The sequence below is a fragment of the Larimichthys crocea genome, chromosome XV, assembly GCF_000972845.2.
Source record: "Larimichthys crocea isolate SSNF chromosome XV, L_crocea_2.0, whole genome shotgun sequence".
NCBI classification, from domain to species: Eukaryota; Metazoa; Chordata; class Actinopteri; family Sciaenidae; genus Larimichthys; species Larimichthys crocea.
The window spans coordinates 5551873-5696051 of NC_040025.1; the positions used below are offsets into that span (position 1 = coordinate 5551873).

The 144179-nt window shown below is 40.7% G+C and overlaps 5 protein-coding genes across 7 annotated transcripts in view; 3 read left to right on the plus strand and 2 right to left on the minus strand.

Annotated features, from left to right (window-relative positions):
* The first annotated feature begins 15658 nt into the window (after positions 1 to 15658).
* nsfl1c (NSFL1 (p97) cofactor (p47)) lies at positions 15659 to 22628 on the plus strand. The gene is made up of 9 exons (XM_019269221.2): positions 15659 to 15821; positions 17145 to 17245; positions 17398 to 17475; positions 18303 to 18468; positions 18567 to 18662; positions 19058 to 19167; positions 19281 to 19418; positions 20357 to 20527; positions 21356 to 22628. The coding sequence occupies exons 1-9, from the start codon at positions 15720 to 15722 to the stop codon at positions 21516 to 21518; spliced, it is 1125 nt and encodes a 374-aa protein (XP_019124766.1). The 5' UTR covers positions 15659 to 15719; the 3' UTR covers positions 21519 to 22628.
* Positions 22629 to 26915: 4287 nt separating this feature from the next.
* fkbp1ab (FKBP prolyl isomerase 1Ab) lies at positions 26916 to 35392 on the plus strand. The gene is made up of 5 exons (XM_027288780.1): positions 26916 to 27099; positions 27256 to 27303; positions 30008 to 30120; positions 30679 to 30838; positions 33981 to 35392. The coding sequence occupies exons 1-4, from the start codon at positions 27063 to 27065 to the stop codon at positions 30805 to 30807; spliced, it is 327 nt and encodes a 108-aa protein (XP_027144581.1). The 5' UTR covers positions 26916 to 27062; the 3' UTR covers positions 30808 to 30838; positions 33981 to 35392.
* Positions 35393 to 37984: 2592 nt separating this feature from the next.
* On the plus strand, positions 37985 to 53630 carry sdcbp2 (syndecan binding protein (syntenin) 2). Its single transcript, XM_010731482.3, has 9 exons — positions 37985 to 38147; positions 42122 to 42173; positions 43026 to 43122; positions 46466 to 46566; positions 47996 to 48160; positions 48969 to 49144; positions 50021 to 50192; positions 50627 to 50718; positions 51977 to 53630. Exons 2-9 carry the CDS (start codon positions 42123 to 42125, stop codon positions 52029 to 52031), a joined length of 909 nt encoding a protein of 302 aa, XP_010729784.2. The 5' UTR covers positions 37985 to 38147; position 42122; the 3' UTR covers positions 52032 to 53630.
* Positions 53631 to 55077: 1447 nt separating this feature from the next.
* Positions 55078 to 80338, minus strand: snphb (syntaphilin b). Of its 3 annotated transcripts, XM_019269305.2 has the most exons (7): positions 80059 to 80338; positions 68559 to 68690; positions 66343 to 66507; positions 62624 to 62803; positions 61888 to 61995; positions 61476 to 61625; positions 55078 to 61261 (listed from the first exon to the last, which is right to left on the minus strand). In XM_019269305.2, exons 2-7 carry the CDS (start codon positions 68606 to 68608, stop codon positions 59230 to 59232), a joined length of 2685 nt encoding a protein of 894 aa, XP_019124850.2. In that variant the 5' UTR covers positions 68609 to 68690; positions 80059 to 80338; the 3' UTR covers positions 55078 to 59229. The 3 variants fall into 3 exon arrangements, with proteins under 3 accessions (XP_019124850.2, XP_019124859.2, XP_019124866.2); XM_019269314.2 differs by lacking the exon at positions 66343 to 66507; XM_019269321.2 differs by lacking the exons at positions 62624 to 62803; positions 66343 to 66507.
* Positions 80339 to 140088: 59750 nt separating this feature from the next.
* Positions 140089 to 144179, minus strand: part of ntsr1 (neurotensin receptor 1 (high affinity)) — a 63067-nt gene continuing 58976 nt past the window's right edge. Inside the window, exon 4 of the mRNA XM_010731502.3 lies at positions 140089 to 143649. Within this exon, the coding sequence (XP_010729804.1) occupies positions 143394 to 143649 (256 nt within the window). The 3' untranslated portion in view covers positions 140089 to 143393. The remainder of the gene's footprint in view (positions 143650 to 144179) is intronic.

Here is a 144179-nt window from a genome sequence, read left to right on the forward strand (position 1 = left end):
AACTGTCTCTCAGGAGCGATTCACGTGTGACTGAAAAGTATTCACTTGTGTGTTTATGAAATGTTATAAACTGTGCGTATTTACTGCAAGAACATCGACCGTGAAAATGAATTTATGCAGTAATAAACTAATGAATGAAGACTTGAAAGTCGACGTCAGCGTCATGAACCTCTGACTGTCCGAAATCAAAGCATTAAGACTTGAATCGATGATGTCATCAGTGTCAGAGGTCGGTCATCTGACTGGTGACGTCTCTGTGAGTAATGCAGATTTTTTACATACCTATGTTCATCTCATGAAAACTGTGGCTGAAGTGTCATGTTGTAATGAATAGTATCCAAATCACTGTGATTTGACCGCTTACAGCTAAATTAAATAATGGTATGTGTATCACCATTAATGCTCTCAGAGTGTGTGAGGAGCTCCAGGATTTGTCTTATTCTCTGTCTGCTGTTCAGCTCAAAGAGTAAACTCAAAGGAAATGTGAAAAAGTATTTTCCAACCAGGAGCACATTTACAATGATTTTATTGTTTTGGCTACCTCAGTTAATAATGTCACAAAATGACATCAGCTGTCACAGAAAATGACAAAAACTTTTAACCAGAGTAAAAAATAGTAACTTATCCTGCAGCTGGTGCCGTGTAAATGATTTAGTTTAGTTTAATTTAGCTGGATTTATGTGTCAGTAAGTAAGACTTAGCAGCAGCAGTCCTGCATCTGTATAATCCTGTTTAATTCTTCAGTCTTTCCAACTCATTTTTGTCTTGCTGTCGCTCGTCCTTCATCCTCTCTGTCTTTCTCCTCCTTCCTTTCCCATGCGATGTCAGTGTCTTACATAAACACATGCGTAGAAGGAGAGAGCTGAGCTTTTTTAAAGCGAGATGACTGAACCAGAATTCAAGACACCCCCCCCCCCAAAAAAATGGCGAGATGAAACGACAGAAAAGAAAAGAGAATCTTAATTCTGGTGAAAAGAAGACACTTGAAAGCATCCTTGCTGTGCGTTAAAAGGCCTCGTTTGGATGAGGCCAATCGATATTTTACCAGACTCTTCATCAGCATATAGTTTTAGATATGGTGAAAAACGAACAGCAACAAGACCAATACACACAAAAACACAGTGTCAGAAATGAAAGCGTTTCCCATGAGCCGAGCCATGATGCAATCCAAATGTTCTCATTAGACTCAAGTCGTAAATAGGAAATATATTCATAATGCATCCCCCCCCCCTTCTATCCTACCCTCATCTTTAACTCAACCGGTCGTGGTGGATGACCGTCTACCAATGAGCTTGGATCCGCCTGAGGTTTCTGCCTGTTAAAATGAAGTTTTTCCTCACCACCGTCACCAAGTGCTTGCTCATGGTGGAACTGTTAGGTCTCTTGATGTGACGTCTATGTTCCCCCCTCTCTCCGCTTCCTTACAGTGTGCAACACTAGCCAATGTTAGCTGAGAAATGGAATCCGTTAACGTCAAAAGATGATCCGAACCCACTACAACACCAGTCCAACACCAAGTCCAAAGTCAAGGCTAACATTACTGCAAAGCATGTGAAATATATTCTGATATTTGGGGTGTTGTTTAGCTCAGTTGGTAGAGCAGCCGCCCCACATACAAAGGTTCAGTCCTTGCTGCGAAAGCCCAGGGTTTGAATCTGACCTGTCCTCTTTCCCGCATGTCATTCCCCATCTCTCTGCCCACATTTCTGTCACTCTTCAAGCTGTCTCTGTCAAAATAAAGCTTGAAAAGGCCAAAAAAATAATCTTAAAAGAAATATATTCTGATCTGATCCAACATCTTAACTTATATATTGAGAGAAACTTGATTTTATCCAACAATAAATGATGTAATGAAATGTAATTGTGCTTTCTATGGGCCAAGAGCAATGCAAGGCAGGGGCTAACTAGTTAACTGCAACCAACCGAAGCTGGTGGGGGTAGCTGGTTAGCTGTGGCTCAACTGTGGATGGGTTCCTCGTGGTGTTGGCTGATATGATATGATAGACAGAAAGTTAGGTAGTATAGCCTGTTACAGACTCTCTGGATGTTATTCTAGAGATAATTGTAATTTATTTTCCAGCATTCAGTGTTTATTTGAGTGTTTTCACTTTTGGCAGATACCCTTAATGATGCTGGGTAAAATTGTGTTCTTTTCATGACAGCAGTAAGATGATATTCCTTATTTTGTTTATTTTCAATGCAATGTTACATTTTTAGAAAGAATATCCCTGAAACAAGTCAAAGTGTTGAGTTCCATTAGTCTAGAAACCTTTGCCACTTGGTTAGACATTGTTCATCCACTGTAAAATAGTTTATTTTGCACCTCACACTGTATTGCCCTTGATTACATGTGCTAAGGATAAGTCAAGTGGCACAACAAACACTCAGATATGAGGCTAAATGTTTTTGCAGCAGGCCCATCTTTCATTTTTCATCTGAGCTGAGTCAACTACTTTAAATCTTCTCCACTTCCTCTAAAAAGTTCAAAATCTATCATGCTCCACCACACACACACACACACACACACACACACACACACACACACAGGAGCACGCACTCCTACACATGACTTACAGGCTGAATCACCTGTGGCCGTCACTGTGACGTAAGTACAGCAGAAGAGAGTCAACTCTGAGCTACTCACACGCAAATATACAAAAACATGCCCTAACATGCGCCGAACAGTAGCACACGTGTGCCAGTGTGCATGCCCCTTCTACACCCAGTCACACACATACACACCTCACACAAACAATCCCCCAGGTAACAGGGAGTGTATCTGACAGTGTCTTACTGGCCATAAATCATGTGCTGTCTGTACTCTGAGACAGAAAACACACATCAGGTGTAACACTTGTGGAACTTTTCAAAATGCAACTTCCTTATTTGAAGTTCCTTCCTATTCTTTTCCCTGTGTTTGCTCTTTTACTTCTTTTTTTCCAAATGTCATGTAGTGAATCATCTTCACTGGCGTCATTCCGACAGAGTTCTTTTATATGTTTGTAGTTATGCAGAATAAACTGGTAAAACTTTTGTCATGACCTGTTTGCTGCATAACTCACATAGTTGTGATGTTTTGGTGTTTGGTCGATGAGGACAGACAGTAAACAGCAGGTCGAGATATGTTTTAATACGAGCTGAGTGATAAAGGTGATCCTAATGAGTATGTTATAGACTCATCTGAGTTATTTGTGCATCCATCACTAAGTCTGTCTATTTTTTCCTAAACTAGTCTGACACTCCTAGTTTCAGTCATTATAATAAACACGTAGCTCTATTTAAACTTGTCTTAGCTAGTATGGACTTTAGTCATGCTTAGGTTCCTAGGAAACACTGTCGGTCTGATAACGATCAGCTATGTGTATCTGCACCATCATAAGCTGAAACATAACTTCCAGATATGACAGGAGCTGAATGATATATTAGCAAAACTGTCAATCTTTTGTAAAGGTAGTTATATTTTTTTAGAGAGAGATAAGTGTAAAATATCATATTTTGCTACCTCACCTGAGGTTTAGTCTGATTTAGAATATCATTTAAAACCTTCCAGTTTACAGCATTTTCATCAGTCAGATATATTTCTTTACTACTTTTACTCTTCACTCTAAAAAGGTCATACACAAGTCAAATAAAGAAATCTTTGTCAGTTGGTTGTCTAGGTGTATATATTATTTACAAATTGTCTCTACACAATAACCTATTTTAATTTAGTGATGCGTACATTTTGCTTAGACTTACACTTACATTAGGACAAGGCAGGTTTGGCTCAGGCTCGATTCAGGTTAAACTCAGGTTTTCACCTTCATTTGAACAGGGTAGTGATAAGGCAATGACCCGCGGAAGAGAAGTTGAAACTCAACCTGACGTCATGCTGCAGTGGCCAATCAGACTGGTTAAACCTCCACAGTCAGCCTGAGATGTCTCTGAAAATGAGACTATCCAGGTGGATTCATGGACTAATCTCTGATACTCTACCTGAATTCTTCTGGCTTTGTTTTTTTTTTAAGTGCCAGCTTCACTGTCTGTGTTTGATTCGTAGTTTATGCTGCAAAATGACACAAATAAGTTTCCTTTGGTGTCTGTCTGATGGTTTAAGAGAGTGAGTGCGAGCAGTGGTTGAGTGACATAGACAGTGAATGAGCATGAGGGTGCCCTGATATTGAGAAATCCTGTGAATCAGAGAAATAAAGTTATTTTATTTCTTCTCCACCCCCTCACCCCCACACACCACAGCACAACAACTGAATTGGGCCTAACTGGTCAAAACCAGCGACTGTCGGCGCCACTGTAATCTACACTTTTACATGTTTTATGTAATCATATTATTTTACTATCATTAAAATGATGTTGCTATAGGCTGATATGAACCTGAATGCATTATGGCAGAAATATTTAATTTGATACCCTACAAACCATTGAGCTGAAACATGTAATTAGAACTGTGAATACATGCACACGTTAAACCATACACACACGAATAAATGGTAAAAGACGTCTCTTGAGGCCCTTCAATTAAAAATTAATGTTAAGCTCTAGTGAGCTCTTGCCTGCATCCGCTGAATATTTAATAAACAGTCTGACTTTTCTTTTCACATTGGCACCATTATGTTGTCTCGGGTATATGGGACAGGAAGCCACTGTCCACTATTTCCTGTCTGATAACGTCAGTCTCTGCAAGAGTGGGAGGAAACCGCACCAGAAGAAACGGGTGAGGAAAAGGAAAGGTGCAGCATCAAGTCCACTGCTTGGTGATAAAACAAACACAATGTGTTCGAGAGGACTGGAGAAGAAGCAGTTTATGGCTGCATTTAGAGAAGACTACCATTGTTCAATTATTCTGGATGACGTAAAGACAAAATGACATGCATGTTGTATAATTCAATGAAACAAGATAAAAGGCAGAGAAAGAGTGTGTGGACGTGTGAGAGAGAATAACAGGAGAGTGGGGAGGTAAGAGACAAGTTTGAGAGAGCAGCAGTAAGAAGACCCAGACTGCATGAAAAACACACAAAGATAACGCGGCAGCAACAATGTCACAAGATCCAAGGACTTGTTTTGTCTTTGTGAGAATCACAGAGAGGAGGAGGAGAGCCAGCTACATGTACGTGTGGAACACAGGGATGCGCTCCTGTGTGTGATGTCTCTTGTTTGTGTGTGTGTGTGTGTGTGAGACAGAGGGTGGAGGGACTCCAGGGGAAAAGAACCTCGACTCAGCCTCCAAAAATCCCTTTCATGTGTGATTGGGGCTGCGCCTCTGTCTCCTCGTTATCTCCATGCACAGGCTGGGTATCGCTTTCTCTGCGCTGGCTGACTCTGTAACCGACACCAAGTATCTGCAACCCAACTTTGGCCCGCTTTTCTTATCCCGCTTCCTCCGTCTGAACTGATTTGAAATTTGAATATTGGTGAGAATCACTGGTGGGTGTGCAAAAAACCCCTCCTGGGTGCCCTTCAAGTGGAGAAAACGTGATGTAGCGCACTTTAGGGTGTTTGTTGGCCTCTACATACCTTTAAATGTTTAAAAAGTTAATAGTTTTCTGAGGTGGAGTCATTCATGAGTCACATTATAAATATATTTTAACCCTAACCAGGATTTGGAAGCATTTGACCAAAGAGGCATCACAACTTTCTGTCTGGTCTGTCTGCAAGTGCCATTTTTACTTTTTAAACGTAGTGGCTCAAATAATAGTCGATATACCTCAGGACACTTTGAAATTCTTGAGGACATTTTAAAACAAAGCCAATCACATAACCTGCGGTGACAAGTTTTATAATCTAATAAACTTCATGATTAACTGAAGTTATAATTAAGATATTACATTATTGATCCCACATCAGGGAAACTGACTTGTTTCAGCAGCTCACAGTACACAGGGTAGATAGGAAAAATACTCATAAACAAAGAAATAGAGAACTAAAAATGAAATGAAGTAAGTTTAATACACTATATACCCCTTTAAAGTGTATGAATATAATTATGTATTATATAACATATAATTAAAGGCATATCATGAAGGGCAGCTGTCAGCCTTTACAACTGCCACCTGCTGTAAAAAAGATATTTTGGGTTTCACTGAGCTCGAGAAAATCATTTCTTTTAAATAAAGTGACCAAACTGTCTCTCAGGAGCGATTCATCGTGTGACTGAAAATGTATTCACTTGTGTGTTTTATGAAATGTTATAAAACTGTGACGTTATTTACTGCAAAGAACATCGACCGTGAAAATGAATTTATGCAGTAATAAACTAATGAATGAAGACTTGAAAGTCGACGTCAGCGTCATGAACCTCTGACTGTCCGAAATCAAAGCATTAAGACTTGAATCGATGACGCCATCAGTGTCAGAGGTCGGTCATCTGACTGGTGACGTCTCTGTGAAGTAATGCAGATTTTTTACATATCCTATGTTCATCTGATGAAGAACTGTGGCGGAAGTGTCATGTTGTAATGAATAGTATCCAAATCACTGTGAGTTGACCGCTTACAGCTAAATTAAATAATGTGTATGTATCACTGTAAAATCACCATTAATGCTCTCAGAGTGTGTGGGGAGCTCCAGGATTTGTCTTATTCTCTGTCTGCTGTTCAGCTCAAAGAGTAACTCAAAGGAAAATGTGAAAAAGTATTTTCCAACCAGGAGCCCATTTACAATGATTTTATTGTTTTGGCTACCTCAGTTAATAATGTCACAAAATGACATCAGCTGTCACAGAAAATGACAAAAACTTTTAACCAGAGTAAAAAACAGTAACTTATCCTGCAGCTGTGACGGTGTAAATGATTTAGTTTAGTTTAATTTAGCTGATTTATGTGTCAGTAAGTAAGACTTCAGCAGCAGCAGTCCTGCATCTGTATAATCCTGTTTAATGCTTTCAGTCTTTCCAACTCATTGCTTTGTCTTGCTGTCGCTCGTCCTTCATCCTCTCTGTCTTTCTCCCTCCTTCCTTTCCATGCGATGCCAGTGTCTTACAAAAGCACATGCGTAGAAGGAGAGAAGCTGAGCTTTTTTAAAGCGAGATGACTGAACCAGAAATTCAAAGACACCCCCCCCCAAAAAAAAATGGCGAGATGAAACGACGGAAAAAGAAAAGAGAATCTTTAATTCTGGTAAAAAGAAGACACTTGAAAGCATCCATGCTGTGCGTTAAAAGGCCTCGTTTGGATGAGGCCAATCGATATTTTAGCCAGACTCTTCATCAGTTTTAGATATGGTGAAAAACGAACAGCAACAAAGACCAATACACACAAAAAACAGTGTCAGAACATGAAAGACGTTTCCCATGAGCCAGCCATTATGCATCCAAATGTTCTCATTAGACTCAAGTCGTAAAATAGGAAATATATTCATATTCACCCTAGACCAGAGTCCCCTCCCCTCCCCCACCACAAACACAACTGTACACTAACTCAGACTCACAGAAGGCTGCCAAATGTCAACCGAGATCTGGGGCAGGTTCCTCCCAGGCATGGCACGGACGCCTATACACAGCCAGATGAGGTCCTGTATCCATCGGACCATGCGGTTACCACGGTGACCCTCCATCACCACCAATAAAAAAGCAGCAGAGGGGGTTGTCTGGGAGGCATTTAGTGGAATGTCATGTGGTATTACCCCAAACTCTGTGTGTGTGTGTGTAGGTGTGTGTGCCTGTGTGCACTGTCAGTGTTGGACATTTAAAGGGCTTGAAAGGGCCTTGGATGTTGTCTGGATGCTGTGGTGTGGTAGTAAAACACACACAAAGAGACGAGGGGAGGGGGGAGCGTTTGATTTAGGTTTAGCATCCATTAACAGCAGCACACGGCCTGCGGCTTTATTACATCGGCTCATTGACTCTCTTTTTAAGTTCAAGTGTGGGTACACTGACGGACACATTTGAATAGCACCTAAATAGCACATTTACTGCACGTCTCTGTTGTCGGCATTGATGGTAACTGCCTGAATAAAAAAACGTGATGCATTCAAATGTTCCTTTTATAATCAGAGTGGCTACGTTTGGTGCAAATGTGTCCAATCAATTTAGTCCATGTCTCAAAAAAAAAGTGTGCCAACCAAGCTAGTGTTCTCAGTTTAATGGTTGATTAACTGTTTTCCTACAGTGAAGCTTATTCTTGCTTTATCACTTTTAAATGTAGCTCTGTCCAAATGTTAAAAAGTCCAGCACCTCTCTATTTTATTTTGAAGAAAAAAAAAGACTCCTCTGAGTCAAAAGGGAATCAAACAGCTGGTTTGACTCTTGATGTAGCACAGAGAGAGCAGAGCCACCAGCTGATGGTGTGTCCCTCTCCACGCCTGGAGAGCTGATCAGCAAGGCAGGAGCTGGTCTGGTGTCAGCACTGTGTATTCTCTTTGCTCTGCTGGTTTGGGACCTTCTATTCATTTTCCAAAAGTCACATGGAATGTGAAATAAAATCTATGTCACAGCAACATTTTCATCACGACTGTACTGCACTCCTACCAAACGACGCATAAATGATGATGTTGGGCCTGCTGTCACTAAAGGAACCTAGAACTGGAGCTAGAAGTCTTAGATGATCTTAAAAGTTCAGGTTATGGCTGGATATGATGTATTGAGAACAAGGGACAGTCAGAAAGAGACAAAGGCAGAAATGTTGAAATTAGTTCTGAAGTGAAGCAAATAGCATTTTGTATGTATATGCATAAATTATGCAAATATTAAAGTTATCTGGTAACCCTGAAGAGAATAAAGCTGAATATGTCTTCCGTTATGTATTCCACGTGTTTGTCTCTCATGTTGCTTATTATTTAAAAATATTTTAGGAAACTATAAAATAATAAAAAACAACACTCATACACTGGCTTCTTAAAGAGCCTCCCTAACCAGCAGTTACAGTATGGAACATTGATCATTGAGTTTAAGATTAACACGTCATGTTTCATTAACAACTGAACTGAACCAGAAGATGATTAAATCCTTAAATGCACATGAACCAATTAGATAAAAATCTGCTCATCTGCTCTCTGTAAATGAGCCAGTTACACACACATTACATAGACTGGCCCTCCATCCATATTTACCTGATTTAGACCTGAATATGCAGCAAATTCAGTATATTTTCTATTTGATAAACTACATTGATTTTTTTGCTCTACATCATTCACTTAGTTCATTTGCAGCCAGTCTGTCAGCTGTAAATCATTGTGGGTTTAATTAAAACATGTTCACTGCTGTGTCAGTGTGTGTCCCTCAGATACAAAGAGGGAGTGGTGGGTGTCTGACCCTCCGTGATGCAGGGATGTGGAGGAAGAAAATGCACAGTTTAAAAAGAGGAAATGTTAGAAAAGAGGGCTGTCAAGGAAAAAGGGGGGACAGACAAAGGTGTGAGAATAAAGGAAGAGGAAAGAAAAGGAGAGGCAGCATGCTGGTTGTAGTAAATCTCTTTCTGGCAGTGGAGAGAGGAGAGGGCCACGTCCAGATTTATGGCTGCCTGCTGGGGCAATAAGAGAATGGATTGGATCCTTTTCAATCACCCCATTCACAGCGTTGTAGTACCTGCAGCCAATATCAGAGCACTCACCTCACTGCTGCTACAGTATATGATTATCTATGTGCTCCACGATCTGCTGCGACATGCAGACACTTTAATCCAGCGTGATTTACAGTGGATATACTCCTGTCATATGTAGGTCAGTCAGTGGCTCCTGTCAGGTCCCCTAAGACCCGGTTCTGCCAAGTGTATCAGATGATTGTCTGCTGCCATGGAGATAGAAAAGGAGTTGGCTCTGTTTTTTTGTTTTTTTGGAGAGGCAGGCAGACAGTTCTCAAGTGTGCACGTGCAGAGAAAATGCACATTGAGATGCAGGCAAAAGTAATGAGCAAGGCTAAAGTGTATAATGGCTGCAGAGATGATAAGCCCTTTCCTCTTTCCTCTTTCCTGTTGATACCAGAATGGTTCTCCTCCTCACACTGTGGGCCTCGTGGGATAAAACAAAACACAGAGAAAACTAGATGTGACATTGTCTGCAAATACTCACAGTGATTACTGAGATGTAGTGTAAATATCATTTACCTCCAGCAGAAATGAATTATTTCTCTGTGTGAGTTTGACTGTGGAAAATGATTACTACATTTACCAGTTATATAAAAGAAGTACTGTACTCACACTTTTTATGTTTATATGGCACATGTCTCCTTTTAGCTCTGGTTTTAGTCCCCACCAACTCCTGAGCAGAATATCGGTCTCTTCAGCAGCTAAACTTTCCACTCTCTCACATGTCTGTCTGCTGTTTGGTGTTGGGCAGGTAGCGTACAGCAGGTTTTTAGAGCTGTCACTGAAAACAGCTGCCTGGTGCATCTGGTAATGACACTGATGAGCAAAAACAGTCAAGTTGCCAACTGGAAATCATGTGAATTTGATCATGAGTACAAATTCAAACAAAGCTGAAATCAAAAGGCCAGTAATGAACACAAGAATGAACTGTACAAAGACAAAAGAATAATTTATTTATCCATGATGAGACTGCAAAGACCCAAGAAATCTTTGCTTCTGCACGTACATGTTAGTAGCTCTGTATGGGGCAGTTATACTTTGAGCTAAATGCTTATGTCAGCATACTAACATGCTCACAAGGACTATGTTAACATGCTGTTCAATGTGTACCATATTCGTAAGCATGTTCACATGCTAACATTTGATAATCAGCACCAAACACAAAGTACAGCTGAGGCTGATGGGATCGTGATCAGTTTTGCGGGTATTTGGTATCACTGTTTTGTTGTACAGAGGCTGCACATGGTTTCACACTGTTCTACTGATCGACAGTCGAATTGATGGTGGTAACACAAATAAGCGTAGCAATGTGCTAACAAAGGCAAGGAAGAAACACTACAAGCTGGCAAACATGGATGTAAACAATGTAAGTGTTTTATGAGGAAGGAAATTAAGTTAAATGTCAGACCTCGAGGAGGAAAAACACTGAACGTGAGTGTGACTTGTTTGTACCTTTAACTTGCAAATTAATATTTTTACCCTGCAGTGTAGATACTTTAAGATACAGGATGTGAGTACTTCTTCACCTATGTGTGTTCATGTCATTCTATTTTGAGATATATATCCACTGCTCATCTACTCAAGTGTATGCTCCTGTTTATACATCAGGAATGAATCTTAGTCAATAAAAGTAGCCATGACCTGTAGCTCTTTGGTTCTCCCATATGGTTTTTAATTTGTTTTCATAACTGTACGATGGCATTGTAATGTTTAATACCGCTGTTATAGACATGGACCTTTATTTTGAAATTATATTGAACCAGAACTAAGATGTAACGGAGCAGTAGGAAATAAAAAAAGTATGTATAAGAAACTGCATAACTGCGTGGACCTGGCATTATTTTAAGATAGACTGATAGTCACAACAGGCATTACTTCATGTTACTGCACATATAATTGGTCCAAACCATCTCTAACATGGTCAAACACCACAAATGCTTCTTCTCACAGCCCTTTAGCCACTAATACTCAATTACTTTCCACATGTTTAACACATTACAGAATGATGTAAGGTACATCCCAGCGGTATTATGTCAGCCAAATCCTAAGAAATAGGTCTGACAGTTTGTAATTATGGTTAGGCCGTTGATGGGTGGGAACAAAGTCCCACGTTGACAGAGACCCTCGGGGCAGCCATTGTTGGAGTTGACTTCACCTGGACTAATATGATGGTGTCTGTCTGGTGGTCTTAGAAGTTTTCCCAAAGGGAAATACCGATGTAACATTGTGAATGCACTGGCGGTTTCAACAGACTAAACCACCGTTGGTGATGACATTGATACAAGAGTATCAGAGTGCAGGGTCCAAAACCCTGTGACGAAATATAACAAAGAGATCATAACAGCATATCGACTACAAAGAAAGAATGAATACGATCATCTACTTTTGGAGAAAAATTCCCAAAGCTGCTAAATCAAACTGAGGAGTACGAGGCAACATGGATGACCAGTTGATTAAGAGTTATTGCCAGTCATGTTGTTCTACATTTCCCAGCATCCCCCATGTTTACTGCTAATACATCATGTGCAATTGCCTTTAGGGATTCTTCTCTAAAGAACCAATGGTTTGTGACTCTGTTGACCTTAAGCAGGGTAGTTAGGTTAACACAAGGCCTTGACCCCTCAGACCGCATTGTCACTATTAGCTACCGCCTGCCTGGAGGCGAGGGAGATATATTGTTCTTGCTTGACACTCCTGCGGCAGGAGGAGGACAACAAATTATAGTAAACAGTTGCAGTGATGCAGAAACTCCACATATTTAATTTTACAAGCAACACAGGACATTGTTTTATGAAGCTCAATGAGCCTCCACTTTCTTTCTACTTTACCAAGAGTATTATTCCAAAGTGCCCCTTGGTCAAAAGGTTAGGTGCTTTGCTGAGACTGACTAGATATGATCTGGTGGGGTGAGACTCACCCTTCACTAACTACCTGTCAGGAGCCATAAACAATACTGTGGTCCTCTTTATGTGCCATTGCTCGAGGGAGGAAAGGAGAGAGCATGGTAATTGCACAACTTGTGTGTACGTGATTTAGAGGGGTGGGAGACAGGGAGGTGGAGGGATGGGCTTCGGGGTTTATGGATGCTTGTCCTAATCAACCTCCTCCAACAGCTTCGCGTTTATGAGCTGCCATTTCACCTGACTTTCACGATGTTATTGACCTCCTGCAGGTTGTTCAAGGTTAAATTAGAGCAGAAGTGTCTTTTTTATTCTCATGGCAAAGTGCAAGAGGTCAGAAAATCTGAATAATCTGGCTAAATGCGCCCCCTGTTAGTTAAAGTGCCATGTATACTAGGAATAAGGAATAAGACACTTATTGTATGTGTGCACTAACTATGAAGCTGGTGCCAGGAGGCAATTAGCTTATCTTAGCACAAAGACTAGACTCGGGGGGAAACCCAAGATCACAAATATGCTAGTTAACACCTGTAAAGTTCACTTATTAACATGTTGTATCTCATTTGTTTAATCCATACACACACACACACACACACACACACACACACACACACACAGTTCAGAGTCTGTCTTTTTGCATATATTCTGAAGTGGAAATGCAGTCAACTTCATTCACAGTGGCTTTGGTTCTGAATGGGTGAGTGGGGCTGAGCAGCGTCACATTCAGTCGACCAATCAGCAGCCAGACAGAAACATGAATAAGCTATGAACATGGATGCATTAAGGAGAACTGGATACTGTGTCCAAATATGGCTCTTAATTCTTTCCTATGAAAGTTGGATGTATATGTTGAATAAGCTTCTTTCTTTTTGGCTCCCTGCACACACGACTGGGACAAATCATTAATCACACGGCTCCTCTAGACTAAACATTATTAGACAGAATGATCAAATTGTGTGGAGTTTGCAGCACTTACAAAAAAAAAAAACTGATTGTGTGTAGGAAAAATCTGTTTGGGCCCAGTGTGTGTCATGTGATGAAGTTGCAATAGGCTCCTCTGTGACATCAAAATGGCTTCACCGCTGATGTTGTTCTTGGGTGCTTGGCTATAAGGCACCTAGTATTAATGACCAATCACTAGCCTAATCTCCATAGTTGTCATGGCCAACTCCTCCTTAGTTTTTCTTCTAACAATTTAACTTGAATATTTTTCACCAAATATAGAGTTTAGGAATTGGCAGTAATCAGTGAACTCATAATAGCTTGAAGAATTTAGTTAGTTCCTTTACCTTGTATGGAGATCATCTTGCAAATTAGGGTGGAATGTCACTCAGTGGTTTCCACTGACTTTCTCACTGACACACTGTTTGTATCCATCTACTGAACATTTGAATGAACAGAGCCACCTGTGCTTTTCCTACTATGACAAGTCAAAATGTGGAAGAGGAAGAGGCTCTGCAACAAGTTACATTCCTAGCCACTGGATGCCAAGAAAATGTTCCACCAATCAACTCGCAGTTAAACCACAAATTGCTGATTTCAGTTTGGCTTTAAACAAAGAACACTCAGATGGTTATTTGGTGAGGTAAAGGTACTCAGTGTATTTTGTAAAGTGAATAGATAGGATAGAGCCAGGCAAGCTCTTTTGCCTTGCTTTCAGTCTTTATGCTAAGCTAAATGATTACCCTCTAGCTTTATATTTAATGCACAGACAAGAAAGCGATCTCTCATCTGATAGTTCATCATTCAAACTGGCCTGGTCATTGTATTTAATTCACACACATCCGTTCTTTGCTGTGTGTGTAATGTTTTTGTGTCTCAGGGCCTCAGTATAACGTCAGTATAGTGGTGGTAACATTACACTACAACAACATCAGCCTCAACTCTCATGGGAATATAAAGCACACATGTACACATACATCAACACACACACGCCTTCAGGCTGTCCCGAGGCGACGTTCACTGATGTCAGCCTGTCATTGAGTCTTACTGTGGCTGTTATGTTTTGTCTTTTCTCATGTCTTACAGTTTTGTGTGTTATGGGCTTCAGGTACACAGTTTATACCTATTTCCAGGTGGTCAAGACTCTCTGTCTTGTTTCCTACTCAGTTTCTCTCCCACGTCGGTCTGTCAATTTAAACATCTTACTCTTCTTTGTCTCTTTCTTTCTCTTGCCCTGTATCTGGCTGTTGTTGCCTCATCACACAGGCCCTGAAGCTAAAAACATCCAAAGAGGAAACAATATATAATCATCAGCGCTTAAAACTCATCGCTGTAAGGCACTGTATATTTCTGTTTTCATCTTGTTCTTTGTGTATCTGAACAGGAGGTGGGGGCTGTGATTCATGAGGTGAGGTGACAACATGGTTTTCTCACTTTGCTACAGATTAATTAGCCTTGAAGATCAAACAACCAACAGCTAACACATGAAATCCCCAGCAACCCTTTGCCTCCCCCAAAAAACAATTAAGATGCTCCCAATCTGTCTACTTATTACTTTGTGCCATCTGACCAAACCCGCCATCAGACACCTTAGCAGGGTACAAAGGTACCTCTCATGGGAATACTCTGTCCATCTGCTTATCATACTGAAACATACGCACGTGTGTTTAACGGCACTGTTTTGTCAATCAGCATCTGTTTCCCAGCGCATGAGGACAAATCAGAGATAGGATCTGAAAAGTGTGATGAGACGCTGATTGTATATGAGAAGCTCGGCGGCCTCACACTGAGGTGTCACTTCTTGAGGAGATGGGATGGGATCAGATTAATGAGATGAAATGAAAGCAATCCATAAGCAGCGTCAGATGAATTCTGATAACCAAGAAATCAAAAAGCAATAAAGAACAAAGATTAATATATATATATTTTGGGATTTGTGGATTATCAGCATCCTTTACTATCAAGTGTACACAGTCTAATTACATGCAGTATGAGGCCTGAATCAGTGAAATCATTTATTATGTAATTAGTCTGTAATAAAACTATAAACTGCTTCACCATCTCTGATTTAAACCTTTGTTCTGAGTGACCTGTGAATAGACTGCCACCTAGTGGTCAGAACAGTGTTACCTAAAGTGTTAACTAAACTACAGAATAATAAATTTAAAAGAGTAGCATATATTCTTTTAAAAAAAACACACACACAACATGTTTTAAACCACATGTTGGTCAACTTATTTTAATTATTTTAACACGTCTGTCCGACGTGTCTCGGTCCCTGTCGATTGAAGCCAGATAGGAACCATCAATCTGTTGCTTGTTTCCTCAGGTGGAGGCGGACCAGCGCTTGAAGGAGCAAATCAAAATGGCGAGCCAAGAGGAGTCTGTGAGGGAGTTCGTCGCCGTCACCGACGTGGACGAGGAGAGAGCCCGCTTCTTCCTGGAGTCCGCCGGCTGGAACCTGCAGGTAGGTCTTCTCCGTCGAGGCGCGGCGGGCGGTGAGGGTCGGAGGCGGGAAGGAAACAGCGGCAACACGGATAGCTTCCCCCGGCTAACGTTAGCCCCGTGTTGCCGGTGATTTGTGCAAGTCACCCTCTTTGACAATGGCCCGAGCTCTCTCTCTGTCACCGACGGCCAGGCTGTCGTGCGCTTAGTTTGCAGACACCGGGCGCTGTCAGGAGAAGGCCCGGCCTTGTCCTCTCACCACAGGGAGGCTCGGTGTTAAAAAGTGAGTCCATTGAGCCTCCGAGCTACAGTTAGCGTGAGGCTAGCTGTGTGTTAACTGTGCTGTCAGGTCAGAGGATGGACATGAAGACAATGAAAACAGGACAATGCAACGATTTCTAAATTGTGACCTCCTAGAAAATGTTTCGGAATAGTCGATACTGAAAGTTCCTTCATGTTTCAAAAGCAAAACATGCCACAGGAAACAGCTGATACTGCTTATGAAAGCAGCTGATGAACAGTTTCAGCTGCAAGACACGTCTGGTAAATGGTAAATAGACTGTATTATATCTCAATCACACACATTCATACACTGATGGCATTGGCAACCCTGCAAGGTGCCAAGTGCTCATCAGTTTTAGGAGCTAGGCATTCACACACACAGCCTTCAGGAGCAATTTGGGGTTCAGTATCTTGCCCGAGGACACTTCGACATGCAGCCGATCATCTGATTAGTGGACGACCCGCTCTTCCTCTGAGCCACAGCCGCCCGATATGACTTAATATCACTAAAAGATTTAGAGAATTCAGAGAAATAGCTGCACGAAAAGGGGGCAAGGCGCAGAATACAGCGATCGCACAAGCACCACTGCGTTTAAAAACTCACATGATTGTCTGGAACGCGTCACTACTACCAGTCCACATTTGAAATAGTCGTGGATCATCGTGCCAGCATCTGTCCTGTTAAGGAGGAACGTGTTGCCGTCTTTTTAAGGGACATCCCTGTTTATTACAACAACATGAGTGCAGGTACTGGAATGACCTGCCTGCAGTCTACACCAGTCTGCAATTGAAAATGTGTGGTGTGTTATGGTGGAATATAAGACAATGGAGACCCCTGAACTGTTGAGCATCTGAAGTCTTGCATACAAGTGTTGTTCAAAGTGAATGTGATAGTAGACTCGCTCCTGTCCCGGCGCTATTGGACTCAGGGTTGCATCTTTTAGACAAACTGCTGCCTGAAAGCTCGTTAATAACACTCGGGGCATGTTGCGTCATTAGTTTCACTCTGTAAAGCTGTCTGTTGGATTTTATGGTGACGCAGACTCTTGTCGTCTCCTCCCAGCTTGCACTCGCCAGTTTCTTTGAGGATGGAGCTGATGACGACATAGTGACGCTTCCTCAGCCGGAAGGAGGCTCCTCGGTGTCCCGGTCCGCTGGGCCAAGGTAATGCTGCTGTTCTACACGCCACTTCTTTTCCAGTGCAAAGTCCAACAGTCCTGTGCAGTAATCCACTCTTTAAAGGCTCTTTGTTTGTCATCAGTGTGATTATATAGCATACAATTCAGTCTGTCATCACTATGCTGCTTTATCATCAGCTCTCAGCCCAGAGTGACTTCCTTCAGAGATCTGATGCACGAGGCAGAGGAGGAGAGTGATGAAGAGGAAGGCCAGAGGTAAGTTCAGTTCACGGGACTGCCTGTTTGACAGAACCAGCCTTTATCCTGCACCACCCAGGATACATTTGTCTGTCTCGAGAAACTCAGATCAGGCTTAGGTTAGTTCAAAAAGATCGATCATGGGGCCTCGTAGGTAGAGATTGAGCGTCATGCTCAAGGACACAAAGAGTCAAAGACGAGTTAGTAAATACAGAACAACACAGCTGATTGTTGTAACGGTCGTCCTCAGAGGTCTTCCTCATCCTCCTCAAAGGTTGTGACCGTTGTTCAGCATCTGTCCGAGCTCCTTGTCCTCCCACTGTTTGAACGGTACAAAGACACACCTAGTCTAGAGGGGTGATTCCCGAATGCACCAAACTATTTTTGGTCTCATTCACTGCGAACTGTTGTGCTTTTCTGCAGCATCAACAGATTCTGCTGCCAGGGCAGTGCAGTGGACTGGCTGTTAGGAGACTGTGAGGGGCTGCTAATGTCCTTTTTTAATACGTCAGCAAGCAAGCAAAGACTCTGTCATCTAGTCAATCATAATACCATAAATAATTTATGTTTCCTATTGTTCCATTTGATATTTGCTTGTTTTTATATTGAGGCATTATTTCTTTGTTTAGATCTATTGTCAGGTGACTGACAGTGAGCAGAGTAGTCACTGATATCAAAGACTTCACATGTGACACAATGAAATGATGAGAGAAGCCCAAACGCATGGTTGTGGTTGAGACACCTTCCCTGTTTCCTCTCTTTAGGTTTTTTGAACGACTCATTGCACGGTCACACAGACACATCTCAGAGTTGATATTTACTTTTATTTGTACTTTATTTTCCAGGTTTTTCGCCGGAGGATCAGAGCGCAGCGGGCAGCAGATCGTTGGGCCTCCCAAGAAGAAGAGCTCCAACGAAGTGGTGGAGGATTTGTTCAAGGGCGCCAGGGAACATGGAGCTGTGCCTCTGGACCGCCCTGGGAGAGGGCCAGGAGAGCCCAGCAAAGCCAGGGTGACGTAAAACTCCCAAGATCAGTGTTATTGTCCTTTTGCTTTTTTCTTCTGTCTCATTTTGTTTTCACCGTCTCTTCTCATCACTTCATCACTCAGGCCTTCATCGGTGGAGGCTACCGGCTAGGTGCAGCTCCTGAGGAGGAGTCAGCCTATGTGGCCGGAGAGAGGTCAGCCTCCAACAGCCAGCAGGATGTGAGTACAGACCCTGATGGGTTGTTGTTTGTTTCTGGCATTATTGGCACCAGTTGAGCCATCTATGTGTGTGTTTCCGTACACTGTTTATAGAACTTCACATCTGTTTATCCAATCATATGTGACTACAGCCTGTTTCTGCTGCTGCTGCTCTGCAGACAGTGGAGTCACGTCTTAACTCCCTCCACCTCTCCAGCATGCTCTTGCATCATTTGGGTGTGTTTTCAGTGTTTTTGTAGATGACATCTCTTAGCTAGTTAGTTAGCTGAGCAATATACTGTACAAACACCAAATGCCAGGCTGTAGATATTTCCTGGTAGCACTTCATTGTGACAGAATATCATCCATATTAAAGAAAGATCTGTCTAAGGGTCTGCATTGTGTGTGTGTTTTAGGTCCACGTGGTGCTGAAGCTGTGGAAGACGGGCTTCAGTCTGGATAACGGGGAGCTCAGAAACTACAACGATCCTGGAAATGCCAACTTCCTTGAGGCGATCAGAAGGGGGTGAGCTCATTCTGTTAACTTGTCCTTATTGGTCGATCATCGGTCCACGAGGGCACGTTATGTCCTGTATTTTACTGAATGTAAAAATCCCCATGTTCACCCCTCCCCCGCAGTGAGATTCCCCTTGAGTTGAGGCAGCGGTCTCGAGGAGGTCAGGTGAACTTGGACATGGAGGACCACAGGGACGAGGACTTCAGCAAACCCAAGGTCGCCTTCAAGGCCTTTGGAGGTGAAGGACAGAAGTTGGGAAGGTGAGATTGTTGAGCATTAGTCAGCCACAGGAGGCGTGGGTTCAAATTTTTTATTTATTTTTTTCACAAGCTGTGGGCAAATCTGGCAAGAAAACACACTGATAACCTTTTAAAAACCACACAAAGACAGACAGCTGAGAAGTGTCTCCCTGCAGAGCACACAGGCGATGGACTTTCTAACTGTGTTACTGAAAGTCCCGTGAAAGTCTTGATGCTCTAAATTCATGAGGTCATTCCAAAGATCAGCTGTGCGTGTTATTATAAAAGAGCAGAGGAGTTGAATCGCCTTTGTCCCGACCGTGAATTCAGTATCTGAATAAAGGCTGATGAACCAGTCTGTCCTGTTCTAATGAATCATCGTTTCTGTCTGAGCATTGACTCTCTGCAGGAGCTCATTCCAGGTAGATGGCCGCTCCAGTCAGTGATGAGACACATTTAAATCTCAAGGATAAAGATCGTCTCTGCTCTTTAGTCAAAACGGCGAGCTTTTCAAAATGCTCAGATCAAACAGTGACATGTGAATTCTTCACACTGTGTTACTGTCGTGCGGTGCTCTTCTTTCACTTTCAGTCCAGAATTCATGCAGTGCTGCCAAGAAGAGGTGAGTGTGTCCTACTGAACGTGTGAGGCAGTAGATACTGTGGACACGGTGAGATAAGAAAGTGAAGGAGTATCCAGCCAAACTGACACCAGTATAAACCAGATAAAGATGCATGGAAAGTAACTGCAAACAGTCGGTGGCAGCTTCACTCCTACTCTTTGCTTCACTGCTGAAGGCCAAAAAAATGTTAAAACATCAGTTTAAATGCAAATAATGTAGTTAAACTACACAGTTAAATGCTACGTTGCATCAAGTCAAAGTAAACTCTCGTCTGTCTCCGTCCTCCTCTTCCTCCTCCTCCTCCTCCTCCTCCTCCTCCTCCTTGTCCCCTCTCTAGTGCCACCCCAGAATTGATTACAGCGCCGGCGGCCTCTCAGCAAGACCAGGCCGCCAACGAGGCCCAAGCCACTGCCTCTGTGACCCTCAACCCCTCCCAGCCCGTCACCAACATTCAGATCCGACTGGCCGACGGTGGCAGGCTGGTCCAGAAGTTCAACCACACCCACAGGTGAGTCATTAGCTCTTCTCAGCGTGACATTGGCACGACGCACATCTCCGTCTGTAGTTAAAAAAAAGAAAAAGAAAAAAAGATAATATCCAACTGTTTTATCAGCCTGACATCTAAACAGTTCACACCAATTAAACCCTGTTGATGTTATACAAGGTGAAACGGCCTGAAACTGGTGTATTCACATTGTATATTCTAAAGATACTGTCTAAGGTGAAATGCATGCAAATCTTTAGTGACAGATTGCTGGAATTTGTGTCAAAAACAGGCAGGCGTCTCTCGTCTGTGTGCGCCATTACTGACACACGTAAACTCAGATCTGACACATATATTCCCTGTCATAGCCACAAGCTGCTGTTGCATGTAGGAGACATCCCGTGTCCTGTTACCGGAGTATTTTCCTCTGGATTCCACTCAGGAAACGAGAGCAGTCTAACGTTACATGCACTGACATTAGATAACACATGAACATGATGAGAAACCCTAACGTAATTATGCATGATGTAAAATCACGTCACTGTGCACCACGTCACCTAACGTTACTGTAATTACTGTATTATTTTCATGTCTCCATTAATATGGCCCTTCACAATCCACTTCTTCTTCATCACTTCATTATTTGGAAATTGAAATAAAGTAACGAAGCTGTTGTGTCGTCACATTCTGGCATCCAGGGAAGATGCATTTTCAGGATGTTGAGGGCAGAGCTAGTGAGCCACGGATCTTTTTATACATAAAGCTGCCGATTGACCAAATGGACGGTGGAAACAATAAGACATCACATTAACGTAGTAAATTCCTGTCATGGCTTCTCATCGTGTCCCTCAGGGTGTCTGACCTGCGGCAGTTCGTGGTGGCGGCCCGGCCCGCCATGGCTGCCAGAGAGTTCGTCCTCATGACCACCTTCCCCAACATGGAGCTGTCGGACGAGAGCCAGACGCTGCAGCAGGCCAACCTCCTCAATGCTGTCATCGTCCAGCGGCTAAAGTGAGGGAAGGGTGTGGGGGAGTAATAGTGACCATCCCCTTTCCCCCTCTCCTCTCCCCCTTTGACCCCCCGGTGGTGTGGCTGAGTAACTACAGCCCTGTGAAACCTGCTGCCCCTTCTGAGGGAGGAGAAAACACGGACTTATGTATGGACTTCTAATTTCTGATTTTTTGTTTTTCTAAAGTGAAACTTAACATTCTGCTCCCCAGACCCGACCCGACCACACTCTCCCCCCTCCTCCCCCCTCTGTGGTTAGTGATGGGCAGTTATGACGGGGAGGAGGGGGCTAAAAAAAAATCTTCCAGAATGGAACAGAGAAGGCCGACAGATGCTGTTGAAGTGTTGCTGTGGTGGTGTGTGTTGTCCTGACAGCAGTAGATGGTTGAACCTAAAAACACAGCAGCAGTTTGTCTGCAGAGATGTTCACTAACCCGAGCTCTTTTTTTTCCATTAACCTGATCTTCACTCTTCTTTTTCTATTAACCTTAAATTGGCCCTTCAGCTGTGTTTACTGTCAGGTGCTGAGGCCTCTCCAGATTCATCCAACGACAGACTCCCGGTTAGTTTCTGTCACAACAGCACAAACCACAATCACATGAGGAATACTAGTCTTGTTAAAATTCAAGTACAGACTGATAGTGTGGATTTGTTCCCATTTCTGTCCACGTATTCTTTTTGGAGAGAGACGTCTAAGGGCGTAACGAAGCAATGAGTGTTTCTTTTCTCCTCTAATCAAACCTGAACCAGTAGCCTTACTCTCCTTTATTCACCTGCAGAGCGACACCTGTTCCCTTTTGTTCAGATAAAGATGGTTATTTTTTTAAACTGCCTTTTTTCCCCTCCTCTTTTTTTCTTTTTTTTTCCTTTACAGATTGTAGGATTGTCCCAGTTAGACAGTGGCATTTTGATATGGTGTATCATGAAAACCAGTTACACGCGGCTTTATTCTCAAACTAATGGTTGAGCAGAAGAACATATAGATTGTAAACACTGGTTTGTAGTAGTGGAAGTGGAATTCCTATGACACACTGACATCTTCTATGCATCCTGGGGCAACACAGAAATATGTTTGGACCTCTGGTAAAATAAATCCATTTTATGGTTGATGTATAAAGAACTTATCGTCTTGTGTTTTTATTGTAGGTGGGAAATGGGAGATTTAATATTTTCATAAAGTGTTGTGATGAAATGTATAAAACTTTTTAGATTATCTAAATGTGACTTTTTTCCAAATTGTTTAATGTCAGTATTTCAGTCCACTTACATTAACCATATTAATCAGATCATATTGGGCAGTAATTTCAGAGATGTTTGTTGATGTCTGTGGAAACTGGATCACTTGCTCTGATAAACCTTTTAAACCTACAGTCAAGACCCATAACAGTATAAAAAATGGACAGCGTATGTGCCGCCATGTTGGTAGTCCTACCTCTTCAGCCTCCCAGCTAATCTAAAACTTAATCTAAAAATCAGGAAGGATGTGGATCATTGGCCTAAGGAATGAATGATGCCTGGGTGCTCAAAAAAAAACCCCGTCTGTAATGGCAACCATTCTGTCAAACAAAGCCCTGCCCGAGACCCATGAAATCTGAGAAAAGGAAGGTCAAGAGTGGATCTGAACATCCCAACACTGGATATAGAATATTTTTATTGAAACAATAGAGCTGTGTACAAAATGAAAAAGCAACAGACCTCCAAATGGCTCTGAACATCTCCAAAACAAATGTGGCTTTATAAGCATTGTGGGTTTATATAAGAGGCTGGAACAATGCTTCTGTTGACAATGTCAGATTATGCTAGTAGAGATTCAGATTATTTAAAGGTCCCATATTTTACAGTGTTTTATTGTGAAGATTTATTTGTGGTTTTAGGAAGCAAAAGTCATCTCAATATAGTTTTACATCTCCTCTTTCATACTTCTCTGTGGTGCACAAGCAAAAACTGTTTTGTCTTATTAATATGAATGAGCCTCTCTCTTCTGATTGGCTGACTATTTCTGAGTGACACACAGCCTATACTTCCTCTAGCACATCTTTTTGAGGGACCTTAAAGGTCCAGTGTGTAGAATTTAGTGGCATCTAGTGGTGAAGTTACAGATCGCAACTGACTGAATACCCCTCACCTCATCCTCTCGGCTCAAGCACGAAGGAGAAACGACAGCTAAAGGTCCTATGTAGAGCTATGTGCCAGTGTTTGGTTTGTCCGTTCTGGGCTGTTATAGAAACATAGTGGGTCAACATGGCGGACTCCGTGGAAGAGGACCCGCTTTCTCTATAGATATAAAAGGTTCATTATAATATAACATAAACGTAATGATTCTTATCTTCAGGTGATTATACACTAATGAAAACATGTTTGTGAATTTTAGATTTCTGCCAATAGATCCCCTTAAATATTACACACCATACCTTTAAAAGTAAACGTAAACACAAAAGTGTGTTTTTTGTCCAATTTTGTGTAAATCAATCACACATGTTGCTGTTGCTTCTTTTGTTTCTGGTTGGAGTTTTGTTGAATACATCACAGTCAAGTGAGTCTGTGTCCAATAAGCCTGAAACAATGTCTTCACTGGATCCTCAGTGTTATTTCCAGTCAGTAGAATTTCCTCCCCAGATAAATTGCATGCAGACATCATTAGTGGTCAGTGTGGTAATCGACTGTGGACACAACAATAACAATACAGACATGAACAGAAGATATAAAACAAAAATAATCTGTAGTTTTTGATTCAATGTATTGTATTTTGAACCAGCATTTATCCCTGAGGCCATGCACTCCCAAATGGACACTCCATGAGATGCACTTGGAGCTAATTATCTGTTCTTATGACATCAACGACAGAGTAACGTCCCCCAAAATGATTGAGCTGCGGTTTAATGAGCCGTGAAGACGAGAGAATGAAAAGTCAATGTACTCCACTGCTCTCATAAATAGTGATCATAAAGTCATTAATGATCTACTTTAATTTCTTGCTAATTGTTCCTGTGGATATGAGATGCTCTATTATCGCTTATGGTTTGGACAGGAAAAAAGGAGGATGCAGGTGTTGCCATGGATGCAAATGTGTGGTGGAGATGTGAGCAGAGAGGATGTGAGTGTCTGCTGGGACAGTGGGAGGCTTTGACTCAGAGCTGTACAACTAAATTAGCCCCATCTCTCTCTGCCTGCTTTCATGGCTCACTCTCTGTTTATGAGTTTCACACTGCAGCAGACTGCAGTCATGTGACGGCTGCTTCTGTATTTTTCAGCCTTACATGAACATGACTGCGATGCGTGACAGTGACACGGTGACATTAGAGTTTCTTATGTCACTGTGGAATACTCATCAAACTCATTGATCACAGTGTACACACTGCCTACCAAAAGTCAAGTTAATTACATTTAAAAGAAAAACGCCATACTGAATGTGCCTTCAAAATAAAAGCTTTTTTGACCGCCTTATTCTAACAGTGCTACAGAAATGGAAGCATGTTGAAGCAATTGGAGCTCCGATTAACTTCCACAATGACCATTACTATTTATTACATTTGAATTCTCATTGCTATCCTATTTTACGCTATTGTTTTAAAAGGTTACATTCATGCTCCATTAATTAGTTACATTTGATGAAGTCTTTCACACTGAGCACAAACTCAACTCTATATTATTAGAATTACCTCATTCAAATTTCACTATTATTGTTAAAGATAGTTTATATTTATTTGTTATTATTACATTATATTTCTACACTCAATGGATGCTTATGGACTGTGTATCTAAAATGCTTTATTTGTTAATAAAAGAATAAGATTAATTAGAAAACAAGCTCACTGTCATTTTTTTCATTTTTGTTTTGTTTTACTCTTCTTATTGTAATCTGATATATGTTTTATGTATAAACAATTTTTAGTTTATTGGATTTTTATAAATGAGCTACATTAATTCAGTAATTAAAAAAAAAAGATATTTTGGATTTCTACATTTTGATAAATACCCTGCATATTTAAATATTCTGTTGCACACTACCCGACCTGGCTAACAGCCAAACATCAAGCATGTGAAAAACACAAGACATAGCAGCCAGCCAGGGGCGGACTGACCATCTGTGTGATCTGGAGAATCACAGAACGGCCAGTACTCCAGGACGCCCGGCGGCCCACCACCAGGGGCGGACTGGCCTACATGGGTACCGGGAGTTTCCCCGGTGGGTCAGCAGCGTGGTGCTTAAGTGACGCGCTGACATTAGTGTGTTCAAATTTTTCTACCGTCTATGAGGAGTGACTAATTAATGCTAGTGACCAGCATTAATTCTGGATCCAAACAGGCCAAAAAAAAAAGAAAAGAAAGAAAACTAGACCAGTTTCATACACTCCAGCCATTCTCGCCATTACAATGATAGGAACCTCAGTCAGTAATAAATGTAAATTGTCTTTTTCTTCTATATTCTCCTCACCAGAATGCCTCATTTATGTGTTAAAAATCACAACATTTCTCTGGGGGAATGCCCACAGGTATGGTGTGTTTGAGTGAGTGACTGACTTTTAGCACAACTCATTTAGGCTAGTTTGGCTGTAAAAACTTCAGTATTGTGTATGGACCCAGGCCAGACAACGCTCAGTGGCATTAGCCAACACTGACCGCATCTGCCACCATCATCCGACCGCCCCGGCCCGAGTGGGCCAGTCAGGTACTTAATTCCCAGGCCACTTTTTTTGCCTCAGTCCGCCCCTGCAGCCAGCTGATATTACTTACTAATCTAACAGCCGGCAGCCCAGCTCGACGTCTGTCTTTCAGTCAGTTCCAGATTTTACTCTTGTCCAGTAGCTTCTTGTTTGGTCACTCTGTCTTTTAGTAATTCCTACCTTTGTCCATCGACGTCCTCTTAAATCTCTTCTCCTCTATCATTATGTCCATAGAGGCTGCTGAGCCTAGTTATATTGCCTGCTTGCCCAGCTCCAGTTCTGGCACGACACCAGCACCCTGTCTGCATTCAACCTCAGCCAACATTCCCCCGGTGCTGTAAACTCACGGTCCAGAGAGCACGACTAACAAACTGAGCTCACATGAGCTAACAGCAACTACAGTTGACAGCAGTTTACTTCACTGTCCATCAGGAAAGTCCGTAAATCACAGAGAGTTGAAGCGGAGCAGCCGGAGGACATCAGAGGGAAAACCAGAAAACATTTTCTCCATCTGTGGGTGACTGTACCCGCATACAGGATGCAGAGTGGGAATGACAGACACACCATTCAGTGTAATGACACAATGATAAAAAAATAAAAATAAAAAAGACTCATGTTGTTGATGTGTGCTGTGGCCACCAGGGGGCTCGTGTCTAGCGTGTACGGCTTTTACTTTGAAGGATGTGGGCGGAAGCGTTTTTCTGTGACGTGAGTAATTGACGCTGGTCTCTCCCTGCAGAGAGAGAGAGAGAGAGAGAGAGAGAGAGAGCTGAGAACATCCGCCGGAGGGGCAGACGGACAGACAGACAGACGGACTGCAGGCAGACAGACTGCGGGAAGAGAGTTGCCGGCTGCAGGGAAGAGCTCCAGAACACGCCGCTTGAAAAATGGGAGTGGAAATCGAGACTATAACCCCGGGTGACGGTAAAGAGAGTGGTGTGCACGCAGAGGGAGCGTGTTTGCGTTCATTACTAAGTGCACATTGTCTGTTTGCGTAAAATCCAATGCAGCCGCACAAACAGCGGCTTCGCTGCGCAGCGAGCCGTTATATTTAAGCGCCTCTTTGGTTTTTCTCCACAGGAAGGACTTTCCCCAAAAAAGGACAGACGTGCGTGGTGCATTATGTCGGTGAGTTCGAATCCCCAAACTTGTCACTGTGCACACTCATTCTGCACATTTGGCCGCTGCACTCACCGAGGCCGTACAAGTGGAGTGACTCCTCCACCCGTAAGAGCAGCAGCAGCAGCCCCGGCGTGGTGATCTGTCACTCCTCGGTCAGAGCTGCCAACAACTCCACACAGCAGCAGCAGCAGCTGCAGACATTTTCTTTTTTTACCCTCAAACCTTCCACACACACACATTTCTCTGTAGGGCACAGAGGCATGACAGTCAGCCACCGAGGCTGAAAAATTTAACCCCTTCACCGTGTTTTTGCTCCCTGGAAGAGCTGGTGTGTGTGTGTGTGTGTGTGTGTGTGTGTGTGTGTGTGTGTGTCGGATGTGCCCGTCGTGTCACAGCGGCTGAGGCACGGACAGTGGCAGTGGCAGTATGTACACCCGGGACAGCGCGCAGGGTCCACCGCTGCGTAAAAATAATGCGCGCTCCTGGTTTATGGGCCGAGTGGTCGGGTTCAGACTCATCCAGACCAGGACCGTCAGAGTCTGTGCTGCTTATTTCTCTTATGTGGAGAAATAACAAAAAGAGACGGATTCCTCTATAGGGTTCACTCAGAGCCCCAGACAGACAGACAGACAGACAGACAGACAGTTTTAAATCCCGTCTGATTTCCAGCGATTTTCTCTCTTTGTTGGAGTTTCTGGGGGGGGTTGGTGGCGTTGAGCGGATTATAACCGTCTGGTCTGACTGCAATAATGACAGATTCACAGCATCATATAAACAATAACATGTACAGCAACTGATTATTTTGTTATTGATCCATATACAGACTGTCTCGATTAATCAGTTCATCGTTTGGTCTGTCAGAATAAGCTTGTTACAGTTTATCAGAGCCTTCAAATGTTTGATTCAGTCAGACCAACAGTCTAGAACACAAAGATCTGAGGAGCTGGACTGAGTGCTCATGAGATTATTTTGAATAGCATACAAGATTGAGCCGACGATTGTGTTTTAATCAATGCACAAATCGATTAATCGGCTAATAATTTCTGCTCTAATTATGTCATAAGTCTGCAGCATGGGTGTCAAACTCATTTTAGTTCAGTCAGTGTGCTGTCGTCACATGTGCATCAGTGTACAGATCACTGTGGATCTATGACACTAAACGTTATAACGCTATTTCAAAACTAAAAAATCATGTCCGACTTCTTTCTTTGTCCGGTGGACCAATCAGGAGTCACGGAGCATTTCACTGAAAAACTTTAATTAATGACTTCACTCAGTCATCCAGCAGGCCAGATTGGACCATTTGGAGGGGCCAGTTCTGGGCCGCTTGCCTTACGTTTGACACCCTTGGTCTCCAGCCATGCTAATATCAGCTCACAGTGATAATGCTAACGTGCTGACTTTAGTCTAATGCTCACCATCTTAGTCCAGAGCGTTTCGCATGTGAACATTTGCTGATTCGCCCTGCGCACAAAGAGCAGCTGAGGCTGGATCTCATTAGTTCTGCAGTTATTTGCTCTTAAATCAAAGTATGGGACGAATTAAAGATTGGAGCTGATGATGGTGCTGGCTGAAAATAAAACGCAGACAATCAAACATGTAGCATCAGCAGCAAAATGTGGTTCAGATGGATTTTGCCTCCCAGCGTGCTCGACTGTATATTTGTCTGCACCTGTTCTTAGTTTGGCAAAGCCACTCTCTGGTGAGACGGACATAACTCACCCTGTAATATAAGCCTGTTTGCTTCAAGATTATGTAACTTGAAGTAAGACCTGATTTGGGCCTTGCACGGTGAAGTTTTTTCATTTCTTTTTTATATCACACAGGATTTCCTCTCTGGGCTGCCTCCCTTCCTGACAGTGTACAAAGCAAAGCCTTGAAATGTGACATGAAACAGGATATTCCATCACACGGGCCGTTTTTAAATGTAGACGTCCGAGTGAAGATGAAAACATGGATTTGCCGGGGAGTTTCTGGGGAGGCTCTGCCTGCAGGAAACGCTCTGCGTGTGAAACGCCGTCAACACTGTGCTGTTGTCAGCTGTGCCGTGTTGAAAAGAGAAGTGCTGTGCTTTGATTCGTGGATCTCTTACAGATAATTCTTCCTTCTAGATGTCCAGAAGAGGACCACACACCCACTCCACCGCCTGGATTACAGGCTGCATGTTGTCATCCGCCCCCCCTGATGTGCCCAACAACATGCGCAATGTTGCACCTTCTCCCACACTGCGCACACACACACACACACATATGCTGTCTCTCTGGTCTTAATAACAGTAATAGCGCTGGCGTAAATAGTCTTGGAGGGGTGCTATTCTGCAGATTGATGCTTGCGTTTTTCTTGACTGTCACAGTGAAACCCACCCCGCAGACAGCTGCAGCTGCTATTTTGGAGATCTCTGGAATCCCTTCATTTGGGCTCTCAATATATACACACCAGGGACGATAGGTGTCAGACAAGTCTGGAAGATGTATTCCTTCCCAGTGTTTTTCACTGTATGTTATAAATACAGTGTGTTTATTCTTAATGTGGCTACGCTGACAGACTTTATTTTTATCACTGTCTGGGCTCTACACGTCCAATGGCAATAACTGCAATGCCGAGCATGTTTAGGGCTAATGGCCGGATTTTTCACCCGCAGGAAACATTGGCAGCTCTTTCAACTTTCTTTCTAACTCGGTGACTCTCTGTCCATCTCCTCGTTTCGCAGGCTCCCTGACAGACGGGCGGAAGTTCGACTCATCTCGTGATAGAGACAAGCCTTTCAGATTCAGGATCGGCAAGCAGGAAGTGATCCGAGGCTGGGAAGAAGGTGTAGTGCAGGTAGGCCACAGAGCTGGAAGAGTGCACAGTCCATCTGTTAAAGAATCTAAATGTTTGTGAAGTGATACGACTTCTGCAGGTTATACTCATCATCTTAAAGTCTGTTATTGATGATACTGGAACGGACAGATTCCAAGAAAAAGTCATGCAGCCTCAGCGGTCATGATTCCAAAGCAGAAATGATTTGGACTGCAGAAATAAAAGGCCTTTTGCGGCTGCTAATGTCATTAGTCCATCCGCTAAAATACTTTCATTTATTGACGCAGTTCCATTATCGAGTTTTTCACTCACAGAGGGCTCCATTAACATTGTAAACAGCACGGACACAGCTCTGTACCTCACACACACGAGGTGGCCGGTCTGTGTGCCGGTCCTGTTCTCTATGAATGTGTTTGCAACAGCAAGAATCTGATAATTAACATAAAATCTCATGTAATAAATCCATTTATTAATGATAAAGCATTAATGGGATGTTTTGGCTGCCACATGGTTATCTATCTGCAGACTAGCTGCTGCACATGACCCATGCTGTCTTTTTGTGTCTCCTCGTACCTCCAGATGAGTGTTGGTCAAAGGGCCAAGCTGACCTGCTCACCTGACTACGCTTACGGAAACAAGGGCCACCCGGGCATTATTCCTCCCAACGCCACCCTCATCTTTGACGTCGAGCTGCTGGGTTTGGAATGAAACAAATTCACAGCCTATTTTTTTTCTTTGTGTGAGTACCCCTACAGCAAAGTACGCTGACTGACTGACTACTGTTGGTTTTACACCTTTTAACTACAAATTCTTCTTCCTACGGCACAGTGAAAGTGCAATCGCTTGCTTGCAAACATGGTCACAATGCCACTTATGTTCAAAGCTTATAATAGTTGTCACATTTCATACCGTTCAGGTGGTCAATGACGTCCCTGTATTTCACTCAACAAAGACTTTGAAAATACAGCACGGGTATATTTCAAGGAGGCCACTTTGAAAACTGTCCTTTATGGTGCTTTGAATGAAAGCTCCAACATCCATGGTAAGTGAGGAGCTGCATAAATACACTATACATAAATACACTGCATTAATGAGCAGTGTCTGGATAAAGTGAATGTGATAGTGTGAAGATGTTTCCAGCATTAAATATAATGCAGACATGAGGGCAGCCTTTACAAAGCACCAACACAAGAGATGATACAGTTCAGGCCTCTTCAAGCTAATTTTAAAAGTGTAATCAGAAGCTGTCTGGAGGGTTTGAGCCACTGCACTAGCATTAACAGTAACGTTAAGTATAGCTGATTTATAGTGAAGAGGTCGAAATGTGCCAAATATCATTTATAGTCACTGGAAAGTTACACTGACAGGTTTTTTTTTCATGCAGTACGAGGAGCACCTCAGAGTTATGATCAACACCAGTCTCCCTGAGGCAAATTCCTGAGTTTTGTTTTTCATCAAGGGTGTGGAACCAAAATTATTTAGAAACAAAGGCAGATAGTGTGCACGCCCAGTGTACAGGTTCAGGGTGAAAACAGCATGAAAGGAAGAAGAGAGGAAGCTACACACTGAATACAGCAAGCTCCCACAAATGTAACGCCGAAGGACGAACATGTTTGTCAAACTGCAAACTACAGCTCTACAAAAACATGTCATAGCTGTGCGGTGCGCATTGAACCTATTTCAACCAATGTTAAGTTAACTCTAGGTTAGTATTATCCAAAGTATGACAGTAAACCTTCAATAAAAGTGGAAATCGATGTTAACATTTTTACTTTAGCTGATAATTGTGAAGTGAATGTTGGAGGTTCCTTAAAAGCCTCACTTTCTCTATGCAGTTCTGTCTGCCACTGAGCATATTTTTTCTATAAGCTGTCAATGCTCAGTTTTACAAAGGAAAGTGTGTTTGTGGTTGACTGTGCTCATTTGATATATCAACACAGTGGGGGGTTTAGGGTTGTTATTGGACCACCATCATTGCATATTACCTCAGACCCAGGATTCATGTTAGTGTAAAACGGTGCATTTAAATCTTTATGGTGAATTTTTTCCCTTTGGTAACACAAGCTATCTTCTTTTAGTCGAGTTGACAATCAGGTGCAGATTCACAGAGAAGGTCAAAACGCTAAAGTGCTAAAGCACGCAGGAACATCTCAGTACTAGAGGAATTTAGAGTGAAGCCTTGTAAAATAACAAAAATGTCTGAAATGATAAATGTGGCTGGCTGTGAAGATTGTATACCCACAGAGTAGGAAATCCTGCCTGTGTCCTGACACGCTGTTCCCCGGATCTGCAGAGGACAAAGGACATGCTTCATAAAGATTCTCTAAGTTCACAGTGGCCTTGACATCTAGACGCCATAGAACTGATAAAGTCACAATATCATCTTGAGAAAAACACACAACTATTTAAAATCAGCCCTTTTTTTGTTTGTTTTTTCTTTTCACTAGTCGAGAATTTTATTCTCTTCTGTTAGAAACTGTAACTGTGAAAATCTTGTTTTGTATTGTTGTGGTGTGAAAACAGGAGACACGCTTCCAGAATAATAACTAAACGGTTATCTCCAAAACAACCTGCTGCTGCTGATGATGGAGGTGTTGATGGAGCAGACACATTATTACTTACCTGCCAATATTCAGATTAAACCTTAAGGGTGAAATGAATTTGTGATACTGCACTGGTATCATCAGATGTCACACACTATCAATCTGCACAAATCCATCCTGAGAAACTGCAGTCGTTTAAAAAAAGTCTAGCCAATCCTTTGGTCACAGTCTAGATTAGCCTCCATCTTAATCTGTGCAATCAACAAAACAAGTTCTGCAGGACATGGATGTTCTTTGTTAGTTTAAATATGTGAGAACCACCATCTCTCTTTTTCTCTTCTAGGTTTTATGTAATTATTCCTATTGAGTAATTAATGAACAAAGCATTTCTCTGTTTTCTTGAAAATGGTTTATTATTTAATACTGATTTTGAATTCTATAAGCTGTCGATCAGTTCTACCAAGGAAACTTATCTTTAGACTGGTGATATCAAACAGATATACTTGATTTCATGCATGTAGAAGGGTAAAACAACGTTGACGCAACATCAATTGGATTGTTCAGTTGTGTTGACATGGTGATGTGTGACAGGTCTAATCAGGATAATGCAGTTGCTACAGTAATTACTGTGATGTTATCGTGATTACTTTCATATGTTTATGCAGTATCTTATTACCATAAATAACTACTTCCACATCTCCTATTGATTAATAATGTACCACATCCTGATAAACACTGTGTTTACAGGCTGTGCTACATATCTATTTCACGCAAATGTACCTGACAAGACAAATGTAACACAAACTCTGTGTCATATTCATACAGTGGCCATTTTCTTCTGAGGTCACAGAGGGTGGGAAGCTATGTTATACTGCTTAGCATAGCAGTAAGATGTTGAGTAAGATGATGAGCTTCCCACACTAAGTGTGACATCAGAGGAGAATGGCCACCGTGTGAATATGGTGTATATTAGTATCTGCCTGAGGCATGTTGTTCATTTTTCCTTGATATTGGATCAGAGTCTCTCTCTCTAACGTGGTTTAGCAGCAGGTATTGAGGTTATAATCATGGTACAAGTGCAGTAAATTGTGTTTCTCTGAGCAGTATCAGAAGACCTGAAACACGGCAGTTTGTGTGTGGAGATGGTGGTCTAATGCATTAGATTACACATATTGGTACCGCGTATATCAGTTTTTATAGTGAACAATGAACCAAAGTCCCATTAAGTCAGATTAGTGCATTAAGTGGAGATGAAGAAACTGTGTGAGCACCGAGGTGACATGGTGCACAATGTTATTTGTTCTTAATCCTGAATCTTCCGTCTTGTCGTCTCCACAGGTGACTTCCTACCTGGGTGTCTTGGAGAGAAGCTAGGAGAGTCTGCACTTGATTCTATAAGAGGCTTGAGTCTATAGTTCCACTACTTATTTCATCAAACTATGACAGTTTGTGTTATTTTGTCTCTGTGACTGAGTGAATTATATTTTTCCATCATATTCTTCCTCCTTAAAAACTATGGGCCATAACCTTACAAACCTCCATGTTCTTAATCTTGAATTTTTTTTCAAACTGCTTTTTTCTTTTGTGTTTTTGAAGTGTTGGTTGTGCATGGTTATGCTGAGAAGTACAAAATACCAATGAACCACTAGCAGCGAGATTCAACTCTTTTGAGTCGCGTTTGAGAGCTGGCACTTGTTACTATAGAAACAAAATAGTGTAGAAAAGAAAATGAAAAGCACACATTTGTATCTCTAGCCGGCTTGAAATCGAAAACAAATCAGATGAGTTTCTGTTGGAGGGGAAGGGCTTAGTGTTGAGTTTAGTGGCTACCTGTAGTGAAATGTCAAGTGGTGGGAGTCCTCAATGGTGCAACACAGGAACTGAGTTCACTAAATGCACATTTCTATATAGTACCACTGTGTTTTCTTTTTTTTTTCACCATGTGTGAGCTAGAGAGGGGTAATTGGCGCAAAGGAGAACCAATCACAGTTGTAGATACTTCTAATGTGTGCCTAAATGTTCTCACCGGACACACGGTTACCTTGCCCCGTCTGCATGTTCTAGGCCCGATGGAAACCCTAGTATGTACATGTCGAGAGCTTTGCATCTGATTTGCGTTATTACTGCCTTCTCATCTCGCCAAGTCTTTAAACCCCATTTAAAGCCATACACAGGTCGAACAGTGCAAAGACAGGATTTGCGTTGACGCAACATCAATTGGATTGTTTTTGTTTTCTTAGAAAAAAAAAAGGGAAATGCTTGAAATTTACAAAAAGGGGGTTGAGGAATCAATCAGATTGTGACCTCCCCCGACCTTATTTTGTGTAACAACTACAATCATGTATTTTTCAGATGCCAACTTTCTATCTCTGAGAATCAACAAAGCTAATGTATAACCTGTGATGATGATAGATAATGTTCTTTTTAGTTTCATTTTGTTTGCCAGTGTCAGTCAAGTACCACACTGCCTAACTAAAGTCTGTGTTGTGGTAGGAAAACAAACATGGACACACACACGGGCATCCGAGTGGTTTTGTATTCAAATAAAAAAGTTTTAAATGGAGTTTAAATAAAGGAATATGCTGGCCTGGCTGTCAGATATTGACCGTGGCTATTGATGTTACATATTGGTCAAGCTGCAACTGGTGTGGCAGCAGTCCACCTCTGTACTGTGTAGTTATTTGCTGATACGTTACTGTATGCAGGCTAAACCAATGATGACATATTTAAAATAAAAGAAGTGCTCTCCATTTGTCTCTGGATTTTTTTTCTTTGCATTTTCTCACAGCTGTCTATGTCCATGAGAACTGCTCATTTTACTGAAAAGCACATGAAATGATTGAGCAATTTGAATATTTTGAAGCTGTAATGCATTGTCATACACACAAGGATGAAACCTACTGTAGGCAGCTAAAGCAGTCGTCACATTCCAATTAACAGCAGTGTAATTAATTAGATGTAAGTGCTGTACAATTTTGAGGTACTTGGATTATTTATTTGATACTTCACACTTTTATTTTTAAGGGGGAATGTACATTTTACAGCTAACTTACTGGTTACTTTACATAAATAATAATAAAAAATAATACCATACTATGAACTTATAATATCTGTTGAGTTGTCAGAGATTAAAATGACAGAAGTGTGGCCAATAGAGGGACCCCAGGGGAATACCTCCTCCTTTGTTATACAGTATACCTGGAAACCAATTGGTACTCCTATATCAGAACACTACAAGATGCAGCTTTTCTGTCTATCTTTAGCTTGGTTATTTGTTTTTAATTACTTTCCACAACAAATGTATGTAAGAATATGCATCATGTGAGCACAATAGATGCTAAAATCAAGTCTTAGAACACAATCCCCCTCTGAGCTCATTGTACTTTCTGTTGCTGATTCCTAAATGACTACGCAGTTAATTAAATTTATTACAACCAAAAATGACATGGGGGTTCCTCTGGGTATCATGTGCAACAGGGCAAATATCCACTGTGACTACAACAAATAGATGCTGCTCACACCTCAATGACCACATGACAGACCACATGACAGAGGACAAGTATACATCTATGTCTTAGTATATGGTACGGAAGCCCTAAAAGGCCATACATACATTTTATTCCACCCGTTTTCCTGTGATAACGAGATAATTTTCCTCCGTTTTCCCGTGATAACGAGATAATTAATTTGAGATCTCAAGAAAACAAAACGATAGTCTAGTGTATTAAATCAAGTGCGCCCGTATTACAGAATGTATGGCAAATGTATGTAGTCCATGATACAAAGCGAGCAAACCTATTACACCACTGTAAAATCCCTTTGATCCATAATTTCTGACAAAGGTTGACACACTTGGTCTACATACATTTGCCATACATTCTGTAATACGGGTGCACTTGATTTAATACACTAGACTATCGCTTTGTTTCCTCGAGATCTTGAATTAATTATCTCGTTATCACGGGAAAACGGAGGAAAATTATCTCGTTATCACAGGAAAACAGGTGGAATAAAATGTATGTATGTATGGCCTTTTAGGGCTTCCGTAATATGGCAAACATTTTATATAATATTTATAACTCAGTGTATAATCACCCGAGAAGGTTGCATCTCCATGCTTCTACAGTAACCCGGAAAACAAAAGATTGATTCTAGACATACCCTTTGTGTATGTGTTTTTAAAAAAACTTTATTTAATGCATTATCAGTTATATAGACATAAGCATACATACATATACAAACATGCTATTGCTCTCTTTTGTGTGCTTGTGGTATGTATAGGGCAGTGGTTCTTAACCTGGGTTCGAGCGAACCCTAGGGGTTCGGTGAGTCGGTCTCAGGGGTTCGGTGGAGCCTCCGCCCTGGAATTTTTTATACCATTTGTTACAACATATCTTTGTGAGCAATCGTTTTCGAGGATGCTGGACATAAAAACTAAGAAAAGGAACAGACTTTGCTGTGAAAATGACATGAGACTGGCACTTGCCAAGGTGAAGCCACGCATATCTGAACTGGTCTCTCAAAGGCAACAGCAGAAGTCACACTGAGGTAAGTTGTTGTGAGTTCATGCACCGTGTTGGTTTTGTTATTTGAACAAGGTGATGTTAATGCACGGTTCATTTTGTGCACCAGTAAAAAAAATCATATTTTATTTTTTACTAAAGAAGGGTTCGGTGAATGAGCATATGAAACTGGTGGGGTTCGGTACCCCCAACAAGGTTAAGAACCACTGTTCTAGACATACCCTTTGTGTATGTGTTTTTTAAATACCTTTATTTAATGCATTATCAGTTATATAGACATAAGCATACATACATATACAAACATACGTACTATTGCTCTCTTTTGTGGGCTTGTGGTATGTATAGGGTGTGACTCACAGTGTGACTTGAGCGGATTGGGTTTAAGGGATGTGTTGCATAAAACTGAAAGGCACTCAACTATGGAGGGACATGACCAGAACATGTGACTCTATGAAAACTTTGTTTTTGTTTGTTTTTTTGCATCTTTTGTCATCGCCATAATGAGGATGAGGAATGAGGTAGGAGGCTGCATTCAGCAACTAAACCGCTAGGTGCCACTAAATCCCTTAAAGTGACCTATCACCAATTTTTCACTGATTGACTTTGACAGAGTTCAACAACAGAAACAAAACAAAGCACAAAGACACACACACAAATGGCGTGTTGTTTGAGGCTAAATATTACCACGCTGTGACAGGTCACGGCGGTTATTCATAAAAAGCTTGCACAAGCCTGTTTCACGGTAACGATCACTGTGACTTCATGTGACCGATACGAGGCGTGGCTTACGACGTCAACATTGATTGACGTGGTGTGCACGACCAGGAAGCCAGCAGTGACATCACTTTCCAGAAATCCCCCTTTGGTGCCGTTTGAGCGACGAGGAGACAAACAGAGGGACCCGACCTGAAAAAGGAGAGCGTGCCGCTGTCTGAGCTTTTTACGAGTGTTTCAGCTGATCTTGTAAACCAGGAGATTAAAGGTGAGGCTGTTTCTGTTTAAACCCTCAAACTGTTACATTTCCTTCACCTCTCGTGCTAACGTGACGGCTAGCCGTTTGCTTCCCCGCTGTGTGTGTCGGAACAAAGACGTTCCTCTTAACGGTCCAGATTTAAAAAACAACCTTTTTAAAAACAAACAACTTCATGTTTATCCCTGAACGTTTTTAGTCTGCTTTAATTTCAGCTCACTAATATATATATCCGTGTGTCTGCCTTCGGCTTCAGCTAATAACAGCCAGGCTTTAGGTTTGTTTCATTATTAATGAGTGTGCGGTGAGACACCGTAACGTTGATTTTTTTTGTGTCGTAACTTCAGTCATATGACACAAAACACAACAGTAGTTCCTCATTTAAAAAACAAAACAGTATAATAGTAACGACTAATGTATTATAATTGAGCTAACGCCTGCTTTTTTATCTCAAATGTAGTTCCTGTGTTAGCTCATGGCGTCTGTTTATAATCGACATATAGCTCTGTTGTCTGTCGGTCGCTGTGGTTTAATGTGGCCCAGTTCTGGCTACAGGAGATCAGCTAAAAGCAGCACGGACCTCTATGTCCTTTTACCGTTGTCTGTCCACCTCCTCCCGCTTCCCACTCTCTCCTTTTTTTCCACCCCTCAGCCGTGTCAATAGACCGGGATAAGCTGCCAAGAGGACCACATTCTTGTCTAAAACCAATTCGTTCAGGCCTGCTGAAGTTAGCCCCCTTTTTTCCTTTTTCTCCCACTCTCCAACCGAAGCTGTTGCTTTGCTAACCAGCTACATACTTTAACACCGAGCAGCAGCAGCCTGTAGTCCCCTCTCCCCTCCCCGAGCTGCTCGGGGGTCGTGAGTTCGATTCCCGGCTGCTCCTGCCCACACGTCCAAGTGTCCTTGAGCATCATACTTAACCCTAAATTGCCCTTCATGGATAGATTAGCGCCTTAAATCCATTTATTAGTATTAGTAATAGTATAGTTGTATACTAAGTATACTAGTATTATTAGCTGATAATCTATTAATAACACATTTTATGGTTTCTCCTGTCCTCTATGACAGTAAACTAAATAGCTTTGCTTTGTGGACGAAACAATATGTTTGGACTTTGGACTAACATTTAATAAAAAAAAAAGATTAATCAATAATAAAAACAATAATTTGTCGTATCCCTGATCGATAAAGTCGACACACGCTTCATTACATTCATTTACAACGTTTGCACATGTCACGTCCCATGTCCCGTGTTCTTTGAAACGGCAGTTGCACATAGTGACTCATAGATTATGTTATGTCATTACAAATGCTGCCCCAAACGCTCATTTTTTCCAGCCTTATTCACTCATACCTCCGTCCGGCCCGTCTGAATGAGGGAGGAATATAAAGCGAGCAAACAAACACGGCTGAAAAGTAAACACTGGAAGGTATTAAAACGCTCCTCTGTGTCCACTGACACAATGATGCTCTTGTCCGTGAAGACTGAGGATGACAGAATAGAGTAGCGGCTGGAGTAGCTGCTAGAATGAGATGTTGCAGTAATCTGATTGTGGTTAAACGATTTGTTTGTTTGAGGGCGTTTTTAACCCACTTATGTCAAATGTTTGACCACATACTGTATCCCACCATACTTGAAAACATTTGATTTTTTTTTTCCGTAGTGTGTTTAGTGTTTGGTCACACGGTATATTACGCAGTCATCATTTTTTCGCGTTCCTCATTGTGTAAGTGATGTGTTCACATGTCTTGTGATTTTGACACACAGTTATTACAGTGTGTTTGAGACATGAGTGATGCAAATAATGGCTTAAGTGCAACCATTTTGTTTTTAAGACAATGTTTCGGCATTTGTCTTTTTATTTTAGGGACTCACTGGTCTGATACAGTGGATCAGTGTATGTGTTGACATTGACCTTATAGAGCAGGTCATGTATTGACCATGATGTAACCATGATCCTCACACTACTGTAAATGCATTTGTCAGATGTCGTAGTCATTGTTAAAATCAATGTTTCCCTTATCAGCTCAGTCATGCCAGGTACACTGGAATTCTTCCAGCAGGCTCTGGGTTATTTAGAAAGATAAGACTGACCAACCAAGATTACATGGGCCAAGCAAAGTGCCACACCGGGATCGTAAATCTGATAACTCCCTTACCAGATGAGGCAAGTGGTAAAAAAAAAAGAATGAAACAAATTTTCCAGTTTTTCCAGAGCTGAGGATTGAAGTAGCTGACAAGTTGCATGCGCCCAGTACTGATCGGGAACTCGTGAGAAAATAGCAGTGTTTGAAGAATTTAGTTAGGTGGCGTTAGACAACGTGGGCAAAGCTCTTCAATGCACCTATGTGTTGTGCAGTTTGCTGCAAGTTTGAGAGCAAAGCAGATGAAACTGGTTGTTTTTCAAAGGCATGTTACCGGAGCACCGACAGCATCTCACCTGAACAGCAGCTAAGACTCTGATGTAATTTAACAACCAGGTAGATTTCTGACCCAGCCGTGCAATTTTGGTGCTCAGTATTGGAATATACCCCGAGCTGCAACGATTAGCTGATGATCGATAAGTTGTTCAGAATATTACTTTGTCTCCTCTGACAATAAGCTGAATATTTCGGGTTCTTGGACAGAAAAAATGAGACACCTTTGACTCTCTGAACTTGTGTTTGCATTCTACACTTAATAATATAAATTAGCAGATTAATTTGCGTTACAATTTTAAATTGAATGCTCCTTGACTACTAGAGTTTTTAATGTTTACACTAAATGTACTCATCGTGCTTGAGAAGCAGACACTACTTCTTCTTCTGTTCCAAATCAGTGTAGACACAGTGAGAAATGAATACATTGAGTGTTCAGCAAGACAAAGCAACGCCTGAACTGGATTCACACAAACACACTCAGACTTTTTGTTTATTCCCTGCCATCATGTCCCTGCGTGTCTCAGCCTGTCCTGCTGTACTGTGTGAATAATCTCAGTCTGATTTCGACTTCATACTCTCATTACCGCTTCCTGTTTCAGGCTGCTGTTTTGTTTATGTCCTACGGTAATGACTTCTCAGACTAGACAACCATCATTATAATAATGGTTTAGGACATCATGAGAGCCACTGACCCTTGTCTGTGCTTTGGTGCTCTCATGTTTCTTTCCCTCCACCCGTGCTCACTCATGTATTGTGTTTTGTGGCAACCTGAATGTCACACGGGTCACCTGTATTGTGTGTGTCAGTCTAACTGAGCTTTAATAGACAAAGTTGATCATGACCAAAGTGCAGCTGTACGGAGATTAATAAAACGGAGAGATGTTAAATGAGGACATGATGCGGTGCCGGGACGAAGCGATCAACTGTGACATCACAAAGTCATGACACGCATCAGAATGAGTGCACGTATTATTCTCACTGTGCTCTGCACACACTAACAGTGTCAATGCCTGTAGCCATCCATTAGCTGACATGTTGTGGCAGTTTGTGCTGCTGCTCTATTTCCGGAGCTTTGTCGCTGTCTTTGTCGCTCACCCAAAATGCTATTTATGAGTGAGGTTTATGATCATATATACTGTGGGATGATAGAAATCTGCCTAGCAACAGTTTCCAGAAGTTTATAGAATTCATATCCTGATATATATATAATTTCTTTCTAATTTGTTGTCATCATCTTCGCTTTTTCGGTCCAACAAGCAGTCCAAAACATAAACATATTTAAATTAAGACCACATAAGATGAAGAGAAACAGGAATTCTGTCACCGGAGAAGCTGCAGCCAGAATACTGCTCGGCATTTTTGGTTGAAAAATCAGTTATAAAAGTCAGTTAACTATCAGTGGAATTGTCAGCATCTGCATCATCACATGATGCCATCTGTGTCAGTGTTATTATAAAATATAGCTTAATGGATTAATGCAGTTTGAAGGTAATGGCTGACATTAAGGTAACACGAGGCTGTCTGGTGAGGCCTTCACTAACAGCCGTTTGTGTTTCCTCCTCAGGATGTCTCTGTATCCATCCCTCGAGGACCTCAAGGTCGACAAGGTCATCAGGGTAAGTGATTTTATATTTCCTGATCATCTGTGCAGTAAACAAGAAGATGGCTCCAACAAGTGAAGCTTGGGAAAGTAGCAGATATGTCACTGAAGATATGATCGGTCCCCGTACACTGTTGTGCTGCATTCACATGGATTCAGGCTGAGGGTAGACGGCAAACAGTATATCATTTTAGATGTTGAAAGTGGGACGACAAAATTAGGTGAGGCCTATAGATAGCACGGTTAATAATGGTGACCATATTTTTTTTTTTTTACTTTTTGTTGTCCTCCATGATGGAATTTACACCCAGATGTTACATAGCTCTGTCTCATAAGGGGAAATCATGGGCAGTTTGGACAACAAGAAGCTAATAAATAATTAATGACATAAAATAATAGACATTAAATCATTTAAAAATATAATTTATTCCTTCCTTTGTAAAAACAATACATCACCATAGCAACAAATATGTACACATGCGTGTTTTGCTGTTCTTCCATTCCGTCTGACTCGTTTGTTTTTCCATCTGCTGTCTAACGTCTGCCTGAATCCACGTGAACGCAGAATTAATCTGATTATCTGATTACTTGTAGAGGCACACAGTGAAACTCAGCTCAGTTTTAAAGGTGCAGTCTGTTTAAAACCTTTTATTCTGGAGCGCATCGCTCGTCCAGTGCTTACAGCTCACGGCACATAACCTTTGCTATTCATTCTTGATGATAAAATGTTCTTTAAAGAAGAAGGATTTCTAATAAAGCTTCATGTTCCATCAATTCTCTCTCCTCATTTGTGTTGTGCTGATGACAGTACACCCAGTATTTACCATTTTCTGTCTTAGTTGACTGTGTCTGTATAATTACTATCTAGGCCCAGGCCCAGTTTGCCCAGACCACCACCCCCATGCCAGCCATCACTGAGGGAACCTACCAGGCACAGCCTACCATGGCTGCCATGCCAGCATCAGGTGAGTCTCACATAAACCGCTGAAAGTTTTCACTGTTTTATTCTTCTGTTGCGTTACAAATGTGACCACAGTCAGGAACCTTCACTGGAATCTGCTTTCTGCTTCTCTTTGTCATTTTGTCTCTTTTCTTGTTTCTCCTGCGATCATGAGATGTGTTGCTGTCTCTATGTGGGAGGTCTGTGCTATTCTTTGGGGGAGAACAGGTCTGTGGTATTAGGAGAGGATGAAGGAGGGTGGAGTGAGAGGGCTGGGATGGGAGGAGGAGTTATGGGGTCTTTGGACAATATTGGGAGTAAATGGGCTCCACACACACCACCTATCATTTCTCTCTCTCGTCCTCTGTGTTTTGTCATTCTCTATTCCTTTCTCTCTCGTTACATTTCTGCTCAGGGCTTTATGTTTTTTCTGAGTTTGTAGTGGACATGAGCTCTGCAGTATGCCATGAGTGAGGTGGAATAAAAGAGAGAGAAAGGAGGCGTCCACAAAAGAATGAATTAGTTAGAGATTACAGAACACAACTTTTCTGCATATATTTCTCACTTCTCCCCCTTTTCTCCCGCTCATTCAGTTTCTCTTTTCTCTGCTTGGCTGCAAAGTCCTGTGAGCTTTTTGCTCTTTTGTCTTTACCTCAGCAGAGCTAGCTCTGAGTCACCATGGAGACAAGCTCTGGCAGTTGTACTGGGACAGGGCATCATGGGAGAAAGAGAAAGGAGGAAGAGTAGGAGGAGTTCATTTAAAAAGAAGGGGTGGCAGGGAGGAGGGAGAGACCCTCGGAGAGATAGATGGGAGGAGTTTGTTCTTGTGGTGTGGAGGAGAGAAACAGAGAGAGTGCTGATTGACAGCAGCACTGCACCACAGTCACAGATGCTGTTAAAGGACCAGTGTATATGGGATTTAGTAGCATCAGGTGGTGTAGTTGCTGCTTGCAACCCTATCGCCTCACCCTCTCCTTCCAACTTGAACTATGGTGGCCGTGAAATGTGCAAAAAAACATTACAGGCTCGATCTCGAGCCAGTGTTTAGTTTGTCTGTAGAAATAGACTCCAGGGAAGAGGACCCACAGCAACTGGAGACACTCATGATAACACACTGCATGTTAAATTCCTTGTCTGCCATGATAAGTGAATAGTAATCTTCCACACTGGACCTTTTAAGTCAGCTCAACAACACGACCTCTCTTCTTCCTGTCAAGATTTTTGTGGCAAAAGTGGCAAAATAAAAACTTCCTCATCTTAAAGGTCCAGTGTGTAGAAGTTAGTTGCATCTAGTGGTCTAATCGCTGCATTACAGTCTCCTCACATCACCCTCACCTTCTTAGTGTAAAGGAGAAACAACACTTAAAATGCCTTGTCCTAGGGTCAGCATTTAGTCTGTCTGCTTCAGGCTACTGTAGAAATTGTGTTTCCATGAAAGCAGACCTGCTCCCATTGTAGATATAAAATGATAACTTTTGAGTGACAAAAATAAAAAGATTCTTATTTTCAGGTGATCATACATGCATGAAAACATAGTTACGAATATTAAATTCCATGTCTGCCTTATTCTGAAAATAAAGGCTCCAAGTCTTACACACTGGTCCTTTAAAGAATCAGTAAAACACGTCTGTCCAGTAAACATGATTCAACATGAATCCAGATCCAGGACTTATGGGCTCATTTCAGAAACAAATACAGTAGCTCTGGATAGACTTTTGAAGACAAAAGAGGTTCGACGAGGGTTACATTGTACAGAATTAAAGAGCTCAGAGTTAATTCCCGAGCCAACAAGATTTTATTTATTCACACATGTGGGTAGCTGTGGAGCAGGCCTGTGTGGGAGAGGTCAGTGAAAGAAATAAAACAGGAAAGCACAGAAACTATAAATGAGGATGACTCTCATGAACAGACATTCTCAGATTTCTGAGATAATGAAATGCAATTTGTGTTTTTTTTATTTTTTTATTAGGGTCTAGTGTAGGAGTTCGGGATGAGTCATGATCTGTGTTTTTTCATTTTCTATGCTTTTATCCTGTTTGGCTAACAGGGTGTAGGTGTTTTTCTCTCTCTTCATTTCCACCATGACCAGAGCTCTGTCTACCTATAGTGTGTGTGTGTGTGTTTGGGTGGAGTGTGTTGACTTTAGACCTGTCTCTACCTGATGGGATCATTGCACAGTCATTGTTGTGTAGACAAACACTGAATAATATATCAATTTGAGCATTGACTTAGAACCCAGAGCTACTTCCTGTTGCTGTACGTAGATCTCTTTGGCTGATGTGTGTATCGACCTCATGCGGCTCCACCATTGCCTCCATCCGTCTGCTTTCACTTTTATATCTTAACTTCTGGTTGCCACCGATTGTAAACACATACCAACATTCAGTCGTGATGAATTCACACAGCCAACGATTACCTTCTCACCACCTCCACATTTATGATGGGGTGATTTGGTCTGACACCACCTCCTTACTTAGTGTATTGTATGAACCATCTAGCCGATCTGGCTGTTTACAAGATAGCTGTTATAAATGTATATATTTATTATACTTACCTGACAGAGTGAATAAAAATGAGTCAGCTGTTTACTCACACATCTCATTTGTGATATAGAAATCAGTCTTCATCATAGTCACTAAACCACATGTTTGATGCTTTATTTATAATATCATTTATCAGTCATTGCACAGTGCTCTCCATGTTTTTGAGGTAAACATAAGAGGCCTAAGATAAGTTACCTGACCTGCTGAGGGCCATATGACTCACACAGTATTACCATAAAAACTCTGTGTGTATTAATATATGTTAATCATGTTTGAACAGATACAAAAGGAGGACAGAGAGGAGGCATGAACGCACACAGATCATAACTAACACTTCATATTACAGTGCGTCACAGCACAGAACTGAATACTGACGCCAGGAAAGTTTTACTGCACTCCAAAAACAGAGTGCTCATTATCAGCCTTCTTCCAGTGGAGAGCTCAGTGTAGCTCGAGCATGACCCGGCTGTGATGGACGGCATGAATAAAATATAAAGCCAAGGAAAGAATGAGGTCAGCTAAAAAAGCTGATTCAAACAATGTTTGTACACCTGAGTCAAAATGTCCAATCAGATGGAAGTGCTGACAGCCAGCCAGGCAGGAAGTAGGGGAACGGGTTTAAACAAGACATACATGTAGTGTTTTTGCTGTGTGTACACTGTATATTCATTATGTAACCCCCCTCTGTCTCTCTTCCCTACCAACCACCTGTCTCTCACTCTCCACCTCCCCCACCTGCTCGTCCTCCCTTCATCATGTTCTTACCCACCCCCTTCTCCTCCCACCTCTCGGTCTCTGTCTGTCCCTTTCTCTCCATTCTCCCAGGCCTGTATCCAAACCTGGAGGAGCTGGGAGACTACATGGGTCTGGCTCTTAACAGTGATGAAGTGCAGAGGAACCTGGCCCTGGTGCCTGTGGCTGACAATGTAAGTGTGTGTTTGTGTGTGTGTGTGCGCTTGTGTCCTGGGGATGTGTGTCAACACATACAAACATCTGAAAGTATGGATGCGTTTTTGAAAGAGTACTCCACCCTTTTAGCATTGCACTCCTGACGTTGTCTGACTCATGATGGACAGTTTCAGAAGAAGGTTAAGACTTCCTTGTCAAACCACTGACTGTATATAAAGATGGACAACACACAGTGGAGCTAAAACATCTCAATCACCCCCGTGTGGCTAGTTGCATGTCTATATATAGGCATAAGGCCTGCCCCCTCAATGTTAGTGGATGGGACAAGCTAAAAAAAATCAAAGTACACATTAATAAATGATTTCTGTCATTTAAGGTAGTTGTTATTTGAGGTGGATTGATGGAGGATTTTTAAAGGGGGGTTTCACATCATGATTGACAGCTGAGCCTGAGTGTGGGCGGGACCTTGATACTGCCCGATCATCACAGTACCAGATGTAATGGCCGTAGCAGCAGAGATATTTTAAATCGTGGAAACACATAGTCCATCTTTACATATGTCAGTGTGCCTACATAACCCACAATGCAGTCTGACTTTAGACAATTCACTCAGGCTAATGAAGCCTGAAGTCTGAGGTCTCACTTCTAACTCCAAACCTCAGGATTATTTTTTATTTTCAAACATGTAGTCTTCAGACCCAACCAACTGTAAAATCTGATAATCTGACTCAAGTGATGTCACTTGAGGACATTTATCAGATTTTGCAGATCTCTCAGGAGACATAAAAGGCTTCATTCAACTTAACTATTCACACGCAGCAGTTCCTCCCACAACATTTTTTGATGTCTAAATTTAACAGACTTCTATTTTAATAGTCATTCCATCCAAAAATGGAAAAATGACGCAATAACAAAATGACATTTTAAGTTTGAGGCCACATTTAAGCCTCTCCCTTCAACCTGGAGTGATTTAAAAGGCCGTTTTTAGCCGACAAATCAGAACACAACAGTATTCTGTTCCTGGAGATCCACTTCACTGAGTGACTCAACACGGGCCTGGAGCAGTGTGTGTGGGAGGGTGTGAGCTTTTCACTCCCCTACAATTCAACTCAACTCTCAACCAGAGCTTGTCAGCTGGCATTTAACCATCTCTGTTTTCTGCCATTTGCTGATATCTTCAACCTCTTCTGTTATTTTCTGACGTTTTTTATTTCTCCATTGTATATTCATGATGAAGTTTTCAAAACCAGTGCCATGAAACATTCCTGCTCTCATTCAGTGGCAGAGGAGGAGATGATATTGAATCCTCCCACGTACCTCTATTTGATTCAGCATTCCTTTTGATCTCCAGCTGAATTTTTAATGTGACGCGTCTCTTTAATCCGTTCTTTCTCTCTCATCTCCCTCCAACTTCCATCTTTGTTTTTTTTTCCCTCAACCCACCAGCAAGTAGCATTGCCCGCCACCTCGGGTATCGGCGGGATGGTCCGGCCCGTGACGGGGGCGGACGTCGGCATCAGGAGGGCGGAGATCCGCCCCGGCCTGCGAGAGATTATTCTCTGTAAGGACCAGGACGGGAAGGTGGGACTCCGGCTGAGAGCCATCGACAATGTGAGTCGGCGCCACAAAGTCTTTAACTGGTTCTCACATGAATTATTCAGCCGAGGACGACTGTCACAAACACCCACGTTAACACCAATGACAAAGGGAAATCCAAACCCCCGTCTTCTTCTACTCTTCCACACGAGATCAAGGTTGAGATCAAACACTGCTGCACCTGTTTATCTCAGTAAGATCCAACAGGTCGAACGCAAGGCGGTGCACCAAGAGACACACAGACGTTTTTTATCTTAGATCAAATATTTGTTAGCTTATGATGCTCACAGTCACTTCCTGTGGTTGTTTCACAGTAAAGGCGCACCACTGCCCTCACATTAAAATGCTATTATTATGAACCTCATTCAGACTAGACGAGCTCACACCTGCTTCTGATGATGTTACTGCCCTGTTTTCAACGTCAGTATTACCGGGACATGTGTACCGGATATAATTAGGCTAACTTGCTAAAGTTAAAGAAAAGTAAAGTGGGGACTGGGTGGTGTTTGTTTTCAGCAGTATGAGCAAAGAACCACTAATAAAGAAAACACTCTGTACTCTTTTGATACTCGAGCAGCTTGTAGTTGTGAAAGGCTCTTTGATGGAGCGAATTATTCAGTTTTTTCTTTAAAATGACAAATGATTTGGCAAAAACACACTTGACTCCTCTAAATGAGTTGTTCAGATGAACATTTTCACTCTCTGTTTCTCTCTGTTTCCTTGCCTCCTTTGTTTCCTCTCCACTATCAGTGTCTGTCTTCTGTTCCTCGGGCTCAGTTTTTTAATCTTGTATACGTTTTTTTTTTTCTCTTTCATCTCTCAGGGAGTATTTGTCCAGCTGGTGCAGGCTAACTCCCCTGCGGCCCTTGCCGGGCTGCGTTTCGGGGATCAAGTCCTTCAGATCAATGGGCAGAACTGTGCCGGCTGGAGCGTGGACAAGTCCCACAAGGCCCTGAAGGCTGCGGCCGAAACCCGCATCGAGCTCGTGGTCAGGGACAGGTGAGGAGTATTTCATACGTGATTATGTGATTATAACAGCCTGTCCTAAAGCTTTTGTCAGGACTTGCCGCGTGACCTGTTCCAGCTGTTTTGCTGTGATTGTAGATTAAATTTCTAAGTCTGTTAACCAACATTACAGGCAAAACACGACAGAACTTGAATAAAATGCAAGCTTCAGCTTATTAGTGCAGGTAAATGTACTTCTGAAGAAGACGTTCTGTAAATGTCTTAGTGCCAGAGGATACTGTTTGCTAATCAGTAGCATATGCTGATTCTGTAGATGCCTGCAGGATGTTGATCAAGCCTTTGACGCTTGAAGCACTTTGTGAGCCTCTCGATCAGAGTGTAATGTGCATTAGAACATTAGACTGAAACAAAAAGGATTCATGTGGAGAAGTGGTGCTCTATAAACTACTCAGCATCCATTTGTCTAATGTGCAAACAGCTTTATTATATTTTATTATCTTTCCTTTTTATTAAGTTTTACCGGTCAGGGTTTGTACGTACAAACATGTTCAACTTCAAGGAGAAAGGTTCATTAAAGTTTATTTCTGGAGCTTTTGAGTTTGTCTGAGGAAAAAGTAAGAGCTGCTACCCGATGAGCTGATGGGTGTGAATTAGTTTATGTATCTTTAATATTTAACATGTTACATTCTCATGTGATGTTTTCTGAGCAGTTTCATAACCTTCATTAGAAGCTGGAATGTTTGGCGCCCTCTGCTGGCTGCTCCATCATTTGCTGCACAGCTCTTAGTTTTGCTTTCATGAACGTTGTCATGTTACTTCCCATCTGTTTCCGTACTGTACATACAGTATATAATAGTACGTTTTTAAATACTAAACTGGATGTCTTATCCTTCCTGTGTGTGTCTGCAGGCCATTTCAGCGCACCGTCACCATGCACAAAGACAGCTCGGGCCACGTGGGCTTCATCTACAAGTCCGGTAAAATCACCTCACTGGTCAAGGATGGCTCTGCTGCCCGCAACGGCCTGCTGACTGATCATTACATCTGTGAAATCAACGGACAAAACGTTATTGGACTCAAGGTCAGACACCCGTTTCTGTATATCACATAGTTTGGTTATATGAAGACGAGATAAACATCACTAAATGTGGAGGAACAGACTAAGATTTTGCATCTGTGATGCTTGTGAAATGTTTGGTGGCTGATTTGAATTTTCCATTGGTACAGCTGCTTACATACTGGCAGAGTGTTGCGTAACATGGGAACGTAAGTCTGTACAAATGTAATGTGGAATGTGTTCAGCTATCAGCTGTGCTGTCAGTATTGTAGCCACAGTTTGCGTTCAGCGCAGTGTGTTCTTTGGTAGGTGTGTAGCTTGACCGTGCCCTGTGATGAAGGCTCAGAGTGTTTGAGGTCTTGCTTCACTAGTGCTTAAAAAAAACAAACAAAAAAAAAAAAATCATGACAATTTATTGATCACATGTAATTTTTTTTTTACCCGTGTGAAAATTTCAGGATTCTCAGATCAAGGACATTCTGACCACCTCCCCGACCGCCATGACCATCACCATCATGCCAAAGTTCGTCTATGAACACATGATCAAGAGGTAAGACGTCTTTCATCGTATAAGTGCTGCATGACCAGAACCTTTTTACTCGTGGATCCATGTAGTGCTCATGGAACCAGGATGATGTCACCAGAACAGTCCAAATCATAAAGCCACCTGTTAGTCTAGATGACTTCAGTTTTCCCTCCATTAGGCATGCAGACCGAAACAGAATCTGCAGATTTCTTCTCTTTTTTTCATGCATTTGTTTTCAGCTGTGATCCAGAATGTTGAATTTGGTAGACTGTTTGTTTTTCCTGGTAATTTGATAATTATATCTTTAGGAGGTTGAAAGAAATATTCAGTAGATTTTAGTGGAAACATAATATATCAATCAATGCCTGAAAGCAGTTATGAGTTTCTGTATCAGTTTGCTTCTGCTCCAAATAATGATTTATTACATCAGCCTTTAAAAATCCCCCATCAATCCACCTCAAATAGGAACTATCTTAAATGACAGAAACGCACATATCCAAGTTAAAATTGTCCTACAAAATTCATTCAGTCAACAGTAAGCAATGCCAGCATGAAGAATGGATAGCTTTTGGGCGCTCATAAGAGCTCGTATGAGCGTCCCTCATTTGTTTTGAAGCTGAAAATCTGCAGCTCTGGCTGCTGTTGGATGTACTGCTTCTTCCGTCTCCGGTTAATCTAACTATCAGCAAAGACGTGGATCATCAGCAGACCAATGACAGGCTGAAGGACGCCTGAGTGCTTTTATAAGCCATCTGTAACAGCACCTACCTGTCAATCAAAGTGTCCACATTGTTTAATCTGCATAAGTTTAACACTTAATATCATTTGAACAGGTGAGTTGTATATAAATTCACCCTCAGTACAGTTGACATGAATGGGAAAATTAGCTATAGAGACCAAAACAGTTTTTTGTACCAGGCTGTAAACATGTTTATCTCTGCTGTGAAGTTGGACATTTTAATACGGGTGCCTATGCAAGTTGAAATATTCTGTAGCCAGCCTCAAGTGGACCCTTGAGAAACTGCAGTTTTTGGCACTTCTGCATTGGCTTCATTTCCCAGCCACGGAGGTTGCGGCTTGACAGTAAATGACAAATGGCGCCTCCCCAGGAACCTCTGTAGTAAATCGGAATAAGTCAGCATGAACAGGAAGTGGGCCGTGTATCATTTTATTTCACGCCGTGGTATGAATGCGCCCCTTGAATGAACCCGGTGTGAAGATGGATTTAGCTTCACTGACACGCTCACGGATGTGATTTATTTATTTATTTTTCTTCTTCTAGGATGTCCACCGGTCTTCTGCGGTCAGCCATGGATCACTCTGTCCCAGAGGTGTGAAGACGAGGAAGGGGACTGTAAAACTGTCAGGATGTCTTCAATACAGAGATACCTGTCTCTCTCTCTTTTCCGTGCTCATCCGTATGTCTCTCTCTCTCTCTTTCTGTCTTCATACCAAACCTGCGTCACAATCATCAATGGCGCCATCTCTCACCTTAACATAACCTTTAAAAGCCTTTCTGTTTTTCTACTCTTCAGCTGTTCGTTATGTTCTTTACCTTTTCAAGATTTGTCTTCATCTCTGTTGACATTTCTGTATGTTAACCTCATAGTCTGAGTATCATGTTTATTTTCACGTTTTTGTGTTTTTTGAAATCAAGGACAGTTAAAAAAAAAAGTTTTTTTTAAACCACACACACCATCATGAGTCCAGAGCTTCCTCCTCATTGTGGAGATGAATCATTGACACGTGACTTTTCATCTTGTCAGAATGCTGTAAAAGCCAACAGTCATCGGAGTCCTACCATATAGATTACGGCTGTGCTCCCGGTCCCTTAAATGTGTAAATTACCTGAGCTGAATTAACACCCCGGGCCTCGCCCTCGTACGTGAAAATGCTTGCTTGACTTCATTCTAGATTCCAGTGTACAGTCATTTTTACCCGGCCAGTAAAACTAACGTTCAAGTTTTAACAAAGATTTTAGTTTAAATTAGTGTCGATTTCTTTGTTTTTGTGCATACCCAACATCCACGCTCACTGGATTTTAACATCTAAGTGACAAGTTGCAACATCTCATAGGGTTGGCGATGTATCATTGTACCACATTTCCTGTCTCTGCGGGCAGATGTTACCATGACACTCTGACTGAGTGTTGAATTTGTAGGTACTGGGAACACTGTGCACATTCCATGGGGGAGGGGGGAAGTGTAGGGATGTTTGTTGCCGTTTGCAGCTGGGACTTAACCCTGTCCACAAAACGCTGTAAGAGCTACGAGTTGGGTGTAAAGGCACAAGTAAAGCGAGATCACAGTGCAGTACGTGACGACGTGATAGTTGAAAATTGTTTGTCGGTCTTGTGCTTCGCAAATTAATTTTCAAAGGAACCGTTGGTGTTTGTTTGGACAGGGTCTGTGCTGGGCAGACCCACTAAGTGCACTTTCCACTACCTTTTTTTAAAGAGGTTGTCTTTCCTGTATCCATTTCAACAGTGAAGTTCAACAGTTGTGCTTTTTTTTTTTTTTTACTATTATTGTGTTTGTGGTGCCTCATGTTAACGAGAGAACTCATGAAAACAAACGTGTACTTTAAAAAATAGGAAACGACTTTCAAATTCCACATCATGAGTTTAGCCAGCGAACCTGCTCTCCTCTGCTGCGTGTCGTTGGAGGACGTCCCTCTGTAATATTCCTTCCCTGATTGATGAGCTCAGTGAGAACGAGCAGAGCCTTCAGTTGTGAATTTCTACTTGTTATATAAAGTTGCTCCTTTTAATGCTGTTCATGTTTGGATGCATGTATTCCTTTAATTTTCTAGGTATGCAATCTGATAAACATCACTGTCATTCTGTAAGAAAATGCTAGAAAAATCTAAAAGTTTATATACGAATGTAACCGAGATAATATTGTAAAAGAAATAAAACAGTCTTTCTGTTCACGTCAGCTTGGTGCTGCTTTCTTCCCCTCGGGACATTAATCCACAGATAGATATTAATGTACACCTCATTAGGTACACTTGTACAGTCCAATACAACATTTCTGCCATAAATTCTACTTTATAATGTTTCAGAGATATTACGTTAACTATTTTGGGGGTTGTAGCATTATAGGTGAGGTAAGGTTGAGGTGTTTCCAATATTTTGGCCATCCCATTTACAAAAATAATATTAGACCACATTGGGTTATACTATTACTTATACTGGGGCAGCAGTAGCTCTGTCTGTAGGGACTTGGATTGGGAACGGTAGGGTGGCTGGCTCAAGTCAAATCAATGTCCCTTTGGCTGGTTCAGTACTTTTCCTTCTTTGGACCTCTTTTGGTAGGTACTGTTCCCTGCAGACTGGGAACACGCGACAACAGCTGCAGTCAGATGTTCTGACCCGGTCACCTATCACTTGGCACTTGTCAAAGTCGCACAAATCCTTACGCCTGCTAATTTTTGCGATGATAACCAAATAATCAGCGTTCTTCACTTCACCCGTCAGTGGTCGGAATGTTAAGGCTGATCAGTGTGAATCCTTTGAATCAGCATGGCTGGGATGTAAAACAAATAATTCTACAAACATTATCACAATATCAGGAAAAACATCCAGAGATAGCAGATTGAGACAAACACACAGATGAACACACAGACACGTTTCCTCCATGCTGTTTAATATAGGGGCTTTTGGTCTTTCTTTATACAGTGTGGTGGGAGTGTGAATGGAGAAGTAGCCTACTCATACTGTACACACTACTATTGCCATTAAAATAGTTCATTTACATGACATTATCTGTAGATATCAATGATCCTATACAAGGCTTTGAATGTCCTTCGTGGTAGGACTTGGTATAACCTCTGTATACATTAATTATCATTATATAGGATGGAACACAGACAGTCAGACAAGGAATAAAGCATAGAATGACAATACACATTCAAATATTGACCAAAGAAAAGTCAAACACTACCCACCTCCTCCTGTCTTCCCCAAGAAATATCCAGCATCATGTGTGTCTAAGGATATACGCAGTATATAATCACATAGTCACCCCACCCCCCTCCACCCACAAACTGTACACTGGCACAACCTCATACAACAGCAGGAAGTTCAGGTGTATTATGGGACAGAAATAGAAAACCGGGTCACTGTGAGGCACGACGACGTTCTTGCAGAGTAGGACACGCTCAGGGGGGAAAATGGCCTCCTTGGCATTGCGACAACCTTGGAATGATAAAGTGCTGCATGGTAAAGATGACCGGAGGGGAGTCGGATTCAACTTTTAATGAATAAAACAAGCGCACCCCGATCTCTGCTGGAACTGAAGCATTAAAGTTTGGACTGTCTGAACCCTGAACAAGGACACTGCAGGCTGTACTGTTTATTCCCCACTGAACAGGAAAATGTGGAGGACAACACATGCTCCATGATTATTATTATGTTCACAAAACCTGTCAGGACTAGTGAGTGAAGACATGAAGGTGTACAACAGGGAAAACCTGCATACATTAAACATATTCAAGCAAAACACAAAAAGCCATAGAACACAAAGTCCTAAAAAAACAAACTAAACAAAAACTATTTTTCAATCTTGTTTGCAGAAGATGTTTGATCACTCAAGATAACTTGTGTGCAAAAGGTATTACTCTAGGTATTAGGTAGTATTATGTGGTACGCACAAACAGCATGACTTGTGTGCATAAGAAGCACGAGATATTAAATGGCAACTTGTACGTACAAGTTATCATCTTGTGCAAGCAAGTTGAAAAAAAACAACATCATTCAGGACTCTGGGATGACTCCGTACCACAATATTAACAATGCACTACAGTTTAGAAATAAACTTACATACAACAGCACATAGTGCAGCTAAAGTGTAGACTGTTGTGCATAGAGATAAATGATGCGTGAAGATGATTGCTGCCACCCACAACAAGCCTGAACTCCTGAAATCTGAACCTGGAAATCGAATCCTTCCTTTCCTCTATCACCCTGTTTGTTTCAATAGTCCGTTCAATGACAGCGTGAGTTTGATCGACTCAAATCAAAGCACTGTACAATGCTGACACAGTATTTATGATTCACACGACTTTCATCATGAGAGATTTTTTCTTACAATACATTAATATTGAGAGGAGGAGGCCGCCTCCCACATTCTCACACCTGTTCCCTCACAGGATATATGGCTTTTTTTGTAAAACATGAAGCCTCCTAATCCACATCTAGTCGAGCGGTTCATACAGTCAGGAAATGGGAACACAACCAGTGCACAGCTGACAATGAAGAGAAGTTATGGACGAACGTGGAAGCGGAAAAGAGAAGGTCTGGTGTGTCTCTCACAATAATTCAATCTTAATACATTGATAACGGCCGCTGCTGTCGTGGATCCTTCAGATGGATGAAACCAAACACAGATAGGGATAGTTGTGATTGTCATTGACGTCTGATGCTGCTCATTCTCTGTCAGTGTTTGAACAATGTCCATTTTGACCTCAGTCGAGGAGGTTGTTTTGTTTGTCAGCAGGATTACAGAGAAAAACAACCCATTCTTAAAGGAGCCAAATCACAGGGCAGATACGCATGTTATGTTTCACTTTTGCTGTCGATGCGAGATAGGTCAATTGTAATATAGTGGTTGCACATGCAGATTTGCATATCATAGAAGACTGGACTGCTGGCCTGCTCTCCGAGTGCACTTCTAGTTTTGTAGATACATGTTGTGGTCAGACGTATCATGGATGAAAGGCAGCCACTTTACAGCATTCACAGAAATTATGACATGAACCATAGGTGTATATTGAGAATCTACCTGAAATGTCTTTACCGTTACCTTGGTTACACTTCGCCTGTTTCATTTTTTACCTTTAAGCATTAGCAGACCAACAGAACAATCAGTCAGAACTCAGTGGACATACAACACTTTGGATACATGTACAATCTCAACTTCAAGTAATTGCTTAAAATTCATAAAGTGAACAATAGTGCAAAATATGTCAACCAAATAATTAAAAAAAGATTCATGCTGCTTATTTCTTCACCACAGAACTGAACGATTCAGTCGGTGTCAGACTTAGTTATGCTGGTTGTGTCGGGGTGTTTCTTGATCCACTTTTTGGCTCATGAGTCTCTGACAGTCGGACGAAATTTGGATTTTACAGTTGCAGACTGCTTATTTGCCCTCGTTACACATAGAGTTAAACATCTGCACAAGGTCAGCGAACAGAAGAAACCGCCATCAGATGCCTCTTTCGTCAAAGTCCTCTGGAAAAAACACACTCAAACAAAGATGCTGATCCTGAATACAACTGTAAATATCCATTTACATTTGGAGTGTTAGCTAACATGTCGCATTCCATGAATAGAAACGCTTTGTAGAAGTTCTGTTAAATAAATAACATAGATTTTTTTTGTTGCAGTGACTGACAAACTCTTGCACAGTGGACTTGAAATACACACTACCAGAGTGACAGTTAAACTACACCATAAGAGCATTTAAGTTAGCAGAAATATACAGCACAGACTGAGCACAACTCACTTCATTAAGATCTGCGTCACAGTGTCAAACCAAGCCAGTGAGTATCTACAAACAAGTTTCTGATCATTACATGAGTCTCCTATTAGATCTGATGTGTTGAATTTCAAATGTGCGTAATGTGAAAATGAAAGGAGTCCGAATTGAGTTCAGCTGTTTGATTAAAATGCAAGCTTCAGGGTACAAGGATCAGCCATATGAATGCAGGAAATTCCACCCTAAAACAAAATGTCCATGTTGTCCTTATTACTGTCTCCAAACCTGAAAACCACAAAGAAAGACTGAGATGAAAAACACAAAGTGTGTGACAGGTAGCTCTCTGTAAAAACTACACCTGTCATTTTTATACTTAGATTAAATTGTGTTAATTTGTACACCTAAAAGTAGTGAGCTTTAAAGGTGCTGGAAGGTGGACAGAATCAGGCTAGCTGTTTCTTCCTGCTTCCAGTCTTTATGTGGCATCAATCATTATCAATCATCAAACTCTTAGCACAGTAAAAGCCAAGAGAGGTGCTGTGCAGGATAAAATCTAATCACATTAGGAAGTTTTGAAATAAATAAAATATGACATTTTAGAGTCGAATACATCTGTTGATTTGCAGAATACTGGGGACCAACTTCACATGAACTTGAATTAGTTCAATTTAATCATGTACTGTCAGGGTAGAAACACAGTGAACATAGCGTGAAGCCACCAGCTTATACAGAGTTAGAGTTGAAAGATGGGCAACTTTGAGGAGAGGATAACAAGATGCCAGTGTATCCTTCAGGAGAGTGACTTATAGATGCAAAATTAAGTGAGGACAGTTGTAGAAGGCTTAGGAGATTTATTGTTTTTCTGTGTCTTTCTGTGGTATGTAAAAACTTCTTGCCAAGCATCAAATGTCCAAACTGACCCGCACTTTAAATTTTACTTACAAGAAAATAGTTCTAGCACCTAACTTCCTGTTAAACGACAATATATTTGGATAGATTTATTTTTGTGTACGGATTAAATAGGCAAGAAAGAACATGTTTATCTGTATATTTTTCAGCTAGTATGCTAGAAGTATTTTTTTGTTCTTTGAACAAAGCTACGGTAGCTCTGTGTCCAGTCTTACGGCTCAAGCTTGTTTGAGCTCACTACAGTAGTTTTCCATGTAGGAAATTGTGGTACTGCTCAAACAAACATTTCTGATCATCCAACACCCAGATAGTTGATCATTTGGGTAGTATTCAGATGTTAGCATCGTTAAAATTGAGATCCTCAGTCATTTGAATGAGGTTGAACCCTTCCCCCAGCTCTGCTGTGTTTGAATGCACTGTGTTGCGTCTGTAGGTCTTGGCAGCCTTGCTGCAGTGTTTCAGTGTGTTTGTATCCTTTGAATCAACCTGAGTATTGTCTTTTGATAGTAGATAAGCTCCATGTTTTCAGTTTTGAAGATGTCAAAGACTCATAGAAAAGCCCAAACTGTCTCCATAAATTCTGATTTAGGGTGGATTTGCCCTCATTCACTAGCTCATCTACTGCAGACAACGACGCCATTTGGTTACACGTGTACATTCTGATACATACAGATACCGCATTTCATATACTCACCAACGCAAGTTAATTTGAACATGTCAGAATTGAGTCAGACTGGAAGGTTGACAGATTAACGAACCTTTAACATTTCCCTGCATTTAAAAGCCAAACAATCAGCATTAAACATCCAAGCATAGATCATTCATTTCAATCAGCTCATTCGGTTTTGCACAAGTCAGCAGTATTAGCAGACATCTTGGTAGCAAGAGCAAGGACCAGTGGGGTGAGAGACAATAAGGAGCAGGACCAAACAGACCAGCCAGAGACCTTCATAAAAGTCATAAATGCACATTTCCTGTTCTCGATGCTCCCCTCAGCCAATAACCTCGATGAAAAATGCAGGATAGAAAGATTTTTCTCTTCCTCTCCTCGCACTACTTCAGCTATCCTCCAGCGAGCTAAGGACCCAGACCCATACAGGAAAGGTCATAGTTAAGGACCACAGAGGTGCTGAACAGATTCTCCTCATATCAGTGATCCACCCAGGTCTCCCCCGCCTGCGGGGTAATGCCTCAATCCACCTCCCCTGCGCAGTGAGTGCAGGGCCACAGTGCAACAGCCGCGCAGCAGCGACCCTATATGATACATGGGTTGTCCGCCACGGACTGGACCGCGGCAGAGCCACGCCACTGTTGGCACAACAGGGATGGCCACTGCTAGCAGATCGACCAGGAAGTGGCGACTCCAGTAGCTTTTCTCAATTGTACCAGAGTCAGATGAATGTCCCTCCTCTGGCGTGGCCCCCCCTGTTGCTCCTTGTTCTTTAGTTTCATCTTCTTCATCATCCTCATCATGGACCTCCACTACAGTGACACCAGCTATCTCCTCGTGGGTAGTAGATCTCCTTGGCTGAGAGGTGTGAGGCTGCTCTACACCTGGTGATAATCCTGAGCAACTTGGACTCCCATCTGCTGCCTCTACTTGAGTTGATCCTGCTGATAGACCAACTTCTTGTTGTCCGTCTTGCATGCTGAGGTTTTCCACAGTTGTCCCAGTCTGTCTACCTTCTCCACAGCATCCTCCAAATGTAAGCTCCCCCTGCATCCCTACTGATGGCTCTGCTGTTGTATTTGTTGATGTCTCTACTGAGGACTCTGCTAAATTGCACAGTATTTCTGGAGCTGCCTCCTCCACTGTACCCTGAACTTCAAACACATTTCCACCCACTGACCCTATCTGTGCCTGCTGCCCCTCTTCTGTTAGTCCAATCACTGTTGTTTCTTCCTCCCATGCCAACGTTTCCTTCTCTCTCTTCTCTTTCTCCTGCTTTTCCTCTTCCTCCACTCCCTCTTTCTCACACAGGTCTGGACTTTCCATGGAACACGCCACAGTAGCGGAGCGTGGTAAGGGAGGGACCAGCGGTGTTTTGGAGACTGGAATCGGCTCTGTGGCTGTACTCATGACTGTTGCTGTGGTTACTGAAGTTGTGGTGGTGATGGAGTCCAGCTCTTCCTCCCCCTCATCAGACATCCAGGTGGAGGTGGGGCTGCAAGCCTGGGAGCGGAACGTGCGTTGCTCTGCAATGGTATCCAGGTCAGTGGGGTAACCTGCTGTTGCAGAGACGGGGCAGCTTTCGGTCTGAATGCCAGTCTCCCGCAGGGGGTGCAGATAGAGGTGGTGGTGGGACAGGCATGGGTGGCTCATACAGCCCACTCCACCCAGGCCGCAACGAAGAGGCGCTAGTCGCTCACCTGTGCACAGCTTCTCATAGGTGGAGGAGTGCGGCATAGTGTGGGACACAGAGTGGGACAAATTGTGAGGGAAAGAACGAGGTAAGGTATGGGAGAAAGTGTGAGGCAGAGAGTTGGGCAAAGAGTTGGGAAGGGAGTTGGGTAGAGAGTGGGAGAAGGTCTGTGTATAAGAGTTGAGTAAAGAAGCTGTTTCCTCTGAGAGGAATGCAGCTTCCAGCAGTAGGTCTGCCCGGCTGGGTACACTGCTTTCCCCACAGCACACAAAGCCGCTGTCTTGGGTGTTGTCACCTGACAGACAAGGAAAGTCCGGACCATTGCCGTTCCGATCCGCCAGCGCCTGATCGCTCAGCTTAGTGTAAGTGGAGCTCCGGGTAAGAGAACGAGCTGGAGAACCATCACAGGAGCAAGAACCTCTACCTCCTACTGCTGGTTTGGGTATTCCCCCTGGACTTTCCCCTGACACTGATGCTGGCGCCGAACCTCCAACTCGGGTCCGACAGCCTAATATGGCTTCCCCCTCCTTGGCTAATCCATTCTGGGCTAGTTCCATGTTGAGCAAAAGGTTCTCAAGCTTGTGGTTCTGAGTGTTGATGTCTTGGAAGTACTTCTGGACCCCTGCGTCTCCACTGAGCCCCCCAGCTTCACTGAGCCTGGCACGAACAGTGTCCACAGCCTGTTTGAGCTGCTGGATCTCCTGACGCGCCTCCTTTAATGCCAGCTGAGCCTCCACACGGTGACATTCCTCCTCAACCCAGTCCTCCTGCATCCTGTAAAGCTGGCCTCTCAGCTCATCTATCTCTGTGTCCCTAAGAGGGTCAAAGTAAAGAGGAGAAAAGAGAGAAAGTAAGAACAAAAGGGAAGGGGAGAAAACAAGAGTATTAGTAAATACAGATATTACCTTAGTATAAGGGTTAGATTAGAACCTGTAAGGATGGACCGAAAAGAAACTAAGAACAAGTCAGATAATATAAACACTGACTTCCAGGCCAATATTGATATATTTGTTTTGCAGTCTCTCACCTGTCTTGCAGGGTGTTGATTGTTTCCTTTAACCTGGCCCGCAGGTGTCGGATGCACACCTCTTTCTGTTGTAGGGGTGTGAGGTACTGTTCTGGTGGAGGAGGCCGGATACCATGGTTGTCCGTACATGACGTGTACTTCTGATGACGTCTGGCACATAAGCATGTGAAAAGGGTTTTACAAGCTTTTAGGACTGATTTCAGTTAGATGTTGGGTATTGAATAGGGTATATTTTGGGGGTACTAAAAAAGAATCTGTAGCACTCAGTATCAGATAGGTGGCACTGAACGTTTGGACAAGTTCAGGCTGATTCTCAAGGTAATAAAACAGTGTGTTAGACAAGAGCACTGAGTTAGAAGAGAAGCTATTCCTCTGCATTACCAAACAGACCAGGCTGTTTCCTATGCCTTACCCTTTCGTGGGGCTGCAGTCGCTGCCTTTGCAAGAGCCTGAGTTGCTGCCGCTGCTGATGGAGGCATTGCCATAGGGATCTCTATTACTGGGTGGGGCCGGTGTCCGCCTAGTCAAAAGTAAGAGAAGACATGTTAATCTATTTGTGGTAACACCATTAAACCACACTCCAGACAACGAGGTGACAGTGAATTCTGGGTGCTGTTGAACAAATCCATCATGACACTGTTCATAAATCATAACAGACATGAATGAAGCCAACGTCAATACACGTTTACTAACATGCCAATACTGTACAACACAGAAATGCACAGATATACACAGACACATTATAAATACAGAGGCCAGAGTCACTGGTAACAGACAACAATTCTGCCATCGAGACAAGGACACACGCTCCTTTGGGCACTAACAATGATGTTGCAGTTTTTCAAAAAGTGAATGTGCACTGCAGAGATATAAACCAAACCAAAAAATCTAAGCAAATTTGACATTTAATGATGTAACTACAAGAAGCATTCCTCAAAAGAAATAAAGTTTAGATAGGTTTCAAATGAAAGAATATGAAACATAAGAGAAAAGAAGAGGGTAATGGTTCAAACCAAACATGATGCTATGGAAACTATTCTCTCAGATGTTTTCCATAAAGTAACATCATGAAGCATTCACAAAGGGTGGCATCATTCCCATGCTTCAGAGAACAGGAGGAAAGAAGAGGGACCAGAACAAGAACAGACCGAGAGCGAGGGGTGGAGGGAGAGTTTGTTGAACGGCTGTGGCGATCTGGAGACTTGGTGGAAGTGTATCCTTTAGTTGGTGACTTGGTCGATGCATAGCCTTTAGTCGGACGCATTGAGACCATATAGCCTGTCTCCATGGGAACGTAGTCTAGCTCTATGAACTTGCAGTAGTCAAACCTGACCAGGCAGAGACAACAGGGTGTTAAATCACAGAAGACAGCAGAGGGCCACACCAGAACAATATGCGTGCATGATATAAATGTATGCACACTGTAATACTGAGGTGGGACAAAGCTGGCCAGCAGATAGCATGTCTGGGGATTCGCCTAATTTATTCAGAGCCTGAGCTGCAGGCAGGAAGATCCTAAATATCAACAAGCACTCAAACACTGAAGGAGCCCTAGAGAGGTGGCTCACTAAAAGCTTTAACAGAATGGTCAGACTGCTCTCTTTGGCTTCCCCACATGAAACAATCTGCATCCTGAAACACATTTCACAAGAGATCAAATGTTCTGAGGCTCTAATGATTAGAGAACCAGGGGGATTGGCAGCAAAGAGTCTCACCATCCAGAGCATTTTACTCCAAACATCAAAGATATAATCAAACATAAATTCGACCTTTGAAACTAATACAATCCAAAAGACAGAACATGACAGTACAATTGATTTGCTTGCTAAAATCTAGACTATTAAAGGACACAGCTGTGCAATGATAAAGATCAGTCCTACCACAGTCCAACATCTCTGCTACTTAGTACAGATGTCCTTCTTCTGTAAACATGTCTGGAAATACCCATGATAAACCTCACACGTAGACAACCTCACCCTGCACTAAGAGGCCAGATTGCTTACTTCTTCTTACAACATCTGAACAACATTTACTCGCTTTTCTGCAGAGTTAGATGAAAAGATCTACACCACTCACATGTCTGTTCATTCAGTACAAAGCTAGAGCCAGGAGGTGATTGGCTTAGCTTATCCTAAAGACTAGAAGCAGAGGGAATCAGTTAGTCTCACTCACTCCAAAGTGAAAGGTTCCAGCTAAAACATTGATGGTTAAATATTCGGGATATGGACAAACGTGCAGCTGTTTTTGTAATCACTGTTTAACCATGAAGGTAACTACTTGTGTACATCCAAATGTTGCAGGTTTGCCTGACAGAAGCTAGTAAATTGGAGGCTATCCCAATCATCAGGAGTTGTCCATTTCTGAGAACCAATGAGGTGCTGATAGTTGGATTTTTGAGATTTTGAGATTTTGAGTGAGCCAGGCTAACTGTTTCCACCTACATCCAGCCTTTATGCTAAGCTAAGCTAACTGCTTGCTGACTCGTCCCATAACTGTTGGCAAGAGAGAGAGTGTATTTCCCAAAATGCAGAACTATCCCTTCAAAACTAATTCATGTTAGACATTTTCAAAAATCACCTTAGAAACCAAACTTTACACAATAATGTTGAAAACAATTGAAATAAACACAATTTTCACCTTTAAACATTGCTACTATCCTGCTAAAGAAAATAAAGTTGTTGAGTATCACAGTATATCAGTGGAAGCCAGGAAACAGAAGGGTGATCTGTGATGGGCAACTTCCGTCAACACTTTCCTTACTGATAATAAATATTGTAATCATTGCAATTTCTTTATAATCAGTGATATTGAATGACATGTACCGGATGCTGTAATGACCTGTTACTTTAAAAAGACATAACTGTTGCCCAATCACTGGCCTCTACAGAGGAAGGAAGGGACAAGCAGGACCAATCAGAGCAGCCATGAGGGATTTTCACACAGGACACGATAACTCCACGTCATTGAGATACAAAACATGGACACACCCAACTCAGTGACTTTATACTTAAACTTCAACCTGCTGGAACTTTTTTTTACCACATAAGCTATCTCATGCCTGACAGGAACAAAAGGAATTATCAGATCAATCAGGAAAACATTTTCCAATTTAGAACTATTGTCTAGATCACTGGTTCCCAAAGTGAGGGACGGGACCCCCCAAGTGGTCGCGAGGCAGCAATATCACTATATGGAAAGTGTCATGAGATAACTGAATTGAAAGAAAAACCTCAATGAACAAGTGAAAGTCGAACTTATAAGCAATATATCCTCAATTCAGTTAACACAGGACTCAGACAGAGTTTTGATTTCATGATTTTTCTCCACTGCTATTTTTAACACTTTGTTTAAGCATTTAGTTGTTGTTCAGTCACATGGAGTCACTTTAAGTCTGAGGTCATACATGGGCAAACCAGGCAAGTTTAATAATTCACTGGAGACAGTTTGTAACTGTTCAATATTTCACAAGAGTAGCTGTATCTGACACACAAACAAAATGATGTATAAGGTTCACTTCTTTGTGAAAACAAGGCCTGCATCTATTTCCTCATCTAACTTTCCAGCATGGGTTGTTTTAAGGAAACGTGTCCTGTGTGATACACTAGGGGAGGAGGCCAGATATTGACTACTCAATAGTTCCTTGAAGATCAATATATGACAAAAGCCAAGACAGAACAGAAAAACAGGGAAAGTGAAGCAGCAGAAGCAGTGAGCCTGCAGAATACACAGGACAACAGGTTTGACAGACAGTCTATCCCATCCATCCATCCATCCATCCATTCATCCATTCATCCATCCATTCATCCATCCATCCACAGAGATGGAACCTATGTAAGGACTGTGGGTGGTTGGTGACAGTCTGGTGGGCAGTCCGGTGGAGGCAGTCATAGGTATGCTATAGGAGCCGAGCGTTGTCCAGGAATCAGGTGTTGTTTAGTGTTAGTGGGTGAATAGAACGCTATACGCTGTGGGCTTTTTTCTGGTGGAGACTTTGCTCCAGAAGCTGAAATAATCTCAACCTTCTTTCCAAAAAACACATTCAGGCAATGTCAATGTCTCACCAACTCTCTGTGGTTTACCTGGTTAGTGTTTGTATAAAAACATGGTGCTGGTGATTGAGCGGCTGTAGTGAACCAGTGATCACTTCATGATCACAGAATGCTTCCACAGCACAAGGGTAGCGTTATTTCTACTGTGCATGGAGCCGCTAAACACAAAGTTCATGCCATGAAAACTTACATGAAACCAGGACAAAATGCCAATTCTAGTGGAAAAATCTACTTTGTGACACTACTATAGTGTCAGTGGTGTGGGCAAGTACATGTCTATCAGGGTTTCCCTTGTTTTCCTCTGAGCTGTCACTATTGTTAATGCCTCTGAGCTGAATATGAACCCTGAGCGCTCCGACTGGCATCCCAGTGTTGTGTTCATGTTATTTATAGTAAGCTATTTAAAGAATATCTGTTATGTTTCAAACTCAATCAATCAGTTAAGCAACCCAATCAGAGCCTAGCGACTGTAACACAGCATGGCAGGCCTGTCAAGCCGGCTGCAGAGAAAATGATACTCTGAGAGTATGGACAGCCCTGTCTTTATTTTAAACTAACTAGCTCTACACGATAATGCTTCTGCATTTCCAAGTCCTCTACTGGTGAGGATGCTTCATTATGTTGATGAGTGTGGCAATAATAGCTAAATGAGCAGAGCTTAATTAAATGGACAATTGGGGAATGGAGGGAAAACCGACAGGTAAATGTTGCCTCTGTGCGGTTGCGGTTGTGCGGTTTTAGTGGCTACAGTGCATGCCAGAGCAACATCTACAGCTACGGAGCATGCTGTCTGAGACTATAACTCAAGTGAGTCTCACGCAGGGGGCGCAGGCATAGGAATGGCCACTGGCGCCGTGGCCCCTGGCGCAGCCACATCAGTCCCCGTCCCTGTCCCTGACGCCGGCTTGGGCACCGGGACGGGCGAGGACGCCAATATTTGCTGCAAACGGTGTTTGGGCTGCAGCACCTTCAGGGGGTTGAATCTGAGGAGAAGAGACGAGAAAGAGGAGGACACCACAGCTACAGATTGATCTGTCTGTAGCTACACACCAAGAAACCATTTCAACCACTAACCAGACGTCTTGACTGGTGCACAGGAGGGTATCTATCTCTATGTGACCCACACATAAATCTGTGGTTTGCAACATCTGGATGAGACAGATTAAAACTTCACTTCACACAAAAGTAATATAAGTGGATTTTTGCCAATGTCACCAGTCACCAGCCAATGTCAATGCCAAATAGACTTTCCACAGTATTAAAGTAGTGACTGTGTGAAACTGGACCACAGAAGCAATCAATGTCCAACAATCATTTTGTACACATTAGCTATAAAACATACATTCTGGTTGTACAAGATTATTGCAGCACTTGCAGTGTAAAGTGAGAACATTAGTACAACACAGTATACGGCTTATTGGATGTGGAAAAGTCATCAATGGTCTCCTTTCATCTGTTACCAGTAAACCGGCCAAAGAAGTCCAGTAACAGTAGGAGAGAACACATCAATACACTCGATAAACTGTGCTCAGGTTACACTGAACTTGCCGTTCACTGGTCTGTGTGTGGGAGGGAGACTGCGTCTAGTTTATTTATTTGAGTCCATCTTCTTGCCAATAATACCACCAAAGCTCCTCCATCAGTATCAATAGAGCTAATTAAAAAAAAGAGCTAATTGAGGTAAAAATGCTGACATGACCATGACTGGAGCAGAGAAGAAGAGAGCTGAGTAAGAGTGGAGCGTTCCACTTTCTAATACGTTTTAAATCATTTTATTAATCTTCCAAAATCAATTTGCTAATGCTTTATATATAAGTGAGAAGCCAATTTATTTGAATAACCGTTGGGTTGCCAGTGAAAAATCTCAGTTTAGTCATTAATAAAGTTATTAATAAAAGGTTAGGAGTACTTAGTTTTCTAATAAGCCACACTACACTACACTCTGCAGTTACAGGTGTTAATAATTCATTAATATCAAGGCTGCCACGTTTCTCAATTTTTATGAATCCCACAACAAAACATAGAAAGATCCTCTCCTGCATTTTCCAAGAAGGTCAGAGGTCAGACTGTCTTCTTAAGCATGCACTAAAAGACAAAGCTCGAGTCCTGCTGGAGGAAAAGAAACACCAGCCAGAGTGATGACAAACCTGCTCTTAGTTATGGATGATAACTGATTTATAGAACATAAAACAGACCTCTAATTAGAAGGTGGTACCAACAGATAAGCTCTTCAAGTGTGAAGTTTAGAAATACTTATGCTCCACATACACAGAGTACACACAAAATAGATACTCAACAAAGGAATGATAGAAAGAGAAAATGTAAAACCAGTGAGTGGGTTGGATTCAATTCAAGTCAATCAAGCTATCAAGAATCAATAATCAAGTTAAACCAAGACCATGAGTCCTCCTACTTGAGAGAGAGATATATTCATGAAGCTTGTGTGCCGTGCAGGAAGACCACTCTGAAAAGAGAGTGTGATGTCCATATTTGCCACAAAGAAGAAATGAAGATGACATAAGATAAAACATTTTATGTTTATGTTTTATGTTTACAGGCAAATATAGATAACTAAGCTGCATAGGTTTTACATTAAAATATCATCTACATACATACAAACACAGTCCTTCATGTGTATAGTAGTGCTGCGTCTTGCTAACACCGTGCAGTATGTACCTCTAATCATGTTGCAAAGCCTCTGTGGGCTGCTGGGATGGAGGTCTCCATGGGGAATCTTCTTTTCCACTGTCTAACTCCTCTTTCAACAACACTCCTTACCTTATGAGTCCTTACAGGTGGGGGATATTTAGTTATTTATGTGACAATATGAAGCAGCTTGTGGAAATGGAATGAATCTGTGCATTATCTAAAGCACTGTAAAAGCTATCAAAGGTTATGTTAAGTCATACATTTTATAAATTTGTTTGTCTCCTAGTCTGTAAAGTAGAGCTACTTGTGTCAACTGTGGTTGTCATATTATGTTACACTGAATACCCCAGCGTAAAAACAGGACAGGTCGTCATTGGCTACTCACCGGCGAGAACCCAACCCAGTCCTCCGATTGGCTGGAGCAGGGGCAGACATGGGGCCAGACAGCCTCTTCTGCGACCTTTATCTTCTTATGTCCTCACTCTGTCTCTCTGTTCGTCAGATCAGGACTGAGAGCCTGCAGTGAAACACAGACATGACCGGTGAGTGATGATGTAGAGACACGCAGACACCCAGAAAGAAGAGAGAGTGGTCAACAAATCAGTGACAGCTTGAGAAAATGACAAAAACTATTGAGGTTATACACACACACACACACACACTTTTGCTGACTGCCTCTGCGTTTGGCTCTGGATGCCTCAGCAAGCGGCATGGTGCTGCTGACTCAAGCTGACACTTGCTGGCTGGCAAAGACAGAACATCAGGGTTCAGCAACCACTGTGGGAGAACTAACCAGTCACCGCTCATGTGTCTCATCTCAGGTCAAGCACCAGTGAGAGGGGCAGAAGTGAGCAAAGGGAACAGACATTTACATCTGCATCTGTGTGCTTTTATTAAGTGCTCTGTGTGTTTGTTCATGACCATGAGCGCTCCCACGTGCCTCTTTGAGTACTGAGACTCACACGTGCATGCAGACAGTGAAACGACAAAACTAACCCCGGCATTATGTTACTGGAAACAGCAAATGCAAGTTGTAAGACAGAGAGAGCGGGAGGCAGAGATAGAGGGAAAAAAACAGAGAAAGAGGAGGCTTATTCACATCAATAATGCATCACACACAACTTAGTGGGCTCCTGAGTGCCAGGTTTGTGTGCTGTATGTATGTTAATGTGAGGCACTTATTACTGTAAGTCACCTCTCCATTCTGTGTTGTCTCTCTGCCAACCACGACTGACTCAAACCTTCCTGTTCTCTCTCCCACTACAGTCAGAGAATGAGAACATACAATAGGTGGATTCATGGAATAAAGCCTTGCATTGATAACTCTCTACTGTGTCAATTGAAAGAACGACAAATGGGAACTTGTGCGTACTGAATATGCTGCCTTTCATTCAGTGTTTCTTTGAAAGGGGAACTCCACAACTCATGGGGAGTACAGCATGAAAATAACCTAAAAATGTAATTTGAGTAATCTCATATTGATCTTGGAGACTAGAACATTTTTAAAGGAGCAGCGTGGAGGATTTAGAGGAATCTAGTGGGGTAGTTATGCATGTAATATTCACCTTTTTAGAATTAATTCGGTGAATAGGAAGTGCATTTAAAACAAAGTAGGGCTACAAAGGACCCTACAGAGTTAGGGAATGAAAGTGAAAGAGTACAGCGTTAGGTGGCTTTTAGGAATGCCAGAAGTAGCACTGTTGAGGTGTGGTTCTGCTCATGAAAGTCTCTGAGATCTTTGAGATGTAGCAGTGCTGAAAATGGAGGACACAGTTTTGGGTGTGTTTCTGCAACAAGAGCATGCTTCTGAACTTCTTGAATAAGAAACATGAGCCGTGCAAAGAACATGTTGGTGTGTGATGCCACATTAGGATGATGGATGCATGATGATGGGGCATTGGAGTGACCTTTGCTGATCATGACTGTGAGGTTGCTGAAGTAGGGTGGACTTGAGGGATCATTTGCGAACAGCTAATATGGTTTAAATGTCAAAGAGAGTGGAGGTAGTGAGCTAGTGTGAGCATTGTGCTGCAAAACACTGCAGAAAGTGCCCAAACCAACAGAAGAAGCAGCGTCACTGTACAAATGGATGTTGTGTAGGTGAGCCAGGTGTTCAATCCTAGAAGAAGGCAATCCTGTTCCAGTAGGCAAGGGTTGAGCCAAAGATCGAGCTTGGCATGACTTGGACTGTCCAGGTAGATGGAATTCAAGAGTGATGGGACGGAAGAAGTGATTGATAGAAGTTAGAAGAAAGAGATAAAAGCTTGTGCTTAGGTGCTGTAGTTGGAGAGAGAGAAGGCATGAATGCAAAGTGGATATGATTTTCATGGAGATCTTTGCCTCCAAAACAAAAGGGCCACATTAAATTTAACGGCCATGTAATTGTTCATTTTTGTCTCTGGGTGGAAAATTGTAAACAGAGTATTTCTGAAGAGAGAGAACGCATAATTCTCTGGAACGGGTGGGTGTTGTCCCTTTCAAGTAGCAGTGCCATTTGTGTCCTTCAAGGAATCAGTCAGTAGGTGGTAAATGAAGGGAAGGCATCACAAATACAGCAAGATCTGTGTAAATAAAGTCAACGATCTGTCTGCATAAACTGGAGACGGATGGAAGATTAGATGTTAGGATGATGAGCAGGAGGATTAGCTATACACAGGGTCAAGTTAACGGTTGCTTGCTAGGCTGGAATGGGTCGAGAGGCAAGACTTGATTTAAGTATCGAAGGAACTTGCTGCTGCAAGGGATATGGAGGAAAGCTAGGTGCCAGCACCTCCAGTACTAAAGGTTTGCAGGGATTGGGAGACGGAAGATTCTGGCAACCTGGTGCCAGGAGCTCTGGCTAGACTGAGCTGCTGTGGTTGCTGAAAGTGGGTGGCAGGGGACTCTGGCATCCTAGTACCAGGAGCCCTGGCTAAAGCAAGTTGCCGCACTTGCAGCAGGGGTGTTGTTATCTGCTGCCAGGTTCGCCTGCTAAGGTTGGCTACTGTGGTTGCTGGAAGTAAACATCCTGGTGTCTTTTGCCTTGGATGATGTAGATTGCTGGTGCTGGTGCTGGTGTTGAAAAACCTGATGGGGTGGTGGGTTAGAATCATTATTGGGGTTGTTCAGCTTCCTTTCACATGTGGTCCCATTTTTCTGTTGTGAGAAAAACTGCAAAGAAAAAAAAGAAAACATAGGGATGGGTCTGTGCAAACATAAACACATGAACACACAGAGGCAGGTCAGGCAGGTTTGAGTGCCGCACATGTGTTTTACCTAATTAAATCCAAAGTAAACAAGTCTAATGAGTCCAAATACTGTAAAATGATGTGTCTGTGAGTAATTAGTCTGCTTTATTAGTCTATAATAAGGTGATGTAACAAATGATCTGAATGTTTATGATCAAAGACAGAGTGAATCAAAGAGATGAAGATGAAACGCAGGCAGAGGGAAGATGAATAGGGACAAACCTGCAGCCATTACTGAGATTTGATTGGCTTGTGGGACTGTTTACATCAAAGCTACGTGAATTATGATGGTTTGGTGATGATAAAGAAATAAAATTAGTCCTTTCACATGAGCACAAAGACAGAATAAAAATGACATTGTCTATTATGTAACACAGTTCACATAATATTGGATTTTTTTTTTTCATGATTTTACAATTTTACTTTACATAGTGTGACTCAGGCTTGGGAAGGCAGCATGTTCTCTGGACGCTGTCACAACAGATCAAGCCACATCACAGCACATCATACAGGATTTATTAGTTGGGCCTGTTATGTAACACCCTCCGCAGCTACACACACACACACACACACACACACACACACACACACACACACGCACACACACACACACACACACACAGTATATATGACATGCAAGCAGCTTCTGCGCTGACAAGACAGAAACACAAAGCAGGTAGAGGAGAGAGACGGGGGTGACAGAGGAGAGAAAGAGGGATTGATGGAGTAGTGAAAGTAGGGACAATAAGGAGAGAGGTAAGTCAGTGACATGGAAGAGGGGATGAGGCACCTTGTGAAGGTGAGGAAGTGGAGACAGACAGTGAAGTAGTAGGAGTAGAAGGAGGGATGTCAGATTGATAGAAGATGGAAAGCACTTTTGTGTGCAGGGCAATAACATGGACAAACAGAACTGTGCAAATACAAGATTACACACACACACACACACACACACACACACACACACACACGCACACACACACAGTCATTGTTCATCCCCCTCTGTGTCTGCAGCAGAGACACTGCGGCTTCCCTTGTGAAAGAAAGTGTGTCCTTGCTCTCTACAATGATATGACCTTGACTAATCTCTGCATATCTGAAACAAATGTTCTGCACAGTTGGAGTGTACATGTGTGTTTATGCATGGGACTCAGTGCTGTGAGCAAAGAGCTGACTCGAGAGCAGAAGTACAACATAATGCGAGAAAAGTGGTACACACAAAGAGGTAATGATGCTCCTTTCCTCATCCGAACAGAGCAGACTGCAGTGGTATTGCAACTCACGACTTGCACCCCATAGGGGTCGGGACATAGTGGAGAAGGCGGTGTGTGTGTGTGTGTGTGTGTGTGGGTGTGGGTGTGTGTGTGTGGGAAAGTGTGACTCACACCAGCTAAAGTCTCCTTGAACCCACTGTGTATTCCCAACTGACAAACAGGCACAGAAACAGGTTTACTGGCTATCAGACAGCCTCTGGGTCGAGAACACTGAGTCATTGCTGTTAATCCAGCAGACCCATTCAACACTGAGTGTGTGAGCAACACTCACAAACAAACACATCCATATACAGTGCTATGGATGTTTTTGTTTGTGAGTGTTGCTCATCCAAAGCCCCTGTGGTCCTTTCCAACACCGTTCCTGTCTTGTGTTTGGACACTGATCAGTGAGAGGCGTTGAATCATAGATAAATGATATTTATTTAACCTACTGTGTGTATTATCTATCCCTCTGTGTTCCTGTTATATCACACAGAGGTCAACATTGTGCTAAGTCATGGCTCTGTGGAAGGTTGTACATCAGCAACCTGTCATTGTATATTGCAGTGACCATTTGCTGACCCTGTTTCTTGTGTACAGAACAGAAATACCATAAGATATTCTAGAGATGCCCATATAAAATCAGCAGTGCTGTGAGGTAAACAAATTACAGTTTAGATGTTGATAACATTACAAATTTTAAACCAAAAATATTGGTTTCTTGCTGAGAAGATCAATATCACTCTTATGCCTCTAAGCTAAATATGAAGCTAGATCCAGCAGGTGCTTAGCTTTGTGGGCTAAAAAATCAGCTTAAAATGCACAAAAATATAACTTCTATAAAATACATTCTGTTAATATGTGCTGCTGATTACTGCTCCCTCTCTCATTTTCTCTTCTTAGCTTCTTCGCTCTCTTCTCCTCTGGCATTATGTCCATAGACGCTGCTAAACCTGGTTATATTGCCCACTTGCCCAGCTCCAGTTCTGGCATGACACGCGCAGCTCCCTGTCTGTATTGCCCCACGCTCCGGGTCTGAAAACCTACCCTAGTACTCTGAGCTCATAGTCTAGGCAGCCTGGCTAACAAACTGAGCTAACATTAGCTAACAGCAGCTACAGCTGGCAGCAATTTACTTCACTGTCTATCAGGAAACTCCGTAAATCACAGAGAGTTGAGACCGGAGGACATCAGAGGGAAAACCAGAAAACATTTTCTCCATAAAATATGATCCAGTTTGACCAAAATCACCAAACAGTTGGTGGTGTGCGACATAGTGCTGTAATGTGTTACGTACTTCTCATGGGGAATTGAACCCAGAGCACAAAGTTACACAGAGACAGCATTCACCTGATTATAAGCCACGGTAGCATCGACATGATTAATAGATCTTGTGGTAGAAATGCTAATCAATGTTACACATCATATAAATAAAAACAGTTTAATTCTGTATTTATTATAAACTCCATTAGTTAAGAAGCTTCCATCTGATTTAAATAATACATCCCTCTCTATCTGACTAGATGATGACGATAACTCATTGTCTTATTTAGACAGATTGCACAGTCAGCAGCTTCTATTATGATGCTGCCTGGGAAACACAAAAGCATGACGCACCACATGTGGTACTCTGAACTATAAATACACATAAGGTCAAGTCAGGAAATTTTATAATTGTGAAACTGATATCACATATAAGATCATGTTTACTTTAGTAAAATAATTTTAGATTAGTTTAGATGAAGCCGGTTCATTCATGATTAAATAATTAAATGATAAAGCTTCAGAGCTGACTGTAATAAAATTCAAATCTTTGTGATCATGTTTGTTTGTTAGCTGGAGCCAGGTTTGTCCCTGAAGTATTCTCATGGAAGAAAACAAGGACACATGGGACTCCTCTGTTTCATATTAAACACGGATGCATTTTATCTGTACGTACCTGTTCCTCTCATGGTTTAAGAAATAATAATCAGCCTATGCAACAGTTGGAAAATGGAAAATCAACTGAGGTGTCATTACTACTAGATTAATGCTGTTGAAAACAAACATATCAGCATGTTCCCTGCAGTCAGTAACAGCACAGATGTTACTAATAAGATTACAGATGGCTCTGTTCACAGTGAGCTAAACCAGCACACACCCTGAAACTATGGCAGCCGAATGGAATTAAGCCATCATTCATTTCTTTGTTTACGCCTGTATTTTTACTACATAACATGTCAGTGTCTTTTGTTAAAAAAAAACCCTATTGTGTTAATGACTTACCTTCTTCCCTTGGTAGTGACTGCAGACGCAGCTTTTATAAATACACAGAATGATCAAGGATCTTTTATTAACACTGAGCCGCTTTAGTGTCTCATAACTTAACTCATATACCAACTCAGATATGACTGTGATGCATAAGACAAGTCTAACTTGCATCAACCACATATTGAAAGAAATGCAGAGGCGCAGGCTGCCTCCTGGCTAGCAGCTGATACCCAGTTGGGCAGTTCTTCAGTTTTGATGCCCGCTGCTAGTGTGTAGCTTGCATGTGGACTGCTGTTTATGTGCTGTGCTGTGTTGTGTTTATCCCCCATCGTCCACAAGGGGAAATGAACAAACCCATTCTCTAAAGAGAAGTGGGGCAAGCTGCACAGAGGTAAGGTTTATGCAGAAACATGCAGAAAGTGTACACAGTCAAAATGTTGGCTTGTTTCCATTTGTAGTCCAAATAGTATTGACCAATTATAGCCTTGGTTGCAACATCTGGAGATGCCATAAACAGAGCTGCCAGGTGTGAGTATTTGAGCTCTACTCAACATTCTAGCGATTGTGCTGATGTGTTCACCAAGTTAGATTTTTTTCGATTTTTTTTACTTCTTTCTGGATCGTCATTGGTGGGTCAAAGGTGAATGTGGGCGGTACTAATCGATTCTCCTGACTCTGATTGGTCGACAGGTGACAGGTGTCAATCATCCACACTCTGTGTTGCTTTAGCCTTAGCAGCAGCGCTAGCTGCTACCTGCTGCTTCATATTCTTTTAATACCGCTTGTTTTAAACATTGCGTCGTATTAAAACTCAAAGTCTTCTTTCTTCTGCCACACTGGTGAAGACATGTTTATTATTAGTCTGGCAGAGACGGGGCCAGGCTTGGGGGGGGGGGGGGGGTCCCTGGCCCGGCCCTCTGTCAAATTTTAGAACCCAATGTTGCCCACCCCTGTTTTAGACACATTTGTAATATTGCATATTGAGTTTCCACTTAAGCATAATAAATAGAACTCATGCTAAAGCACATAAACATATTCACCTGACTCTATTTCGTTTTGAACAGTTCATGTCCAATGCATGCTGGCATATGCTGTGGAATGTCAATTACTGTCAAAGCCACTATTGTGGCTGCACTTCTAATGGAGAATATAAACGACACGAGCAGAATGGACAGCAGCAACAATTAGCTTCTACACTTCAAGCCTCTATTGCTCTGTGGACGTGCATGTGGTCCAAGAAAGTGCACTAGTGAGAAGAAGCAGGCTATTGCTGGATATAGCCAGTATATGTTGTACTCACTCTCATCAGATCAGTAAACTAGAGATGTGACAGAGCACAAAGAGTGACTTTTGGTTTTCAATCCTGCAGAGTCACCCTCCTGCTGCAGCGGATGCAGACCAGCTTAGCTAAAATCCAGCAGAGCACAGCAGTAAAGCTACAGCACAGCTCTTACACGGCCATCAATCAACACATTTAACACAGAGAGTGCAAGGAAAAATGAAGGAGAGGAGGATATAACAAATACTGCTAAACCTTTATAAATACATCTAAAGCAATTACCCACATTTTCTGTTTGTTGTCTTGTAATGGAGTCAATAACCTCCTTTACATCATAGTCTCTCTGGATTTTGAGATTTAGCCATAATGTAGCTGCAACTTCTTTGTAAAATGTAAACGGTTGACTTCTGAGGCTCTTTACAACAACACTCTTCTTTGAGATTCTGTCTAATCTGGAGCGTCATAATCTTAATCAGGTCAAAAGCTCTAAATATCTTTCGCACTGGGTTTGTCATTAGTGAGCCAAGCAGCAAGGGCTAAAAGCATGCCAGTGCACTGCAGCCTAAGTGATCATACTAATAGTCTGTGTGAACTATTTTACTCAGAGGCAAGACAAGCAGAAGAGCAGCGATAAAATGAGGAAATCAATATCTGCAATCATGCTAATACAATGTTGGAGAAGACTGACTCTGTCTACATTAGGCTGCATTCAAGTGCATTAATACGATGAAGACAGCAGTGCATCTTTTTTTTTATCCTTTTGTCATATTGTAAATATTAGTACCATATTCTTATGGTGTGCAAGAGATGGTAAACAGTTGCCTATTGACACATCTAGCATACACAGAGCAACATTTGCATTTAAAGTCATGTTGGCCATTGGACTAAAAGAAGACCAACCCCACCTCTTCGCAAAAATATTGCTGTCTCAATTCTCGTACTTCCATATTTTGAGTACATAAGTTCACACTGTCAGTTATGTCAAAATGCATGGTGCACTGTCAGAAAGTTGGGTGTGAAACACTGGACACTTCTTGTCCTCAGTGGTCGCTGATTTGACTAAAAAGCAAAAGAATACTGCAATATACAAATGTAAGTTGCACACATGTTTTATATTTATGTTTTGGTAGTCAAATATTGCTGCTAATGTTTTGCCTGGTTGCTATTTGGTGAAGAATAAGTCTGCAACAGCCCTATTCAAATTAAGACAACACTACCCTACTGAACTTAGCTCCAGGAAGTACATAGTGCACACAGTATACTACATAAAAGTGTACTAATCAGAATTCAGACACAACATGTGAATGTTGTTGCTATAAATCCAAAACAATGAGCTCAAAGACGCTAAAAGGTCGTGCAGAGCTGAGAGGAACTGACACTGACATTACAATGTAAAAATATCGAATATTGTAGCTTCAAGAGTCCAAAATAAACCCACAATGTGACAAATGAATAAAGTGTCTGTAACCAATATTTTTACACAAACAAGTTCCTCTTAGCTTTATAGTATCTTTCAGCTCATTGTTTTGGTTCTCTGGCCCACGACTGTAATGTTTAGATTCACTCTGGGCTCTCAAAATCTTTCATTTTTGGTTGCAGCAAAAAATGCCCCACTCCGCTGTGGTTCAAATTTTCTTAAAGGATGTTTTGAAACACAGCAGTAATCAGTGTATCCCTTTCAAAGATACAATGAAAAGTTACTGCACTGTTCCTTCCCTTGCAGCAAGACATGCTGAAATAAATGTTGTGATTAGTAGGGATGAGTGAGTACAGCATTATCTGTATCTGTATCTGTACTCTGCGTGGGTGGAGCCAAAACCGAAACTAGGCGGAGTTTAGCCCAGAAGTGGGTTGAGTTGTCTTGAAATGGGCGGGGCTTTAACCAGTATGTTATTTTAAGCATGTAATTGATATCGGTTGATCAGAAATTGTTATATTTATTGCTGATTAAAAAACTATTTACAAGACAGTGACAGACAAAGAGAGAGAGATAGTTTGTGTGTGTGAGTGTGTAGCTTAATTTGTAATATTATTTATACCACTACTACCTTTATTTTTTTAATGAAATACAGTAAGAAAGTGTCAGACACTTAGACACTTGCTTTATCCGTACCGGATACTCGTTTCAAGCCGAGTATCCGGCTCAACTCTAGTGATTAGCACTACAGTTACAGTCCAGACTACATGAGTAGCTACATGTGCTGCATGAAAGAGGTTTTAAAAAATAACAATCAGCAGACTTTGGAGATTTTGCACAAATAAAGAACTGAAATGAACACCTGAATACAGTCCTATGAGACCACTGCTGGGGAGTCACACTATTACAGATTAATAATTGTGTTTGTGGTTATAATCATCACAAGAGAAAATGGCAGAATTAAGAGATTTTCCCACCATAGGCGCATCTGAGCTAACACCATGCTGTGAGAACGACTGCCAAGTCACCATGGCGATGATAAGTCCACCACTTGTGTGGAACGTGAGCAGAACGAGAGCTGCCATTGGTTGAGAAGACAGAGGAACAGGATGGAGGAAGCCTGCAGCTGACAAGATGGCCATGCTGTAAAGGGTAGAAGTGACCTGAACCAAAGGACAGTAAAGAGCACAGGGGTTTGCCTCTGTAGTCAAGGTGCGTTGTGTTTCTGTTCCACTCACTCTTGCTTTCCAGACACTGTAGACTGTATGTGGGCTTAAAAAAAGGACCATATTCATGGAAGGATTAGTGAACAGGACTACAGGTCACAGGCAAGGGTGTCAAAATGACTACAAGGTGACTCAGAACTACTACATAGACACACAAAATCACCACAAAGAGACTTGTAAGGACTACAGAAAGATGTAAAACAACCACAAAGAGAAACAAATTGACTACAAACATAAACAAATTGACCCACAAAGAGAAACAAATTGACTACAAACATAAACAAATTGACCAAAAAGATAAACAAATTGACTAACCTCAAAACTACTACAAAGACACAAAATCACTACAAAGAGAGTCATAATGACTACAAAAAGAAGTAAAACAACTACAAAGAGACACAAAATGATCACAAAGCATCTCTTAAGAATCTCTGGTTGTATGTAGTGCACTTTAAAGACCATCAGCCAGCATTAGTTGTCAAAACATATCATGTTTTTTGTGCCAAGGTTATTCAGGAAGATCTGAGACTCTCCAACCAAACTCAAAATGCACTTAAGGTCATATCTGACTGGCTCTTATGTTCCAAATGTTGAAGAAAAACAATAAACGGTGAGTTAAGCCCATACAGCCATACAAATCAGATAACGCTTTGATGCCATTATAGTAATGCAGTTGCAACATTTGAAAGCTGTGCCTGTGTTATCCTCCTGGTGGGACGTGCGTTCCTGAAATACAGAAATGCTGCAAGGTCAAACTGCAGCGCTGGGCGACCTGTCACGACTTAGCTTCCTGCAAACATGGATGTCACTTACTCACTAAGACACAGTGAGCTGTTTTCTCCATGCAGGGACAGCAGAGCAGTCTATTCATCAATAAATATGTTTACTGTTCTGACGCTGACACCGGTGGACTACATGCATCTGACACCTAAAGGCCCCTGGGAGTTACGCGCTCACAAATGGGCGCACAGGATGTTGATAAGACGCGCAAACATCTGCCGGAGCGCACTGCGCAGCATCCATCAGCTGCACCAAAATAAACAGACAGGAAATACCCCGAGCCTTGATACGCACGGCTTTAAATAAACAGCATGTTCCACGCATTTACTCCATTCATACATTATTGATCCTTGATGCACACAGTCTCCACTCCGCAGGCGCATCCGCCGCAAAATGACAGCTCCGCCGCGTCCAGCGGCTCTGATGATTTCAATGACAAAGTCAGGCCTCGCTTACCTGTGCCCCCTCTCCCGTTGCAATGTCAGTCCTTTCGCGGTTCCATCGCCTCGGTTTTCATTGTTTCCCTGCGGTTCTTCGCCAAGAGCTCCGCTGGATGGAGCGGCGATCCTGGCTCACACACCCGGGAAGGGAGGGGAGGAGAGGAGGAGAGGGAGTGGGGAGGCTGGACCAGGAGGGATACAGGAGGTGCGCTGGATGGCTGCCGCGTCAGGAGAGACACAAGGGTATATGGATGGAAGCATCTGCGTCACGTTACGTCGGATTGTTTTTAAAGGGAAACACCTCTCAATTTGTAGAGGGAGGCACTCGGATGCAAGATTACTGCATATATGATTACTGCACACAGAAGTACTGCATATATGATTACTGTACACAGGATTACTGCATATATGATTACTGTACGCAGGTGTACTGCATATCGCGGTACACTTCAGGGCTCTGTGAGGTTTGTGTTCTCAGAAAACTGGATGATAGGATCAGAATTAAACATGAAATGAACGCATGGTGCTCATGAAGACGTGATGACGTCACAACACATTAATTTGGTGCCAAATTAACTGGTATTCAGTTACAAATCATAGAGCACGTGTTATTAAAGAACTTAGGAGGCTGTTCTTTCAACAGTTTTACTGTAAAACAGTAAGTTTGAAATTTACAGTAATTAACTGAAAGCCACTGACATGTAACTTAGTGTGAAAAGTAATTTTACTGTGTTTTAAAGTCAAATTTAAGAGAAATCAGTACTGTGTTTTTGTTTACAATAATCATTTGGCTGCCATGTAACAAGTACTTACTGTAAAAAGTATCTAATCTAATCGAATCTAATATAATATGATCTAAATAAGACATTGTAATTTCTAGGTATTATATTATACGTTAACCACTTCTCTACCATTAAAAATCCACCACTGGCAGCAGGATTGCCAGTTGAAATTTTTACAGTGACTTTACTCTAATTCATTTGGTTATTTACAGTTGTTTGAGAGAATAAAATACATTTTCAGTAAACTACATATTAGGTTTGCCATCCACGCATTTAAGTCAAGTTCAGCTCTTATTTCAGTTAAAGTACCAGCATGTAGATTTAGTGGCATCTTAAATTGCACAGACTTCATTCTAAGATATCAGAAACACAATGGTTCTTATTTTCAGGTAATTATACACTGATGTAAACATAGTTATGATTATTATATTCTATTGCAGCCATATTGTTTTAAGAGAGCCCCCTAAATGTTACACACTAGACCTACAACATATATCATAAATCATTTACAATATTTGGATACGTTGAAAAAACCGAAAAAAATATTTTGAGGACAGACTGATCAGAGTCAGCCTCATTCTGGACATCACTGCTCCTTAAAAAAAAAAAAAATTTAAATTAAATTAAAGACTCCTCACTGGAACTAACTGGGACAAAAGAACTTTGCCTGAATCCTAAAAAAACACCCCTAGACACTGCCCCTCATCCTCACCTGATCCTCCTTTACATCATGTAAAACATTTTAAAAGCAAAGCTGGGGACCTCCTCTCATTGCTGCTATCTGGTGGACATGTTGGAAGTACTCACAGACAATACATTTGGTAAAACATGTGGAAACAAGTGAGACATAAATAGCTGAATTAAATGTATCCAATATATGTGATGTGTAAGAAATGGTGTTTGTTTAGTTCTCTGACTGTGGAATCCTGTTATCACCTCACTACATACACTACTCACAAAAAGTCAGAGATATTCGGCTTTCAGATAAAATCTCACCTAAAATGCATTCTAACCTTTATAGGTGACATTTATTTGACCGTCTCTAAACGTCTGAATGCACCAATCCAACTGTTCAATGTTTCAGTACTTATTGCATAACATACAGTTCTCCAACAAGGTGATTAAAATGTGTGTGATCCATGAATGGACCACTAAATGTTCTGCTTCAATGACAGTTTGTATTTAAACAGTACTCTTCATCATGCTGTTCACATTTTGACATCATGACACCAAGACGACCCCTAACAGTCCATCAACAGTACCTGGTCAGTGTGAGGCTTCAAACAGGAAGTACTCAGAAGTTAGTTACAACTGACCTTAGAGTGTCATCAGCAGGTTGGAATAAGGCGACTTGTGAACAGCGTGAGATGTCTAGTCAAGCTGTAATCGATCCTCAAGGATACATGACAAGTTACTGAGACACATTTTTTGTTGTGGTACCCACCACTGTTGTAATTTATTTGTTTTAGATTGTTTGAGATGAAGAAATTACCATTGCATGCTTCCAATTAAATGTCCTACTTTCATGATATAATATCACTGTAGCATGAACTTTTACATTTTTCATAAATTTCACCCAAAAGTCTAATTTCTGTGAGAAGTATATAACCTGCTGTACAGTATAAGACCAGACGAGACAAGACGAGATAAGATCAGATAAGATAATATAGACTTTAATGGTCCCACACAAAATTCACTTGTCACAGTAGCTCATACAAAAGGTTAATAATAAATTATTCATAAATAAGAAATATATATAAAAAGTCATGAAGTCATGCTGATGTTGAAGAGTCTGACAGCTGTTGGAATGAAGGGCCTGTGGTGGAGCTCCTTCTTACATGGTGGGAGCAATCTGTTACTGAAGGAGCTGTTTCAGGCCTCCACAGTCTCATGCAGGAGGTGAGAGGAGTTGTTCATGATTGCTTCCTAACAGAGTCCTGCACACTCCAAAGGACCTCACTCTCATCAATAAGTGGAGATGACTTTGACCCTTCTTCTACAGGACATCTGTGTTGTCAGACCAGTCCATTTTGTTGTTGAGGTGAACCACCAGGTACTTGTATGCTCCCACCATCTCCTTATTCAATTCTTTGATGTTTGATGAGGTGTGGTCTGGGGCGTCTTCCTCTGGAAGTTGACCACCATCTCCTTCTTTTTGCTGGTGTTGATGTGGAGGTTGTTGAGATCGCACCAGTCTGTGATAACTCCCCTGTCCAGCAATGGCTGTATCATCAGAGAACATCTGTTGATGGCAGCTGTCGGTGTTGTGTCTGTAGTCAGTATGGAGACGTGTCAATGATTGAATTCCCTTGACTGTAATGCAAAACATTCACCAGCAGAGGTCACTAAATCATTACTTTCTTCAAATGGTCTGCATCATTGTGTCTACTTCATCAACTCTGACAGAGACACATGTTTTATGATCAAACAAATTACCATAGAATTCATGAATAATCAGAAATAACTCTGTGCTATTAGGCCAGTCGCTCATGCATGGGGGCTTATAAATAAGAATTTAAGATACTGTTGTTGCTATTTAAAGCGTAGTTAACATTGGAAGTGCACTGGCATCTATGAAAACACACATCTTTTCAAAAGGCTGATGGATGTAAGTGAAAATTATGTTCTCATTTTGTATGATGACACATTTTCTGTTCAACAGAACTCAAACAGGTGAGCTGTGACAGGCGTATCACAAGATACCACTGTGACAAACAACAAACTCGTGATGAACTGCAAACTTTGACAATCACTGGATCTGCACAGGGACTGCAGAAAGTAGTTTGAAATGTGTTGGAACAGTGATCGATGGCCACCTGAACTTCACAGTTATTGATTACATTGTCAGTAGAGACACACACACATCTTTGCATTAATCTAGCCTTACTTCACTTTATCATTTTGAAATCATGCTGTTTGTCTTCATTTTGGTCTTGTGTGGCTTTTAACTCTGCTGTAAGTTATTTATACTTCTTTATACTTCACATTTCACTACACTTTGACATTCTTGACTTGTACTCAATTACTATAAAATGAACTTATAAAGTACATGAACAGATTGGATGTCCTAGGATAAATTATAATTAACCACTCAACCAATATAAATACAGCAGTGTGTAAATTTACATGCTGGACCATTAACAATTTAAATTTACATAAATTTAAGGCTCTATTTACAGAATATGGCAGCAATGTAATATCATATTCATAACTATGTTTCATCAGTGTATAATCAGCTGAGAATATGATGTTGGTTATGTTTTTGTTATCACAAAATGAGCATTTTTCTAGACACTTCCACTTGACTGATATCTACAAGGAAAATATGCTAATAAGCTTCTGTTTCAAACATCATAAATATACTTCATGTGTTCTGGTATAATCATGTTCAATAGAGACAGTGAGCTGATCTTTATAACCTGACAATCTTTCCCTCTTGCTCATTACGCCGCCTGCTTATGCTGTGCTCCTGCTGTGCTCCTGCTGTGTCCCTCTCACAATATAGTGATGGCATCTCTGCTTTTCTCAGTAATATGTGTCCATAGGATTCTATAGCTTTTTTTTATTTTTATTGTGCTCCTCAATGCATGCACTGCTGTCTGTCTATCTCACGCAACACAAAGACATGTCAGAATGAAGCAGAGGATAAGGGATATAATAAATATTTAATCTGCCAAGGGGTAAGAAAAAGGAAAATGAAAAACAACAGCTTCTATCATGTGTGAACACCTCAACATATTGTCTGAGAGCACAATTAATGATCAGGCTGGCAATATGCTACATGTATTGTTGTCAACAAATACAATGAAAAGATCAGAAGTAACTGTCACTGTGCCCGTGTGTGTCCTATAAAAGTAGATTACATATTAGCCAAGCCAATTTCAGTAATTCCATATTTCACTGTGACAGCACAGTCGATCAGAGAAGAAGGAGCACAAATGTCGCTGTTGAAGTGCCACACTGCTGAATGAAGCCTCCAATGATAACAGGATCCTCTTCAACACTGAAACTGTCAGTTGGCACTACACTTGACGATGATAATTCTTGAACAATTCTTGAGAATGGTGCACCCTGATCTGTACTGCACCAGTGTTAGTAAACGGCCAGCGAGAAGTAGCTCTCTTAGACACAGGGGGGTTTCAGTCAGTGGTTCTGTCCAGTCTAAGGGAAAAGTGGATTGAAGACAAAGTCTGCATAAGCTGTATTCATGGCGATGAACATGTTTATCCTACTGCTGAGGTGTATGTGACAATGGAGAGTCAGACATTTCTTTTGCCAGTAGCATTAGCCCCAAAATTGCCATATGCTGTCATTCTTGGTAATGACATCCCCACTCTCCTTGATCTGGTGCAGCAGACAGATAATGAAAAACCTATTGCACTGAACACAGTAGTTTGGAGCTTAGGACAAGAACAAAAGAAAGAAATGAAGTTGATGTTGGAGTTGGGCATAATTGAGGTATCCAGCAGTGAATGGTGCAGTCCTGTTGTTTTGGTACCCAAAAAAGATGGCTCACTAAGATTTTGCATTCACTTTAGATACCTGAATGCTGTGTCTCTATTTGATTCACATCCCATGGCCAGGATTGATGACCTGGTGGAGAGAGTTGGGAGAGCAAAGTACATCGCCACCCTGGACCTGAGTAAGGGCTATTGGCAGGTGGCACTGGCACCAGAAGCTCAAGAGTTGACAGCCTTTAAAACTGTGTTTGGTATGGCAGTTTAAAGTGATGCCATTTGTCCTACAGGGAGCACCAGCAACTTTCCAGAGACTAGTGAATAATGTGTTGAGAGATGCGTCCGAGTTTTCAGCTGCCTACTTGGATGATGTTGTCATTTTCAGTCAGTCCTGGGAAGAACACATGTCACATCCGCAACAAGTCCTGCAATGTATCAGAGATGCAGGGCTGACGATCAATCCACTGCTCCTGAAATGTGCTGTGGCCCAGGGAGAAGTTGAATATGTCGGATATGTGATTGGTTTTGGTAAGATTAAGCCTCAAGTTGGGAAAGTGGAGGCCATTCAGTCTTTTCCTGTCCCTACCACAAAGAAGAAGGTGAAGAGTTTTCTGGGCCTGGTGGGGTGGTACAGGAAGTTTATTCCTCACTTTGCAGAGTACTCAGATGTACTAGACAACCTCACAAAAATCACAACACCCCAATAAAATACACTGGTCCAAGGAATGTGACAGAGCTTTCAGGTAGCTCAAAGACTCAATCTGCACCCATTCAGTTCTGCACACCCCTGACTTTGACAAGCCATTCACTGTTCAGACGGATGCCTCTGGAGTGGGTGATGAAGTGGACTATAGATGCACTTAGATACTACCTTCTGGGGCGACAGAGAAGACTGATCATCGTGCCCTCCAATGGTTGCATCGAATTAAAGATGCCAACATGCGCATTGCTGGATGGTACCTGGCCCTGCAACCATATAGCTTTACAGTCTGCTACAGATCAGGGAAAACGAACACTGTGGCTGACTGTCCCAGATTCATGACGTTTGAGGTACTGTACTCCTTAAGGAGAGGGGGGAGGTTCTAAAAATAACCCGCAATAAACGAAAATTTAGGACGCAGAACACAATGCGCGTTCATACTGTACAGTAAAAAAAAAAGCATGCAAAATTACACCAAAAAAATCCGCGAAACAGCGAGTCCGCGAAAAGTGAACCGCGTTATAGTGAGGGACGACTGTACATACTTTTAGTGTTGCTATCACAATGAGTTAACATGTTTAAGAATGAGGCACAAACAAATTAGCCCAAATATTTGATTTTTTTCAGCTTGACTGTGAAGCCCAGAGCTACAGTTCAGATAAATATCAACATACTTAACCTCTTTATACAAACAGGACATGATACAAGACATGTGACATCGATCAATATGAGGCTTTGGAAGGTCACTGCAAGTTAAACAGAAAGCAAAATGTCTTTCTTGAGATTCTGTGAGCAGTCCTCCATTTCCTTTGCGAGTTACACTGTCAGAGAAAAGCATTCTTCAATAGCAAACTCAAAGGTCAACTATATTAGTTTAGATTGTCTGTGGACAGTTTTCCTTAGTAATAAACATTGCTATGTAAGGCTGAGCTTGGTACCAATGTGAGAACTTGGCACCATGCATGGCAGCTTCTGCTGTAAGTGGATGACTGCGTGTGAGAATAAGTGAACGTGACAAGCACTTTGAGTGGTCAGTAGTTAAAAGTACTGTATAAATTCAAGTCCACTTACCAAATATATTACCATCACAAATTACATTACAAATGTCTACAAACCTACAAAACCTGGACTAACCTGGACACACTTGAGTGTGTACACAAGTGAGTTTTCACTGTTACATCCCCGTGCACATTTTTTTTATAGAGCACTTCATGACACTTAAAGACACTTTCCAGGAGTCAAGTCAAATCATCAAACGACACAATGAAAATATAAAACACACTCACGAATGACAGATAAAACGTTTTGAATTTTGAGTCGTGTTTTGAACACAGTCAGATCGATGCAGTCTTAGATCTGTTTGGGGAGAAGAGTTTCAGAGGAAGGGAACAGCTATGGAGAAGGCACTGTCGCCCCAGGTCCAGTGCTTTGTTCTGAGGTGGAGACAGGAGACATCAAAGGAAGCTGTGGGATGGCGTCTAGTCTCGGAGGTAGCAGGGGGCCTGATTTTTCAGGACTTTGTGAGTTACAAAAGGATGTGTTGTGGGACAGGGAGCCAGTTTCTTGAGTATGCGGTCATGGGAGTAGGACTGGGAGAACAGACAGGCAGCCTTGTTCTCGATATATTGGAGTTTATTTAGTTCTTTGGATAATGTGCCATGTGAAATGTTGCTGGACATAGTCTGTTTTAGATGTGATGAAGACATGGATTAAAACAGAGAAGGAGAGTGATGGGTGGAGATGAGCAAAGCCTTAGCCAGAAGAGAGAGAAGGATGGTGGTATTCATGGTATTGAAAGCTGCAGTGAGGTCCAAGAGGAGATTGTTGGTGACTTTATGAAGGGCTGTTTCTGTGCTGTAAGCAGAGACTGGATTCAAAGATCTCCAACAGGTTGTTTGAGATGAGGTTGAGGCTTTGAGTTAGGGGGTGACACATTCCAGTGTTTCTGAAATGGAAGACCGGACATGAGCCGGTCATGGTGTGTGTGATTCTAGATTTTATGAGGATAATGATGAGAGCAGCCAGTTTGAGTGTTTGGGAAACTGAGCCAGAGCTGAAGGAGAAGTTAATGCTTTCTGTGATGAGTGAGGAGATAACTGGGTCACAGTCCTTAACAAGATAGGATGGGGTCCAGAACACAAGTGGAGCATCTCATTCCTGCCATGGACAGCTCCACTGGGGACTACAGAGGAGAACTGACACAGGGTTAAGTGGTAAAGAGAAGTTCATTGGAGTGGTCAGGATGTGTGGAAAGTTTCAATTTTAGTTTGGAAAAATGAAAGGAAAGAGTTGTACTTACCAACGCTGAAGGAGATGCATGTGTTTTCTTGGAGAGTCCTACAAGCGGCAGCTTGAAACATCTGGCAGAGTTCGGAAGTCTACCAGGGAGCTGAGTGTGTGAATGAGACAAAGTTGGTTCTGATGAGACCCAGCTGGTCAAGACAGGAGGGGAGTGTGTCATTGCAACACTTGACAAGATTGAAGATTATTACCAGACAGCAGGGGAGGGAGGGCAGACATGTGGCAAGAGGGTAAGCCAGATATGAAGTTTCTTTGTGTTTCTTGTGGGATGGTGATAGGAATGTCACTGTCCACAGTGACTGTCTGGTTACATTGCATTTAGCAGACGCTTTTATCCAAAGCGACTTACAGAGGAGGACATAAGCTGACAAAGGTGTAAAGGAGCACAGAGTAGTTGTTAGTTTTGTTAGTTTTGTTAGGCAGGGGGAGTTGTCAGAGATGTTGAGGTTGATGCTGGCCAGTAATATCTCTCTTGTTTGTTTTGCTGATAATAGACAATAGACAATGTCTTCCCTGTCTATATAAAAGTATATAACTTTTATATAATTCTTGAGGCATATGTCCAAAATATAATGTCTTGCTCTCTAGAGGGATCTCACATTGAAAATGTCTTGTAGGGCATTAGTTATCTCTTTCCAGCAGTCTTTGATAACAGTGCAATCCCACAAAACATGGTAATGATTTGCCCTCTGATTTTCAGTTTCTCCAGCAGATAGGGGGGTTGTCACCATAATAAGATTTCTGAGAGGGTGCGTGATAAAATATCTTATCAGACTTTTCAAACCAAACTCGAGCTTGAGCTTTATTTCCATGAGCTGGTACACTTCCACTGATACCTCAAAAATGTTGTCCATTCTTCCTCTGATATGTGTATACCTCCTTCCTTCTCCCATTTAGTTTTGATATACTCAGTTGAACATGTTTAGATTTAATAGACCCTTATACAAGACTGAAATAATTCTACCACCAGTATTGGAATTATTGGCTTTTCTAAACCCTTCTATGAAACATGAACTAACTTCTCAGTTACATCTTTCGCCTTGACATTAACATAATGCAGCATTTAAAAATATTGATAGTCCTGTTTCTCCAATAGATATTTCTCTAGTATTTAGGCAGTGTTCCTTCTTTTATTACGTTGCATAGAGCTGTTATTCCTTTAGCTGTCCATTCCTTAAATCTTTTATCCAGGACTACAAGTACTTGGGCGTGCACCTAGATAACAGACTGGATTGGAGGATGCAAAACTGAGGCTGTCTACAGGAAGGGACAGAGCAGACTCTACTTCCTGAGGAAGCTCCGGTCTATTATGAATCGAACAATGCGCAATTTTATATTTATTTTATAAACTTCTGACGATGCACTCTGTGCCGAAAGCTCAGTGAATCTGCAGTCGACTACTCCGCCTTTGGCTGCATTGTTGAGCGCAGATCCACTAAGCTGCGCCTCCTACATTCATTCAAAATGAACGTTTTTTTAAATGTTTAAGATTAGACGAGGTGTATACATTTGGTATAAAATAGATGTCTGGCAAACGTCTAAATTTAGACGTCTATAAATAAACATATATTAGCAGTTATTTAAACGTCTAAGATTAGACGAGGCGTCTAGACATAGTTGTCTTTTAGACGTCTATTAGACAACTAGTCTAAACTTAGACGTCTAAAAAACTTTATTTTCTAGACCACTGGCAGACCGATTTTAGCCTAGACGTGTAGGGACCATTTAGACGTTTATTAGACGTCTTTTAGACTGAAAAATGCTCAGTGGGCTGTAAGTTGTTGTAAGCCAAGATTGCTTGTATGGGAATAGAAAGTTCCTTTTTTTGGTTACACCAAGATAAGTCTTGAATTTCCTTTTTACCTCTTTTCATAGGACATCCCTCAAGTACATAACTAAACCTTCCAAGAGGTGTCACGTAACATCAGCTATGATTTCTTTACACTGGCTTCCCATCAAATTAATTTCCATGATCACATTGAGAGCCTTGCATGATCAGGCACCAAACCTAGGTTCAAGAGCATCTGCAGTCTCACATCACCTGTAAAAATCTGGGTCTTTTGATCAGGGTTAGGGACCTTGACCTGTAGATCTAGACTGCTTTTCATCAATAATACAGGTCCATCTATCCATCCATGTGTAGGTGTGTGCATTCAAGCTGGGATGTTGACAACGGTTTCTTTTTATCCTTGCACACCTTTTCAATGCACCCTACTATGTAATAGTAACATTCAATTTCATGGCTGATGCGTGTTGGATGGGAACAGTTCTGTGATCATAAGGGTTAAAGGGGCTATCAAAGGCATGATGGAAATAGCAAAACTATTACAATTGATGGAGACAGCTTCTCCTCCACCAGTGTCCATTAACTTCTGCATTCAGCTTCCTCAAGGTCTTAAGGGACTACCTAAGGGAACTAAGCTGTGGCAGCATTAAGCAAACCAAAATATCTAGTTCCAACTACTTTCCATTTTCTCTGGTTTCATTGTTGCTAAAATGCATTCAGAATACGGCTTGGTCATTTTTTCTGTCAAATGAGCCTTTCGTTCTCAGAGACATTCATCTACAGAGGTCTGGCAAACCCTGACCTACACAGGAATAATACATGTTTTTAACAAGAACTGGCAAAAGAGTCCAGAAAACAGAAGGTACTCGAAGGTTGGCATAACAAAAACTTTAAGCATTTATTGAAGAAAGGACATCTGACAGTATCTGAGTGAGCCCTTGATGTGGAGTTGAGTTTTGATAGAGTTGTGCAGTACAACCTGAGCTTATATTAGATTTTCTCTGTATTGTATATCTTATTGACTACAAAATAATTTTTTTGGAGAAAGTGAAAAATAACTTCGACCAGCTTAGGGTGGTTTCTTTAATGCCAATTAGTTGTTCAGTTCTTTGTAAAAGAATTTGATGGTCAATGGTGTCAAATGCAGCACTAAGATCTAACAAGACGAGTTTGTCTGATGCCATTAGAAGGTCATTTGTAACTTTGACTAGTGCAGTCTCTGTGCTATGATGCACTAAATCATGACCGAAAATCCTCAAATAAACTGTTCTTATGGAGAAGGTCACATAACTGACTGGATACAGCTTCCTCAAGTATCTTGGAAAATGGAAGGTTAGATATCGATCTGTAATTGGCTAAAACCTCTATGAAAGAGGAGGTTTGATTACAGCTATTTTAAAGGACAATGGTACCGTACATATCCTGATAATAAAGACGGATGCGTCATATCCAATAAAGAAGTGCTAACTAGAGGTAAAATGTCTTAGAGCAGCCTGGTTGGGATGGGGTCCAAGAGACAGGTTAAAGATGAAGAAATTATTGAAGTTATTTGATGAAGGTTGATGGGAAAAAGTAGTCTAAATATATATCAGGTTTTACAAACTTCCTGTGCAAGAAGTCAGCGCTTGTTGAGGGCAAGACGTGATGAATTTTGTCTCTAATAGTCTAATTTTATCAATACATGGCTCAATGGAGCTGTGGCTCTCTGTCAGTGGTGTGGTTCTTATTTTCCCTTTACAAATGAGTAATAGGCTCCTGTCGCATTACAAAAAGCCTTCCTGTAAGTTTTAAGACTATCTTGCCAGACTAAATGAGATTCTTCTTTCTTTTGCTTTAATTTGCAAGTCTGCTGGTTATAACACAGTGTTAATGTCCTTTGTTTAATTATCTTCTTTTTTTAGAGGTGCGAGTCAGGAGTCATTTGCAGCAAACCTGCAGCACTTTCTTTTTTTTTTTAAATGCGCTCTTTTTCTAAATGCGCTCTTTTTCTAAATGCGCTTTTTAGGCGCTCAAACAAACCGATCCTACACCTAAATCACGTAGCATTGGATTTTTGTCAAGGCTAACTTAACTAAACTAGCTAATGGTAGCCAGTAGAGATTTGCTTCTAGCACCAATGAACTTTATTAATTAGTATATTATAATATATTATATATTAATCCAATGCTACGTGATTTGGAAAACATACTTACCGAGGTGGCCTGTGGTGGCCCTGTGGCAGTTGCTGTTGCTGTGAAAAGATTTTGTGTTGCCACCAGAACGGCTCTGCTGATATTCTCTGCTAACGCTGATTCATTCATTGACATGTTTGCAGAGTGACCATGGCTGACAGTAGAGTGTACCGGGTGGAGGCAAGCGGGTGTAGGATCTTGCTGGCCCTTATGCAAGCGAACATGACAGATCAGTCACAGTGCCCCTCGTGGCTGACTATAGTGGCTACAGGTCCCGCACCCTTCATAAAAGTGACTCTAAAAACTCAAAGTACTCTTCAAATAAAGTTTCTCCAAACATGTTTGTTATTTTAGGTAGTTATTATCACGATAATCCATGTCCAGGAGTCCATTTCCCTGGATAAGATGTTTTTTTTGTTTGTTTTTTTTCGATATTTGCCACTATAAACACGCTCTGACCTCCTCAAGCTTTTATTTTGGTACTTACGGTTACAGGCATTTGAATTTGCATATTAGTTAAATATTTAGTTTCACCAGAAACATTTAGATTTAGATTTAGATTTAACATTTAATATTTAGGTGTACAATTTAACATTTGGATTTAAACATTTCAAATATCTCTAAGTTGACAAATATTGTTGTAAATGTGCAAAAAAGTTGAATACAGTATTCTCTTTAGGAATTTTGGTTACAAAATAGGAAGTTAATTTTGTTTTTTTTTATTTTAAATTCAGAGCTTTTGTTTGACTGAGGTTCAAAGGATTCTGTTGCTTGCTTGACAGGCCTCTGAAATAGCTGACATGCAAAGTGTGGTATGAAGAAAACAACAGTGCTTCAGTAAACCATTCAAACATAGACTGTGCGCCATGATATCACACATGACCAGTAACAAAGAAAATTCAATTTAAAACAATCAGAAAATCAATCACTCACGTCAAGGACTGATTGTGAAAGTAAAAAATGTCAAATAATTGTTAGAATAACTTCAGCTCTGTTGCATTACAAACAGGCAGGTTTGGTTTCATAAGCCAAGCCAAAATGTCTGCAGTGAAAAATGTTCTGTGTTTTAACACCTGTACGCAGCATGATAAAGTAAAGTAAATGACATATTAGAATCACAGTGTTTAGGCTATATTAGCGTAGCCTCTAAAGTTTAATATGAGCATTGTTATTTACGACATATTATGCTGCAGTACAAATTACGTTACGTTACTCTCACATTGTTTTTAGCCTATGAAGTATATTAACCCCAGTGTTTTAAATAAAATATCTATCATCTTGTTTATTGCTGTATTTATCTTCTGACATTTCATTGGGGGAAGTCTTTTTCGACACATCTCCCTGAAGTCCATCCGCGACTGAATCTGTCATTTCGCGCTGTATGGAGGAAAAGATCCAGTCAACTCAGTTGAATCAGTGAATCTGGGTCTCTTGAGTCTCTGATGTGTATTCACCCTGTTGTCTGTTTTAATTAGTATATTCTGGCTAAACCTAGTTTGAAACATTTGAATATCATTTGGAAGACACAGCTGATGCCTGTCAGACAGGATTATGTCTGTGGAAGACTGAAGTCTTAGTCTGAGAGGATTTGGACATAATTCTTCTTTTGTGATTTACAGCAGGCATGCACTTCAAAGGAGCCTGGTTTTCTGTGAAGAACTTTATGCTTTGTTTCTCTTGTAATAATTTAAGTTAGAGCAGCCTGTAGTCTGAGTCATACACACAAAAGTATGTTCTGTATTTCACTACAAGAGTTGAGAGGATCCTGACATCCACACAGTAGAAACAGCAGCTTGCTTCATTTCAATGAGAGAAGAGTAAACCATCTCACTCTGTGAGACTTGATTTGAACTAAATTCTAACTGTAGCATTCTGACATCCTGATGTTCAGCACGTACAGTACAATGTTTACATCTTAGTTTAACGTGTTAGCATGGTAACAAACTCTGAGACACTTCACTAACAACCACAAATGTGAACCTCAAGGTGGCACTAGAGTCAGGAGTTTCAAGTACAAGTCAGAGATCACAATACAATACTGTATAATAAATCAAGGGAACCACAGGGAATTTTAATATTATGGAAAAAGCATTTTAGTACTTTAAATTTCTGGAAATTGGGATTCATGTTTCATAACTTGCCAAATAAACTACTGTAACACACTACTCCATTCGTCTCCAGCTCATCCAGTACTCGGCTGCCAGGCTTTTAAATCAAAGAAAGAAACATTATCACATCGCACCTATTCTGGCTCATCTCTACTGGCTACCGGTTGTCTCCAGAGTGGACTTTAAGATACTACTGATTTTTAAAGCCCTAAGGGGTCTTGCACCAATTTATTTTGTCGAACTTTCAGTACCCTACGTCGCCTCTCGCTCCCTGACATCCTCAGATGCATCATTCCTGGTTGTCCCACAGTCCAAATACAGTATATACACAAAGGTGACAGAGCCTTTGCATTTAGGGCTCCAAAACTGTGGTATGACCTGCCTGAGGAGATGAGGGCTGCAGACTCTCTGTCAACTTTTAAATCACTTTTAACTTACTTTTGTAAAAGGGCCTTTAGCTGACTTTATGTTGCACTTTATTTTAATTGTATTGATTTATTGCTTTTAACCTATTATTGTTGTTTTGTGGTTTGTTTTATTGTAAAACACTTTGTAACTGTGTTTTGAAAGGTGCTATATAGATTATTAGTTTATTATTATTGTTATTATTAATTTCATGTTTAAAGTTGGTCCTTTATTTCATATTTTACTACATTAATACAAGTTTTATTTAGAATAGAAATGCTGGTTTTCCATATAACTAACATGAATAAATGCCATGCCATGAGTTTTTTGCCATTAAATATTGTGTACAATTAACAGTCTGTCATTTATAATATGACTTTGTTCTGTATAAATTCCCTTAAAAATGTGTTATAATTAAAGGTTTTGTCACGAAATGTGACTGTGTTTCAAGTTTTTCTTTTAGAGAAAACGTAGCATTCGTATTGGGAAGGAGTCTTTTGTAATTGTTTAAAGCTGGTAAATGAATGTCAAACCTTTATTTATTTGTGTCAGTTTGTTTGAACAGAAATGGGCTGCAGGAAATACGGGATTTAAAGACTCAAAAACAGAAATGAACAATCTCACTTGTGTATTGGGAGGTCCAGCAACCATCTCTTAACATGTTTGCAGTGTCAATTTTCCGCGTGGCAGTATCTACTGTCAACAGACTGAAACGGTCGAAAGAAAATGAATGACAAACAAGCAGCAAATAAAAATGGGTGCAAGTTCACTGCACTGTGTAAACACCCAGATGGCCTGTAATATGCTGCTGTTTAGTTCCCATAAATATAGTTGGTATTGACTGACCCCTCTCCCTGCACATGCTCCTCCTCTCCAGTCAGTGTTTGCACAGAGAGAGAGAAAGAGAGAGACCCACAGAGATAAGAAAATGATCTATACTGTCAGAACGCATTATATTTCTATTGAACAGGTGTGAAATGCTGTGGCAGTAACAGTATAAGAACTTACAGGATTTTGACCTTTGAGTGTTGATGGCTATTAATATTGTATAATATGTAAAGAACAGAACTTGTTTCTCGTTCCTCTCATTTGAACTCCTCAGAGAACAGCTACAGGTGAACTCGTTCACTCCAGGTGTTTTGGTGTTTAGCAGTTCCTGTTGCCTCGCTGACACACTCTGCAGCAATGATCGAGTCATACCTCCACGCTGTGTTTCGTGAGTCAGCGACTGACTGTGTCTGAAACAACTCCATTATCCACTCAACCACCACTACTGACATAATAGTTGTCAACACAAGGTTGGCAAGTATGGTTATGAATCATCCTCATTAGTATCACTGACAGGTGCAGTGCTGTGACAGATTTTTAGCTCTTAGTAAAATATCTCAACAACTATTAAATACATTTACAGGATGATGCAGACATACACTGCGTGTTACAGCTGCCGCTGATACTACTATGCATAACTTTACTTGTTGTGTTTATTTCATTTATTTAATTCATTTAATGGGACCATGTACAGTATTAAACATAAACGATTACATTTGACCAGAGTTAGCTTACAGCTACTTTTCATCTGCTGTCCCTTCGGCAGACACAATTAAAACATATCACAGCACAATAACAAACAGTACAAAGCAAAAAACACACAGGGCACATAATGCAAAATACAAAGTTACACACAATAGCACATAACATACACCCACAATGTCAGTGGCTACAGAGCTGAGTATCCTTTAGGAGACTTTTAAATTTGGTTTTAAATGTACTGATGGAGCTGCAGCTCTTTATATCGTCAGGTAGGGCATCCCACTGAGTTGTGGCTTTCACAGAGAACGCTGATTGCCCAAAAGCAGAGTGACGAAATGGTATGGTACAATCTCATACAGAGGATATTCTGGAGGATCTAATAGAGCTTACTGAGTGAGTATGTGTATGCTGAGCTAGGTGTGCTGTGTCCTGGTCCTGATTGGCTCCAGCTGGTGAGGCGATGAGGATGCACTTTGGGGGAATAAGTTACTAAAGTTTGGACAGCTGGGTCTCTCAGCTCACCAACGTGCCTCTCTGTGATAACTTGTGACTGTTAATTATTGAATTATTAAATTAGGTACTTGTTATCTAGCTGGGGGTCTGAGGTGAGGTTTTTCTTTTCATTTTTGGTTTCTTTTTGGAGGTCAGGATTGATCAGCATCCACTTGCCCTTCCACCTTTTTGTTTGCATCACTGTATTTTTTTTAGATTTTTTATTATGAATCTAAATGCCAGGTAAGAAAAACAACAACTTACCAAAATACATCTGGCTCGATGTCTCTTCCTTAAACCAGCTGGGTCCTAAAACTACCTGCAATACTGATGACATTCCCATCAGCCATAGCTATACTTTGTTTTTGTATTGTTATGTTATTGACATGACTCGACTCAGATGGTGAACCTAGCAAATATTAGTACCTGCTAAACTTCACACTCTCTGTTGTTATTCATTCATTGTCATTATGAACATGTTGCTTTTGTCTCAAAGCATCACTGCAGCCATGTTTCCAAGCGTATTTTGACACATTTTCATTTGACAGATTTTCACATCAGCACCTTGCTCTCCTCCAGCAATCCAAACAGAAGCCTCGCATACCAAAGAGAGAGAGTCTTCTCCGATGTGATTTAGTGCTGTCACTGTGTATGACATATGGTTCATGCGTGACCCTGTGTAACCAAAGGATAGAACATTCCATAACACGTGTGAATCTTCCACACAAACCTGAAGGAGCCTTCAAATGTCTGATTTACATCCTGTGTTTGTCTTTCTCCGTTTGAGACCAAACAGGTTAAATGAGGATTATTACATCATCTTGTTGCACCGTCTTCTTCTGATTTTTTCTGAATGGAGAGTTATTGCCACCTTATTATCTCATGAACCAAATCCAAATATTTGCATACCTGTAGTAGATGCTAACAAGCATTTATTTGTATTTTTCTTTGCCCAATTACCCAAAATTTGGTTGGAATTTTTGATACATTTGGATGAAAATATAGCTTGAGTCTAAATTCAAAACAACTTTATTAATCCCACTGGGAGCAATTTGTTCAGAGCAGTGTCTTGTAGGCTGCACAGAAATAAATACAAACAAATAAATTATGCAAAGAAGAGAGGTGTAGAAGAGTCTATAAATAGTTTGATAAACCTGAAAAGCACAATAAAAAAGATATAGACAGACATATCTTTGGTGTGGTTACAAACCAAAACAAATGAAACGTACAGAACATTTAGCTTCAGTACAGCCTTAAGAAGCCGCGAGCATGGCTTTTGTTCTTGTTCATATTGTCAGTGATTCGATCGACTTTTTATGTTAAATTACATTTTGAACTTGAGCAACTGCCTGCTGGAGATGAATTGTTACAGATTGTGCATTGAGCAAAAGAAATTCATTGTAAATTTAATAAAGGTAACAGGGCTGAATTAATAAAGAGTCAACAGGATTTCACGTAAAATCAACAGCTTTGGACAGTTTACACAATCAGGAAGCTGCACAGTCTTCCACATCGACACCACTGGAAGGAAAAACAAGTCCATAAACTGAAGCTGTCAGTCCATGAAGCCCATTATTGCAAAATCCTTTTTTTTTTTTCGGTGCAAACTTTGGAACGAGAAAACTTCTACAGCCTGAGGATCAGAGGAAACTTTCCAGCTCAACAGAAATGTAAAAGACTGTAATACAGCTCAGGATTAGAAGGCTGTGGGAAATTATAATATGTGGAGAAGACAATAACCTCCAGACATCTGCTGTCATCTATATATTTGAATGAATGCTCTGAATCTCGCCATCTCCACTGGATAATAAATACCTCACATCACCCTGCTGTGTGAGTAAAAAAATACAGTAAAGTTTTAGAAAACATTTTCTTTCTGCTGCCTACCAGGTAGCGTCAGCATAACCTTGGCAGGCTTTTCTTTATTTCATTTATACAACACTTCATTCATACAGAGTGATGAATTAGTCTAAAGTGAGGAAAAAGACAGCAATACAAATTCCTGTCATGAACAGAAAAGTAGTCCTGATAATTCAAAATGCAGCTGAAAGTTTAAAGATAAAAATAAAGAAATAAATAAAACCGGCGATGTTCTAACTGTGCTGACCTTCAGTGAGATTGTGCGCCCTTCTAAATGCCTCTCCATCTTTGATGTTTCTGTCACAGAAAAAAAAATCATATTTATTTTGATCCAAAGGTCTGAGGACTTAGTTTCCATGGCAACACCCAAAAAAGTTTCATTTCCCTTAATGTCCCTTAACACATCTAAGCATGGGGCTGAATTGCTAATGAGAAGTGAAAGCAGAGCTTAATGGTGAACAGGTGCCTGTATATACTGTGTGTGTGTGAGCTTAAACAGAGGGGGGTCATGTAAAGATAATGGCCTCATCAGCGATAATCACCCTCGGCCAGTTATTTTCTCCAGCTTCTCCATGCTTATGCAGGACAGAAGTTTATTTGTCGCAGGTTTTCTTGTAGTGTGTGTGTGTGTGTGTGTGTGTGTGTGTGTGTGTGTGTGTGTGTGTGTGTGTGTGTGTGTAGGCCCATTTGACATGTGTGTCATCAGCTCTATGTTGTCGGGTACTTCACCTGGACTGACTGACTGATTTTCTCACACTTTTATTTGCCACCTCTGTAGAAGTGAATTGCAGGTGGGAGGCAGAGAAATTAAATACAAATACAACACTGCATACAAACTTTCATGCATTTTTGCCTCTCTAGATTAATAAAACATCTACACAAAGAACAGCTGACAGAAGTGTTGAAAGGAAAGCCTCTTTATCTGTCATGTGACATCATTGTCACGGTGACAGAGATAATCACAGACAACAAAATAATGGAGCCAGGGTAAGTGGACTGACCAACTGATCCATCATTAAGGATCTGTCAAGCTTTCCATTCTTGAATGCCGCACATGCAGTTTACAGCTGTATGGGTGGAAAATTTATTACCAGATTCAAACAGGGACCTGGATTTCAGACAGAGGTGGACAGACATTTTAGTTGGTGTACATCAATTTTGCAGACTGTCATGAGTAAAAGTAGCTGCATAGATGATATCTTGGTAAGAAGCTGAGGCTTAAACTCCATGTCCCTGGTTAAAAGTCAGCATCCTCGCGACCTGATGATCAATGTAGAAGATTTATCAAGCATTATCAGAGACACTGCAGGGTTTTGACTCATTTCCATAATGCCATTGTTGAATGTTTTCCACAAGATATATAAATTAAAAAAAAAGATTTTTATTTTGTCTGACAGATATTCTGTTTCTTGAAGGCTAAGCCATTTCAAAACTTAATTTAAGTTTTTCAGTTTGCAGCTGATGCACCGCCTGCCCTTCAGCAGTCTGATTCTTGTTCTGCTATTCCAGTCTCCGACTTTTCATGGATTTGACACATTATTAATAGAACATTCGGTTTTAAATTCAGAACACAATGTGTCTGGTTATTAATTCCTCACACCTTTGATTGATATCACATTGTTCATAAAGCTAATACAAAGTTCCCACTTAGGATATGCATCCTGCATATCACCAACATAAACGGCAGAAAAAATCACTTACGTCTATTCTAGACTTTGCCTAGAGAAGAGATCATTTCCACGTCAATGTATGGTGGTATAAATCACTACATATACGGAGAAGTAAGATTGTGATTGGGAATATTATGTGGAGCGTGCTCTGTGGTTTCAGGGCTGCCATGTGCACGTATGCATCGACAACAAACTCTCATTGCATTTGACGTACTGTAAATAAAATAACAGGAGACAACCCTCTGCTCTTAGCACTACAACACCAATCAAAGACCTTCTTGATGCTGATGGTAGAGTGCAAAACTACATTTGATGACAATAAGATCTTATTTAATTTCACTCAGTTACAATAAAACATGAAAAGGTGACAGGTGGTGGAATGATTGACTTTAATGTGACCAGTGTTTTTTTTTGGTAGTACGCCTGATATTAAAAATACTTTTACAGCACAGCTCTTAGATTACAACAACAACAAAAAAAAGAACACAAAAGACACACGGATTAACCAAAAAAAAAAAAAACCCTACTACCTACCCTACTTTATTTACAAAATATATATCAAAAACCAGCAAGTCGAAGGAAGGGAGAAAATCTATGAAGTCAGTGGTGTAGGAGGTGGATGAATGAAGATGAGGTGTATAGATGCTGTGTAGTAAATACAAACTAAAGGAAACCAAAAGCCACAACGCAAAGACATGTGGAGAAAAGACTAATGAAGACTGATTGTTGCTCTGGCTCTATTTGCATCAGACACATTGGCCCCTGGTGTGTCACATGCTATTGATTTAGCTCCTAAATGGTCTACAACCCTGTAGACAGAAAGTCACACTACCTAAAATCAAATAATGCTTTTCCCAATACAACTGATGTCTACGAAGATCACTTTGATGACAACATAAGTAAAAGGTGTCTCCTACCTACTCACATTCTCACATGTGTTATTTTACATCCTTATCTGCGCCTTGTTAAGCTTGTTTAGCCTTTTGTTTTTGGTGTGTGAGGTCTGTGTGGTGACCCTGGACAATGATGTGAATGGACAGACAGACAGACACACACACACTAAAGGAGATATGGACATACAGGCTGGACATAGATAGCATGACAAAGCACACCTGCTCTATATTTTTGTCTCCCCACTTTATATTAGCCAGCTGAGGGCCACAAGATCAGACAAAGGAGCATTAATTCTTCTATGGATCTGTCAGCAGTGCAGCTCTGGGCTCTAACAATGATCTATGTGTTGACAGTATCAAGTGCTGTCCCTCTATTCAGTTTTAGTGTCTGACCCTCTCCTCAAGGGTTCTTTTTTAATCCCCAAACTTTCAATCTTTAGGCGCCCCTTGCCCCTCTTTTGATTCACATTCACTCTTCATCCAGACAGACAGCAATCAGTGTCAGCGTAGCTGAAATGTGGAGCTCCATTGTTTTCTTCATGATGTCTCTCTATCCCATTAAACGAAATTTAAGAGGTCTCTCTCTCTCTCACTCACTCTGTCTCTCTCATGCTCTTTTCAATTTCTCTGACATTACTCTGTTTGCCACCTTGAGCCTTGGTTTCTTTTCTCTGTCATCTGCCCACGCATTGTGTCTGTAACAGCTTCAGAAAAAGATAAAATTCAATAAAATGATGATAAAATATATGAAATCAAATAATAGGATTGAATTCATACAGATATTATAAGTTGTGTTGTTCTGTAAAAACAAACAAAGATACAGGAAGTCTTCTTTTAAACAGGACAAGTGCGGATTGATGTATTGAGTGATATGAATTATAGTTAGGATTTTTTTAAGTTGAGATCAAATTTAAGGTCTAAGTTTGGACAGAGCAGAGCCATGAGTTTATGAATTGCTTCAGTAAGCTGCTGCTTTTGAAATGGTTTACATGATCTGGGGTCTCATTACGAAGTCCATCCATCCATCCATCCATCCATCCATCCATTGATTATCTGTAACCGCTTATCCTCATTAGAGTCATGGTTGGGCTGGAGCCTAACCTGACTTAGGGAGAGAGAAGGGGTACACTCACATTCACATCTATGGACAATTTAGAGTCAGCTGTAGTACCTGGAGAAAACCCACCTAGACACCAGGAGAACATGCAACCTTCCTTCCTGCTATGAGGTGGCAGACACGGCGCCACTATGCTGGTCAAAACCAAATTATTTCTGTTTAGTAAGTCCAGCAAATATCAGAAAGGCAGGCAAAAGTTGTGTTAGGCTGCTATGATTAGTGGATTGTAATGGGACTTATAACTCAGTGTCGTCAGCATAGAAATGCTTAGTAATGACCTGACCTAGTGGCACATGGTAACAAACCCGGATTAACCCTTAAAAACAACTGCAGAGAAGGTTCTTTTGTACATATTGGAGTGTAATAACATGAGAGCGATACCCTTTTATATTAACCCAATTTTCAAGGAAGGATGCAGTGGTCTACTGTATCAAAGGCTGCATTCAAGTCCAGCAGGACCAGAATGATGCTTTCACCTTTTTCTGCAGCAAGAAGTAAGTCATTTGTCACCTTGATTAAGGCTGTCTTATTGCTGTGTAGAGCTCTAAAACTAGACTGATAATTATCAAAAATACTGTTAGCCGCCTTATTGTCAGACAGTTGAGATTGATAAGAAAGACAGTTTTAAAATAGGGCAGGGTGGGTGACTCAAGATTAAATTCTTTAATTCTCTGGGGTCTTATCAGTGGTACTATCAACTGTTTTTGCTGTTTTAGGCAACTGCTTGGACCACAGAGAGTTAAAATAGGTTTGACATATGCATTTAAATTGGGAAGGAAAAATTCCAGTGGCCAGCAATTAATAACTGATAAGAAGCAAAGACTGACAGCAGGGAATGTGTCTACTTGTAATTCTCTGCATATTCTCCTTGCCTTGTTGCATTATTCCAGGCTGAAAGAAAGCAAGCTCTCTTTTAAGATGCCACATAAAACATATTTTTTCTTTATTGATTAATTGGCCCATATGTCCCCATGAAGCAATAAAGACAGATTTAGCAGATTCTATGATGTGGCCAGGGAAATTTGCCTATGGTGAAACCATCCCTGAAGTACCACAGCTCACTTTGAGTACTGCTGGACATTACAATCTGAGATAGAGAATTCGTCGGCCAAGTCAACACCTTGAACTCCTCTTGTTGTGTTCCTCAAACAACATCCTGCTGAAAGAGGCCACTGCCATTAATGTATACCATTTCCATGAAAGGGTATACATGGTTTGCAACAATAATTAGGCAGGTGGTACGTGTCAAAGTGGCATCTACATAAATGGCAGGATGCCAGCAGAATATTACCCAAAGCATTACACTACCTCCCCTGGCTTCCATTCTTCCCATAGCATATCCTGGTGCTATGTGTTCCCCAGCTAAGTGACGCACACATACCTGCCAATCCATGTGATGTAAAAGAAAACGTGATTCATCAGTCAAGCCCACCTTCTTTTATAGACGCTGTCAAAGTAGCTCAAATCCTTACACTTACCTATTTTTCCTGCTTCTAACACGCCAGCTTGGAGGACAAAATGTTCACTTGCTGCCTACTATATCCTCCCACAATAACAAGATAATCAGTATTCACCTGTCAGAGGTCTGAATGCTGTGGCTGATTGGTATAATTGGTATAATGAAAGTATGCAAGTATGGTTACAGCAGTAGTATACCAACTTGTTCTGCATAGGGTATACCCACTTGTAAATTCCATTGATGTGCATCATTCAGCGGTGTTCTGCAAGCTGATTTTTTTCCCCTTAGGATGGTGGAAGACATGACAAAGCTGTCCAACTTTCATGAGTGGCTGGAGTAGGGAATGAGAAGGCGGGTATTTATCACAAAATCTGCATCTCTTCTGTGGCTGGTGTTGATTCATAACGAAGTCTAGCAGCAGAAGTAAAGTGACAATGTGCAAAATACTACTGGCCTATTTTTGGATGAGCTAAATATGAAATAGAAGTCTTACTTCCTGTTTATAACAAAGGAAGTTCATTGTTTGCTTTAAAAAGAACTGTCAGGCATAAATTAGGAGAATACCCAGGCACCACTACACTACAGTGACTGACAGTGTCAGTAATATCACTGCTTACATCTCATCAGTTACATCCGTGTTCATTCCACTGTCAGCCATGTTTCAGTCAGATTCTCTCTACTCCACTGTGAAGTTTCCAAATGTCTTTTTGGACGTCCGGAGAAATAAAAATGCAAGACAAACAGAGAGAGTTCTCTGTCTCAAAAACAATCAGCACAATAGCTCACGGCTATCTCAGGCAAACTTCCAAAGGCTTCCTGTTTGTGTGTGTATGTAGGAAGAAGGAGGATTTGGGAGGGTATTTGATGTAGGGAATGGGGCATGATAAATTCGTGTACTTATACATACTGACATTTCTCACTACCAAGCTGTGCGTTACCTAATGGGAACTTAATTATTTAATTGATTAATTTGTTTTTGCAATATTTTACAAGAGAATGCTCAACTTATTATTCTACAAAGAGAACTCACACTGTCTGAACACATAGTGCAAGCATGTAAATACTTAACTGTATTTAAGTAATACTTTACAGTCATAGAGTGACACTGCAGTACTTGTTGCACCCCATGCTATGGTCCTGCTGCCCCTGAACAATGTGTCAACAAGGTTGTCAGAACGACCTCTACACATTTTCATGGTGAGTGCTGATTTTTAATTCTCTGCTGATGAAAACATTCACGCTGTTATGAAACAGGAAGGTTTCATCTTTCACGGACATGTCCATGTACCCTACTGACAATCAAATGAATTTATCAGTTTAAAAGAACTGTTTTGTCAGATTCCATGACCTGAATGACAGTCAGACGAATTGATTTATTTCTGGTATAATCAGATCTCACTGCCGCTTCTGCAGGTCTGCAAACCACTTACTGGGCCAAAATATACCTCTGTCATGTGTTCTCTGTATGGACTTTCTAGGACACTTTGGTCCAACTGTTCACTACTGCAGTCAAGTTTCTACCCAAATCGTATGTAAATTTGAAATAATCTTTTTATAAAATTGGCAAATGATATTTTTAATTAACATAGACACGTAGTTTGATATTTCAAGGTTTCTTCACAGTTCTTTTTCGATAAAAACAAATGGATGGAAATACAATCAATAATACTGTAAACTTATGTCCCTGCTTTGATTTTGCCATTTACTAATGATCAGATTTGAATGTTTTAACATTTTTAAAAAATGCTGTCTTACCTATTTTATGACATCCCCCCCTCCCCTGTCATTATGTCCATAGGGACTGCTGCGGCCGGTTACATTGTCATTGCTTGCCCAGAACATGTCCCTGCACCATAATGGCTCTGCTCCTCGTCAGCATTCCCCTGTGCCATGAGCCTGAAAACCTCCTCTCCCTGGTGGTCCAAAACACCTGTGGTACAAATATTAACACTCCCCCAGTGCTCTTACAGTCACACAGGCAGACCGGCTAACAAACTGAGCTAACATTAGCTAACAGCAGCTACAATTGGCAGCAACTCTGTAAATCACAGACAGCTGTGGTGGAGCAGAGGACCAGAGTGGGAAAGACAGAGACACTATTCACCTTATTACAAGTCAGCGTAGCATCAAACATGATTAAAAATGTATTTTATGGTATAAAACTTACACAATGTTGCTTTAAATTACATAGTAGAACTTATTTGTGCCGCAGCGACTACTGCCTTCACCATAACAGCTGAGCTTACAGTTTTCTTCTTTCCACAAATGAGAACATAATATCTCTTGACAATTTCATTCTCTTGCAAACCAGAAAAAAATATCTGCAGTAAGTTGAATCAAAAATAATTATGAAAGAAAAATACAGAACATGAGATAAAACATTTCTGCTGATGTGGACTGTTGGAGCAAAACTGTCAGCGAAGAGGAAATAAGCCCTGAGAATTCTGCTGATGCAAATGTGGAATTAACGGCTGTTAAAATAGAGGGAAATGTGAATGTGTGATCATTTGTGCTTTCAGTCAGCTCAGCCTCTCTCAACAGTCAGGTCTGTTGTATTTTATAGAAAGAAGCTCAGCTGGAATCAGACAGTTTTAGAAGCATGTGGATGAACAGATAAGACGCACGTAAGAGAATAAACACCATTCACCACCTTAGTTGTAAGGTAATTATGATTTAAAGAGGCTGAATGGAGGGTGATACATGCAATGAATCTTTGATGAACAGGATGTAACATACCAACCTGAAGCTCTGTCAAAGAAAACAAAACAAAACAAAGAAATACTACAGCACTCACACCAAAGCAGACATCCACATAATATCCCTCAGCTGTTAAAGTGTCATGTAGACCAAAGGCGCTGCTTCAAAGGGCGGTATGTAGAAAGTCAACATGTTCTTGTGTCATATTTTGTCTATAATTCACTGTGGCTTAAAAACACAGCACACACAAATTCAAACACTGCGGCATAGTAAATCAAAGTCATTTCATAGGCAGCAGCGTTCTCTAAATAACCAGTGAGAGTTTCAAACTCAGTGGGGGCCACAGACTTCCATCTGTACTGTATGTACCAGACTAATGTTGGCATTTACTTTCCTCCTTGTTACCTTTACATAGACCCAGGCTGGCTGTTTCTCTCTGTTCCTCTTTGTGCTTAAGTTTAGATACCAGCCAGGCTACAGTGGAGTAAGGTGGTCATGGTCAAGCTTGGAACATGACCACGCATAGACTCTAGGCATTTACCATATAATATGCATATGAGCCACTCAAATGTTTCAAAGCAAATTGAGCATCATATCAAATATGAACTGCCATTATTATCCACAAACCTATATTACAATCACATTTTCATGGATTACACTTATACTTGTACATTATTTATTTCCTCTCCTGAAGAAGACAGAACACATGTTGCACAGACACTTTTTGCAGATGTTTTGTTCAAGGTATGGTAATTCAATAATCAGTATAAGCAATAATTTAAATTGTAAAATGGAAATTATTGTTTACACTGATTATTGAATACCTTAGCAATATTATTAAATCAAATTGAGGAATTTATTCCTCAATTTCATGAAGCTTTCATGGAAATTTATTGCAATTATTTAAAATTACGCATTCATTAAAAAAAAAAGACTCAAGAGAGACTTTTCTCAATCAAAGCTAAACAAAAAGTTAGTTTTCAGGTATGAATGTGTTTGTGTGAAAGTGTTGCATGCAGAGGAGTACTAATTAGTTCAAAGGTAGGGCGCTCCTATTACTGGGCCACATGAGGCGACACATTTGTTCCTGACATTTACTGCTGCCTCGATTTTAATTATGTTTTACATCCCAGCACTGAGCTAATCGGCCTGATGTATTGACATACAGTGAGATACTGAATAACACTCAGATGTGTTCCTGCTGTGTTTGTGTATCTGTAAAATCTAGGCCAGATACATGCTATATGCTATATGTGTGCAGGTGTGTGTATTCTGTATATGTGAGATGAACTCCGGAAGTCCAGTACAAAGATTTTGTTAGAACTAAGACATTGCTCAGTGACATCCTATCAAAATTTGAGACGACCCAGTTCATGTAACAGATGATTGAGTCATTCATTATTTATTCCTGTGAATGTGTCCACGGCCATTAAACAGAAAATGGACATAATAAGGTGAATAAGACTTCATTAGAAAGCCTATTACGAATGTGCAGGATGAGTCAGTGCAATCACTCACCGAGACAGTGAATACATAATGAAGCCTTTTAGGTGTAACAGTCATTTACATGATAATAATTGAAAAAAATAATCTACATTTGCATTGAAGTGTAAAATGCAAAATAAGTGGGGCGGAACTCATCAAATAAAATTGCAGGAAGTTTTGAAACTGCTAATGAGTAATGCTGGAGGAGTGAATACTGCTGCAGAGAATGTACAGTACCTGAGAGATCCAAGGAAGTCTTTACAAAGCTGTTGTCTTAAAATAATACACGACGGCAGTGCTCTACTTATTGATGAGCCCGCGAAGCAGAACAGGATGTATTCTGAGCACAGAGGAGATATCTGTTATGCCATGTTAGCAGTTAGATATTAGATATATTATTATATCAGACTGCATCGACAAAACATCTTCAAAATAGTTCGGCTCCACTGAACAAGCCTTTGAGGTACAATTTTTCAAAATAAAATGTCAAATATAAAATGACATCTGAGTCCAGAGAGACACATTTTAATATAAAGACATCATGAATTTGGTTGCTCTTTTGATAACTTGCATTGTAATATACGCGTACGGCTCATTGGCTCGGCGCACAAACAAACTGAGGCACTCTTGAGAGCAGTGGAGCTCGGCACTTTTGATGATCCCGAGTTGATAGCTAAAGAATGAACTTGCAGCTGCAGGGAGTGAAGTAGATGGCGAATTTTAACATCAGGCAGACATCCTTGATTCGGCAAGAGGATAAAATCTTAATCCCTCTTCCTTGTCCAAAAGTAATGAGATTAGAGAAAGTGAGACGGAGCGTAGTGTTACTGGCAGAAATCCTGGTAGAGCTTTTAGCTGGTACTCTCCATGAGGGCCTCAAAACCTTTTCTCTTTCATCCATCGCCCATTGTGTCTCTCATTTCCGCCCACTCATCTCATTCATGACTGTCCTTTTGGAGGAATACACAAAAATATCTAAGAGAGAGCCAAGGTTGCTTTGTTCCTGTTGGACCCAAAGGACATCACGTTCAACCTGCTATTTTGTTTTGTTTATGCGCTATCCTTTATGCATATGAATACACAGGCTGCCAGAACGGAGAACAGGCCGCTTCCTTCCAAGTCCACAGCGAGTTAATGAGTCACTGATGCTGTGGGCATTGTGCAGACTGAATGTGTTTTTTTTATTTATTTTGGTCTGACCTTTTGCTAAACCTTGCTAATCCCTGTAATTACTCTTATGCTACATTCTGGCACTGTGCATGGAGGTTACAATTATAATGATGGCTCATATTCACCTTATTCATTCCTATGAAAGTTGTCAGGTCAGGTCCAAAACAGCACACAATTTTACAGGACGGATTAGAAAGAAATCTGTGTGTGCAGATGAATGTATCTGTGTGTGTGTGTGTGTGTCCTGTGTCTGAATAATCAGGGTAATTAGGGGGATGATTGAGTCAACGAATAAGTAGGCAAATTTATAAGCTTGTTTACGTGTGTGTGTGTGTGTGTGTGTTGTTGTTGTTGTTGTGTTTATGAGCAGCCTGCAGAAACTACAGCCCAGTAGTTCATGTGGAAATGCCAGTAAGATAATGGTGAGATCTAAGATGGTGGAGATGTGGTTGGGGTTCTTTCTTTGTGTCTTGGTCTAAAAGAGAAGTGAGGAAAAGAGGAATTAAGGAAAAACATTTCAGAGCAATGACACCACCTCCCTTCTCAGATGTCATCTGTGGCATTTCTGACACTAAGTGGAGCTGGAACAGCTGTTGGACAGCTTTAACAGCTCTGTGGTGTCTTTCTTTCAAAGAATGAGAAACAATCAGCACGTCCTGTGATATTACTGTTTATTGATGTCTTCTAACATGACACAGCAGGAAATATTAGTCATTGGCCTTAAATTGAAAACATAAGGATGAAACAAATCCATTATCTAACTGTAAATAGAGGTTTGTGAATGCACTTCATAACTCTGAATGAATGAGAGAGGGAAGTGTTTCTATTGTGTTGAAAAGCCCTACTGTGTAACTTTTCTTCCATAAAATAACACATGTTAAATCATTTTGATGCCACACTGACTTTTAAAGCTTCGGGTACGATCAATTGTGAGAAGTACGTACGTATTATGGCACTAAGTTACACAGGTTAAGCAGCCTCTATAGACATAATGACAGAGATGTAAAGCTTTAGGACGCTGATGGAGGAAGCTAAGAAGAGAAAAGCAGAGAGTGAGCGAGCAAGAAGCCGGTGGACGAGTAAATGTGGGACTGACATTCAGTGGTTGGTGAGAGCTTGGTGAAGGGCTGAAAGACAGACGGCGAGCTGGGCTGACTGCTGCTGGACTAGTAAGTTATATTAGCTGGCTGCTATTTATTGTGTTGTTGACCTTGCTTGATGTTTGTAATGTATTCCTAAAAAATACATGTGTGAAGCTGTATGTATTTAACACTATTGCAATGGGGGCGCTAAATTGAAAGAAATATACCACTTTCTATGTTATTTACTATGTTACAATATTGCTTTAACTACTTGCATCAGCATTTATTGATTTTCTGTTTGTAAAATCATTATTTAATAGGTTCTGATGAGAATGTCTCATAATTTGTAGACATAAAATGTTTGAGGAAACTGATTGGAAAGGACACTGATAGATAATTGCAATGTCTTTATTGCAGAAAGTTATGTTATGCTTGGAATGGAATACATGTACATGTTTTAGCACTTGCTAAAACATGTACTTTCAAACTTAGAATAAAATGTGCACACCTGTAAGTAAAATTACATTTTGGAGGATGTTCTTGATGCATATGGTGAGAATTGCAGAACAGAGTATCGTGTCAGTAGCTTTTCATAATATCTTCACGTGTATAATCACTGCAGTGAACACAACGTCACACATAATGCAGTAAAGATCTTGTCGTGGTGCAGACTCTGCCGTCTGACCTTGACTCATCTTGCACATCCTCACCACTTGCAACGTATGGAATGTGCAAATGAACAAAGTCTGGAAATAAAGCCGGTGACAGCTCTCACACAGTCACTAACGTTCCTTATCATCATTATTGCTCCTCATCATAATGCAAGCAAAATTTAATATAACAAAGCCCACATAAAAAAATTAAAATGTGCGCTATCAAACCATCCACCCATCTTTTAATGACACCCCAGGGTGGGAGATACCACTGATGTGTATGAGTGAAGTAATCAGTATGACTGCTTTAAACATTTACATTCTGTGGGGACACTCGTGCATAACTCTATATGATGGCCTCACTGACACTTCAGAGGACAATGACAATGCATTAGGAGGTAATGAGTGTTTAGGGACCACGATGATGATGATGATTGGTTTACACTGATTAGATTCCCTAGTATCGTGCTCTTGGATCTGTGGTGAACTGGGCCCAGCAGACCGACCTGCAGGACCGTTCCACCTCGGTGCAAACCAATCTGGGGATTCTGGCAACGAATAAACAAGCAGGTGTGTGTTCACTATGATCAACAATATTCTGTTAATTTCTTCTTTGTGACTGCTGCTGTGGTCCTTCATCTTCCTCTCAGTTATTGTTGCCATGATTCACCATAAGAAGACAAATTTATACTCATCTGTATTCATGTGCTTGAATGTGGTTATGTAAAGGCTGAATATAAGGTTGATCCACATGTGCATATTTCCATGTGGACTGTGATTTATGAAGGGAATGTTGCCTGCAGGTCTGCATACGAATGGTTTTAAATGATATTTTTTGCTGCATGTCATTTTTTACCTTTGTGCTCACATACAGGTTTGGTATGCATCCCACGCTCTGTTTTATAAATGAGTCTGTTTCGTTATGCCACCTCTGGTCCACCCTCATGCTTCACTCTTGCTCTGAAGACAGGCACCGAGCTCTGTTTGGAATACATACTTTCCATGATGGATAGGGAGGAGCTGGGAAAAAAATGGACATTTGTGTAGATAATAAGCATTTGTGCCATCTCCAAACGTGTTTCAGTTTGACAAGAGACAAGGCTTCAAGGTTGGTTTGGTAAATGTATATGTTGTAAAGAGCAGCCTAGTTGAGTCACTGTGCTGATCTGAATGGGATACAAGAACACAAAATGATGATGTAATCAACAGTAGTAGTAGTGTGAACAGCTGCAGCTGACTGACACATGGCTCATTATAAAGGTAACACAAACATAATGACTCTTATTTTCAGATGATTATACACTAATGAAAACATAGTTCTGAATATTATATTCATTATTGTAATTAGAGCCCCCTAAATCTGACACACTGTCCATATCGAGTATGATATTATGGGACTGCAGTGCTAGTTATTAGCAATTAGGAGCAACAGCTGGTGTGAACAGGTGGAACTACGGTGGCCAAAAAACCCCAAACCAGTGTCCATACAGGTATGTGAGAATTTTTGTGTGACTCTGACTCTCTCTGTTGACACCCTCCACTGATTACAGCAAACACTGTAAGTGGACAAACAAATGGAATCAAATCATGGATGGATCTCATGTCAGTATTTACCTCTGACTTCTATAGACCAAACTGACCAGGATTTTTAGTTAGAGTAGAGTTATTGAGTGATGCAACCATAAACATGTCAAACTAAACTCTTCAGGATTGCAAGAGTCTTAGTTTTTCACCATATGATAACAGTATCACACTATATAGTATCAGTCCCACCAGGATTTTGCGGGCCTTTTTTGAAATAGAAATGCCTGAGGTTTTCAAAAAAATTGCGGTGAAATTTGCGGTGCTTTTTACATTTTTGTTGCGATTTAGTTGCGGGATGAAGTGAAAGTTACGATAAGTTGGGGGCGAGCCTCGGAGAGGACGCAGCGAGTAAGTCCACGGCCCCGGAAAGCGTCGAGGTCCGGGCGGGTGGGCGCTGCAAAGCTCACCCACCTCAGTAGCCACCTTTGCCCCGGAGCCTTTCCAAGCCGACCCAGAGCCGGTTGCGGCGTACCAGGGAGAGGTCCCACGAGGGGATCCTCCCGCACCGTGCAGCTGTCCCTGACCCACCGAGTTCAATCCCCTGGGCAGACTGCGTGGAAGTTGCGGAAAAATCACGGTGATTGGTTAAAATTGCAACACCGCCCTGAATTCACGGGGATTCACTGAAGTTGCATTGAAGTTGCAAATCGCAACATCCCAAATTCCTGGAAGGTCTGTAGTATTACACAATTATTCATTTTGTTTTTTGGTTGAACAAACATTTTATTTTACAGTGATTTCACAACATATTCTGTCCTAACAGACATGGAACTTGATATAAACGTGAAATATTTTATTTAGGAACACTGGTGTATGTATGTACAATATGAATATGGTATAATAAGTTTAAATTTTCATAAGCTGCTTTCATAGCAGTGTCAAACTGGTATACCACTGCAACTCTAAAATGATACCAGAGAAATGAAAGGCAAATATCATTACTGCAATTAGTACTTTTATTCCAGTAATATAATTATAGTTGTAGTTATCATTTTTATTATTGCTGTTGACCATCTCTCTCAAGGTTTCTGCCTCTTTAAGAAAGTTTTTCCTTGCCATTGTCTTCAGTTGCTTGCTCCCAGTGGAAAATGTTAGGATTCTACAGTCTAGACCTGAGCTATTTGTCTAACTGAATTATGGTGGCACAGTGGTTCAGCATTGCCTCACAGCTGTGGGTTCTCTTCACGCTATGATGGTCTAAAGAGGTTTGTATGTGAATCAGGTGTAAATGTGAGCATGACTGTTTGTTTGTCTTTAATTCACAGTGGTGACATCTCACCCACACCTTCAGTGCCCTGCCACCCTGATAGGGATAAGTAATGGAAAATGAATGAACTGAATTAAAAAACTGAAAGAGAATTTTCAGGCATTAACCATGGCCATTCTTAAGATCCTGACTGCCACTTGAAACCATTTTAAACCACCTCCAGAATGTTCCTTTCTCAGTGACCTGCCATGTATAATCAATCTATATATTCTACTTTCCACAACGTCTTCATGGGAACAAATTCAGAGTCTCTTTGATTAGTTTCTCCACCCACCCCTCTTCATTTTTTTTCCCTGTTTCATTTTGTTCATTCATGCAAAATTTGAATGCAGTACAATTAGAACATTAGCAATGAATGGTAGATAATGAAATTCAAGTGCATGAATGCTTACAAATACCAATAAGAGACACTTATGATGTCATTTGCCTGAGTGTGAGAGTGGAGTAACACTCTACTTCATTACAGTATATCAACTGTGCTAATTGTAATCGCTTTGAGAAACAAATCTGTGTGTGTGTGTGTGTGTGTGTGTGTGTGTGTGTGAGAGAGAGAGAGAGAGAGAGAGAGAAGCTTCACAAGCGTTTGCTCATTTTTAGCAGTGAATTGAACTAAAATTTATTTCATGACATGCTGGGCTGGTTACACAGTAGACATTTTGTCATAGCAGGAAACCGACCAGCCTATTAATCATTCCACTTAAGGGAGTTCCTGCTACTGTGTGTTCTGGTTCAGTGTCATTGTTTCTGGAACTCTTTATAGAACTGAGCCGTCGTTACTGATATTAGATATCTTAACTGTGCACATTTGAACATAATATCACATTTTGTCTTTGTACCACAATAATCAAAAAGTTTGAACTATAAACTGATGTCTAGTTACATCACCCTGAACCCACAGAGGTGCAGGAATTCATATTGAGGATTTGCACTTGTTAGCTTTAGCATTGTTGACAGTCCATACAGTTTTAATGAGATGAGATGATGACAGACTTCTGGCAATTATAATGAATAACAAATAAAATTGGTGTTGCCAAAACTGTTTGTGCATCCTGCTCTCGTGAGGATGTTGAAAAGTTTTGCCTTGTTGTTGGCTCTGGAGAAGTGGATACCTTTATCCCTCAGTGTTTTCTGCAGGGATGCTACTGTCCAGTCGGAGATGTTTGGCATTGTATTGGCTTTCGATGTGGACTACTGATGTGAAGCTGAGTGCTGCCTCCTGAGCTACTTGATTGAGGAGAGCGGGGTCTCACGCACTGATACATCGAAGAAGTTTCTGGTTGATGTGAATAATTGTCGTCTGAAGGAGACAGCAAGATGAAGTCCATTTTGGGACGGGTCGGGTCTGGACCTGGCGCAGAATGTGAGAGTGAAACGGAGGACATGGCTAGGCATGAACTTATGATGCTGTTGGTTGAGGCGTGTTCCGGCTCCTGAAAGCTTCAATCTATGGTTAGTGCCGGACAGCAAGGTAGAGCAGTAAAATAATTGCTAGTATAGCATACAATTAAATGGATATTAATTTTTTTGAGTTGATCCTTTTTTATGTGGCTAAAACACGTTTTTCTGCTGACCCTGTCTACAGCAATGCATAGCTCAGCTTCTGATCTGTAGGTAACACATTGAGTATGGACCTCATTCCTCATTCAACTGCACTTTGAACTATACTTTTAAGTATGAACGGTGAAACATGCAGTGCAGAACTCAGCTCTGATGTATTTGAGGTTTTTTTCACCATGGCAAAGTGCAATTGAAAATAAATTTGCTATAAATAATTAGTCTACCATGTTATTAAAGAATCACACCAACGGGGTCTTTGGAAATGACTGAAACAATAAGGGTTGCTGATAAAGAAAATTAAGTTGTCCACATGATTGATGGAGCATGGATGATGACTGAGAACATAACAGCTTTTGTGTGTGGGAATATATTCATAGACTTTTGTATTGGTTTTATATTGTGGGTGAACAGCTGTGCAGTTTAAACGTAATTGATACCGCTGACTGACGTGTGACAACATGCTATCTGTTGAATGAACCGGGGAATGGAGAGTCAGAAGACAAAATAATGATAATAATAATTAGTTAGTTAATTAGATTAGTTTTCAGTTTCTTTTTAAACTCAGCAGTGGATTCACACTGTCTGATGTCATCTAGAAGTGAATTCCACAACTTAGGAGCAATATGGCTAAATGCTCTCTCTTCCATGGTATTCATAGGTACTCTGAGCAGACCAGCTGAGGGGCATCGCAGTGAACTGGCAGGGGTGTAGATCTCAAGTCCATCTTGTCCATAATAAAGTCATTGATGAGAAAAGCTTTGTTGGTGATAGATCTGATGTTGTATAATCCAACTTTAACCAACTTTCATTCGGTTGAAGTGAGTGTGTATCAGATGACAACAGTTTACAGACCAGAGAGAGGGAATCACCTTGGCATCCTTTTTGTTGTAACAAGATCCTCGGTGGACGTACTTTGGACATCGGGGGAATGTCGCGTTGGCATAGGAGCTCTGCAGGAGGCTGGTAGTTTCCCCATAGGCAGTAAAGTTCTCTCTGTGAGTATTACCACATCCGTAGTCTAGCAAATACAGCCCCTGGCAGTGGTATACTAACTAAACGTCTTCACTGGTATCAACCGATGTCAGAAGTGGTGAATCCACACAGCAATGTGAGGACTCCAGGCAAAACACGTAAAAAAGAAAATCTCGGCCAACAAACTAGTAGAAAAAAGTGACTACATACAACTATTAAAAGTAGGTAAACTACTATACATAAAAATCTAGCAAGTTTCTCATTGCATTCATGAAGAATATAAAAAATACGGAATAAAAACAAGTCACCCAGAGCGGCGTTAGACTCACCAGCGTCCTCATAACCATGGTAATACAGTAAATGCATGACATATTGCATGATACCTTCTCTTGGTGGAAACCAAAAGAATTGACAGTGTCTCTTTGGAAGTGTGGGAATTTATGCACTTCTCTGGGCTGTGAGCCAAGACAGGATTTTATTTTACTAGTTGGATCGAAGCTTTGACTTTCCTGACCTCCACCAAAAATGGCCTGAACACTCCAGACATCCATTACAGCAATGTCACATAGAAATGATTTAGTGATGCAGCACTTCCAGTTTCACAGTGCAATACCACTGTGATAAATATGGACAGCTGTACATGTGTAGTTGTTATGATTATATTATTATATTATCAAAAACTAGCAAGTCAACCTAACAGCAAGGTCAACAACACAAGACATAGCAGCCAGCTGATATTACTTACTTGTCCAACAGCAGTCAGTCCAGCTCAGCATCTGTCTTTCAGCCTTTTATTTCACCAAGCTCTCGCCAACACAGCAGTTTGACACAGTATCAGCATACCCCGCACCCCGGACCTGAAAAGCTCCCCAGAACTTTGAGCTTGCAGTTCAGACAGCCCTGCTTACAAACTACTACTAACAGCAGCTACAGTTTACATTTTATCCATAAAATATGATCAGGTTTCACCAAAATCAGTGAAATAGTTGGTAGTGTGTGACTTAGTGCATGATGTACTTTGTGCAGGACACCATTCACCTGATTACAAGTCAATGCAGCATCAACATGATTTAAAATCTGTTAGTTTATGGTAGAAAAAATATACAAATTTGAATGTGATCATAGGATCATTAAAGTCTATTTTACCTTTAACTGTTGGATTGGGTCACTGCTCCCTGGATGAGCTCTATTTGTGTTTCATTTCTGCTCATTTCTTCCTCATAACCACTTTCCCCTGGGGTTACTTTTAGAAAAAAGGAAGAGAGGAAATTGTGATCATTTAACAGAGAACTGGAACACATACATTATGCAAAACATATTATTTATATTAATTATTAACTTTTTTTGATCCAAAGTGATAGCTGAGAGACCAAGTTTAACCTTTGTACCCTAATATTTTTTACTGGTACAAGTACCACATTGGACAAAAGTGTCCAACATGTTTGATGTCATAAGAAAGGCCTATTTGAGAATTGAAAGTTGATTTTCTCAGAGTTGGAAGGTGTCATACAGGATTGGGTTTGGAATTCAAAAATATGTGAAAAATGATTAACCTTTACCAATTTTCAAGGCTCTTGCTAAAACCATTATGAAATAGTCACAAAATGAAAATCAGAATTGGACAAAAGTGTCCATGTCAGACAAAGGTTAAAATAATGTGACATCTAACCAACTTCGCAGCAGAAATAAATGTTTACAGCCTGATATAAAAAACAGTTTTGGTCCCTATAGCTAATTTCCCCGTTCATGACAACTGTACTGAGGGTGAATTTTTATAGAACTCACCTGGTCAAATTATACTAAGCCTTAAAGTTATGTTACCACTTATTTCTCCTTTATATTTTGATACATATGTTGTTGTTACAGTTTGTCTGGGATGTTTTCTTTGTTCATGGTATCCATGGTGTTGAAAGGTGCCCTCTGTAGGTGAGCTAAAAACTAAAATAATTGTTCCACATCCTGATTTAAATGTCTTTGGTGTGTTCATAAGCACAAATTGGTGCATAAGGCTAAAAATGGGTTTAAAGATATTCTTTCTGTCTCTTCTAGCTCTTTCTTGATCTTTTATCTTAACCTTTAAAAGTGCAACTTTTGGTCTAAAATTACACTGCATTCTTGTCCTATTCACAAGATTCCTGACCATTCATTTGTGACAAGACCTCTCCAAACTGGTAAAACCCTTTAAAGGCAATCATCCATGTCTTTGTCTGTGAATTCATACATCATCACATGGCTCTGCTTGTGGACAGCCTTCTAATATCAAGGATAATAACCAAGACATAATAAGTGGAAGGAAAATGCTTAAATTCTTATGGTACTGATTTCTACTTTAATTAAGGCCAAATAACAAATCTTTTATTCAGAAGGCCTTCCAGAGCATTAGTGATCATTTTATGACTGACTGATAACCAATTATTTTCCCCAGTGTAACTGGAGGCTTCACTCAGCTCTGAAGTTTCTCTTTTTGACAGCAGATTCATTTCGTACCAGCGAGTTTCAATCATTTAACCTGAGGGAAAATGTGACACTGAACCCATTATTGACTCTGCACTGCTGCTTGTGTGAACAGCACAGCACATCATCTACTCCATACATATATGAACTTTTCATTCATGAGTTTGAATCATGCCAGCATACATGCTGCTGATCCTCACTCATTTGTGAATCTGCTTTTCTTTCTTTTACTGCATGTTTTTGCTCAGCTGCACAGCTTTTTTATTTGCCTTCACATAACAGTTAGCGAATTCAACGCTGAACCAACAATCCATCACACCCAGTCACTGTCTCATTAGTGCCATGTGAATGTGAGACAGACTGCCATAGTGAAGGTCAACTGGGCATTTCATATCCAAGGGTTAGACAAGACTTGGCATGAATGGCTCCTATAACTGATTGATGGGTCATTGCTTCCTGAGTCTTCTTCCATCTTTCTCTTCATCTATCTAACCTTTACATCGTTCCAATCTCTACACAGTTGGTGTGCCTGTTGTTATTCAGGTTGACTGCCCTTAATTGTGATTTATTTCATACTCACTGCCTTTCATTCCCGTCTGTTCATTTCTATGAATTCGCCTCTCATTTACTGCAGCTGGAGTGTGTACACACACACAATTCCTGAAACATTCAAACTCCTGCAACCGCTTCAGCGCCAACAGTTTCCTCAACCACCTTTTTGGTCCTTTCTCTTCTGCTACAGTATGTAGCCGAATAACGACCAAAGCGTCCAGTGTTCCATAACCATCTTTTCGACTTTAGTGCACCGTCCGTTTACTCACAGTACACTGCATTGCATTTTATGCTTGCCATAACTGACAAACATATGTAACTACTGTAAACATATGTACTCAAAATAGCAAGTGTAACTATGGAAGTATTGAGACACAGCGTAGGAGTATGGTGGAGGCATAGTGTAGCACTCGTTGCCCTGCTTTGGGTTACGGGAGGTAACTCTGGAGAAACACTAAGCTTTCTATAAGAAGCACCAGAGAAGCACTCATTCATTGCTAGATGGATTGTAGGTTTTGGATTAAGCTCTGGCTGTATAATATAGTTATGTCTGCTGTGTTTCTTGTTGTCTTCTGGTGTCTTTTTAAAATTCATGGTTGCTAGTCGCCATGTTTCTTTTCGTGTTGAGTGGTGCATAACCATATTATATGGTTATAACCACATATAACCACATATTTTTCAGACTCGCACTCTGCCACTTCTTGTCAAACCACTGAAATACCCTACATTGTAAGTGAATGTTGACAGTGTTTGTGTTAATACTCTCACTGCCAGAAGAGGGAAACAAAGGTTCCCCAATCTGGGTCAATATAGCATCGACACAAATCTCTGTTAACTTGACCGACGACCCAGGAGTGAAAAACCATTGGGTTTAATCAAACACAAGGAAGCCGGGTTGTTTTGACCCCATGTTAATTACTTTTATTAACTAAAATATGAAACGGTTGCAGAGGACAAAAGTCAAAATGTCATCCAACATTTCTTTGATTGACAGGATTTATCCTGTCCATATATGAAGACAATCGGCTCCACTACAGCAACTGATTTTAGAAAATGAAACCTTTGTAACTTCAACAAAGTGAAATAATGATTACTTTATGTGAAGTACAGCTTTCAAGAAAATCCATCACCGGCAGTGTGGGTACTTATGTCACCATAACTTTCTTTCATGCCCATAAAAACTCACCAAAGCTCTGTTCTTAGCTTTAGTCTCTGCTGTCCTTAAAACTTCACTGTTTGCTCTTCTATGTGTTGCTGTTATTACAGACAAGACTAAACTAGCTTCGACTCCTTGACTACCACATGAATCCACCTTTACTGAGCTGTTGTTTACACAGCAGTGGTCTAGGGCTTATTGGAAATATGGTTCAATAAATGAAGCTAAAAACTAAAATATTGAACAAACAGTAATATTATATGGAGTGATAGTGATTGTGTTCTATGGATGGATATTAAAGTTATCTGCATCATTAAGACTAGTAATAACATTTTGAATGAGGTTTTCTTACTTCTACAACAGAACTTGAAAGTTTTGGCCACTTCCATCTTTTTAAACTTACGCATCAGTATCAGAGATTCAGGCCAAGTCATCTTCCCTCCCTACACAGCAGCCCTGGATGCCTACTTAACAAATAGCACAATATGTAAAATTATTATCTTTCAGTACCAGCCCACACATAACCATTGCTGCTGTTCTCTAATGCAGCGATCAGGTTGTAAAAAGGTTTTAACCTACACTTAAATTGTTAAGACTAATAGCCTTTCAGGAGAAGAGGATACTTTTGAGCTTTTCTGTTGCCAGTTTGCTTTTGTAATTGAATGCGCATACATTTGCATAAAGCTTAATGGTTGTGTCGGCAACTGTGAGGGAGAGATCACATTTTCAGACTGCAGGGTTGTGCAGTGGTGTGTGATCGTGGGGGCGTTTATTTGTGACGATATGCCATTAAAGCATAAGAAAATAACAATTTTTCTTTGGTTCATTGGCTATCAGAGCTCTCTCACTTTCATTCACTGTCTGACTTTCTTAAACCGACAGAAACTAACCAAAGGAAACTTCTTCTTGTCACTATTTTGCAGCTGAGACAATGAGTGTATGAAATAAACCATGTTGGAACACAGCAGGTACGGTGTCAAATGTTAGTCCATGAATCCACCTGGATTGTGCTCAGCTTCAGTGACGTTTCAGGCCGACTATGAAGGAGTCTGATCATCTGATTGGCTGCCGCAGCATGATGTCAGGTTGCGTTTCTCCTGCAGGCTGCACTGCTGCAGCCAAAACTCAGTACCCACATTCAAATGAATCCACTACAGATCTAAATATTTAAATATCATTCAAATGCCTACAAGATCAAATAAACCATTTACATATTTACAAGCTGTAGGAACATTTTAATTCATAGATTGTCTCTGCTCAAGTCTGCCCCCTGCGATCACAGAGCAAGAGGACAGAGAGAAACCATGACAATGTTGGCAGAAGAACCGTGCAGCAAATTCTAATTTAATATTATAATACAATATTTGAACATATTTCTCACCTTCTCACCAATGACGGGTAGGTTGGATTTTATTTAAGTTAAACATGTTTCAACAAAAGGCTAAATAGATGCTGTGATGGGGTCTCTAGAGCAGGTTTGTTATTGTGTATGCTGTGTAATGGACCTGTTGTTTTTTATTTTGCTTCTGTGTTTTTCAGTTTAATATTTTTTCTGATACATGATTATGACTTTAACAGTTTCTTACTGTTCTATTTAAATACTGATTTATTTTACTGTATAGATTTTGCACATGCATGATAGAACTATTGAGTATTGATTTCTTCTGACCTTTTAGAGGTCAGGTTTCTGTGTCAGGTTTCTGTGGATGAGGTCCTGGACCTCCGATAGCATATGGTGATCTACCTTGAATCTAAAACCTGGAATTACTACAGAACTAGACTGAAGCAAAGCGACCTTTTGACAGACTATGGTTGGAAATGTGGATTCATCTCCTCACACTCTTAAGAGTTCTTGAAAGAAAAGTTTAGCTTCTTTTATGTAATAATTCTTTATTTTAAAAAGTTGCAATATAAACAAATGTGTTGGCATTCATGCGCCATGGGCTCATGTAGTGAACCTACAATTTTTCATGGTTTTGATTAGTCCCACTGGTTACACTGGACAGCTTTCTCCTTACAAGTCCCTTCATTTGTCTGCATAACATTGCAAAACATTTGGTTGCATCAGCCTCAAGCAACGTCCACCTCTTGTCTCTCTGCTTTCAGCAACACCTTTGGGTATTTTCTCTTTTTGTTTGTCCATCTTACTCCCCTTTTTTATCCAAATATTTCAAATGTATCCACCTGACCAAGATGGGAAAATGTTTTCTACATGTGTACTGGACAAAGTTAACCCTGTATTGTGTCCTTGCTGTATTTGATTTATATTAGCTTTTTTATCAGAATAATCTAATGTTGCCCACACTGATCATCTCACATAAACAATCAAACAACAAAACATCAGCAGTTTAATGGTAATGACCCAAACACAGTCCAGTTTGATCCACTAACTGAGTGAGAGTTGGTTCTTTACCGCTCCATCCTCCACAAATTTGTCACTCTCTCTCTAGCAGACTGAACGTGTTGAGGGTTGATGAACAGCCTCTGTCACCTCTCCTTTCAGATTGTGTTTCTCTCAGTTTAAATCAAATCTTCTGTGTTTGTCTATTTCATACAGTTTGTTTAGGATGATATGAATGTTGGCGCTGACTTAACAACCACACCGAGTTGCTTGTTACGTGACAACGCACGAGGAATCATCATGTGAGATTTAAATTGAACTGACGTGTCTGCTTACCGTGGCAACCAACTCTCTGAGTCACATTATGGCGCAGGAGATATTATTTTTATGTTGCTGGTTTCATTAGTATTGACGTTGGATGAAGAACAGTTACAGTGTTGACATACAGTATGCTTATTTATTTGTTAGTTTGTGAGGTGTTTGTGAGTAGAAACACAGATTCAGACAAAGCTTTTGTTTTTCATCTCATGGGTTTTCAGTTCTTTTCTTTTCTTGCAGCAGTTTGTCTGAGATTTTGCTCTGATTTGCAGGCGGATAAGATGTTGACTTTTGTTCAGTGTTTACTGAAAAATTCTACCTAATGCAGTGTTAAAGCTGCACTAATCAATATAATCTTGTCTTGTTGTTTCTTCAGGAATCTCCCATAATATGCATGGCTTTCAAACTATGAATAATATGTCACACACAGGATTTCTCTGATGTTGTCTAAGTTGCCAGATTGTCTGTGAAACACACAATCCACACACTACATACACTTAAACCCATGGCAACCTACAACACCATTCAATGTGTGCTATGTGTGCAGCTACACTAACTTAACATGTGCTGTTGTCATATGGAGCATGTGAATATGGACAGAAGTATCAACATGACATTAAAAGTGTTATTCTGTTTACCCATAAATTATCCTCTATGGATACAGTCTGATACATATCTGTATCCTCACTGTGCTGCATCATCATGCACTATGTTTACTTCTATCTGTCAAGTAATAATCACAAATATAGCTGCAAGCAGCAATGGGGGGCCTAGCAGCATAGCAGGCAACCCTATGCCTGGCCAAGAAGGCGTCCATACACCAAGTTTCGTGTCGATACATCAATGCATTGCAGAGATATTGGCCTGCTCCCTGTTTGGCGGCTTTGCCGCCGATTTGGATTGGCTGTTACGGCAAAAGACATGAAACTTAAACCACCAGCCACCCATGGTCTGAAGACCATATCCATGAAGTTTCGTATGCCAAGTGTATGCCCTCTGTAATCATCATAAGCTTCTTTTTGCCAAAATTCTAAATGGCCGCCTGCATGCATACAATGGATTTGTATGCATGCATTACACAGTCCTTTACCAAATGTACTGGGATGTCTAAGAGTATCAGTGAACACTGGAATTAAAGTTAAAGTAGAAAGCAATATGAAGATATGAGCAAAAATGCTTTTTTGCTACTTATAGCGCCCCCCAAAGACGAAGGAAAATGAAGGAAAGGAAAAGCAACTAACACATGCACAGCTTCGCTGCAAGTGGTCTGTCTGTGGTCCAACTCTATTTTTCGTCACATATTTTCACAGCATATATAACACGTGAGTCTACCACAGAATGTTTACCACATACTGGACGGTGAAGGTTGAATAGTTGAACACAGATGAATAAAGAAAGCCACCTGGATATAATAAAATAAAAGTGTGTCTGGGAGATAACTCGATTACAATTATGATGAACCGGTGAAATGTAAAACACCTTCCTTACTAATGCCTCACATGGCCATTCATCCTAACTTTGGATGAAACTTGACTGTAGGGGTTACCTAAGGCAATGGATATATAGAGTGTGATTCATGCATTAAATGTGTAAGTGAGGAGATACACTGTAACACAGAGGTTCAGTTTATTTATATTTAAAATGCTCAGGAGTACACGGTCACCTCAGGGGAAAAGTGCAAAACAAGGATTTCCCTGAACAATTTAAAATTAAATGAGGTGAAAAGTTCAGATCAATACAGAATCAACAGACTGAGGCTCAGCTGACATGTGAAACCCGACTGCAGCCGCTGTTCCCTCTATATAGGAAAAATATACAGAGGCAGGCGCTAAGCTTTAAGGACAGTAATGTCTGACTGTTTGTCTCTGTAGGTGTACTGCACTGTGACAGTAGCATTGTGGGTATTTACGGATACACTAGCTAGGTGTACTGTCGGGAGGAGCAATTAAATTTTATGTATATAGCGGCAAATCATCTCATGACACTTTCCCTACAGAGGAGGTCTAGACCGTACTCTTCATGATATGAGCAAGCACTCATGGTGGAAAAACAGTTCATGACAAGAAACTCATAAATAACAGATCACAGAGCCGTTTGAACTGCTGGCTTATTTATACATAACAAACATATTAAATAGTTGTAGACATGTTCAATTTCTACTATGTCATTTTAAGATTAAAAGATCACAAAATTCACAAGTAAGGACCAATGTCCAATTAAATTGTTTAAAAACTGCAAAAATAAAATCCAAATCAGACACACACACTGTAGGAGACCAGTTATTCCAGTATCAGACTTTTACAGCCAAAATACATGAAACAAAGAAGACTCAGCAGAGAGCATCCATTATGTTTTGTGCAGCGGATCTATTTTCTTTTCTTTTTGCACCCCTCTAAAAAGGTAAAAATGACATAGAACTGTGTAAAAAAAGTATAATCTGTTTAAAAATGATAACAATAATAAATATGTAATTGTACTAGAGGCTTAATATCAATGATCCTAGTTGAAATCCAGTTCAATAAATCAGTATCAGGTGATATAACATTTCGGTTGCATCAGCTTATAACCCTGCTCTGTTCTGCCTAAATCACATGTCACAACCATAGCTGGCGTAAAACAGTATCAGTATATTTAACAGTATATTTCTTTAAATAAATTCCTCACTGTTACATAACATAGAAATAATGTGGTTTCCCTTCAGCGTTACACCTAACACCTTGAATCATTGCTTCTTTTTTGTTCAGTTTACACACCTCGCTATAAATGATGAAGGATGTAACTATTTAATAAGATAACACGTGTGATAACCACAGAGGTGGTGTTAATCTGTCTGTTTATCTTTGTTGTCTTTTCCCCTTTTCATTATTGAAGTCGATGAAATTGGAGGAAAACATTTCATAAATGTTTCATAAATGTCACAGCAGACAACAGGGCAGTCAGTAAGTCCTGCTGCATTATTTTCCAGTGCTTATACCTTGTAATTAATTCTCACTAAAATGTGCAATCACATTTTACAACCTCACTCTGTCTGTCTGTCTCTTCAGTCATTTTAAATTTTGAATGAATAATATTTAATTATTTTAGGTAAGGCAATAAACCACTCTGGTGTATGGTACCTCTTTATGTTTTGGTGTGCAGCAAATCCTCCTTGTCCTTTTTACCACATGTATGATTGAAAGATTTGTTTGATAATTCAGCCCTGTAATGTCATTTGCATACATGTATGTATTTTTTTGCATGTATCATGTTATAGCAGCATATCTCACTCCCAACTTCCAACGTCACATACTGCCACTTGGTCAGAGCCGCTTCTTGCTATATGCGGACTATGCAGATACATAGGCCCCCACAGTAACCAGGGCGCCCCCAAGCTGCAAGTTTAACGTTACGTGTCGGCAGACGTCACTCACTGCGTGACAGCCCAGCCCGTAGATGATTTTGACCTGATTACCCCACAAACAGTCACAGCTTCCTATCATCGCAGCTTAGCTTTGCTTATAACCTATAAAAAAGCTTATAGGCTTTTTAAAGTATACCAGTGCTTCACACAACAAATGAGGAGGTTTTCCTGGCTACAAATGAAGACTTTTAATTCTCCCAAAATGTATTGATAATATAAAATAAAATATATTTATTTTTTGAGTAGCAGAGCCAGGTGTGCTTTATTAGGAGGATAATGGAAACATGAGGCGGTGGTCATACAGATCATGAACACAGAAGTCATGTGATCATGTTGTACAGTTACATATTGTTCCTTTTAAACTACAACATAACTATCATTCTTATTGTTGCTTTGTTTTCATTGTTGTTGTAGATGCTGGTTTCTTTGTGTATTTATTCGAGATCATTTTACTTTTGCTGATTTCTGTTGATCTTGTGCAGTGGCCTCAAACGTTAGACTTGTGGTTATACATACCACAATCAGAGGTTGCAGTGTTACATTTGAATGTTTCTTACTACTTGAAACATCAGTTTTATTCTTACTAGTTTTTTATTATTTGCACATTAATATGGATGCTGCGGCATTGCTTTTTTTTTCATTTAAGGGGTCAAACAAAAACAGAACTTTGTTTTTATCCTGCGGGGAGAAAAAAGAGTCAATGTTGACGTGCGTACATACTTTATTTTGAAAGTCTAACCTGACATATGTGTTTTCCTGCTCACCTAACAGAGCCCTGTGCATCCCCAAATGATACTAGAGCATCAGATTTTGAAGCATAGGGACACTGATGAAACGCAGTATTTGTTGGGGAGGACGCTGATTATACTGATTATTCAGGTTTTGACAAAAATGTATCTCAGGTGTTTGTTTTTTTTCGAAAATATATTGCACTTCATATTTTATTTACTATTTATCATTATCACATAAATGATATATGCAGACCAGGTACCGTATCAAATTGATCTCGGAGCAGCAGCTCGTCCCCAGCCGTTTACGGCAGTCAAGCACCTTCATACCTCAGCAGTAACTGCTGCTTTAAGCTCTTTTTAAAAGCAGGTGCACATAATGATATTTTTATTGTGTTATCAATCTCATTTCATACCTGTGGACCTCTGCAAACCACACTGAAGCTCATACATTAAAGTTTACATTTTTCACCCTTCATGAAGCTTTTTCCTTGTCTGTAATATTTGATTGAATCACCAGGTATTATCATCAATGAACTTAACAAAACATCAAAATCAGGCCTTAAACGTACTAATTATCAGGGTCCGCCAGAATTCCTATGCTTCCTGCTGATGCCTCACATCTTGTTGCTTGTTTCCACTCCTTGTTTTTCAGTTTCACAGTTTATGTAGAGAATCTCACAGCACACAGCAGTTCTTGGGTATTTTTCTGTTGTGACAAGGACGCACGTCTACATAATACAAAGTCAACCGAGAGCGATGAATTAATTTCCCCTCTGGTGTAGGTGGGACTTAATGCGCTCTGTCTTCCGTGACTCTTTCAGGTTCAAACTGACTAAAGCCCACACAGGTCTCACCTGGAAAACACTTAGCACATTTAAGCAGCATTGTGTAACTTAACATGAAAGATTTAAAATTGTGTTCATGCTGTACTGAATAGTATTTCGCTTCTGTCATTCCCACTCTGTGCCCTGTTTTTGACCGGAAGTAATTGGAACAAATACGTGTTAATGTCCATATTTGACGGCGGCATTACTCATCACTGCACTCAGTGTTGGGAAACAAAACAGTGTAGCTGAACATTCACTGACTCCTCTCTGATAGTCTGCACAAACACAACATCCTCTCTCACTCATCTTTTATGATAGAAAGCATTCAATTCAGTTATGCTGAATTATTTTCTGGTGATCAAGGTCATTGTAAGTTTTCTAGTTTCTGACAGGCATGAAAAATATAACCTTGTTGTATTACAGCGACAATGTTTGAGTTTATAGCCTGCCAATGCGCAGTTAATAATCAGGATTGTAAACTTTTTAAATTTAATTTAAATTTGATAGTTCCATAATATTAGCAACTATTAGCCCTGTTAATCATCATAAATCAACCTCCGGATACAAACGAGGAAGAGAGACTGGATCCTTGAATTTTATCAATGAATGAATGAAACATGAAAATGAATTACTTAAGTGAATAAAATTCATTATCAGAAGGTTGATACCTGGTTATTCATAAAGCAGCTATGAGGAGTTAATTTACTAGTTTTAGCCTCTACAGAAGCGCTGCAGTGATGACGATGTCTGCACACTGGATGGTAATGGTTTCAAAAAACAGTGTCAATATAGCGTAGCTCAAGTCGGTTGGCAGTAGGTGGGCGGGTGTCACCTCGTCTGCTTGAATGGCGATAAAATCAGCACTCTTAACTCCTTGCAGAATGTAATCCTTTAACTCTGACAGCATGCAGTCTAGCAGCTTGTTTTGTACAAAAAAAAGAACTTTAGCTGTCTGAATGTGTCTGAAGGTGTCTGGAGGTGCTCCTCCAGCACACTGGAGAGGCAACAAAATTCACCAATTTCCTGAAAATGCCAGGGATGTCTGAGGACATAATAGGACAACTCGAAAGGCCAACAAAACAATTATTTGAGGTAAAATGGGCCTGTTTTATCCACGTCCTCCTCATTATGAGAGATTTTACAGAGTTAGTGTTGGACGCTGGATGAGTACTTAATCATGCTCCCCATTGTCATAGTCTGAACATCTCTGAAGTGTGTTCTTTGATTTGGCATCGAGACATTTCTTCATCAGATGTGACATGTTGGGTTTTAGTGTGCTACTCCATGAATTTAAGCGTCAATGGAACAAAGTCTGTTCCCAAGCACAGCCTTAGACATGTGGTATGATGATGCAATGACGCTTCCTTCCTTTTGACTTTTGCATTACTTTACCCACTCGCTCACTCGCTAAATCTTTAGCCTTTCAATCTTTTGCCGTAGGTGCTGCTGTTGCCTAGCAGCAGTGTTCCCATGACTTAAATGTTAAGCCTGTGCTCTACATGATTTCCTATGCTGTAACCATGAGTTCCACTTGAAGCAACAATATGACCATTGTGACTGGTGTATGCAATCTTGAGCAAAAGACTTCCGGCAACTTTGTGTAGTGTTTGCCTAGAAAATGATCCAATAATGTAGAACGCAAAGCTCAATGCACTGACACTGACACTGAAATGTATCTATTGTAACATTTTTATATTCAGACTCATAGAACAGCAGTCACGGTTGTCCATTAGATAACATTTGTTTCAAGTATTTTGGTGTTTCATTTGGAAGACTGTTGTTTTCTTTCAGACACTTTTCCGTATGGCTCCAGTTGCCGTATAATGAATGACAGACTACAAATTATGATTTCTCTCTGGTTATTATTGTGTCCTCTGAGCTTCGTATTACCGCATACAGAGAGAATGTAATGATTAGAATGCATGACCCCGGCACAAACTGCTGCATGGGGGTCACATCCTGATTTCCGCTGTCATTCAGATGAGGACCACGTTCCCTCTAAACTGCTACAAAAGGCCACAAGTGCACTGCACACTAGTTTATTGAAACGTATTGCCATAACTGGCACCAAAAGATTGTACTTATATAGTATGTTCAGATACTGTCAATCAATGCTGCATTTACAGTAATGATGTGTTACGCCTGTGCTTGTATTTCTGTCCTTGAGGATGAGATGTAGCTTCTGCTTGAAAATGAATAACCTGTGTGTGTGTGTGTGTGTGTGTGTGTGTGTGTGTGTTCTGTTCATTTATATGTGAGAGCTGCTTAATGCCAAGCTTTAGTCCTGACAGATGAGTTTTATGTACTGTTGCAAACACCTTTACGCGAAGGAATGATCAACATGCCATTATTACGTTAATTAGAGTGTATATATTCTGCAATAAACACAAATTCAAACACAAAGACACAAATATATGATATTTCTGCACTGGTTGGGCTTCATCTTGTTACTTTTATACAGAGTAAGAGAATCAAACTGGGTCTTCAGGCATGTCTTAAAAGTATCAACAGACTCAGCCTGTCTAATCGCCCCTGAGAGGCTATTCCAGAGCCTTGGTGTATCCCCAACCATTTCCTTCTTGGAACATGGCACAGCCAACACACCGCTGTGGACGATGTGAGGGGTCTGGTGGTTCTGTGTGGGGTGATAAGTTCTGAGATATACTGTATGTAGGAAGTAGACTGTGGAAAGATTTGTAGACAACTAAAAGGACCTTGAAGCTAATCTTCTGAAGTGATGAGTTGTTTCTCAGATCTTGTTAGTCAATGGGCTGCAGCATTTAAATGTGTTGTAAACAGAAATGGTAGCCTGAGAGATGCTGAGGTAGAATGAGTTACAGTAATCAAGCCTTAATTACGTCTTTTTTCTTTTTTTTCACCACTAATTCCGTTTTTTTTGTCTAAAAAATATGGTGCCACCTACTGCTTGTTCATGAAACAACTCCTTATCTTCTCCTTGTGAATTCATTCACATTGTGTGACAGTGACATTGGTTTTCTGTTGACACTGTTCCAGTGGAGCCACAGACTATAATACAAGTGACCCTGAAAGAGTGACTGTCTCATCCTGTGGATGGGAAGAAAGGTTTGAAGAGTCCATGGAGGATGTGAAACGTTCGCTCTCCCCAATCAAATTGCTGCCAACTCTACCTGACTGTACTGTTAAAAACTCCCTTATCTGGCAGCTCATGATATATTGAACCTGCCACATCGTTTCACAACCAGTTTGTCTTCCAGGAAATGTTCTACTGTCCTGATATTAAAGTATTTAAAGTCAGGGTGAGCAAACCTTTGAAGTGCTTCATCTTCCAGAGGGAGAGGTGTTTTTATACGTTTTAAAATTCACCTGGGCCCCCACAAAGACCTTGGGAAAAATGGATTCGAGCCACATGAAAAAGTGGGAATTTTCCCACTGCTTTACCTTGCTGTCAGATCTACAGTGTAATATGCCGTGCACAGATCTTAGGTGTAGGGATACTTCGGTTCTATGACTGAGATAATGTAGTGCCAAGGGAATGGGCTGTCTGACAGGGAGGCCACCATCAAACTGCTGGCCTCCCAGTTTGGCCATTCCCTAAAGCCGACAGCAGCACACCAGCTGGACTATGGGAGGTAAAACTCAGAGAATCACTAATTCTATCTGAACAAATTCAACCTCATTTAGTTTTGTTTGTATTTTTTACAGGTTTAGACTTTCTTAACGTCAGCTGCTTCCACCATAAACAGATATCTGCATATGAATGCCAATGAGCAATCACATTTGAGTGGGCTTTTGCATGCAGGTAAAAAATGTGTTTTAGTTCAACAGTGGAATGCAGAGTCAAGTGCAGAACACAGACTAGAAGGCAGATAACATTTAACAGATTTATTAAAAGATATGAGTGAAAAGAAGTGAAGTGGAGAGGAAATGACAGCTGGCAGCAGTCAACGTCTGAGAGGGCTGAGGGTAAGTGTGTCTGGCAGAGGTTTACTGCAGGAACACTAGTGGGCGGGTGATGATCATGAGGCACAAGGGTTTATTTTCATATGTTGGTTCCTGTATTCCTTTTGTATTGAGCATTAGGTTTGCTGAGCACTGTGATGGATTTCAAATTCTTGTTTTTTTGTTTTTGTTTTTTTGTCTGCTGCTCACTTTTGAAATTTCTGGTTGTGAGTTAAGGGACCCTGTTGTGGAATACATGAATCCTTTGTAGGATTGACTAAATTATTATCTTTGTGAGATCAGCCGGTCCTTTCCTTCTCCAAAATATCACTCTTATATCAGCCTTTAAAAGTTCATTATCAGTCAACCTGCAGTAAGGAATGTTACTTTGTAGTCTTTTGTCTGTGACCCGGCTGTTCTATCTGACTGCTTTCCTTTCTCTGCCTGGCTGTAATGGCTCTAATGAGGGTGACAACTGCCTAATGAAACCTATGGGAAAGTCATCTCTAAGCTCCTGTGTTGGCTCTAAAAACAATTTCTGTAAATTCCCAGAGATTGGATTTGGATACCTCCTGTGTTGGTTTACCTTCCTCCGCTGACTGGGCAGTTACATGCTGTTCATACGCTTGACCAAATCTGTTTTTCTGTGTGTGTCTGGCTCTCTTCCATCCAATTTGTACTTCTGACTTGCCCTGTTTCTCTAACTACATCCTCCCTCATGCCTCTGTTTATTTCTCTGACTCCTTATGCACACACTTTTCCCTGTTCTCCTACATTAATTAATCTTTTCCTGGTCCAGATTGCTTCGTTTTCTTCAACACGAAGAACTCAAGGAGGAGAGTCATGGCTCATTCACTCGGCCCCTGAGGCAAATGAAAAGGAAATCAAGAAATGTTGCCGGCTGTCCTCAGTCCAAATTCAATTTAAGGCAAGATATTCAGCCAAGCTGGACGGGATCCATAGGATGTTTTAAGTATCCTGCATGACAGAATCATCAATTTACCTACCGCAACTGTGCTGCAAAAAATATGCATCCAAATCCAAAACTTACACACTGCTTATGACAAGAGAAAATATAGTTTTTGAGTAATTATTGTGGATTGCATGTTATTTGGTAGCTTGGGTGAATATTGTGGACATGAGGAGCAAACCTTTGCAGGACAGACACCCATTAGATGAAAATATCCGTTCTAATTTAGGATTCATGAGTTTTCAAATGAACCTTAAGGTCTGTAGAAAATCGATGCTTAGGGGTGATTGCACTGACAGGATATGATATGTAAAACTGAGGAAAGGTTTGGATTCCATTCTGAAGCCAATGGTCACACAGTTTGAACAGAAGTTATGTAGATCGACAGCACCCCAGTGGTAGAAAGGTGTAGTTAGATGGGTCAAGTACAGTGTGGAACAGTGTTTGAACAAATTCAAACTCATTTAGTTTTGTTTGTATTTTTTACAGTTTTAGACTTTATTAACTTCAGCTGCTTCCACCAGTTAGATGTCAACTGACATCTTACGTTCTATAAACAGATATCTGCATATGAATGCCAATGAGCAATCACATTTGAGCGGGCTTTGGTTGCATGCAGGTAAAAAATGTGTTTTAGTTCAATGGTGGACTGCAGAGTCAAGTGCAGAACACAGACTAAGAGGCAGATAACATTTAACAGATTTATTAAAAGATACGAGTGAATAGAAGTGAAGTGGAGAGGAAATGAAAGCTGGCAGTAGCCAACGTCTGAGGGGGCTGAGGGTAAGTGTGTCTGGCAGAGGTTTACCACAGGAACACTAGTGGGCGGGTGATGATCATGAGGCACAAGAAAAGCATGAGAAAAGTAATAAGTACAATTGTTGAAACAACAACAGCGATGAGTGGGAGGAAAGCCTGGTTCATAAAAAGCTGCAGGTACTGTAGATGAGTTAAAGGAGGGCGAGGGTGTAGGCTCAGAGGAATGATAAGCTGACTGCAGGTAGGTGTGCAAGAAGAACATACACTGGAAAAAATGCTCGCTTCTGAAATGCTCCCGATGGGGTTTAAAGACGCGAGCAGGACGGACCAAATACGCGACACTCACTCAATGTACTGCGGACGGGTCTTGTGGGGTTTCTGTGTTAACTGTACACTCTGTACCTGCTTTCAGTGCTTTTATCCTCTACACTTACATTTACACTTTGACTTATTTCAGCTATTTCAGCAGACATTTGAACTGCTCTTATACTTCTACTGCTTACACACCATCTGGCACCTTAAACATCTCCAGTGCTTCAGCTTCAACAGAAATCTCACTTCATTTTATCATTTATAATTCAACTGGCCTTTCATCTGCTTTCATACATTTCACACTTTGCCAACATCTCTACTTCAACATGAACTGCATTTAGGCATCTATGTATCTTTCACACTTTTGACTTTTCAACTGATAGTTGAAGAGAGTAGTTTTAACTTCCATCAATGTTTATATACCAACTAACATGTCATCTATATATAGAATGCACGCACCTTCCACTATGAAATTCAATTCATCTTTTACAATTCAACTGATTTTTCCATTACTTTATCAACTGCCTGACATCACTTAACTTTTGTTTTTCCAAAGGGTGTTATCAACAGGCAAACACCAAAATGCCTCTGGACACAAATGGATGGTGTAACCGATCAAAGCAATGAAATGTGTAAGTATGGCAAGCACATCTGTCTTATTAAAAAAAGTGCAGTAGTTTGTTCTTCTTTTAGAGAAAATATACAGCAGCAGCAGCCATCCTGGTTGTTTATAAAAATGCCTCACAGGCAATCCTCTGTACAGTCATCATATCAAGCCCACTCCATATTAGATTTAGGTTGTGAATGGCTCCACCCGGGCCAGGTCAGCTAAAAACCTCTAAACAAAAGGCAAACCGTACACATCTGCCAGGGCAAATAAAATAGGAGCTCATATATTCATCTGGTTTCCAGGCGAACTGCTTTCATTTCTTTGACGTTTCAGCTGCTTTTAACTCTTATTAAAGATCTTTCATCTCTTCAACTGTTATTTGAACTATTTTAAGCTTTACACACACACTCCATACGGGGCTTAAATGCAAATCTCACCTAATTTCAGCAGTTACACTGTGATGAAACTGTGCTTTGCACTGCTTTCAGCTCCACACTTCACCATCTTAAGTCACTTAAGTGAAACTCTCACAATATTTTACATGTATCTGTACCTTTAATTTTTAGTGTAAGTGAGCACACATCTGTTTAGAATATTTAGAGCTACAGTACATCACACATTGCATCTATTTTTGCAATTACAATAAATGGACTATATATATTGAAAAACATGTGAAGTGAATGTACTGATCCACACCAGAAGTAAAATGAAATGAGAGGAAGGAAAATAAAAACTTGTGCTACACTTCTCTTTAGTTTAATGTGAATTCTCTGTGGTTACGTAGATGGATTAGTATCACTGACCGATATCACTTTGCCTCGCAGGCTCCAATTCATCATCATGAGCGTCACGCTTTAGTGTTGGCCAGGCTACAAATGATGTGTGCATGACTTCATAGTGCCTTCAAGGCTGCTCTGTAAACTGTCACACGATTCATTCTGAACAGCAGGCCTAACACTGTTCTCTACTGCTCTACTGCTGCTGTACCAGCTTATTCCTTAAAGAGAGCTAGCCATGCAAGTGACAGACTAAGAATTGAGTTATTAGGGTTCCTGCTGTCTGAATAAGGAGCATGTTCTTCCTAAGTCCACTCCCTTATTTGTGGAATTTTTCAAATTCCCAGAGTACTAACGATTTCCAGAAAGCGGAAAGGTGGTATTAATGCTAAAGGTCACTTAACTCATGTGGGAAGCAGTGGACTCTCCTTGGATCTCTCCTGTTTTCTCTCCTCATGCAAAACAAGAAACCAATGTGGAAAGAAAATCTGGTGACACACACACACATTTTTGCAGATGCATAAAAACCAAACCATGTCTATTTACAATAAAAACTCCCCTGGATGCATTGTATTACGTTAAACGTCAGACCACAGTGTAACCAAGGGAAGTAAGTAAAAGAGATGGAAAAAAGAAAGCAAAGGACTAACAACATATAGAGCGAGAGGCTGTTTATCAGTTGGACCAAATGGTCTGATTACTATCCCTGTTTTGATGTATGGAATAGAAAGCTCTTCTCCCGCTTTCTCAGAGCATCATGTTAAGTGTTTCTGTGTGAATGTCAGCCCACTGTGATAAACCAATTCAGATGCTGCCACTTGTATTCTGCGGTTGGTCATTAAAGAAAGCATTCTCCCACTCAGAAGTGATATATGGACTGGTTAGTCATGCTCTGCCATGTGCTTATTTGGCAGATTGCAAAAAAAGGGGACTTAGAGCGACAAGGGAGACAATTTGATCTCCAAATCCACCTCCTCCTGGCAAACTGGATGGAGGTTGTAGAATAAGGGCAAATGAAAAATTGACGGTACATTTGATACAATTTTAAAAGATAAATAGAAATAGATTGTGAAACAATGCTGAAGCCACCTTTAACTGTCAGGACGAGCAAATATGATGCCATTTCAGAGAAGTTAAAGGTCCGGTGTGTAGGATTTAGTGTCATTTTCACCCTCTCCCTCATATGATGAAGGCTGCAGTGGCTGCAAAACATGCAAGAACACAAAATATGACATCACTTTACAGGTTTTTGAATAGCTGCTGTGAATGTGGTGGCCATCATCTTTTACATTACATTTAGTCATTACATTTAGCTGAAGCTTTTATCCAAAACGACTTACAGAGAAGGGAACAATCAAGGTACAGTGTGATAGGAAAGTGTTAGTACAGCAGTAAGTGCTGTGACAGTTCTTAAAGGGGTAGATTTAGTGTGTCCATTTGTTGGTAGTGCTAGGAAAGGAGGTCCTCTCTGAAGAGCTGGAGGTCTTCAGGAGTTTTTTAAAGATTATTATTTTTGGCCTTTTCAAGCTTTATTTTGATAGAGACAGCTGAAGAGTGACAGGAAATGTGGGGAGAGAGATTCAAACCCTAGGCTTCCGCAGCAAGGACTGAGCCTTTGCACACGGGGCAGCTGCTCTACCAACTGGGCTAGACACCACCCCTTCAGGAGTTTTTTAAAAGTAGAGAGGGACAACCCTGATCTGGTAGGAACTGGTAGTGCATTACACCAGGGAACAACAGACACATATACGTATATAAGGGCGTTCAAGTAGGTAGGTGCGAGTATTAGCGATTTGAATTTAATGCAACAGTATGATTAAATGTTAGAAAGTAAGGATACCATAAACACATTAAAGCTTTGCTGATATATATTTCATAACTTTATTCCAACTTGAAATAAATCATAAAATTAGGACTTGATAAACACATCAGCACTCACACAGGTGAATTCAGGATAAAGCATGTAATAGAAAATGTCCCAAAGGACTGTTTTTCATCTCACAATAGGGAGATAAAGATCAGGTGTTAAGTCAGACACTGAATGGACGTAAGCATGGGAGTCAAGTGCTCTGAGGTGAAGAGGTGAGGTGGTAAACAACACATCTACAAACATTCATACTGAACGAAATGCATTAAAACACCACACAGAGGCTGAACATGAACAAACAAACTAGTCAAAAATAAATAAATAAATAAAATCAGACACTAATGCATCGTTACATGTGCAGGTTCAAAAATGCCTGAACCAAGGCTGAGTTTGCAACCAGACAATTAAATATGATCAGCTGTTGCTATGCTACTGGATGTGGAGGACAAAGAGCCCATAAAAAGGAGGACACCATCTTTTCCGTGTTTGTATGTTGCAAGTTGTGTCTCTCATTCTTAAGCTCTAGTCTGCATTATGTCTGACCATTTCCGTCACATCCACTGCCATCATAACAGGAAGGTGGTAGGAAGTGGTAAAGTTGTGCTAAAAAAGCTGAGGAAATCTTAACTTTTACATGTGACAACTAAAAAAAAAGACAGTGCAAGAGAGGAGTGCACACCAGGTACACTGTACTATAGGAAAACAATGTTTCTTTTTTACATATCTCCATCTGTGTGTATGACTAATTAGCTTACTATGCAAGCCAATTGTCACATTATAAACTAAAGCCTGCCAGAACATTTTAAAAAGACTGTGCGAGTCTGACATCCTCTCACATCTAAAGACAGTGTGATAAAAGTCAAATCAAGAGCTTTTACAATTTTGCAAAGACCTGCTGAGTCACTATTTAAAAGACTTGATTCATTTTGACATTTTTTCCCATCATGCCCCTGGTGGAAATTATAAAAGAAAGAAAGAAGAAAAACTGCTGAACAATGGAGCACAAACAAAAGCAGCTTTTGACCACAGCTGTGTTCGCATTTCGAGGGCTGCAGCAATTTCTGTCCACTTTTTTCCTCCTCCACTCGATCTGGAAATGGAAGGACGCGTCGAAAATACCACCTGCTCACTCCACAGCTTCGCCAATTTCTCCTTCTTTTATATAGTCCAAGAGAACTAAGACTTCTGATTCCTGAGGATGTTTGAGAGAGCTTGAGAGAGCACTCCTACTGTTTCAGTGATTGAACGTCATTATTTGCATGATCCGTGACTAAAAACCTCTGATAATATTAAGCAAGATTTAATGGAACGTCAAGACCAGAAGAAGACTGACTAAAGACAGCACAAAACGAGTATTATAACCAACTTGGACCCAACGATCAAGATGACAGGAATTCACCGCAACTCAAGCAAACTTTCAGGATGTTATACCGACATTGGAATTTTATCTGTGACAGTGAAATCAGTCAATGAAAAGTTGTTTGGTTTAAAGCCAGCACAACCTAACAATATTAGTCTGTGTAAATACAGGTCACTTGAATGAATGAACATGAATGCTGTATGTCCACAATTAAAATCCAAATTAAAAAATCTGTGTAAATGAACTTCACTTCTAGCACCTTTCTAGTCCTCCAACCACTCAAAGAGCTTTTACACAAGAAGCTGGTGCCAACTGCTCATCAGCTCATAACCAATCACATTCACACACACTCACACACTGGAGTTCAGGATCTTTCCCAAGGAAAAATAAATTAATAAATAAATAAATTAATTAAATTAATAATAATAAATAAATTAGGCAGGAAGTCAAATTAAACTCTGCTTGTGAAGCCAGAAGTATATATAGCAGAGTACTAACAGGATTGAACTTTTAAAATGTATTTTATTAACAGGTCTTTAAAATTGTCATTAAATATCACAGATTTCTGACAGAGTCAGAAAACATGTAAAATAATACCTACATCCCACTAATCCAGGCCCTCCCAGTAAGACACTATGCTTTATATTTTAACAGTAGACGTATAGTTCTGGAGTCAAACATTTACATTTGAAACATTTATATCTTCTTGTGTGGCAGAGTGGTGACAGTGGTCACCTGAAGTGAAACATACCGCATACTGCTTTCCTCCACCGCAGCTCACCGGATCCCGATCACAATGAGGCGTCCTTTTTCAGTGGCAGGTGTTTTGCTGTTGCTAGGAGACATGGATTCAACCTCGCTGTCAATCACTTATGTGTCGTGAAACACACACGGCATCTATCAACAGCAGCCACATCAGGCATGTAAAACATAATCCAGGTTTCCAGCTGATATATGTCCAAACTGAGGTTTATTATGAGAATGAAAATCTCAGGCAAGCCTTTGGTTTTATTGGCTCTCTCCCTATTGGACGGTGGAGATAAGCTGCAGTGGTATTTTATATTTCCCCAATATTTCCAACCTCCTCTGTAAATCAAATCAAACATTAGCCAAAGAAGTTGATATTTACTGTACACACTGTGATATTGTGGGATTTATTCTTTTCTACACAGAGGAGAACATATGAACACAGCATGTTACTCAACAGCTTGCATCCACAATGAGAGCATATGGCTTGTTTGATAAGGCAGCATCCTCTCAGCCTCCGTCCATGTGCTATGTGAGTGACATTTCTCTTTTTTAAGCCCTCACCTGTTAATTGTGATGAAAAGGTCAAACACTGTTCTGCTAAGTGGCTGAGTGTTTGTGAGTGTGTGTGTGTGTGTGTGTGTGTGTGCATTTGTGTGTACGTGTGCACTTCCCATTGTTTGTATATCTTTGCATACCCATGACATGAGAGTGTGGCAGCAACAAACAGGAGAGTCAGTTCATCAGTGTGTTATATAGATTCATTTTATTGTTTTTAAATGAAATGAAACAATCTGTTTGATATCATCTATCATATATCATATACAGGTAAACATGGCTGATCTGAATCGTCTGCTAAAATCAGATTGATTTTATTTGATTACATTGATTATTGTGTGGAGACAAGTTATAATATCCATGTACAGGTGTGCACAGCAGTGTTACATGTTAACTGCTTGCGTAGTTTGCAACATTAAAGGGACATACAGTGTTTTTTCATTCAGTATGGCTGTCTGGTGGATCTGATGTTTGGCTGAGTTCAGTTCTAATGGAGGGGCTAAAGCTAAAGATTCAACAACTACACAGATACTGTACAGAGACACAGAGTTATATCAACCAATACAAAGCACAGCTTAGTCACCAATAAAAACACTAATAAGTACACCATATTAAAGACATCTATACATGTATTAGAAAAACAATACACAGATTGACTTTTTTCTTTTCTTTTTTGAAACTGCTGCTGTGATAAGCATCGAGAAGGTTGTAGCAGTGTCATATATTTTAGATTACAACAATGGTGCTGAGGCACATTGTAGGTGGAAAATACTGAAAGTGTGAAATTGCTCATGTGTATTTTTGAGTATTTAAAATATTTATTTACATTTTTAACCATGCTAGCAGCTATGGGTGGCGGTGTCAGCCATGAGTCCTCCCATAGCTCTGTTGTCACCATTTGTTTTTTTGTCATTTAAAATATCACAACGTCTATTAGTTTCCAGGTGATGTTTCCTCGTGACAGAAATTTGGTGCATATTCATGTTCCTCTTAGGATGAATTTCAAACATTTTGGTGAAAATGGGAAAATTTTGATTTGGTTTATGACTAAATACTTATAAAGACATTCTGTCGGCCTCAGCTGAACTTTGTGTGTACTGCTAAGTAGCAGATTTTAGCATGCTAACAAACTAAACGAAGGTTTAATTAGCATTATTACTGTCATTGTCATTGTCATGTAGCTCAAAGCACCACTGTTCAGCCTCACAGAGCCACAAGCTTTGCTGTAGACTCTTTTACAATCAAGGCTGCACACTCATGGTCCATCTATACAAACTTTGGTGTTTAACCTAGAAAACATAAAAACAGATTATAAGTTGAAAAATAAGAAGTATGGCATTAATAACACAAACAGTGCTAACACTGAATGATTCAGCTGCTGTGACCCCGGGGCTTCTAATGAAATACATTTATTAAAATATTTACCAGATTAAAATCTGTTTATAGGAGCTTATCTTATAAATTGAGTGATTTAGTCCGGATTCTCTCATCACCAGCTCAAAGTCATGAATAAAATGATCCGTTGCTGCTGATTCATTGATCATATTTGTTTACATTAAAGCAAAGAAACATAGAACCTGTGCAGAAATACATTCACTATCATCTTCATTTGTAAGCTACATGTGCTGCACGTGGAGAAAACATTACTTATTCATACTGTACAGAATTATGCTTCATACTGACAACACAAGCAACAAGTCATTGGTAGTCTGTTCATTTTCTACAGAGGTAAACGTGTAATAAAATTGTAATACTGTATTTCCCCCAGTCACTATGTCAGGAACCTTAACCTCAGAGGGAACCAGGCCTTTGTTTGAAGCAAGCTCATATTAGAGACAGGTAGGCACCTCCACAACACTCGGTTAAAGTAAGGGAGAGATCATGGTTACATTTTTTGAATTGCAAGTCTGTGACCAGCATGAGCACCACACCCTTACCCATGGATCCCACCGGGACCGAGCTGATCGCAGCTCTTTCAGATATATGTTTCAGAATACCACGCCAAGCAGTGCAGAGCAGATCAAGCTGGTCGAAGTCAGACACAGAAACGGCAAGGAGAATTTCAAAATAAAACACCATGTGCAGAATCCTCACGGTAAAATCAGCCAAAAGGGAAACAATTTGACTACATACGAAGAGTACAAGTCATTAAAAAATGACCAAATCTGAGCAAAGTCTGGTGGGCAGAATTCTCTGCTTCTGAAACACAACGTACCCAGTTAAACCCAATGATTACTTTCTGCCACTGAATGTTGCTGCTGAACATTCATGGCTCAATAAGGAAGTAATTCTTAGGGATACTAGGCTGGTGCACTGGGCTAATAATAACTTAAGGAGTAGAAAATGCACTTCTAGTCAACGTTGAAATGAGGTTATTGTTTCTTGTGTGCCTTAGCTGAAGGAGAGTTCATTGACATTGACATTACTCCTTAAAGAAACGCATGCCTCTGATTGCTCAAGCAGCAACTGGTGGGGGGACATCAGAGCGGACGTGCTCTGTTTCTGTTGAAGTCCTTTCACTGCCCCCATCGGTCATTCTTATGTTAGGTAAGCATGCTTCTGTCTATATAGCAGTTCAACTCCACCATGTGTTTTCTGGTCCACGTTGTCACTACTGTTATGTACAAATACTTTAAATAATAATTTCAACTACTTCTCCTGTGTCCACACAGACACCTTTAAAAAGCTGTTATGAATGCAGAAAACTATCAACAGAAACCATCAGAATCTCTGTGTGCACTATTTACATATCCCACAGACATTCATATTTCAGAGTCTAAGCAGTGTGACAGAGCCTATTATCTGGACTCAACAGCAACAGAAGTTTTGCAGAAAAACTGCTTGTAACAAAGCCAAGAGAGCCGAGAGAAGTATGTCTTAATAATGTAGAAGATTCTTCTCTTACAGCTGTCGATGTAGCTTGGATTCAAGAAACAGAAATGTGTCTTTTTTTTAACATCAAAGGCTGATTTATCCTGAGACGCTCACCTAAATATCACATAGTTACATCAGAGCTTTTGTAGTCGTGAAAGCATTGCCAGAGGCCATTTTTCTAGAGAAAGTACTTTCATACGTTGTTTTATACGTCGATGCTCAAAAACATTGAAACAGCAGAGTCATTTAGACTGTACAAGCAAGTGTGAATGATTGGTCCAATAAAAACACATAGAAATATACTGTATAAAACATTTACATCTGTGTCCATTTAAAAGATGTTCTGTTACTTTGTTTTTGTCCATCCTTCTTTTCTTTTTTCATTCTTCCATTTTCATATTTAGCTTTTTGATTTCTCATGGTATACTAAATAAAGACAGCACACACCAACATATAATACAATGCGCATCTGAAATGAAATTCAGAGTGGGCACTTGAAACCAGATCAGTCTGTGTCTCCAAACCAGTACCAGAATTCCCTTGATGAAGTCGGACCAGTAAACACGGGGTGGCAGCAGGTGGGTTTATGGAATGAGAAAGTGTATTCCATTGAGGCCCGATCAGTACGCTGTCTCTTTGATCATGTTGGAGGAGAGGGTGTGGTTACTGGAAATGCTGATGGAGTGGCGGGTCAGAGGGTGGGCGTGCCTCCTGGGGGCGTAGCGGCAGGGAATGCAGAAGTAGCGTAGTGTGGAAAAGAAGATCTGGCGATAGGTGGCTGACACCAAGTTGTAGAGGATTGGATTGATGGCCGAGCTGACGTAGAACAGGACGTTGGTCAGCATGTAGAAATAGTGGTAGAAGTCATACAAGTTACTGTGAGGAGACACAAGACAAAGAGACTTTGTAATGTGTGGCATATTTAACATATTATTAAATGCGGTATATAAGATATCAATGCATGGTTAACAATTACAGTCAAACACAACGACCAGAATTTAAAAATTCACATGCACTTTTATTTGACACTCTTTTGTCCAAGTAAAATATAAGAGGTATGGTCTGTAAAATTTTACGAGACACAAGTCGATATATATTACTTGAATAAACTGCATGCTTACTATTACTAGCTTCTTTATTGTGCTATTGTGAGTGACTACACACAGCACATTCCTGCTACCTAGCAGTCGCCAGCCACTGAAATTTTTGTTGAGGCACTTTCTGGTGTGACTGTACGGATCTATTATAATTTGGTTATTCCATTCAATTTGACATTAAAACATTGTCAAGCATAAAATTGATTATTTAACCATAAATTGAATATAGAGTCGTCATGTTTTATCCAAATGTACTGCAGCTGTGCATCTTAAGTTAAAACAAATATGGATTGTGTGGAGGGGGTCTCA

What these genes read in the sequence shown, in the direction of transcription:
- sdcbp2 (XM_010731482.3), top strand. Translation starts at nt 42,123, where the DNA reads ATGTCTCTGTATCCATCCCTCGAGGACCTCAAGGTCGACAAGGTCATC. An exon ending in TGGTGCCTGTGGCTGACAAT is followed by an intron (nt 46,567 to 47,995) that starts GTAAGTGTGTGT and finishes TCAACCCACCAG; the next exon opens with CAAGTAGCATTGCCCGCCAC. An exon ending in TATGAACACATGATCAAGAG is followed by an intron (nt 50,719 to 51,976) that starts GTAAGACGTCTT and finishes TTCTTCTTCTAG; the next exon opens with GATGTCCACCGGTCTTCTGC.
- fkbp1ab (XM_027288780.1), top strand. Translation starts at nt 27,063, where the DNA reads ATGGGAGTGGAAATCGAGACTATAACCCCGGGTGACG. An exon ending in GTGCGTGGTGCATTATGTCG is followed by an intron (nt 27,304 to 30,007) that starts GTGAGTTCGAAT and finishes CTCGTTTCGCAG; the next exon opens with GCTCCCTGACAGACGGGCGG. An exon ending in GGGAAGAAGGTGTAGTGCAG is followed by an intron (nt 30,121 to 30,678) that starts GTAGGCCACAGA and finishes TCGTACCTCCAG; the next exon opens with ATGAGTGTTGGTCAAAGGGC.
- snphb (XM_019269305.2), bottom strand. Translation starts at nt 68,608, where the DNA reads ATGTCTGCCCCTGCTCCAGCCAATCGGAGGACTGGGTTGGGTTCTCGC. An exon ending in CCCTCCACCCCTCGCTCTCG is followed by an intron (nt 61,996 to 62,623) that starts GTCTGTTCTTGT and finishes ACTTTTGACTAG; the next exon opens with GCGGACACCGGCCCCACCCA. An exon ending in GACTGCAGCCCCACGAAAGG is followed by an intron (nt 61,626 to 61,887) that starts GTAAGGCATAGG and finishes CTTATGTGCCAG; the next exon opens with ACGTCATCAGAAGTACACGT.
- nsfl1c (XM_019269221.2), top strand. Translation starts at nt 15,720, where the DNA reads ATGGCGAGCCAAGAGGAGTCTGTGAGGGAGTTCGTCGCCGTCACCGAC. An exon ending in CTTGAGGCGATCAGAAGGGG is followed by an intron (nt 19,168 to 19,280) that starts GTGAGCTCATTC and finishes CCTCCCCCGCAG; the next exon opens with TGAGATTCCCCTTGAGTTGA. An exon ending in GAAGGACAGAAGTTGGGAAG is followed by an intron (nt 19,419 to 20,356) that starts GTGAGATTGTTG and finishes TCCCCTCTCTAG; the next exon opens with TGCCACCCCAGAATTGATTA.